This window comes from Oppia nitens, unplaced genomic scaffold (assembly GCF_028296485.1).
Source record: "Oppia nitens isolate AA-2021 unplaced genomic scaffold, nextdenovo-longstitch-racon4-pilon3 scaffold2_pilon_pilon_pilon, whole genome shotgun sequence".
Lineage (NCBI taxonomy): Eukaryota > Metazoa > Arthropoda > Arachnida > Sarcoptiformes > Oppiidae > Oppia > Oppia nitens.
In genome coordinates, this window is record NW_026533210.1 from 7,629,175 (window position 1) to 7,746,980 (window position 117,806).

Genomic DNA, 117,806 nt, shown 5'->3' on the forward strand with positions numbered 1-117,806 from the left:
AAAATTTTAAAGCATATTTTTTATGCTTGTTTTTGATGCTTTATTCAAATCTATACTCAAAAATTTTTACCTAAAATTTTTTTGACTGGCCGCCATTTTCTCTATGTTCCCGAAGAGATATCAAAATTTTAATGCTGATCCCTTATACCTTATTTTTGATGCTTAATCCAAATCTGAAGTCAAAATTTAAAAATTCAATAAAAAGCGGACGGACGGAAGGACGGAAGGACATATAGAATTCAGATACGTACTCCTTTCAGGAGTTCGTGAAAATTAATGTGTCGTTGAGCCTGTTTTAAATGCTAATTGACAAACAACAACAAAATATAAGACACATATAATTGTATTAGAGATTAAAGCAATTTATAAAAAAATTTTTTATTATATTAGAAAAAAATGTTTTGAACAAATGTGTGCCCATAAGCCAAAAACAAACTGTTTGGACGATTTTTTTTAAAACAAAAATGTTGCTAATAATAGAGCATAACTTTTAACGAGATATTTAGCAAAACACATGTAGTTTTTTGTTGTGGTGTTAAACTGCCCACCATTTGGACCTAATAGTAGTGATTATTGTTGTCTCTCTTTCTCTCTCTTAACCACAAACAAGACACACATAACAACATAACACTAAATACTTATAACATGTTTAGCCACACAAAAAATGTCTGGTTTTTTGCACATATTTTTCTGGTACTGAAAATAACTAACTGAAGTTGTGAAGTAATTTTCAATACAAATAATAACTATAATAATAATAATAATAATAATCAATTGTTAAGAGAGAGAGAGAGAGAGAGAGAGAGAGAGAGAGAGAGAGAGAGAGAGAGAGAGAGAGAGAGGAGAAAAAGAGATAACACCTAACTTTTAGGTATGACTTTTAGCACTATTAACTAAAAGGACTGTCTGTGTTAAACACATTAAATACTAACACCTGTCAGTAGTGACGACCAGTCAATGAGCGATAAATGTTTTTAGCATTTTTTTTGGTTTTCAAAAGTGCCAAATATTTTTATATATGAATTGTGTTTTTTAGGCAAATGTGGATTAAGTTTTCAAAAAAAGTTATGTTTGACTTTTCAAACAAAAATGCTATTTTAAGGGCGAAACTTGATATTAGACTATAATTCTTAACACTATTGCATTTTTGACTCTAAGAGAGAAAGAAAGAGAGAGAGAGAGAGAGAGAGAGAGAGAGAGAGAGAGAGAGAGAGAGAGAGAGAGAGTATGTAAAGATGGACACACCTATACTTTTAGGTATTTCTTTGTATAAATATATGTTCAAAAGTTTTTTTAAAATGTTTCATCGATTGTTTAGATTTTGTTTTATTTAATTTATATTTACACACTTTTATATATACAGTATTTGCATTTCCTTTTATGTTGAAAAAATATCAAATATTGTTGTTGTAAATAATTAAATCAAGTTTTTGCATAAATTAAATGTTCAAATTTTATTTTATTAGCAAAATAATATATAAATGTTTTTAGATTATCATCTAAATAACTGTGTGTATTTAAAAATTATATAATTAATTTTATTTTTTAAAAGTTACATAAATGTAAACTTTATTTTTTTTTTGAAAAAAATTAATTTAAAATTATATATCTTATAAATTAAACTTTTGCTTTACATTAATTTTTTTTGTTACAAATATATAAATGTAAATAACAACAACAAAAATAAATGCAAAGAAAACTAATTTTCAAACATTTTTAAAAAGCAAATCAATTGGTATTTTTAATCATTAGTTTATGATATACTCAATCATCTTTCCTGAAGTCAATAATTCAATGTCAATAACATTAAATTATATTTAATTTTTTTCACTGTCTGTATGTTATAAACAATATTTTTTGAGGTCTGAATTTATAGATTAGATGCGGAAAAATATTTTTACCAAAAAAATAAAAGTTATTTGAAATTTCAAAAAACAGTCACTCATTTTTTTAACAGACATCGCTGTGAATAATAATAATACTAATAATATTATTATAAATAAACGATTGATTTTAGGGTTTTACTATCAGTTCATATGTTTTGGTCTAAAACATCTGGGATTTTGCTTATTGTTGTTTAATTCAATTTCTAGTTATATATATATTATTTGTTAATAATTTCTTTTTTAATATATATATATAGTATTTTTTTAATTTTATTTATTTATTTATTACTGTATTTAAAATAACTTTAATGTAAATAAATATAAATAAAACAAGCAAAAATAAACACAACTTTTAAACATCTAATTGAATATTATTTTTTATTTATTATAAACAAAACAAAACAAATAGATTATATTTGTAAATACTTTTTAAAACTTCCGGTCAAAATTTTAAAATATTATAATCAAATATTTTTTTTGACAATTTGCTGCCAAAATGAAATAAAATGCTTGTTTTGTTTGTGTTAACCAAATATACAGTATATATGTGATTATAATTGAAACTTAGCATAAGTGGTAACACACAGTTAACCATAAGTTTAGTCATCATTGAGAGATGATAGCAGCGGATGGCATACAAATGGTTATCAATTTAAAGCATCGTTTATATTATAAAATATAATGTGTTGTTATATCATATTATTATTATTAGACTACAGTTTATTTAGCAAATGCATTGATAGTCTTTACGGAGAATTTCCCCTTACAATAGACTTTTGAGTTTTTGTTAGCATTGGATCTATTAAAGTGAAAAATGCTTTTATGAATATAAATAACACCAAAAATTTATCGTAAATTTGCCGCAAATCATAGCACTGTTTTAGTTAAAGAGAGAGAGAGAAAGAAAAAACAGATGTATAGTACGGTATATGCAAGGCTTGAAAGATTGGTTATAATATAGTATATTGTTATGCATTTTATATATTTATATTTAAAAATCTCCACAAAAATCATAACAATATTTATTATATATATTCAATTTTTACAAAACAAACATTTATTACTTTACCACTCAAACTGTTTTGCACAATACTACACATTTTAGTATTCAGTATAAAATTATTTTTATTTTATTTTATTTTCTGAATAATAATGATTTGCATCTTTTCAACATTTATACTGTATATAAGTATTTAATATATTATTTATTTATTTTTATGCTTCAATACAATTCATATAAATCAAAGAGCGAATAGAAGAGACAATGATTTAATTTTATTTATTATTATTAGTAAAATCAATAGTTTTATGCTAAAAATATTTCTAAAACTAAACAAAAACATTATAATATTAAATTTTATTAAAAAATTTTCCTATACTATATATGTATATCATGTTTATTGATAGTGAGTATTGAAACTAAAATTATCTCTACCGGTAATATTATAAAAAATATCTTTTAAAAATAAATCCAGAATCTGATTATATCTCCGATTCAATGGCATAACAAAAGAGTTTCTGTTGTTTGTTATTTATTTTTATTTGACAGCACTTGTAGTTTTTTTGGGATTAATTCAATAGTCTCATAAAAATACGGTATAATACAAAACTAGCAAATAAGACAGCAATCATACTTTTATTTACTATACTATTATTATATATTAAATTATTGATTATATATTGTTTTTTTCATATATGATTATATTATAATGAAATAAATATTCTATATTAAAGAATATGAATTATTTTATTAATATTTTTTATATACTATGCAATAAATATTATATTAGTTATGCATGTATTTATGTTTTTATTATAATATTTTATTTTAATCTAGTTTAATATATACATTAATTATAATATTTATTTTTTGATAGTAGTAAACCAAATTGATAAGAAAAAATCTACTTTATTTTGTTTATATTTATAAATAATCAATAGTTTATTTAAATATAAGATTTAATTGTATAAGCAACTCTCAATTTATAATATATTTATTTTTGAAAAAATATCACTAAATTTTTTAAATGCCATTCAATATTAATATAAATACTATATATTATACAACACTTGCAAAAAAAAAATTATTACTAAAATATGGTATCAATCAAACATTTTTTGTTTTAGTTTTTATTATACTCTTTTTAAAGCATAAATACTCAGTTTATCAAAGTTTTTGTGTGTATTTTAAAGATTTTGCTGATTTGAACATAAATTTTGCATTTTGTCTAATGTTTCTGAAAACTAATGCCTTTATATATACATTATTTACATTTAGTTAACTTCTGTTAACAAAAAAATTATTGAGTCGTTTGCTATGTTTTTGTTAGTTAATCACAAAACTTAAAATGTGTTTATAAAATAGTCTTCAAAAGAAATAATGATTTGTTGATACATTTACTTCATTTAAATGGTTTGTCAATTATATATTTGTAAAAATAAGATAAATATTACTAATTGACAATATCTGGTAGTTTAAAATAGTTTAAGGGCTAAACGTGTTTATACTGTATATATATATTTTTAAAATAAACAGATAGCAAATCATTAAGAGGGCTATCATTAACAACAAATGTTTTTTGTTTTGTTTGTTAAACTGTTTCACTGATGATCTATGTTTTTAGTGGTAATATCGCAGAAAAAAATAATTTTATTTTTTTAAAACTGCTATTTGTTGGCAACCCTTTTGGTAGATATATACAAACTTTTTCTCATAATTAATCTTTCATTATGTTTGTTATTTTATTGACTATAAACACACAAACATATGAAAAATATCAAACAAAATAAGTTTTTTGTTAATTTTGTTGTTGTTGTTGAACATGACTTCAAATAAAACATTAATTTATCCGAAAAAAAGTAATAAAAATAATTTTTAAAACAAAACAGAAGTACTTTTAGGATAATTAAAACTCTACTATAATTTTTGTTGCAATTAATAAATATTAAAAGTCATTAATTTATTGTTTTAATACCAGTAAAATAATGTAATATATATTTATAAATTACAAAAAAATTACTGTACATTCAGTGTTCATTTAAATAATTACCGCAACACATATAGATATATTATATAAACATAGTTAACTAAAAAACCAAATATCAATTTATCAAATTTTTATATTAATATATATTTATGATTAAGTCGTATAATATATAAAAATTTAATAATAAAAAATGAAATAAATAGCACCAATAAAACTAATTTAACCAATTAATCTAAAAGCCTTTTATAATTAGATACATAAATATATTAAGTAACGGAATAATTTTATTTTAGTATTTAGTATAATTAATTAAAATAAAATTTAAATATTTGTTATACAATTTTTTTGTGTGCAAAAGTTTACCATATGTTTTGACGATTAAAAACAAGAGACTGGTTAAGAGGATATCATATAATTTTTGAAAACATTTATTATTAGTTAAATATCAATAGTATATTCAATAATACTAATAATAATTGGTCACAAAGTTTAGCCAAAGTTAAACTATTTGGTTATCTTTTATTTCATATGTCTCTCATTAATGCATACTTTCACTGACGACTCGGTGACGACGGCAGCCGTCACTAATAAACAACTATATAAATGCAAACCAACACTAATACTAATGGATGGGTCGGTCACTACCATTGATATGCATCGAGACATAACTGTTTGGTAGTACACATAAAAACTAATTGATATGTTAGGGTCTGAAACATAGATTTTTGAAAAAAGACATCACCAATTAGGTTAGGGTTTGGGTTGTAAGTAATATAATGTATACATAACAAAATAAACACATATGTATTGTCCATCCATATAAATGTATATATATATGGCTATTGTGTCAGTACTGGTCATTGTGTTTTTTTTGTCATAACAATATAAGGGGTCACCAAAACACTGGTCGGTTAGTATACCAATGTGTGTGTTTGTGTGTGTGTCCTATTTTATGTGTCAACATACATACAGTATATTATAATATTGTAAATATAATATAAAGTTTTTAATAATAATATTTTTGCAGCTGTTTTGTACCCGTAGTCTCCAATTGACAAGTCATTAATGATAACAATCATTTCAATTGTGTTTATAGTATTTTTTGTTAAGAAAATTATTCACACGCTTTTCATTGTAGTTATATATTGTAATATTTATAACAATTATATTTAATTAAATAACAGAAAATTAAAATAAATAAACTTTTTTTTTAAAAATTAAAATGATGCGACAATTTATAATAATTTGTTAGAATATACAGCTAATACACAAATATTATTAACTTGTTTTAAATAAGTTATTTAATAGTCATTTATATCAATAAATCTTTTATACTAATATAATAAATTTTGTACAATATCTTTGTTTAGTATAACTATAATTTTCAACTATTTATATCTATTTAAGTTTATTTAATAAATATGCCTATTGTGTTATATTATTATTATTATTATTATTATTATCATCATTAGTTAGCAAAAGGAAATTAACTTTATTTTCACAAATCCTTAAATATGAAAAACTACATAATATTAAATTATAATAAACAGTATATACAGTTATATAGTTTATAAAAAATTATGTTTAAAAAACGTGTTGTAACTTAAACAATATAATAAAGTTATGAATAGTTTAATTTAATTTTGTTAGTCATATTATTATTATTATTATTAAATACCTTAATATTGAAACTGTATACATTTATTATTATTACTGTATTTATACAAAACGTAACGTGTAATATAAATTTATATCTTTAAAATAACAATATTATTATTAACAAAAATTGACATTTATATCTATTTATATGTCATAATTTATATAATAAAAATGACACACAAAATAAAAAGTCACAATCAATTTGAATAGATCTTACGTTTGGGCTTTACATTCAATTGAAGGCTATTTAATGGGATCAGTGATGAAGATATTTATCTGAAAGAAAGACATTAAGCCATAGATTAGATCACAAAAGTAAAAGATTTGTCACAAGTATTACATCACAAGTAAAGCCACTCTTGAATTGTCAGAACATTAGTTGCAAAAAGATTTTTATTGTGACCAATATTTTCACTAAATATTTTTTTGTGTCTTAAATAATAATAATATTGTTAGATATTTATTAAATTATCAAAAATAATAAATATTAACAGTAAGGATCAACATATTGTATGACATACAGTATATTATATAATATAATTTATATTATTATTTGTGATATACTGTACTCACTTTTTTTAAATGTTTGAATAAATGTTTACAACAATTCATTAGTTTTACTTTAACGAGTAGTAGTGATCGGGAACTATAGCCCAAAAAAGGGTTGTCACTTATTTGCTTATAATGACCACTAATTTGTAAACCATGTATGTCTGACATTATGGTTGTGTTTCCATTAATCAATGAATGGGCTGTTAATTCACAAAAATGTTAAAATTAAAGGCATTTTTTCGTTTGTTTGGAAAATTCAATATACAGTACGTCTGCAATACAGCTGTCATAATGGGTGTCAAATGAATAATAGATTTTCAGTACATTTGAAAAACAAAATGCAAATTATTCTCAAAATAGTTCACATTTTACATATGCAATGCTCTAACCAATTGTATTTAATATTTAAGTTAATTATAGTTATTTAATATTAGAATTATTCAAAAATGAAAATCCATTTGTTTTAATTTAAATACAGTAATAAATAAGTTAATTGTAATAAAATTATATATATATATATATATTTTGTATATTTCGAAAAAATCAATTTTTATTTAAATATTAATAAATAAATATATGTTTTAAAATTTTTTAGATAAGAGTTTTCTAATACTTTTTATTCCCAGAAAAGAGTTTTAAAATAAATAAAAGATAAGTATTTTAAAAATAAATGAGAGAGAAAATGGATAAAATTTGTTTAGATATTTGCATTTATTTGAGATAACATTTTATTTTATTTTATTTTATAACATTTGGAGCCAACAAACAGTTACTATCTTTTTTTATTTTGTGGATAAATTATACACTAAAATGTTATTTGTATTTTTTCAATTGCAATAAATGTTTATAGTTTACTATATATATTATGAAGCACTCAGAAAGAGAAAGAGAGAGAGAGAGAGAGAGAGAGAGAGAGAAAAAAAAAGTCACTGAAAATCCAACTCATTTGAAATAAATTATTCATTGAAAGTATATAACAAACTGATTGCTGTCTTGCTTTTTATGGACACAATATAAAGTAAATTTGTATTAAATATTTAACTCATTGCTAATTATCAATGAAATACAGAAAGAGAGAGAGAGAGAGAGAGAGAGAGAGATTTTAAGCAGACATTGAAGTTTATGGCTATCAATATATGGACAAAAATAATAAATTTAATTTTCAAATAATAAAACTATTTATTCATCAAATTGTATCATCACATTAAACATTTATGATTTGAATGATATTTCACGGGAATTAAAAACATTTTTAGCATAACATAGTAAGTGATATACATATAAAATAATTTAATATTTTATATACAAATACTAATAGTATTTTATAGAAAAATAATTTACGTTAAGTACAGTATATAAAATTATATGTATTATGCATTAAGTTATTATATACGGTATGTGATATTGAAAGCATTATAATAATAATACTTTTAATGCAAAATACTTTTTATTTTTAAAAAAATTATTATATTATAAATGAAATAGTTTTATTCAAAAAATCTTATATATTTAGTTTTACTTAACAAAAAAAAATTCTGCATATATTATATTTTTTTACACAAATCAGCAACAAAATAATGTTTAACTATGATATGCAACACAGAGATTGAAATTTTTTTATTATTGAAAGCATTATTATTCAGGATTTGAATTATTATAAATTTTGTTGTTATATCTCTTATTATTATTTATTTTTAAAATTTATATTCATTTCATGAGTCTATGATTTTTTTGAGGTTTAAGTGTTGGATTGACTGAATCTCCTTACAAATCAAATGGGATATGGATTTCCTTTTTTTTTAATTATTTTAAAGTCCTATTATTATTGTCAGAATAGGAGAGAAACATTTTAATACACAATTATACAATTGTATGGGAAAATTGAATAATACAATAAATTTCCGCATTTTTTTCTACACATTTAGAAACCAAAGAGTTGGATAAAAAAATGAATATATAATAAATATTTGAAAATATTAATTATAAAAATATATATCATTACTAATGAATAATAAAGTAAACTATTGTTATATAATACAATAAATAGTAGTCATAAAATTTATTGTTAATAAATTATAGAAATTTATAGCAATTTAAAAGTTTGTAGTAAACATTTTAATTGTTATTATTATTATTTAAACTTTTAATTACAGTATTAGTTAACTTATACAATAATTAAACTAACAGTACCAATTAAAATTTATTTAATATAATTATAAATAAATTATTAACTCTCATAAATTACAATTTCTATGACTATTTAATAACTGGTTGCAACAAACAAACAAAAATCTATTATTTTTTACAAATACGAAAAACAATAACAAAAATCGCAAATAAAACAATGAGTTTTACTATGTATACAAAAAAAGTCAATAACAAACAAAATTATAGTTGTTTTTCTTCAAAAATATATGAAACTCTAGTTAATAACCAATTGGTTAGGAAAACATCAGTTCATTCATAGTTCGTTGACTTTTAGTACTTCTCAATCACAGTGTGTGTGTGTGTGTGTGTGTGTGAGAGAGAGAGAGAGAGAGAGAGAGAGACGACATACAAGTGCTGACAGACCTTTTCGGTCGAGAAAAACGTGTTTTTCTTAGCCGCAGATTTCAGAGCTCTCTCTCTCTCTCTCTCATGATATGTGATAAAAAATTTTGACACAAAAGCCATAACAGAAATATAAAAGTATTTCTCTGTTTTTCTTTTGAAAGACTGATCCCAGGGTTAGACAATCTCCGAGTTTATGTATAGACTTCAGATATATATATATATGACTAAATTGTTAGATAATTATATGTTTTCCAGTTTAATGTATTAGAAAATACTGTAGTATTTATAAAATAAATTTGAAAAAATTATTCAATGTCTCTCTCTCTCTCTCTCTCTCTCTCTCTCTCTCTCTCTCTCTCTCTCTCTCTTTCATTACTAGTCATCAATTGTATAGCCATTACTTGTAGTAGTAATTTGTAGAGAGTTTACACTTTAGGAAAATTTCTCGTTTGTTTGCTCTCTGAGAAACAGCTGAGAAATTAAGTGCAAAAATGCCATAAATTTGGTGGATATATATATATACCGGTATATATTGTACTGTCTCTCCCATAATAACAAACATATAATATATATATATATATATACTGTATATTCAGTGGGATTCCCTGTAAAAAAATCTAACTTAATATTTATAAGAGTTTTTTTTGTGGAAAAACTTCCGCAAAGTTGTTGTTGTTTTGCTTTTGTAGCAAAAATAAAAAGTTATGGCAAAAAACTGCACACAAAAAATCTTATTGAAACAAAATTTTTTTAGTTTTATTTTAACAAACATTTCTCATCTCTCAATTTCAATGTCTTCATATATATATATATACAGTATATGCTTAATATAAATATAACTTATTTAAAACATTATTTTTAAGTGTGATTTAATAAATTGTTGTAGTTTTTGTTGTTGTCAAACAGTCAATCATCACTTTTATGGATAAATTTATTTGTAATTTAGTCTTAATTATCATCCGTCTATATCATTAATTTTTTATTTGTTTCGTGAATACATTGTGTGTATATATATATATGTCATTGATATTATGATTAAGTGCTTTATCAGCTCATTTAGTTGTCGTCGTCTAAAAACTGTTTATTTTTGACAAACTATTATTGCCTTTTAATAATCAACATAAACGCAACTATATCTCTATGTATATGTATAATAATAATAATAATAATATGTGTATCTTATCGTTGCCATCGATGGTTCAGAAAAGCTGTGTATATATATAGTTGACCCGTCATTTCCATGAGGCATATGATTGGCTTTTTTTCCTACTCCGACACAATGCCAAACAATTTGTGCGATCATTAGCTGTTGTGTCCATTTGTCAAACAAAACAGTTTAGTTATAGATATTGATAACCGTTTTTTTTCTTGTGTTTCATGCATGCATTGGATCAATGATTTTTGTTTTCAGCCGTATTTGTTGACATTTCAAACAATATCATTATCATTGTAGTGTTATCTAATTGTTTTTAGATCCCATTGTGATAATAACTGTTTATAAAGTACTAGTATATATATATAATGGCATTCAGAGGCCAAATAATTTGATAATAATGTGACCCCGTTTTTTGTTTGGTAGATTGGATATCAATTTGTGATCAATTTGTTTGCAAAACTTCTTTTATATTTCAAAAAAATAAATATATATTTCATTTTAAACTTGATAAAAAAAATTTGATTAAATTGCAATTTTATCGCCAAATATATTTATCGAAAAATTTCACACATATATAAACTATGTCTATTCTATATATTCATGTTTATTAAATTAATTAATTAATTATTATTTTTAATTTATTTATAATTATTTATTTATTAATTTGTTATTTATTGTATTGTTTTTTTAATGTTTAAAAAATGTCATTAATTAGCCAGCAATTTATTAAATGCTTAAACATAGCATTTTGTTGTACAATATTTTTGCCAATTTTATTAACAACAGCAAAACAAATTGATTTTAATAACAATAATAATAATGTATTAAACATCGACAATGGCATCAAAAATTCAAACATCAATACCAATACAATCGGCGGTACAGTTGTTGCCGCTGACGACACCAATAATCACGGCTTTTTGATGGACTTACTATCAAATGCTTTTCGTTTACTTAATTTACGTAAAGTTGTCAAAGAGTTACACTCTGGCAAACCGTCTACCGGTACCAGTGCTTGTATGTCATGCAAGTTTGGCTTTGCTATGGCCCAACATCTGATCCAGTTTGGCAAAGATAAAGAAGAACTTGGATCCATTGCCAACTATTTATGTACTACACTGGATCTGGCATCTGGAAGGGTATGCGATGGGATGGTCGACCAGTTGAAGGTATATATATATATATACAGTATATATATTTGACTAACAATTTATTATGTTGCTCATGATATAGCATATTATTTAGACAGCAAAAAACTTGACACATTATAAGTGTCATAAATTTGCATATTAAGCAAACATTGTTATCAAAAAGCACTTAATAATACTCTCTTAAATGTTTGCCAAACAAAATTGAATTATTATTAAGTTTGTTTTTTTCTGTTATATTATTAATATATATACTTGAAATTTATTTATATAGTATAGTATATGTTAGTATCTAATTGAAACATGAATTATACAGTAATCTTACAGTAATATATGAAACAAATATGAAAACATACACATAATATACAACAACAACAAATAGTTTTAATTAATTAAACTGATTGATTGATTAATTTTTTTTTATTTGTAGAGATAATGATATAAACAACAACATACAAAAAGAGATAAGGGTTTCCAATTACAACCCAATAAATTACTGATTAAATCTTTTAGATCACATATATATAGTAAACTTTAAGCCAAAAAATAATAGTATAGTAAAACATATCGTAAGCAAAATAGCTATATATTAATGTTCAATTTCACGGCCATTGATTTCAAACGGAAACCCGACATTTCAAACAACAAATGTATTGTTTAAGAAAATTATATATATATCTAAAGTAAATACATATAAACATATCATCTCTTAAATGACTTAAATGTTTTTTGAAACCTATCGGAGCGGAAACACAAGAGTCTTATATACAGTATATTGTTTTTAAAAGAAACAATTTATTGCAATTGCATTGTTTGACTTGAAATTATTATTATTATTATTACAAGTTTTATAGCTATCGATAATTTATAGTTTATGTAGTAGTAGTAGTAGTAGTAGTAGTAGTAGTAGTAGTAGTAGTAGTAGTAGTAGTAGTAGTAGTAATAGTAGTAGTAGTAGTAGTAGTAGTAGTAGTAGTAGTAGTAGTAGTAGTAGTAGTAATAATAATAGTAGTAGTACTGTACTAATAAATACTAAAATTTTGTCAATAATATCAATGGTGTATTTATTTTTAAGGATGAATTGGTTCAAATCATCTCTCGGATCAATTTCAGTCCCAACGAAATCTGTGGCTCACTATTAGGCGAGTCGTGCGCTAAAGTCTATAATCCTTTGTATAACTGGACGCTGCCATTAACACCAATAGCCAAACCAGTCCTTAAATCATCAGCACAGAGATCTCAGCCCAAAGTAAATACAAACAGCGATTATTATCCTATTTTGTGTTTGATTGCTATCAATCGACAAAATACTTAATACATTATATGATAACTAATTTTTGTGTCCAAAACGAAATCTAATCGCTTCCGCTGTTGTTTTTGTTTCCCTTTTTTCTTCTCTATTTTTTTGTAAAAAAAGTCGAGTTCTCCTAAATTAAGAGTTCTTCACTTATCTGATACACACGTCGATCCCCTGTATGTGGAAGGAGGCGATGCTGTTTGTGGGGAACCGTTATGCTGTAGGAATGCCTCCTCCTCGTCGTCATCTGCAATAAATATGCAAAACAGAGCCGGTTTTTGGGGCGACTATCGAGACTGTGATATACCTTTAAGAACATTGGAACAGACCTTAAAGTTTATTGAGAGTACACATCAGGACATTGATTATATTATTTGGACGGGAGATATACCACCGCATGATGTCTGGAATCAATCACGTGATGGTCAGCTATCTATTATCAAATTGGTAGCCAAAACTGTGCACAAGTATTTGGGAAACATACCGATCTATCCGGCACTGGGCAACCATGAGTCGGCCCCTATTAATAGGTATTCAAATCAATATATCTCTTATTATATTTTCAATTTGGTTAAAGAATTGTAAGATTGTTACGAAAATCTTTTTATTTATTTATTTTTATGTATATATATTATATGATAAGCACAGAAAATAATTGAATTAAAAACAAAATTATTGATTAGATTTAACTGACATACCCTTCCCTTTTCCTTACAGTTTTCCCACACCTAATATACAAGGAGTGCATTCAATCTCATGGCTCTACAGTGCTCTTGAGGTTTGTTTTCTCTAATAATAATAATATTACTATTATTATATTATATTATTATTATAACATTTTGTTTGAATAAAACATTAATTTACAACAAAATCCTTAATGTATTTGAATTGCAGGACATTTGGTCGCAATGGTTGCCATCGCATACATTGCCACTAATCAAAAAGTATTGTATAATAAAACAATTATTAAATATTTAAATAATACAAAATTTATTTTTACATTTACTATTATTATTATTATTATTATTATACTGCATTGCTGTACACTATGCACAATACACTACACCCTACTTAACATTTATAAGGATAAAAACAACAAAAATATTTTTCATTAAGAGTCAGTCCTATTTGACAAATGGATTATAAATTTAATATTCATTAATATTTAATATAATAGCAAAACAAAAATTTTAATGCAACTGTTTTAATGTTTCATTACATCAATATAGCGGTGCCTACTATGCAGTGATGGTAAAGCCTGGTCTCAAACTAATCTCACTAAACATGAATTACTGCAATAACCAGAACTGGTGGCTACTGTTGAACGCCACGGATCCCGCGGGACAACTGCAATGGCTTATACGGGAACTGCAGGCCTCGGAGCTCATCGGAGAGAAAGTACATATATATCGACTTTGATTATTATTATTGCATATAAAATAATTTAATATTTGCAAACCTTTTTAAATATTCATCAAGTTTTTGAATCATCAAAACATTTTAGTTTAATTATTTAGTAAAATATAGCAAACATACTGCATATATATATATATATTTATATAAAATTTTCTAACAAATACTATAGTTATTTAATTGAATTAATATTTCTATCGAGAAATCTATTATCAAATGACTCATATAAATATTTTGCCTGTTTTTCGTCCAAACTTTTATCTAAAAATTTGATTTTTCACTATTTTAAAGGTTCATATCATTGGTCACATACCTCCCGGATCTGACGATTGTCTACAAATATGGAGCCGTAATATGAATCGTATAGTTAATCGATTTGAGGACACAATAACCGGTCAGTTCTACGGACACACCCATCAGGACGAAGTAGAGATCTTTTATGAAACGACAAGAGATGCCAAAAACAAAAACGGTGTTCACATCCGTCCAACAAATATGGCATATATCGGTCCCAGTGTTACCACTTTTGGTAATGTCAATCCTGGTTACAGGATATACACTATTGATGGCGATTACGATGAGTCTACTTATGAAGTACTCGACTATGAAACATATTATCTGAATCTAACCGAAGCCAACATCAACCGAGACTCGAAACCACTCGAGTATCGGCTATCATATACAGCTCAACAGGCACTGGGACTACAAGACTTGACACCTGATTCGTGGCATAAGTTGTTGTTGAAAATGAAAAACGATACCCAATTGTTCAATAAGTTTTATGAATATTTCTATAACAAAAGCGATAATATCGGTGATAATGTCTGCACCAGTAGACAGTGTCGTCGGGAAATACTATGTCGACTAATGAAAGCCATCGCTCACGACAACTATATTTGCAATAAATTCTTGTAATTTTTTGAATACAGTTATTAATATATTAATTATGTAATACATTGTTCTCAATTATAATTGTCAAAAATGTATTGATAATACATTTTACAGTAAATTATTTATCGAATTGATTTAATAAACCACTCATTTTAAACTTTATTTTTAAATATTTAGTTATTTTTTTCAATAAATAAACAATTTTTTATTTACAATTAAATGTTTAATTTTAATTATGTTGATAATTGGCTGAAATAAATAGTATTAATTAAATAATTACATTCATTTCTTGAAAAACCATTATTTTTTGTGTTTATTATTAAATATATATTGAAATAAATGACACAAAACTTGTAATAAATATCTCGAGAAATAATGTCCGAGACATCGATACTATTGTTGTGTTCGTATAAAAAGCAAAGTTTCCGTTGAATTGAAATCATTTATATTTAATCTTCCATTTCATTCACAAAATTCAAATCAATTGAAAATGAAAACCATTGCTATCGATGTCGAGTCTGAAGAGAAGAAGACACTTCCGTCTGGTGAAGAGCTGGGAACTAATGCCAATGAACACTATTGTTGTCGTACCTCAGGTCATACCATTGGAGGTAGAGGTAGTCGAGACCAGACGTCGCAGAAAGCATTCGGGAGGCGGAAGAAGTGGAAGACGAAGCCGTTTCCGATCCAGAAGAGGCCGATCGCGATCTGGTGACCGAAAGGGTGGTCAGAGTGGACCCAAAAAGTCTGAAGAAGAGACTGACGAAAGAGTCAAACGAGTCAAACTTGAGTCCAGAAGAGATTTCATACTGAATGAAATCAAGAATACCAGACATTCACAGCTTGATTTCGAAAGAAGGGCCAAAAAGATGGACAACAAAGTAGTGGATCTATACAGACAATACAGGGAAACTATGGATGAATTGGTGAACATTAGTCAGAAGAAAGATAATAAATGAGAGAGAAGACGAAGTGTGTCTCAGATTCAACAGAAGATTCAATGAAATAGATTTTTGTCAAAATTGTTATTTTTTCTATTATTTATATTTCAAATAAAATACTATAAAAATTCAATTCAATTTGCATTTAATTTCATTACCAAATGTTAAAACAAAATATTTTTTATTAAATTTTGTCTTAAATTATCATTGAAGTGATAACTCAAGAGGTTTTACCGTTAATTTCTTATGAAAAAGCCGTTAATTTTTTATTCAATTAAATCCGTTAAAAGTTTTTTAATTTAAATTTGAATTATTTGAAAATCTCGTGTAAATTATAATTAATTTAGTATTTATTGATATAATAAATTGATTAACACATTGAAGCCAGAAGTGGACGGCTTCTGGTTTCAAATGTCATCAAAGGTTAAGACAATAAAGGATTTGAAATCAGAAATCAGCGCTCATTTGGCTAAATATTATAGACTTGCTATCGATAGCAATCAATCGGATCTCTTCACAAATGGTGGTCAACTAAATGATTATTTATCGTCTGATATCTTCACAACTCATGAAGACATTGAAATCAGACGCAACCAAAGCGTCGGTTTAACAAAGACTGAAGAGATTGAAATAATACAATTGGACGACGAAGTGGACACTAATTCAAGTCATCAACTGATCGTTAAACAAGAAATATCTACTGAAGTGATTGTAAAAAATCCAATCAATTTAAGTCAGATATTTACCACAAGTAATGAAATGATTGAATCAGATGATGGCAATCATGTATTCGGAGTCAATCAACAAAATAAAGTTTTAGATGACAGCAAACCATTGATGACTAATAATTATATCGTCAGATCACAAGAATTGGTAAACAATTATTTGGATGACATATCAGATAATGAGTTAGAAATCAATAATTTGAATGACAATCGACTTGTAGTGGAAAATGTCGACAACTCTAAGGTCAGTGAAGACAATAACTCATTTTATCACAAGAATAATCAAATCATTCAATTGGATAACGAAATGGACACTAATGTCAGTCAAGAAGTGTTTACTAACGACAATACAATCACATCTAATAATAATAATAAGCATTTATTAACACAAATATTATTAAAGTGATGGAAATGGATATTAACCATAAATCTGAAGTTAACCAACAAAACAATAGTGAAGTTAATGTCAATAATTATAAATATAAACTATAAATATAATAATTAATTAAATAAGTATTTTATATAGAAATAGATGATTGTGTGGTTTGTTGTATTAAATCATAGTTTATGATAATTGTTTTATGTCTTACAGTTTTACAATCTTTGCAAACAATTAATTGAAAAATCAAAAAAAATATCAATAAAGTTATGAATAAAATTGTAGAGGAAAAAAATTATTAATCAAATAAAATAATTTTATATATATATATAAATTATATTAAATTACATTTTGTCTAATAATATAAAAGTATTGATCAGAAAATACATAAATGTTTGATATATTATTTGATATATGACTTTTCTGGTTCATTATCATTAGGATTATACTAAACAATCAATTTTTGTTTGAAAATAGTTGTAATTATAAGCATTAAAATTTTGTATTTATTTTTGTATAATAAGTTAGTTTAAATTATATAGTATACTACTGTTAATATTACCCAATAAAATATAAGAAAATCATCATTTTGTATATTATTATTATTATTATTATTAAAATATATTAATCTTTCGACTGAATTAATATGTGTAACATTTTCTGACAAAATATTACTAATAAGTTGTCTATTATTCAAATCAAATAAATTCATTGAATTTCTATTGAGAATCCAATAGTATGAACCACTTGTCATAAATATTGATCCATTTTTTAGTTTAGTTATTGAATCAATTTTGATGTCATTAATACATAAATTGTTTGTTTCATGAAATTCAATAGCATTTAAATTGATAATTTGTTTTAAATATTTTTATATTTTAATAATTTACATACATTGGAAAGTGACAGTATTTTTAATTCATTCTTTTAAATATTTTTATATTTTAATAATTTACATACATTGGAAAGTGACAGTATTTTTTAATTCATATGTAGAAATAATATCTTTAACATATTTTTATATTTTAATAATTTACATACATTGGAAAGTGACAGTATTTTTAATTCATTCTTTAAATATTTTTATATTTTAATAATTTACATACATTGGAAAAAGTGACAGTATTTTTAATTCATTCTTTAAATATTTTTATATTTTAATAATTTACATACATTGGAAAGTGACAGTATTTTTAATTCATTCTTTAAATATTTTTATTTTAATAATTCATTTCAGTATTTTTTATATTTTTATATTTTAATAATTTACATACATTGGAAAGTGACAGTATTTTTAATTCATTCTTTAAAAATTTTTATATTTTAATAATTTACATACATTGGAAAGTGACAGTATTTTTAATTTTTATATTTTAATAATTTACATACTGGAAAGTGACAGTATTTTTAATTCATTCTTTAAATATATTTTAATAATTTACATACATTGGAAAGTGACAGTATTTTTAATTCATTCTTTAAATATTTTTATATTTTAATAATTTACATACATTGGAAAGTGACAGTATTTTTAATTCATTCTTTAAATATTTTTATATTTTAATAATTTACATACATTGGAAAGTGACAGTATTTTTAATTCATTCTTTAAATATTTTTATATTTTAATAATTTACATACATTGGAAAGTGACAGTATTTTTAATTCATTCTTTAAATATTTTTATATTTTAATAATTTACATACATTGGAAAGTTTTAATTCAATTTTTGGTTTTTAATAATTTACATACATTGGAAAGTGACAGTATTTTTAATTCATTCTTTAAATATTTTTATATTTTAATAATTTACATACATTGGAAAGTGACAGTATTTTTAATTCATTCTTTAAATATTTTTATATTTTAATAATTTACATACATTGGAAAGTGACAGTATTTTTAATTCATTCTTTAAATATTTTTATATTTTAATAATTTACATACATTGGAAAGTGACAGTATTTTTAATTCATTCTTTAAATATTTTTATATTTTAATAATTTACATACATTGGAAAGTGACAGTATTTTTAATTCATTCTTTAWAAATTTTTTTWTTTTAATAATTTACATACATTGGAAAGTGACAGTATTTTTAATTCATTCTTTAAATATTTTTATATTTTAATAATTTACATACATTGGAAAGTGACAGTATTTTTAATTCATTCTTTAAATATTTTTATATTTTAATAATTTACATACATTGGAAAGTGACAGTATTTTTAATTCATTCTTTATAAATTTTTGGTTTTTAATAATTTACATACATTGGAAAGTGACAGTATTTTTAATTCATTCTTTATAAATTTTTGGTTTTTAATAATTTACATACATTGGAAAGTGACAGTATTTTTAATTCATTCTTTAAATATTTTTATTTTTAATTCATTCAGTATTTTTAATTCAATCTTTATAAATTTTTGGTTTTTAATAATTTACATACATTGGAAAGTGACAGTATTTTTAATTCATTCTTTAAATATTTTTATATTTTAATAATTTACATACATTGGAAAGTGACAGTATTTTTAATTCATTCTTTAAATATTTTTATATTTTAATAATTTACATACATTGGAAAGTGACAGTATTTTTAATTCATTCTTTAAATATTTTTATATTTTAATAATTTACATACATTGGAAAGTGACAGTATTTTTAATTCATTCTTTATAAATTTTTGGTTTTTAATAATTTACATACATTGGAAAGTGACAGTATTTTTAATTCATTCTTTAAATATTTTTATATTTTAATAATTTACATACATTGGAAAGTGACAGTATTTTTAATTCATTCTTTAAATATTTTTATATTTTAATAATTTACATACATTGGAAAGTGACAGTATTTTTATTTTTAATTCATTTACATACATTTGACAGTATTTTTAATTCATTTTTAAATATTTTTATATTTTAATAATTTACATACATTGGAAAGTGACAGTATTTTTAATTCATTCTTTAAATATTTTTATATTTTAATAATTTACATACATTGGAAAGTGACAGTATTTTTAATTCATTCTTTATAAATTTTTGGTTTTTAATAATTTACATACATTGGAAAGTGACAGTATTTTTAATTCATTCTTTAAATATTTTTATATTTTAATAATTTTTAAATATTTTTATATTTTAATAATTTACATACATTGGAAAGTGACAGTATTTTTAATTCATTCTTTAAATATTTTTATATTTTAATAATTTACATACATTGGAAAGTGACAGTATTTTTAATTCATTCTTTAAATATTTTTATATTTTAATAATTTACATACATTGGAAAGTGACAGTATTTTTAATTCATTCTTTAAATATTTTTATATTTTAATAATTTACATACATTGGAAAGTGACAGTATTTTTAATTCATTCTTTAAATATTTTTATATTTTAATAATTTACATACATTGGAAAGTGACAGTATTTTTAATTCATTCTTTAAATATTTTTATATTTTAATAATTTACATACATTGGAAAGTGACAGTATTTTTAATTCATTCTTTAAATATTTTTATATTTTAATAATTTACATACATTGGAAAGTGACAGTATTTTTAATTCATTCTTTAAATATTTTTATATTTTAATAATTTACATACATTGGAAAGTGACAGTATTTTTAATTCATTCTTTTAAATATTTTTATATTTTAATAATTTACATACATTGGAAAGTGACAGTATTTTTAATTCATTCTTTAAATATTTTTATATTTTAATAATTTACATACATTGGAAAGTGACAGTATTTTTAATTCATTCTTTAAATATTTTTATATTTTAATAATTTACATACATTGGAAAGTGACAGTATTTTTAATTCATTCTTTAAATATTTTTATATTTTAATAATTTACATACATTGGAAAGTGACAGTATTTTTAATTCAATCTTTATAAATTTTTGGTTTTTAATAATTTACATACATTGGAAAGGGACAGTATTTTTAATTCAATCTTTAAATATTTTTATATTTTAATAATTTACATACATTGGAAAGTGACAGTATTTTTAATTCATTCTTTATAAATTTTTGGTTTTTAATAATTTACATACATTGGAAAGTGACAGTATTTTTAATTCATTCTTTAAATATTTTTATATTTTAATAATTTACATACATTGGAAAGTGACAGTATTTTTAATTCATTCTTTAAATATTTTTATATTTTAATAATTTACATACATTGGAAAGTGACAGTATTTTTAATTCATTCTTTAAATATTTTTATATTTTAATAATTTACATACATTGGAAAGTGACAGTATTTTTAATTCATTCTTTAAATATTTTTATATTTTAATAATTTACATACATTGGAAAGTGACAGTATTTTTAATTCATTCTTTATAATATTTTAATTCATTCTTTAAATATTTTTATATTTTAATAATTTACATACATTGGAAAGTGACAGTATTTTTAATTCATTCTTTAAATATTTTTATATTTTAATAATTTACATACATTGGAAAGTGACAGTATTTTTAATTCATTCTTTAAATATTTTTATATTTTAATAATTTACATACATTGGAAAGTGACAGTATTTTTAATTCAGTATTTTTAATTCATTTTTAAATATTTTTATATTTTAATAATTTACATACATTGGAAAGTGACAGTATTTTTAATTCATTCTTTAAATATTTTTATATTTTAATAATTTACATACATTGGAAAGTGGAAATTGATTCTTTATATTTTTAATTATTTTAATAATTTACATACATTGGAAAGTGACAGTATTTTTAATTCATTCTTTAAATATTTTTATATTTTAATAATTACATTGGAAAGTGACAGTATTTTTAATTCATTCTTTACATTTTTATATTTTAATAATTTACATACATTGGAAAGTGACAGTATTTTTAATTCATTCTTTAAATATTTTTATATTTTAATAATTTACATACATTGGAAAGTGACAGTATTTTTAATTCATTCTTTAAATATTTTTATATTTTAATATTTTAATAATTTACATACATTGGAAAGTGACAGTAGTATTTTTAAATTCTTTAAATATTTTTATATTTTAAATATTTTTATATTTTAATAATTTACATACATTGGAAAGTGACAGTATTTTTAATTCATTCTTTAAATATTTTTATATTTTAATAATTTACATTTTTACATTGGAAAGTGACAGTATTTTTAATTTACATACATTGGAAAGTGACAGTATTTTTAATTCATTCTTTAAATATTTTTATATTTTAATAATTTACATACATTGGAAAGTGACAGTATTTTTAATTCATTCTTTAAATATTTTTATATTTTAATAATTTACATACATTGGAAAGTGACAGTATTTTTAATTCATTCTTTAAAATACATTTATTTTTAATTCATTCTTTAAATATTTTTATATTTTAATAAAATTGGAAAGTGACAGTATTTTTAATTCATTCTTTTAAATATTTTTATATTTTAATAATTTATTTTAATACATTGGAAAGTGACAGTATTTTTAATTCATTCTTTAAAATTTTTATATTTTAATAATTTACATACATTGGAAAGTGACAGTATTATTACAATAAATAAAAAGAATTATTTACTATTAAATGTTAATTTTAATTGTTTATAATATGCCAGAAATAATAGTTAACATGATAATTTATATCAGTATTACGTAAATATTATTAAATTTAATATATATATATACCGTATATAAATAATAATAATTTATCCATTAGTAGTGTTTGTTTTGTTGATACTATAGATTATAATGTAAGTATCGTTGAATAAGTTTTGTATAATATTAAAAATTATTAAATGAAAAAGTGTCTAGGACATCCGGTATTCTCTAAAATATATAATGGCTATTTATAATTAATTGCTAATTTTTATTGTTTTAAAACTATTAATAAAAGCATCTAGCTAATCTATTGCTAATGTCTAGGGCCATATCACGCTGAAAGCACCGGTTCTCGTTCGATCACCGAAGTTAAGCAGCGTTGAGACCGATTAGTACTTGGGAGGGACACCACCTGGGAATACCGGGTGTCCTAGACACTTTTTTATTTAATAATTTTATTTTTTAATAATTTTATTTTTAATAATTTTATTTTTAATAATTTTATTTTTAATAATTTTATTTTTAATAATTTTATTTTTAATAATTTTATTTTTAATAATTTTATTTTTAATAATTTTATTTTTAATAATTTTATTTTTAATAATTTTATTTTTAATAATTTTATTTTTAATAATTTTATTTCTAATAATTTTATGTTTAATAATTTTATTTTTAATAATTTTATTTTTAATAATTTTATTTTTAATAATTTTATTTTTAATAATTTTATTTTTAATAATTTTATTTTTAATAATTTTATTTTTAATAATTTTATTTTTAATAATTTTATTTTTAATAATTTTATTTTTAATAATTTTATTTTTAATAATTTTATTTTTAATAATTTTATTTTTAATAATTTTATTTTTAATAATTTTATTTTTAATAATTTTATTTTTAATAATTTTATTTTTAATAATTTTATTTTTAATAATTTTATTTTTAATAATTTTATTTTTTATTTTATTTTTAATAATTTTATTTTTAATAATTTTATTTTTAATAATTTTATTTTTAATAATTTTATTTTTAATAATTTTATTTTTAATAATTTTATTTTTAATAATTTTATTTTTAATAATTTTATTTTTAATAATTTTATTTTTAATAATTTTATTTTTAATAATTTTATTTCTAATAATTTTATGTTTAATAATTTTATTTTTAATAATTTTATTTTTAATAATTTTATTTTTAATAATTTTATTTTTAATAATTTTATTTTTAATAATTTTATTTTTAATAATTTTATTTTTAATAATTTTATTTTTAATAATTTTATTTTTAATAATTTTATTTTTAATAATTTTATTTTTAATAATTTTATTTTTAATAATTTTAAAGATTATTTTGAAGTATATTAACTTTTTAACCTATGGTTTTACCAAAACAAAATAAAAAACTTTTACCACAACTAATCGATACATTATTATATACATATATTTATTGATATTTCAAAATAATCGTTAATTTTATAAACAATTTATTTTGTTTATTATAAAAAATTGATTCAATTGAATAACTATTATCACACACACAGAGACCCTGATATATAGTTGTCGGCCTTCAATAGATATAACGGTCTTTATTTTAGTAGATTTTTTGATTTGAATTTGTTATTAGTTATAAAAATTTTATGTTTTTTTTTTATTATTATTAATTTGAAAAAACATTTTCATAGCCAAACATATTCATCCATCCATTCATTGATTTGATTATTGCAATGATTATTGTGAATAATGTGCGACAAAGTGTTGAAAATCGTTGGCGGGATTTGGTGGACAACGGCAAGAGATTTACCGGTATATCACCGAATGTCGACCCAAACACACCACCCGATTGGTTCAATGCAAACAAATTTCGTAAATCACAACAATTGGGACGAAAATATTACGGAAGGTTTGCTTATATCTTATAATTTTTTTTTCATAATATGACTATTATTTGAAAATAGTTTAGTAATACATTATTATGTTTCAAATATTTTTTTTTATTTAGTTTACATTTAAATTTTTAATTTTTAAATAATAAAATTTAATAAAATTTTAAAAGTATTCAATTTTATAATACTAATAATTTATATTCAATATTAATATTGCAAAATAAACTAATTAATAATTAGTAATTATTAATAATTAATAAATTATTAGAAAAATAGTCATTTTAAAAAAAAATTATGCTAAATTTATAATAAACTAAATTTAGTTTATTTAAAAAAATTATATTGATACTTAGATTTTTTAATAATTAGTATAATTATACTGTATTTTTATATAATGCTATATAAATTATTAATAATTTCTAGTAAAGTTGTTAAAACATGGATTTTAAATAATTATAAATTCATCACTTATATTAAGCAATTCAAAGTTTATTATATCATTGAAGGTTAATAAAAGTAATACAAACAAACAAAAGTAAAATTTTAAAAAATTGATAATATATAATATAATATAATATGATAAACAAATTATAGCAATTTTGCAAAATAATTATAAACATAATAATAAAATGATGTCAAGGGCTCTATGAATATGTAACTTACTATAAATATTCCAAACTATTATAGAAAACATATACAAAGTTATAAATAAATAACAACAAAATTAATATTTATTTTTTTAAAAACATCAATTATGCAGTTTAGGATTTGGTCAGTTTTTGGGTCTAATGGTAATGTTATATCACACGGAAGCGTACGCCACACTGACCTCTACGGGACAGTCATCTAATGTACAGAAATTGTTTCGCCGATATTTGTCGACATTAGTTCACGTAAAACATTGGTTTGATTTTGATCCGTTTGATGTCAACAGTCAAGCTTATCAATCGCTAAAATATGTAAGAGGTTTGCACCGACAAGTGGCCAGTATGTTGACCACTAAATGGGAACGGATGGAAGGCCGGGACGATTTACCCATTTCCCAGTACGGTATGACTCACGCACAGTTCGCTTTTACCGGTTTTGTGGCTCTTTATCCCAAACAATGCGGACTTCATGGACTATCCGACGATGATTTTGATTGTTTGCTATACTTTTGGCGAGTGATTGGCTACTGTTTGGGATGCGATGACCGGTTTAATCTGTGCAACGGAACTGCCGATGAAGTGGTCGGATTGTGTCAGTTGATGTTCACCAGGGAATGGTATCCGTTGATGAGCGCTGATCTACCCGTGTGTGAGGGCGGTGTAGAAATGGCTAAAGGCATATGTCTGGCAATGAACCAATTGGCGAGATTTATCAGTTATGATGTTATCATGAAATACTGGTATCCAATACTCAGTATTGACAACAAAACAGTTGAATTGCAGACATATTCAGAAATATTCTGGTATTATATAATCAAATATCAATTGAATTATTTCAACAAATTATCGATTTGTCAGTATATGATGTCGGCTACTGCGAGACTATCATTGAAAATAGCTGTTTGGTTGAAAAATTTTAAATACAATTTACTGGCGAAACAATATAAGGATAAACAATACGATTATAATCAAATTAATAATAATAAATGTCCACTTAATGTACACATCGATATTGAATATAAAAATGTTTTTGAAGCTATTAAAAAATAATAATAATATATATATATTTTTCAAAATTATTTAACTGTACATAATTTTTTTTATTTTATTATTATTTTACATAATTTAAAATTTATGATTTATTAATATTTTTTTAAACAAAAAAATAGACTTTTGTAAAATATAAAATATATATACATCAATAAAATTATAAAAAATAATAATTAATAATAATAATGTTATAAAAAAGTATGCGAATATCATTTAGATAATAATAATAATGTGCGACAAATGGGATCGATATTTATAAAAAAAATCAATAAATAAATTTAAAGAAATGGATTTAATAACACCTATATTAACAATCACAACAACAACAACAATAATGATGATAATAACAACAAGAAAAACAACATCAACAACAATATCAATGGTGTAGACATCAAAATAATTGGCGATTTTGAGATCTTTTAAGATCCTCTCTCTCTTTCTCTTAATTTTCTGCGACCAAAAAAACCTTTGGGTTTGTGTTTCAATGGATGCAAAACTGTTAAATCACTTAAAATAAATTTCTTGCACTTCTGGTCACAGTATTCCGTATTTTTGACGTCACTCTTACGGTAATATAATTTATAATAATTCTGGAAGAAGTTATCATTTGTTTCAAACTTGTGGACCAATTCGTGCCACGAATGGGGAGACATAGATGTCAAGTTAAACGTCTTCATAGCCTTATACTCGGACACCCATTTCGGGCCTTTCTTTCCCCGATTGGCATCCGTTAGATTAAAATAGTAGGTTTCGTGGTCCACGAGATAGGAATCGGAGTCCATATAATAGAGACGATAGGATGGATTGTTTTCGGTAAACGGTGTAATACTGGGTCCAATATATGCCAAATTGATTGGCATTTCCGGATAATACGGTGAATACAGTAGCCGGAACTCATCCCGATGTGTGTGACCATAATATTGGGCCAAAACAGTGTCCTGATATCTATCGATAATCCTGAGAAAATTGTAGAGCCAGGCCTGAGTACACTCCCGATTGTCTGGCGGTATGTGACCAATGATATGTACTTTGTCGCCGTCTGTTTCCGCTTTGAATAATTCAGAGCTAAGCCATTTGAGTTGATTGGCCGGATCTACCGGATTAAACAGACTCCATGGGTTAAGTCGGGCACAATAGTTGGTATTAATGCAAACTATGCGAAACCCGGAGCGCGGCTTAACTGTATAATAGCCGCCACTTTGTATTGTATTTCATTTGATAAAAAATAAGAAACAAAAATGTTTAATTTAATTAATATTTATAAATTATTTTAACATATATACTGTATGTATGTATGTATGTATGTATGTCTCTAAAAAAATGCATACTATCTGAGCGTTTTGATGGCATCCTTTGGCAACCAATAATCCCATTCATCCGCCACTGCATTGTATAGCCATGAGATTGAATTATCTCCTTTGACTTCAGGCGGTGGGAAACTATATATACAGTATATATAATAATAATATTTTTAGATATAATTTTCAATGTGAATGACATATTTGAAAGACAATAAAAGTACAGTAATACTGAATATAAACTTTATGAATAGATTTATTAAAATTTGTTTAATTTAATTTTGTAAAAATGATTTTATTCTAACAACTAATTAGCATTTGATAAATAATCCCATTTTTAGTCAAAAACAAGTAAATTGAAATGATAAGTGAGTTTATACTGTATATGTAAATAATATATACAAATATAAATTATTAAATTTAAAATTTTATGATAAATTATTAATTTATGTCAACAACAAAAAAATTTTAAACTTAATAAATATAATTTAATCATTGACACTTATTTTCTACAAATTTTTATTTTTCAATGTTTAATTAGATTATTATCAATTATTATTATTATTATAAAAGTTTATGAGATAATGAGATCATTGGAGGACAAGAGGAAGTGTCATAATTAATTCATTGTCGACACATATAATGTATATATAAACTATAGAAAAAAGCTAATTAATTATAACACATAAACATATATTTTAATGATATATATGTTTTTATATATTGTATTTATACTTTAATATTTTGTATTACCGGTAATTATTTTGTCATAACATTTACAGTATAAAAGTTATTATACTATAAATTATTTTACTCATAAAATTTTACAATTGTTTTAACTATAAAATATGATACAAAAAAATCATGAATTTGCTAACACATAATACATATAATAAAAGTGTGAATAATCTATAAATACTATTTATGGCTATAAATATAACTATTGTTAATTTTGTCTAACTTTTTTGGCATTTAAATAAAAATTACTAACAAAACGTTTGTATTTTTTATTTTTAAAAGTTATACAAATATATACTGTATATAATTTGTTAGAAATTTATATATAAGATTATATATATTGTATACTAATTGTTAGGCAAAATATAGTGACAATTGATACGATGATAATACCTGTTGACTGGGACCCCCTCATGGTTGCCGATTACCGGATATACGGGCACTCGTATGTATTGTTTCATAAGATTTGTGACTAATTTGATTTGTGACAACACCTCATGTCGAGTCACGTTCCAGATATCGTGGGGCGCTATATCTCCCGTCCACATCCAGTACAGGGCCTACAAACACAATGGCATACATATATATATATCGATTAGTTGACATCATATTATTATTATATAAAACATTGCCATACATTTGAATGAACTTCTGATATGTGTTTCAATGCGTGTCTTAATGTCGATATAGGTAAGTCACAGTTACGGTAATCACCCCAAACACCGGCCGCTTTGTCGGCATTGATGGCCACACCATTGGACGATCGGCAGCATAAGGGTTCGCCACAATCGGCATTACTTCCTGGTGTATAATACGGATCGATGTGAAGGTCGGTCACCTGAACTACTTTGGTGTGCGACTTGAGTTTGGCATTTTCGATGAACTCCTCGTCTCCGGAGCCGTCCTCACGACGTTCGGCCATATTTTGCCTGTCGGGCAAAGCGATAGTCCAATTGAGGTTTTTGGTTGTTTTACGGGCGCAGTCCATACCAAATATGACTCCACACATTTCACCCCTTTTCAGTGTCGTATGGGTTCTGATATAATCGAGATCGTCCTATATTTTTATTTATTTATTTTTTTGAAAGGATAGTTATTTAATCATAAAATCACTTTTTTTGTATATACTATATATAATGTTAATTATATTTTTACACACAAACACTTTCACCGCTAGTTATCTTTTAAAATGATTTAAATATTTTTTATAATTATAAATTTATACATTTTTTCTTTATATCTATATAAAAAAAATAGTTTAACAGTTTAGTTAAATTTATGTAATAAAAGTTTATCATTTTCATTAATAAAGTAAATTTATAACATTTAGTGTGCTCTACTAAACTAACGATCTGTTTTTATTAAAAAGTTTATAATTTTTTTATTTAATTAATTAATAAATCTATTAAAACATTTAAGAGATGACTGTTTTGTTTATAAATTATTTTTTTATAAAAAAAAGATTCCTTAAATCCGGAAATATTTTAAGTAATATATTAGCAAAATATTTGGAAAAATATCTTTTAATTTTTATTGCTATATCTATTGATTTTTTTTATGTAATGTGATTTTCTAATGAGATATCAATTAGATTATTAACATAAAAAAATAATATGACATACAGTGTCGCACCGCAAATGTCGACACCAGAAATATATGTCATTAAAAAACATTTAAAAAATTTTGTATTATTTAAATAATATTTTATATTATTATTCACGCAATGAAATGTTTCCTCGTTTACTATATTTATATAATATATATTTTTTAATAACATAAATTTAAAAGTCATAAATTAAAGTAAACAAAATTATATATAAATTTTAAACGTTAAATAAAAACAAATATATACTGTATTATTATTATATTAATATTTACAAATTAATTATGGAAATTATCCGTCAAATTTTTAAAATTGCTATTTAATGTCACTTAAATTAGTTATTTAAATAATTTGTTAAAAGTTTCAATTAAAAAATTAAGTTTATTTTTAAAAGATTAATTAATTTTAATAATAATAATAATAAATATTTATGTAATATTTTAAAAACTAAAATACATTTAAAGAAAGTGTATGAATGAGAGAGAAAGTCTTAAAATAATTTTCACTTCAATTTTTACACTGAAATATGTAAAAAAAACCAATAAATGTTTTGAAATTTTTTTTAACCCAAATTTAATACAAAATACCTAAATCTAAGTCATTGTTTAGCTTAAGGGTTCTTCAATAATAATATAATAATAATAACTAGTTTTATAACTGATATATTATATTCAAATTTTGTTGTTGTTGTTGTTTGATATAAATATAATTTACATACAATTTGATTAAAAAAAAATATTTTTTGAAATATTAAAAATATGAATCAAAACGTGTAATTAATAATAAATAAAATAAAATAAATAAATAATTCATACTTTAAATGATTCAACAATTCCGGAGCAAACTCTTGGCGATTGTAACCTAAATGAAGTGCAGACAGTATTAACCGCTACTGTCATCATCTCCTTTGAGTAGATTGAGCTCAATAGTAGACCGGCCACAGCATTACAGGCCAAACACGAGGCACGGGATGATATGCCGTCACGCATCTGAACGCTTAGCTATTTAAAAATACAAACATATAAACAAAATAAAACAAATTTTTAATAAAAACAAATACATTTTAATGGAAAATTTTTATGAATATATATTATATATATTTGTAAATTGATAACATTTGTACTAAATATATATTTTTTTCATTTCAATAAAATAACAATTTTTTAAATCAAAAAAATCTATTTTTGATTTTATGATTTCATAAGTTTTCTTTCCAAAAAAAGAAAGTTTTATTTGATTTATTTATTAAGTTATTTATTATTATTATTATCATTACTATCACCTGCATTACTAAAAAAATGCTTTCCTGATTTATATATTATTTATATAATTTCCTCAATTATCATTCAATTATATAAATCAATCAAAAAATGTTTTTTTTTATTTATTTGATTAATTCAAATGAATATTAATTATTAACTTCCGATTAAATAAAAACATGTGTGAACTTACAAATGTAAATGTATTAATAAATATTTTTTTCTAAGTACTTTATTACATTTTTTAGCATTTTAACGACAAATAATTGATCCCCAATATAAAACATATTTTTATTGTACTTGTAAACATGAATATATTTAAATAAATGCAATAAATTTATATTTTATTATTATTATTATAATTATATATTTTTATTTATTTATTTATATTAGTACTATTAAAATTAGTTTATCTCAAAAACAACAACAAAAATAAATCTTAAAAATATCTCAAACATATTAAGAATATTTTAAGAATTTTATTAGAAATTTATTGCATTTAAGTAATAAATAATATCATAACATATCATATATATAAACAAATAACACCCTGATCATTAATAGTTTACAAGTAATAAATATAAAATTTATTATTTAAAAAAATCAAAAAATGCTATATTTAAAATATAATAAACGTTTCTTTTTTTATAAAATTATAATTTTGGATAATATCTTACTTATGTCAATGACTTACTTCAGTAAAGTTGACTGACTTAAGCATTCGCGACAATATATTGATGAGAAAAAAGCCCCGGGTTTTGGTGGACAGGGAGGCGGCATTTTTAGTATTGATGTCATTCATAATGTTAACCATTGACTGTAGATTTTCATTGGTATTCCCTTTTGTTTCAGATCTAGATTTCAATGAATCACTTGTATGGATGTCACCACCATTTTTGGCACCACCACCGTTGGCATTACTGGTCACTACTACCGGTGCGGTTCTATCATTAATCATTTGTGTGAATAATGCCCGTAGAAATGGGAACCGTCGGGGACCGTCACCGGGACCTTTGCCCGAACTGTAGACAATACTGAACTGACAGTCGGATGATTTTATTAGATGTGATACACATATTATCAAACAGACAAATAAAAACTTTATGGATAAGTAATTATTATTAATAATATTATTATTAAATAATAACATTATTTTTTTATTAATTTTAGTTAAAGTTTTTCTTTAACGGTTCAATACTTTTGGCATTTGATTTTATTTTGTTGTTGTTGTTGTAAGTTATAATAATAATTATTATTATCACTAGTATTATTATTATTATTAGTATTATTAGTAATTTGTAAAACACTTTATTTTTAACACATTTCACATATCACTAATCACTTGCAATGATTAGATTTTGATTATTAATATCATTATTGTTTGTTATATTCACCAGTGAATAAAAAATTAACTCTCAATATAATATTTTACAACAACAACTAAAATTATTTTATCTATAGAAGTGGGGAAAGGGATATATAGAGAGAGAGAGAGAAAGAGAGGAGATATAGAGGAGAGAAACTGAAAAGTATTTTAAAAAATAATAAAATAAAAATATAGATTTATTTATATATGTATTTTGTTGAACGACACAATAGCATTGGTGGTGAAAAAATTTGGTAAAAACTGTTTGTTTGGTTTTGAGATAGAGATTTAATGAAAGAGAGAGGGAGAGGGAGAGAGAGAGAGAATCAACATAGACACACACATACACACACACACAGCACAGGTATGTAAACAGTGTTTCTGAAAAAACGATTATTAATTTATTTTCTTATTTAAACTAATTTTTAGTGAAGCGAATGACCCATTTTCTTGGGACCAAAACTTACAGAAGGTTTTGCCTGTTTTTTAACTCCCTGAGCGCTCACGTACTCTCTCTCTCTCTCTCTCTCTCTCCCTCTCTCTTTCTCTCTCTCTCTCTCTCTCTCTCTTTCTCTCTCTCCCTTTCCCTCACACATACGCACAAAATCATTAACTGACTAATCAATGCAATTTTGAAAGAGAGAGTGAGAAAGCAATAAGCGAGACAACAGTTAAAGTGATTTAAATTAAAAGGAAAAATAAAGTTATTTGGAAAGTGATTTGAAAAACACATATATCTTAATATTTATAGTGAAAAGATATATATATATATATATAGAAATAAACAGATACCGAAAAAAAAGTAGACTTTCCCGGGACTCACAGTTAATTAAAAGTGAAATTCAAAGTAAACATATGTTAGTTATTATATATGATCTCAATTATTAGCTAAAAGCCAAAAACAAAACAAAAATTACACATAAAATCATAGTATTATATAAATTTAAAGGTATAGTATAGTAGATTATGGGTTGGCATTTATTTTTGACGTATGCATTGCATAGACTAATGACAACCCATTGCTGTGATATTCAATAATAATATTTATACTAAATGTGTGTCCCTTTATCCTCAATTAAATCATCTCTATTATTGACTTTGTTAATAATACATGATTGTTGTTTTTTAAAACTATTGTATTTATAATAATAAAATACTATAAGTATAATAATAATAATAATAATAATACAAATAAGTTGGTCAACATTTAGTCACAAAAAAATCAGACTAAATATTTTTGAGAAATCTATAATTATATAAAAATAAATCTAATTTATCATTATTTTTTCTTTTCATAATTTTTTATATTATATATTTAATATATTTACAATTTATTTATATTGATAAACAATAATTTCTATAAATAAGTAAATAGGAGAGCGATATATAGCTTCCTAAAACGGAAACCTGAATTATATTCTTAACGTTTATATTATTATTATTATTATTACTACTATTATATATCATTTATTATAAATTATAATATTGTAGTTTTAGTTTTGAGCATAAATTATTAGCTTTTGATTAGTCTCTCTCTCTCTCTCTCTCTCTCTCTCTCTCTCTCTCTCTCTCTCTCTCTCTTTCTTTCTCTTTTTTTTTCTCTCTCTCTCTTTCTTTCTCTCTCTTTTTCTTTCTTTCTTTCTATCGATGCCTTAAAATTATTTGTATAAAACTTTTTAAATGTATATATTTAAAACTTATTTAACGTTAAATCAACAAATATTTATAGATATTATATAGTATTTATATAAATTATTAAAGTAAAGTATATGTGACATTTTTTTTGCTTAATATTAATATTAAAATTTTTATTTAATATACTTTAATATACAGTAACTGTAAGAAATAAAATAAAAAGTTTAGATATAAAATATTATTTACACAAAACGAGCTTTTAGTTTAAGATTGTTGCTCTATATTTAACTTTAATATAACACTAATAACACTACAAATATAATATAAATACAATATATATCTAAAAGTATTAATAGTTATGTAAATTTTCTGCCAAAAAAAAGGTAAAGATTTAGTGGCTTTATATAATTGTACAGAAATTGTTAACAAATTAAACGAAAGAAAACAAAATGTTTTTACTGAATGCATTATTTTGTTATAAACTACAAACAAAAATTGTTTGTATCCCCAAAAATATTATCGTATAAAACTTTTTACCAAAAAAAAATTAAATTAAATATTTTACTTTTAATAAACTAACAACTAATAAATAAAATGCTATTTAATTCAAATTTAATTTAATCTGCAAAAAAGTTATCCAAAAAAAATTAATAACATATTTAATAATGATATAAAGATAATAATAATAATAAAATGTTTTTTAATTATATAATCTTGATTTCTATATATTCAAAGTATAATTTAATGCATGCTTAAAATAAACTAAATTGTGTCATAAATATTTTCATCGCACAAAAAATAAAACATATTTAACTTGAATTACAACTCAAATTAATTAAATGATTGCTTAGTAACAGAATTTTTTTAGAAAATAAAAATTAAAAATTCTTTTGAAAAAAACATTAGTTTTTTTGTGTTGAAAATAACAAATTAATTTTTAAAATTAAAATATAAATATCGGCAGATATTTTTAGCACATTAACAAATCATATTTATTTATTTTTAAAAATATTACAATTTGTAATTTTAAGTTTTCACAGAAAAGTTGTTTGAATTTATTGACTTTGAACGTGAAAAAGCTATATTTGTTTTATAGAGAAATAGTAGATTAAATTATGTTATTTATATTTTTTTATTAAGTGAGAAATATTTTTAGGACTAAATTATTTTGAAATATATAAAAACTTATTATTCTATCATTAAATAAATAATATAAAATAGTGATTGACTATTAAAGCTAAAATGTTTGTAACAGTTATTTTAATTTGTTTTTAATAATAGAATAATTAGTTTTTCAAAAAAAAATCTTATTTTAAGAAAAATATATCAATCTTTTTGAGAATTTATAAATAGTAATAAAAACCATATATTTATATATATATATATATATAAATATATATGAAAATGATTTAAAAATGTATGGTTAGTTAGTGTGTATTTTAATAGCCAAACTGGTATTACTCGCTATAATATTGACTACCTGTCCCCTCCAAATGGCTTATTTTTTGAGAAGCAACAAACAAACAACAATTTTTATTTTTAATCCCATTTTAATATAAGGTTTATATTTGTTATTATTATTATTTATAGCAATTAATGAAAAAAAGTTTTTTTTATAAGAGAGAGGGAGAGAGAGAGAGAGAGAGAGAGAGAATTTATGTAATAATAAATTCATTATTTGCTTGAATCACAATCCACACAAAAATTGAATGCTTTTTTGTATGTTAAACACACTTCAATTATTTATAGCACAATGAACTTTAAAAATAAGCAATTTATCGCATATTTAAATATCAATTATTTTTCAAAGAAATTATATATATATATATTTATAAATTACAATAATTATAAAATATTTCCTAACAATACTTAAAAAATTAAAGTTATTGGATAATTATTTCTTATAATCAAATTTAATGTTACTTTTAAAAATAGTTATTCAAAATAATCTACTCAAAAAATTTGACAAATTATTATTATTATTGTTATATTGAATTTATTTATTTTTATATTTTAAATATTACTAAATTAATAATAATAAAAAAATTTATTTTATTTCACTGAAAAAAGGCAAATGACTGATAAGAAGATCCAACAAAAACAAACTGATATTATTATATAAAGTTATATTTAATATCTTTCCTAATACTTATACTAATAATAATAATACTGTAATAATAATAATAATCACCAAAAAACGCATTACAATTATAAAGCAATGAAAATATCGATATTCTGGTGACTCTTCCGGTAATTTTGCTTTCATCTGTAATTTTTTATTATACTAATAAAAACTATTTTTTTATATTTAATTTATAATCTCATTTTTTATAAAATAAATATTTGGGTCATTTTTAGGTTTATAAGTGTGTATATATATATTGATGTTTTTAAATTATAATTTTTTACAGTAAATTTATATATAATTATTATTGTATTGTATATTAAATGTATTAAATGCACACAATTTTTTTTAATTTATCGTTTTATAGCTCAATAAAAATGATTTTAAACAAAATATAATTGAGGTTTACATCGAAGGTGAAGGTGATTATGAATCATAACATTTAATTATTAAATATATTTATATATCTATACATTTACAACATATTTCCTGAAATCATTAAAACACAAAAACCTACCAAAAAATACTTGTAAATCAAGTAATTTACATCTCATGTGATAACAAAACATTTAATTAATATAATAATAATAATAATAATACTATAGTTGATATTTGATATATTTTTGTAGGTTTTTTTGTGGCAAATACTGTAATTATTTATTTGATATATATTTTTTTGCTACAACAGCAACAAAAATTTAAGCACATAAAGTATTTTTGTTTTAAATGTCAGTAAAAAACTAGAATATTAGTACAATAATACAAATTGTAAATTTATAATAATATATTATATGAAACATATAATATTGTATCTTAATGTTAGTGTGTTATTTATAGTTTAAGGAAAAAATGATAATAAAGTTTATACATATATATATATATATATATATATATATATATATATATATATATATATATATATATATATGAGATAACAACAGTACTACTAATGATTTGTCATATTTGGGAAGTGATTGATAAAATTGTAATAAAACTATCATTATTAGTGTTATTATAATTATTATTATTTGGTTTGTAAGCCGATAACAATAACACAATAAGTTTATGTGAATAACGCGAATCTTGATAATTTGAAAATTATTTTATTAAAATATAGTTTGAGAATACAAATCTAATGTATATTTTTTATAATACATTAAATTATATACACTTTATACATATACAATATATATATACTCTAAAATATAGAGTCTATACATTGTATAGTATACATATAATATTTTATATTGTTATATACTGTATATATATATATATATTTCCTTATAATGACTTTATTTCGTGTAAAACTAGAAATTACCGGAAATATGTTTTCAATTTAAGCACAATTTTTAATTTATATTAAAGTTATTATTTCATAAATATCATTCTCCATCTCATTGATATTTTATAATTAAAAATTTTATTAATAGAAATAAATAAAGATTTTATGTTATAATACAATATTACATATAAATATTTATATTTAGATTAAAAATTAAAGTTAATTATTAATAATAAAACACTACAATAATAATAATATAAAGTAATGCTAATATCATAATTTATAATAATGTATAAAATTTTTATTTATGTATAATATATATGAAATACTATGTAATATATTAACTATATATGTCAAAACATAAATAAATTTGTAAATCATTTAATCAATCAATCAATCAATGTTATTGTTAATTAGATAATTAGTAAATTAAATTAGTATTTTTTATATGGTTTAACTAAATTATTTTGTCTCAAACTTTCAAATATAGCGCTATTTTATTAGTGAAAAAAACACATTCAGTAATACTGTATTAATTTAATACAAACACATGTGATATTACATTACAGTATTGAAAATTAAATAATACTTTGAGAAACATATTATCAACGCTTTGAACACAACAAACATAAAACACTGAAATACATAACAATATCTTTAAATTATATAATAAAATCGATAAATACTACAAATAATTATATTTATTGTCATTGACTTAACTCTCATTTATTATTGATTTCAATTGAAATTTTTGTTATATTTTTATTTGATTTTAAATAATCCAAACATCACTTGAGTTTGCAATCATTTCGTTTGATTTAATCGATTGATTATTGAATTGAATCCAATCGTTGAAATCAGTCGCCAACCAACTTACCGATTACCCGAATAGCATAAACAATGGCCACATTCACGCAAATGAGAGACGAACTCAAGACATGTCCGTACAATCCGCTACACAGAGTGGCCGCTCGTCGGCTACAACAGCATATTGTCAAGTGTTCAAAGGTTTGACCACTTATTTGATACTCTTAAGAGAGAGAGAGAGAGAGAGAGAGAGAGAGAGAGAGAGAGAGAGAGAGAGAGATATATTAGGTATTGACTAATAACTCACTATTTTATTTTCTGTCCGCTACTGTCCCACACACCAGAACCCGGCGAACCCACAACTGGTCGACTGTCCGTTCAATGCTTTACACAAAATACCACCGAAAGAGATACAACAGCATATGCTTCAGTGCAAAGATAGTCGACAAGTGCTCCGAGAGTTTGGTAATAATACTAATAATACCATTTGATGTGATAATACAGTATAACCATTGATTTTGACATTTGGTTGTTATTGTTTTTTTCAGAGGAGACCCGCACTTATCGTCAATCAGCAGCTAATCGGCCAATAGTTAACAGAACTGAAGTGTTTAATTCTGAAGACAATTGGGAACACGACTCCGATAGTCGTCCAAAAGCCTATGTAATTCCCGGTCTGATGACCGACGAAGAGAAGAAAAAAGACGGCAATTTTGATGTCAATGACAAAAGTGATGACAAGAAAGGAGAAGACAAGAAGCCGTATGCCATGAAAAGCAATATTGAGATCCAAAGCATGAAACCCGCCGAACGCAGGAAGTACTACAAAGAGATGTGCGAAATGACTAAATTGAATCAAATGGCAGATAAAACTGAGCAGACTTTTAGCGACAGGTTTTATATATATTTAATATAATTTGATATATTTTTAATCAATAGTACCGGTAATTGTCTAATATTTGTTATTTATTATTGCAGTAAATCATATGTCACTTCTTCATTGGCATCGGCATCAAGTGTGCAAAGTGTGGCCAACACTGAAGTCAAGGTCGAAGATGATGATGACGACGACGACACCACAATTGTCCGAAAGCCAAATGTCAATCCATTTCAACCAAGAGTTCGTGGAATTGGTCGCGGAGTGCATCCCGTTCTCAACAAAAACATCGCATCAGTTGGCATGTCCTCAGCAGACTCTAACAAACGCAGTCACGGCTATGAAGATAGACCACAATCAAGCAAACGTATGTCACCGGATATCCCCTTTTAAGGATCAGTTGGATCACTGATACGTTTACGCAAATAATCATTTTGATTTTTATTTACTCTTTTTTTAAATTATACATCAAATATACATTGATTTTTAATTTACTTTTTTATTTTTTAAATATCATTATGAAATTATTATCCATATTTGAGTAAATTTACATGAATTGTTTATTTTTAATATACACATTGCGATACTTTTAGAAACTCCTTATTAATTTTAATTGATCCGATTTATTGCATTAAAATTAATTACATAATAGATTCATTAAATAGTTTTATGTACCGGTATTAAAATAAAATTATTGATCTTTTAATTACCGGTAATGTTTTTTTGTTGAATAAAATATATTAAATTGCCGTAAATGAACTATAAATGTGTTACAATTATTACTATTAGAAATTACAATACCCCTACCGGTAATTTTTTAATTACCGCTACTTTTATGCTGTAATGGCTCATATTTTACCTTATTTTTAATTTGGTAATATTGCGGTACTATTTACGTTTGTTAGGCAATTAGCGTATTTCAAATTAATTGACAAATTTGATGGTTTCATTTTGTAAATAACATTTTTTTTATTTTCTCTTTTTTAAATAACATTATCGCTTTTTAAAATGTATATATCATATAATAAATAGAAATAAACTTCTTTTAGTTTCAAGAGTACGGCTAAGATTTTAACTGATAATTGAGTTTTTAGACTTCAGATGAATAATGAAATAACAAATAATAAGTTCTTTTTTTATTTATATAAAATGGTTGTTAATTGTTGCGGTTTTAGGCATCCAAGTCGTTGACAAAAAGCATCTCTCGGTTGCCGAGACCACACTCGACAAGTGTCTGCCACTCATCGTTAGTGTCTTCGACAACACCGCCACTGATGCTGTTGTCATCATTGAAGATAAAATCTTTGAGTTGTGGTGAATGGCCGGGTAGGTCACGGGTGGGAAAGTTGGTTCGCATCTTAAAGTTCAGAGGAGAGTCCTTATTGCAGAACACAAAATAATATAAATATTTAATGGATTCACTCTTTGAGAATCGTCTCTCGAGACGAGTGCCGTTCGGAAGTTTTATCACTAGTTGTGTTGCATTATTATCATTGGCTTCTGGTTCTGGAGGTATCTCTTGGACTAAATAATTTTTCAGTTGAAGAAGTCGTTCTTTTTGTTGATGTTTTTCCAATTCTATTTCTCGTTTGGCCTTATCTTCGGCCTCTTTTCGGTTCTTCTCTTCTAATTTTTTGCGATCCTTTTCCTGATCAGCTCTGAGCGAGTCTTCATAGGCTTCGTCCTGTTCTTGTCGTAGTAATTGATTCATAATTCTTTCTTCGCGTTCTAGTCTGGCGGCAATCAAATTGGTTTCGTTGTCTTCAATGGTTGACTTAAGTTGTGCTAATAGTGTGTCCAAATGAATGCGTCCCTCAAACTTGCGGACAACAACCATTCGGTTCTGTTTAAGACAAATCAATGCCAAGAATGGATACGTACTCTCGCGGAGCTGTTGGGACACTGAGAAGCCGTCGTTATAGGCAACAGACGAACACCAGAACAATAGGCTCTGTTCACTGACAAAGTCGACAAAACGATCGCTTATTAGAACCGATCGACAAAATTCTTGGGTATCTTCGTGTACATCACTGTGCAAATAGACTACCAAAAACTTGAACTCCCGTTTGGCCACTTCGAGGGCCTGGTTATAGGTGCCAACAAAAAACTCTGGATGTCTGCTCCCGTATAGTTGTTCAAAGTCTGCCCGAAATTTATCGTTATCGCCGGCTATCCTTTGGATACCTGATATGGACATCAAATATTCAATAAACATATCGGCATCTATTGATTCATTGATATCATCTATACTATGATTATTATTATTAACACAGTTATCATTAATAGGAAGTATCACTGGATTTGCTGACTCATTGCTAACAGTGCTGCCATTAATACTACTACTAGTGGTCACAATATTACACACCAATTCAGGTGATGACAACTCATCGGAGATATCTATATCACTAATGTCTGAGTCATTCATATCTTTTTTTAATCACAAATTAATAAGTTTTTAATCAACAAAAAAAATTCCCTTAAAATATAAATTTCATTCACCTATTCATCTATAAAGACAATGACTGGCAATGAGTGCACATAATTATTGACTAATCATTTAGTTTTTTTTATATATTTATTTTAGTTATAAATATGACATCAAAATTAAATGCACTTAACTTGAAATATGTTTACATAAATAAAGTCAATTATAAAAAAAACCAAACTTTAATAATAACTAATTAATTAATAAATTAATTTTTTAGAGAAAAAATAATGACTAAAATTTTTCACTAACAAAAATTTTCATTCAATGCTTTGAATTAATAATTTCAATGACTTAACACTAAAAAAACTATTCACTAAAAAAATCCCCAAAAAACAAATTGCATTCAATAACAAAAATTTTAAAATAATGTAATCAACTTTTATTGCATGATATCATAGGAAAATTTTTTAGTGTCGTTATATAACAATCAATTGGCAAACCTATGAAAAAAGTGCTAAATAATACACACTATTGGGCCCTCAATCGGTAGGGGGGTCTCGGGTGGACAGACAACTCGGTAGACACCAAAAAAATGCTCGCACTGTTAGCAACAACAATAACAACAACGGATTGGGACAAACACTATAATTATAAGTAAAATAAATGAGTGGTGTGTTTGCACAACAAACACAATACCCCACCAGAAAAAAACATATAATTTTTTTTTTAAATTATTATTTTATGTCAACTCATAGCACACACAACACAACACATACATAGAGTGAGTCAGTAGTCAATAGGTTATGCCATTTGACTCTCAATACTAATAATACAAATATATATATATATGTTATGTAAATGACTTACGTCTTTGTGGATGTACTCCCAGTAGTGATAGTGTGAATCTAAACAATGATATAACCGTATCGTATAATATGCTAAATGGATATGAGATGATTGACCAGACAGTCATCCGGATCTCAGCCATTTTGATAACACATTGACAAACAAACAAATAGTGATTCAGTCAGTCATTACTACATCAACGACAACAACAATAATATAATAATAACCACAACAACAACAACACTGCAAAACATATACTAAAAAAGGCACACAAATAACGGTTTTTTTAATTTGAGTTATAAAACAAAATAAAATTCAATCTTTTATTATTGTTTGACTCACCCGACAGTCTAGAGACTGACCATATTGTTGGCCACAATCTATTATTTACTTAACAAATCAACTAAAGTGATGATCAATGTTGTCTTTGGACAGATAATTACTGTCGATGTTTGGATACATGTGTTGTTGTGTCCATTGACTCAAACAATCAATAACACAGTATTGATGACTACTGTATAATAGTATGTAATTAATGTTTAGACACGTTATGATGCAATCGATTGATTGTATTTTCTATTAAGGGCTTAACCATTATATATGATGTCTAGTGCTTATAGTATATGAATTGCAATCAATAGTTAAGCCCTTTATTTATGATTTTTGAATAACTGATAATTTATGTTGAATTTGAATGAATGGATAAATAAAATCCAAACACAAAACAAAAGCAATGTTAACATCAAAGACACGACCAGTGCTTACAAAAAGACATATACAGCTAATCCATACAAATGGTAGTCACAGATGTTTGACGGCTTCGGGTAATGATATTAAAGCAAACAAATTGAAGAGTCGACTGGACAGTGGTCCTCAATTGGCCGACTTTATCAGCGGACGGGTTGACGACACTAATGATGATAACAACAAATGGGATGACTATTCAGGAAAACTCAAGAGAGATAAAGGAGATAATGAACGGTATGTTCACAACAAAAATAATTATTGATTTATAGATAGGCTATTATTAACTACTTGTTTGTCACACAAAATAAGACTTCGTTTGCCTCCGTGGCTCAAGAAGGAGATACCTATTGGTCATAATTATCATCGATTAAAACGGTCGTTACGATCGTTGGGTTTGAATACGGTTTGTTTGTTCGTATGATTTGTCCGTTAGATTTGAGTTGATTGACAATTATTTTACAATCAATGTGTGGACAGGTATGCGAAGAGGCCAAGTGTCCAAATATTGGCGAGTGTTGGGGCGGTGGTGAGCATAGGACAGCTACGGCTACCATCATGTTGTTGGGCGATACCTGTACTCGTGGCTGTCGGTTCTGTTCGGTAAAGACAGCGAAAAGTCCGCCGCCGCCCGACACTAACGAACCGTACAATACTGCCAAAGCTATTGCCGATTGGGGTTTAGATTATGTTGTCCTGACATCAGTTGATAGAGACGACATGACTGATGGCGGTTCCAATCATTTTGCTGAGACTGTCAAACAATTAAAACAACTGAATGCCACTATTTGTGTGGAGTGTCTGACACCTGATTTCAGAGGCGATACCGAAGCTATAAAAACAGTGGCCACGTCTGGACTCGATGTTTACGCACATAATATTGAGGCCGTCGAAGATTATCAACGATTTGTTCGCGATCCAAGAGCTAACTATAAACAATCGATGGATGTCTTAAAATATGCTAAATATATTACTAAACAACTAAATGGCGAATCAATTATTACAAAAACATCGATTATGTTGGGCTTCGGTGAAACCGATGATCAGGTTATGCGAACAATGAATGATTTGAGAACAGCTGATGTCGATTGTGTAACATTAGGACAATACATGCAACCGACTAAACGGCATATCAAAGTTGTCGAGTATGTGACACCCGAAAAGTTCAAACAATGGGAAGAATACGGCCAGAAATTGGGATTCATGTATACGGCCAGCGCTCCACTCGTTCGGTCGTCATATAAGGCCGGAGAGTATTTTATTAAGAATATATTAGACAAACGAAAACAATTGGTAAAAGATAGTCAAACCAATCACCAGTTATAACCAGATTATAAAGGATTGTTAGGTTTGTTATAATTTTTATATGAAATATTTTACGTTTATGTGTAACAAACCGATAGCTATAGTTCCTCACTACTCGATAAGTACACCGAGTTTTTAGTGATTTTCCTCTATCGGAGAGTAATATATATATATATATATATATGAATTTTATTCACTTTGAATAAATCATTTAAACAATTTATTGTTTAAATTTTTAATTTATTCAAATTTTGCGGATTCATACATATGTTTTGATGCATTTCTCTAATATTTTTTTAAAGTATTGAATTATTTTAATTAACAACATTTAATTTTTTATTTTGTTTTAGTTTCGATTACGGCAATGGTTTCTCAAATACATATAAAACAAATACTCTTAATATGCAATATACAGCTAAACTTGAATTATTTAGATTTTTATTTAATATAAAATAAACTATTAAAATTGTTTCAATGTATTTTTTGTTAAGATTTTTTTTAAAATTTTATGTAGTAAATAAAAATATTTATAAAAGAGATAAAAACTATATTTTTGTTTTATTATATCGAGTTCATTAATGTCAGCATTATATTTACTAAAAAATAAAATAAAATATTAGATATATTTTGTTTATTAAAATTTTATTTCAATGACGATTAAGAGTTAACAAATTGTAGAGTTATGCAAAACAATGTTACTTAAAAATAAAATAATAGATAATTGTCGTACAAAAATCAATATAATGTTTACAACTATTTTTAACATATATTTTTTATTTGTTTTAAAACAGTAGTACCGGTAATTTCTGGTAATATAAAATCTATAGGATTTTAATAATAGTATTCATAATAGCATATGTTGTTAATAAATATTATCAACAATAATAATACAGTAATAATTTAATTACTACTAAACCTGTAAAACATGTACTAAACAAAACAACTCAAAACATTTACAATATACAGTATTTTAAACTAATTAACTAAATGTTAATACGTTTTATCATTTATAGTAATTAAATGAAAATTACTATTTATACATGTATTTTAAATTACTAATTATTGTTTATGATTTTTAAAGCTAAAAAAATTTAATTACAAATTTTTATAATTTGTTTATGGTTTGTATATCTGATGTTACTATAGTTTATTAATAAAAATTATAATTGAATACAATTTATAATATACAATATGTAATTGAATAAATTTGCTAATAACTGATAGGTACAGTGCATAGGTATTACAATAGGCAAACTTATTTGTTTGCTAATATTAAACAATTTTTTTGTTTTAATTGAGATAATAGCAAAACCAATATAAAGTTATGATTAATTTTATTCTGCTATACTATGCAATAATTGACGATAACTTTTTTTAGTTTTATTTTATAAATAGTTGTTTTAAGACAAACTTTATCATTGTTTACCACATATAAACTATTGAAGTTATAAGAGCCGACTGACTATCTTTTCATATATACATCCCTTTCCTTGCCTTTACAATAATTATTAGTTATATATTATATTTATTTCAAACAGACATCTAGTCGTGTGGTTCTCATATTTCCAACACAAAAATTAGTCTTTCTTTTTCTCTAATCATTAAATGATATTAAAAGTTATTTTAAACCTAATAGCCAATGATTTTGTTGAAAATCATTGAATACACGACCCGTTAGCAACAAAAACAATAAATTGAGTTAATATTAGATTTTATTCAAAAACTAATGTTTTTCCTGTCTTACGATTTATCAGTGTTAACCCAATTATAACCCCACAATAATTTTTATATACACACACGTTCTCCTCAAATAAATACAAATAGTTTTATTATATTAAATATTGGTTTCACTTTTATTTTACAAAAAAAGTTGACTAAAACTTTTGCATAGTTTTGTTGATTTATTTTTTATGGCCATTATTTCCGGAAAGTTATATATGTTATTATTTTTAAATATAAATAATAATTTACATAATATAATGTATATCATAATTACGGGTACATATTATAATTTTATTATTATTTAAAATTAATATTAAATTGTAACTTATAGAATAAGAATATTTTTTTAAAGAAATTATCAATTATGTCAAAAATACAGTACCTATACATTCATTAAAAATTGACAAAAATTGTTAAATAAATTGATAACTTGTTTGTTATTTTCTGGAAACTTTGTGTTTTACAGTATTTTTTTGTCAAATGTAAAACAACTGATTATTGAATAGGTGTAGAAATATCTATAGATTAATGAGTGAATTTAAGTTTTAATATATCATGAAATAAAACATTTAAATTTTAAATGTTTACCAATAGTTGTTTATAATTAAAATTATACATAATATGCACTTTAAACGGAATAATAACAATAATAAACATAAATATAATTACTGTACATTGATTATAAAATTAAATTTTAAAACATAATTGTTTGCATGGACATTTTTAATTCAACCATATAAATAAATAATTTTAACATGCTCAGTTTAATTATTAAACTTAAAATTAAATCGATAGATAAATTTTAATTTATTTGCGATTAACTTTTATGTATGTTTTAAGTTATAGTATATACGGTACGATACCTTTACATTTTCATGATATATCTATTTAATAGAAACATCGAATAATAAAAAAAATTATTTAATCATGTTTTCAATTTTTAAATTCATTTTTTTAAATAAATTATACATAAGTAGCTAAATTTTATTTTTAATTGATAGCATTAATTGTAAGACTATACAATTGATGTATAATAAATACATTAGTATTTACTATAAAAAATAAAACTATTAATAGTATTTTTTGATATGAAACTTTTTAAACTTCAATCATCAAAAAAATTGTTTATTAAATTTGGATAACAAATATTTTTATTTTTAAATTAAATTAAATTTTCTCTCGGGCTATAAATTTCGGAATTTTTTATTTATAAATATATTGATTGCGTTTTATAACTGTTTTAAACAATTTACAACTAAATTAATGCAAATTTCTTTGTAAATTTAATAATTTCAATAAAAAATTAATTAATTAGTTTTTTTAATTGTTATTATATTGTTTATTAGATTTTGTTACATCAATAAAATTCATATGTGAAACATGTGATAGCAATCTGATAGCTAATATTAATAATATTTGTAAATATGTTTAAAAAAATTATTTTCAGTCTATGCAATCGTAGTTAAAAAGTTATGGGTCCAAGTTATAACTAAATTTATCGATTATAACGTTAAAAATGTTTATCAATAAAATTTTTTTGAAGGTTTTTTAAAAATAATAATCATAATAATAGCTAATAGATTTTTTACGTCAAAATTTTAAACTCCATTTATTTTTAATCAAATTATATATATATAAAGTATATCTGATATTTTAATTGATCTGAAGGTGACTAATACTTATAATAAAATACGATATGTTTTATTAAACTTTAATCTACTCTTTCAAAGTATCATTTTATTTATTTAGATATACTTTTTATATGTAGTTTGAGATCCACGAGTCAAACAATCAGCAGATTTTTTTGAGATTATAAAAAATAAAACATCTATTAAATTGAGTTTTATCTGGAGTTAACAACAACAACACAATATATATATATATAAAACTAATATTTAAATAATAACAGTTTATTTTATAATACACACATCATCTATTATAATAATAATAATAATGTTTGCGAGAATTTAATAAATATTTATATTGTAAATAACATATACAATATTTATAATTAAATAATCAGCAACAAAAAATAAAATAAAAGTTATACGCATATTGGTAATAATAATAATAATACTAATACTAATAAAAACAATTAGCAATTATTATCTAAACAAATACTAATAATACAAAAAAAATGATATAAAACATACAATTGACTGACAAAATAATTGGAAAACGACCAAAATATTGTGAAAAAATAAATAAATATTTTAAACATGTCTTAAATGATTTTTTCATAGATATGACTAAATAGATATGTCATGTAATGATAGTTCAATCAAACAAACAAAAAGAGATTAGGATTTTGTTTTTGACTGATTTTTTTGACAAATTCTCTGCGAAATCTCATTATTATTAAAAAAAAATCTTAATATTATTAAAGAGTTTTATTAGTATTTTTTAAATAATATTTATTGTACAGAAAAACTGTTTGTTTTTTTGTTGCCATTAAAATGTTTTCACAGTATATGTGCGCAACGATAACATAATACTTTTAATTTGTAATAATTATTACATCTATACGCATATATTATGCTATAATATATATACAGTACTATGAAAACCATTTTTTTAATGATAAAAATTGATGATTTTTTAGAGACATATCTTAAGGAAAATATGAATTTTAGGCCAACTCTTGTAAAACGTATTAATATTTTAGATGAAAACCGACCACAAAAAAACTTTGACATAATTATTATCAAATATTTCAGAAATATTTTATACATTTTTAAAAATTAATACATTATAGGCTACCTATAGGTTAGTCTAGACATTAGTTTTTCTAATAATTTATGATATATTAGACAAATCTTAAAATTAAAAAATAACACTATATATATATATATATATATATATAACTTATAACTATCTCAAACTATAATTACTTAACTAAATTTATAACTAAATTATGCTTTTGACGTCAATCAATGTACTTCAGTGCTAAAAAACTATTTTAAAAACACCTCTTTTTGGGGATTTTTCATAGTATTTGACCACAAATTTGATGGCAAAATGTTTTATAAATATAATATATATATATATATATATATATATATGCGATAAAAACAGTGCCCATAAAAAATGAAGTCTCATATTTTTTGGTGACATTAACTGTCAAACCGATAAAAACCTATATAACTTTATAAAAAAAAAATTTTAAAAATTTTTGTTGTTTCTATGGGCTAATAATATACAGTAAAATGTCTGATAAAAAACAAGAGTCCTATAAATAATTGCGAAACTTTTTTTGCTGCAAATCAAGTATTTCGTAAAAATAAAATAAATAATTAGATTTAATTGTGTTGTCAATAGAGCCAACACACATATTAATAGAAATTTTAATATTTATTAAATATATATATATTTGTTACAAAATATATTATAAAACAACATTTGTATCATAAGTTTGTTTTAATATTAACTGAAACATTATTATTTAGTAATTATACTTTTATTAATTGACACATTATATATCATTTTACTACACGTGATTGTAAAATGTATTTTAACCTCAAATACTGCGAAAAGATTTTTTTTTATTTTTGTATAACAGATTAATTTACAATTAAAAATCTAAAACTAATGATATATTGAATTGATATTGAAATTTGAATTTTATAGTTTGAAATCGGAGTCAAATTTCAATATCGGTTTATTTTATTATTTTTATTATTATTGTAACTTATTATAGAATATTCTATATTTATATAATATGACTAATTTGTAAATAAATATTTAAATTTGTATCTATTATACATCTAAAATTTTAAGGTAATTTTATTGCCTAATATTTCAATATATATACATATTTTTAATACAGTATTTAGATATTAAATAAGATACTAAACAACTTGTAACACACAGTGTGTTAGTGCTAAATAAATAATGAGCTAAATATCGGATTGCAGTGCAGTTTCCAGAGGTACGACCAGCTGAGGCCAGTTTGGTGTAATTGATATCACTATAGGACTACTGTATAAAATGCAAGCAAAACCACATATACTAAACATATAATCATCAGCTGTTGAGCGCACAGACACTCAGAGAGAGAGAGAGAGAGAGAGACTCTGAGAGTAATACGAGAGACCCCTTAAAAGCTAATACTTTAATAATAATAATACTGTAATAATATAATACTTTTATTAAAAAGTGTTAAACGATTTTTTTGTGAACATTAGATTTAAATTGCAATAATTTTTGTTGTTGTTTGTAATCGATATATATTTGCATTAATTTTCTATTTAAAAAAACTAAATAAATAAAATTATAACTTAGTTTCAATATATTTTGTTCAATTACTTTAAATTAAAAAAATAAAATAAAATAAATAACTTTCAACACCGGACTCTGAAAGTTTCAGATTCAAGGCATAAAACTTAACTTAAGGTAAGTTTCAAATCAATAATATTTTTGTCTCAAAAAAAAATATCTCCCGATCCTCACTAATCACCTTAAAAAACTCACTATTTTTTTTTAAAAATTTCTAAAAATATAAACTTATATAAACTTTAGAAATATAAGAATCTATTTAATATATTTAATTGTAAAATAAATATTTATCAAAATTTGATTTTTCATACATAATACAACTAACTGTTACACATTATAAACATAACAACTTATAAGAATCAGTAATTTTTAATTTCAATTAAAGTTTATTTTACTGTCAATCACTCAGAAAATATCACAAAAAATAATTTTTTCAATACTAAAAGTGTGAGAGACTTATACAGTCGTCCCTTAGTTTAGTGTTTATAAAATCAAGAGATATATCAAAATAATATTAATATTGAAAATCTTATTTAAATAACAAATCTACAAATCATTTAGTTTATATATTTCTCTATTAAAATTATACAGAAATTTGATGATTAATATTATTAATGTTCACCAAAACAATTGACTAATTGGTTGACAACAAGTTATATATATATTATTTTTGATCAGCAAATTTCTAATCATTGTAAACAATTTTTTTCTCAATACTAATAATAAATTAATTAATTAATAATGTTATCTAATAATTTAGAATAATTTGTAATATTTTCAGTCATCAAAATTTTTTTTGGTAGTGTTTTTGGTGTGTTTGACATATAAACAATTGATTAAAACGAAATGGAAAGTGTGGTTATTCGTGTACAGGTTTGTATCACTAATTATTATAATAAATATATTTATTTATTTATAAATTTATATACATTAATATATATCAATTAAACTATCATAGTTTTTTTTTATGTATTTAACGAGTTTTTTTTGCTAATTTTTTTTGTTTAACAAAAATATCTAATTTTGAGATCTCTAATTCATGGCTATATAAAATATAGTATATATCATGTATCATATTATATTATTCATATTAGCAGCACTGGGTCTCTCAATGAATGGGAGACATAAAATAAAAATCAATTAATTATAATTGAATGCTAATTAAGTGTATATACATATACAATATATATATGATAATAATATATATATTTTCTTTAAAAAAAATTCACTTATATATTATTGACGTGTTGTTGTTATATGAAGTGTGTGTCGTTTATATGTATTGGTAGTTACACTTATATAGCCCGTACGTGTCGACCAAATAGGCAGACCGTGTGTCTAATTAAAAATGATATATAATTTCTGATATCAATTAAATATAATATTAATAAAGTTGTTATCAATTGAGAAAAATTGTGATATCATTTTTATATATATGCACTGCTGCTTATCATTTCTCTCATACAGTATATAAATACTGTATATATTTCTAGTCTATATAAGTATACTGTGAATATTGTATATATAAAACGCTTTTGTATTGACATTGCATTTACTGTACAAATGCATTGAGATTTTTATCTGACAGTTTCTCCACATATAATTCGCTTTCAATCGTTAGTTAAGTTTTATTTACAAAAAAGTTGTCTCTCAAACAATATTGTGTTTTAGTCCACATTAGGAAACAACAAGAAAAAGAAAACATTATTATTAACGAAAAATATGTCTAACAATAAACCAATGAACGTATTTCGGGCCAAAGCTAAACACTGGAATCTGGCCGTCGATAGTGCAGAGTTTGCCATGAGATTGGATCAGGAGGACCCGTTTGGCACATATAGACACCAATTTATATTTCCTAAAAAATCAGACCTGCCCTATGGTAAGTCATACCTTTAAATAATTTTAATCTATGACAACAATTTTAATGCTAGGTTTTTCCATATCATATATTTATTTATTTAATTAATTTTATGTGTATATATATATATTTGTGACCGTAAATTAACAAATTTTGTTTTTTTTGGAAAATATTTGCTACATTTCTAGTAGTAAATTATTAAATGCATATAACAGTATTTAAAAAATTTGTTTATATAATTTGTTTTTATTATTTAAAATAATTTAAATGCAATAATTTCAATTTTGAAGTTAATTTATTTTATATTACTTAAAATGATAATGCATAATAAATGTTTAATTTTATTAAACATTGTATCAATTATGAATAGATTAGAGAAAACTTAATGATAAATTAAATTATTGAATTTTGCATATTTGCCTTGGATAAAAATCTATATAATCTATGAATATTTTGTTTTTAATTATGTTAAATAATTTATGAACTATACTGATAAAAATGTTTAAATAGCAATAAAATTTAATTATTTTAATCAAGATTAGTAGACTAATAAATCGAGTTAATATCTTAATGTAAATTATGATTTTAAATAATTATTTTTATTTTGAAATATTGCGAAACTTTGCGAATATTACATAAATATTGTTTAGTAAAATAACAAGTATTTAATTATACCACATAATTTTGTAATTGATAATTTGTATTTAATTAATATTATTTATAAGTCATATGTTTGAATTAATAATCAATTTTTATTGCCATTACTTGTAATTTTACAATATTAATAATTTCAGCGATAAATTAACTTTAATATAAATATTGTATTTTACTTTATTATTGAAAAGCCATATATTTAAGGATTATTATACAATTATATCAATTTTATAGTAGATAATAATTACTAGGCATTGCTATTAATATATACAAGTGTTTTTATAATCACTATTAAAACTTACATTATCTTTAATATTTGAAACATTGTTTCAAAAAGAGTGCCAAATTTTTTTTAATGATATTTATTGAGGGTTTCAGTGATAATTAAATTATATTAATATATATATAACATATATTACATAACAATTGCAACTTTAAAAAGTTTATTTTATAGATAATTAGTAATAAATATATTAGTGATAATAACTAAATTTGTTTCTTTAAAATCTCAAAAAACTAGTCGACAAAAAGCGTCTGTTTGACGATAACGAAGAGGCACTGTATTTGTGCGGTCAGTCACTCGGTTTGGAGCCGAAGACATGCAAGAAAAATGTTAAGGAAGTGTTGAAAAATTGGGGCGAAAAAGGAGTGCACAGTCACTTCCATGGCTATATGCCGGCCGCACTGTCCGATTTGGTACCCAAAACATTGATGGCCCGTATCGTTGGCGCCAAACCCAATGAGGTAGCGCTGATGAATGCGCTCACAGTTAACCTACACTTACTCTTATCCACTTTCTATCGGCCTTCACAACGAAGACATAAGATTATCATTGAAGAGCACGCATTCAGTAGTGATATGGTATGACTTAATCTTAATATATATAATCTTATTATATTAATATATTAATCTTAATGTATATATATATATATATTAATATATAATTAAAGAGATACATCACAGACACACACACTCACATACATAACCCTTTCCCACACGTATGACATACTCGCTATCATATTATTCATAATATAGTTAGTTAATTACTAATCAATATTATTATCTAATATGTTATTAATTATATATACATATATCGTATATACCGATTATTGCACAAATTTTTTCCACACTTTAGTAGAGTGTATAAGTGTTTTGTTATTATTATTTTGTTTTTAATTTTATTATTAAAAATATTTTTATTATTATTATTTTTAAACAATCAAATTTAATTAACTCAAGTACAATATTTAAAAAAAATTATATTATATGTTTATTATGCAAAATGCACTTATGTTGCATTTAATGCAAAAAATAAGGAAAACAACATGACATTTCTACTAATGTAATGTATTGTCTTATATATATTATATTAATTACCAATATTTATACAGAAAATCTAATTTACTAATCTTTAAGTATCACATTTTTCATGTGACAAATTACAAATACACTTACAATTGAAACGCATTGAAACAAAAATAATATAAACATTAATTACATAATTAATTATATTTTTAATATTAATTTTAAGTATACAATTTTTTATTACAGTTTGTGGTTAAGTCACAAATTAGATTTCATGGCTTATCGCCCGACAACAGCCTGATTATGCTTAAGACACGTCCGGTAAGACAACAATCACTTTATTTTTGATAAGACAAACAACAAATTAAATACAATTTATTTTAAATTACAAAATTTTGTACAAATAACAAACAATTAAATTATAGTATTTTTTGTGCAAATATTATAATAAAGGGTTTAATCAACTCTAATCTATTTGTAATACATATACGGTATTTCAACTTATTTATATCTACAGTATATGTATTTAATTGCATATTTTTTTGAAAATACAATAGATTTATATTAATTATTTAAGTACAAACTAACCCGGAGTTAATATATTGTTATATTCCTTTAATAACATGACTGGTGCTAATCACTAATCTAATCACTAATGTCTTACTATATTATGTTATATTACTACTAAACTAAAATTAATATTTCAAAAAATGCTAAATTATATATTATTACATATTATAAATTATATATTCAGTATATATTTATTTTTGCAACATTGCAAATGAAAAATATTTGTAACAAAATGTTTAATAATGATAACTATAAAAATATTTTATAAAAAATTTAGTCCCATTTTTGGGTAATAAAAGAATATAATTGAGATATAAATAGTATCCAAACTAAAGTCAGGCGTCTCTTCTAACAAATTCTTTACATTTTTAGTTAAAAACTAATGTTTTTATTTTGAAAAAAACTTTTTCCCAAATAAAAATTTACTGTTACTATGGGTATAACCTGTTTGTTTCGTATATTAGAGATACTGTATGTATATATAAATTATTATATATTAATATTATATGTTATGATAGATGATAATTCTTGTATGAAATTTATGTCATTTCTAAAATCATTTTTTTTGTTATTCAAAAACCCTTTTGTAACCAAGTTTTTATAATAATTATTATTATTATTAGTTTTGTAAACATCATATGCAATATATTCTGGAAAATACTACAGTAATACAGTATATAACTAACCAAAACATTTGATAGATATCTTATCAAAACCTATTATTTTGACCTAAAAATTGAATGGAAATATTATTTTTCTAGTTTGATGTTTCCGATTCAAAAAATCACTTCTCAATAAAATAATAAATATTTAGTAATAATAACAATAAAATAGAGTAAACAATAAATAGTTTTGAATTAATTATTTACTAGTATTTTACGGTATTTATTAATACAGGAACATATTTATTAAATAAACAAATTGTATTACTATTATTATCACTAATAATTAACTTTATGGTTAATTCTCTGAAAAACAATTACAGTATTTTTATTATTTATTTATTTATTAATCAATAATTATTATTCAAATCAAACAAAAAGGGCGAACATTTGTTACGCGAAGAGGATATACTTGAAGTGATTGAGAAAGAGGGCGATAATGTAATGGTGGCAATGCTTCCGGCCGTCCAATACTATACGGGACAGTTGCTTAACGTACAGAGGCTGACAAAAGCGGCACAAAATAAGGGAATAGTAGTCGGTGTAGACCTGGCCCACGCTGTCGGTAATGTTCCCATCTATTTGGACAAATGGAATGTCGACTTTGCAGCCTGGTGCACCTATAAAGTTAGCATGGACATTTTTTATTGTTTAATTTATTAATTAATTAATTGCTAGTTGTGCTAAATATTTTTGTTGGTTATATAATAAACACATTAGTAATATATTTATAAAATTTTTTAGTATTTATGTTCGGGTGCCGGCGGTATTGGTGGCATTTATGTTAATGAACAATATACTGAAAATGGAGGTTCGGCTACCTTTCCTATGCTACAGGGCTGGTGGGGGAACAGCATTAAGACAAAGTTTCTGATGAAGGACGGTATGAATATATATTTTATATAATACTGTTTAATATGAAATATAAAAATTTGACTTTCATTTGTCACTTGGATTAGTTTCAAATAATTTTTTTGCAAAGATTTACTGAATATTTTTATATATAATTTTTGTTTTACTTAAAAGATTTAGATCTAGAATTTTATATCACGTCTTAACTAATTAGAGAAATAAAAAAAATTATAGATTTATACAGTTGTGTGTATAAAACATTAGCTTAGGTCTAATCTGATTGGCATAAAACACGCATAAAATATTATTAATACACATAATTAATATACAAAATTATTGCCAAATATTACATTTTGAAAGTAGGCTTTTGAAACAATTTGATTTATATCTAATTTATCATATATTACAGATTAAAATTTGTTAGAAATAATACCACATTATATCATAGATTAATATATATTTTTTTTAATTATAAAATCTAATTATACAATTGATCTCTCAATAGATTTTGACCCAAGTATTGGTGCCGATATGTTTAAGTTGAGTAATCCGTCCCCTGTCCTCAACGCTATGCTTATGGCCAGTCTTGATGTATGTCATTATCATATATATAATTATAAATAAAATCAATAATATATATAAACTAAACTAATTTGCAATTAATTTTTTTTTTTGTATACAACAAACCCAATAGATATATAACCAGACATCCGTTGAAGAGCTTAAAGAAAAACAATTTCTTTTGACCGGTTATTTAGAGTATATGATTAAATCATACTTTCCACGAAAGAGGACATCCAAGACTAGACACCCATCCAATGATAACAATAATCTCAGCGGCGGTATGCCATCAGTGGAGATCATTACGCCAGCAGATCCCGATCAAAGAGGTGCTCAATTGTCGTTAATATTTTCCGTACCGCTAACTCCTGTCCAGGAAGAGCTACAAAAGCGAGGAGTTGTCGTAAGATTATTATTATTAATTTTTTTCAATACCAGAAACTAAAATAATAATTATAATAATAATATAAATTTTATAATTTAGTGCGATATCCGTATGCCGAGTGTGATGAGAGTGGCTCCCGTTCCCATCTATAACTCCTTTACTGACGTCCATAAATTTGTTTCAATACTTTACGAAATATTTGAGGGTTTCGACATCGAAAAGAGATTGTATGACAATTGTGGTGAAGAAGATCTGTTTACTGAATGGCACGGCGATGATAATCTATCGATGAGCTCATCCAACTCGAGTGCCTGTCCATCGCCGACCACTGTTTCAGATTCCGATTGCGACTCATTTAACGGATCACTTAATGTATTGTAAATGAATAATATCTGGTTATCTCTCATATCACACACACACCGATGATGTCCTCTTAAATGAAGCAAACAATCAAAAACAAATGTCTTTAGATATATATATATATATAGATATAAATAATTTTTATTTAAGTGATTTGTCAGCTGATAATAACCGATAGTTACTTCAGTATTATAATTGTCTTAATAATTACCGGTAATTGTATTTAAAGACATTTGATTTTTAAAAATTTAGACCTCATTTTAGTTTTAGAAATCAGTTTATTAGCAAATTTTAGTTTAAAACTTATGATAATTTAGTAAAATAAATATTAATTTAGTAATAATATCAATTAGCAAATTTATAATGGCCAATTTTTTCTAAATATTTATTTTAAATTTTAGTTTTAATATTATATCTTTTAATAATAGTAGCCTTAATATCTTTTTATTAACTAAACTTTAATTAGATATTTTAGATATAACTTTTTATTGTCTGATTAAAAAACTTTTAATACACTCATATTGTAATAAATGTTTCATTTTGTTTTTTAAATATATTATTATTATTAACAATTAATTACATTATATACCAAAAGTTACAATGTTTTCTATTATTATTATTAATTAATATTATTTTTGTTGTTATTTTATTGTGATTTAAAATATTGTAAATGTATTTTTAATTTCTTTAAATCAAAATAAAATCATATTTATATAATCTTTGAAACTATAAATTTATATAATAATATGAATATTATTATAATAATACGGTATACTTTTACAGTTTGGTTAAAGTTTAAAATTTTTTGTTTTAATTAAATTATAAATAAGTAAATTTTTATTACTAATTGAAGCTTAAGTGAAAAAACTAATATATTTTTATTGACTATAATTTGAAAAGTATATATAAAGTTTAAATTTATATTTTGAATTATTTCACTTAAAATAAGTAATAATTTAATTATCAAATAGATTTAAATTTAATATTTTTGTCATTTATAGAATATATTCTCTTTCTATATGTTTATTACTTTTCAAATAACTGCCGAATATTTTATGTGTTAATCTATTGTCTTAAATCCCTATATAAGTGATAGCACTGACCATACATTTTATGATTAGATATTACAGTGCTTCACAACTCTCATAGAAATTAAAATTGTAATACAAATTCATATTAAAATAAAATGATTAAATAATAAATTTTTTAAATGTATTATTGCGCCTAATAAACAATTGCCTTATAACTCAACTTATGTTTTACAAATTAAATAAAAATATATAATTAATTTACTAAATAGTTTTGTATATTAAATATAATCAGTAAGATAATAACATTTTAACTAAATTTTATAATTAAAAAAAACTACAGATTTAATTTATATACTAACAAATAACAAAATAATTAGATAGTAGTTGTATTTAAATTTAAAATACTGATACCTTATTACTTATTACTAGTGTCTTGATTTTCAACTAAAAAAATTATTTTGTCGGTTCAACGCTTATAACTGGGACTTAGTATGTCCACCGAACTTGACCAGTGGACACTATTTCCGAAATTTTATTATAACTATAAATAACTATTTGTTGGGTTAGCAACTATAAAAACTTATAAATAACTATTTCATTGATTTTGAAAAATATAAGCATTAAATTGTAAAATTAAGTACAAATATATGTAAAAACAAAAAGTAATAATTATATAAATTATATAAAATGTGTAAACTGTTATCAACTCATATTACTTTTTTAACAATAGAAATAATTAGTTTATTTATATAAATCATTTTTGTAAATATGCTGCAAACAAATGAATATATATCAGTTGAAATATTTATAAAAAAATAAATAACTATTTCAATAACTATTTGGCTTTTTTAGCAACTATATACAACTATTTAATACAGTTTAAATAACTATTTTAAAAACTATTTGACTTTTTTAAGCAACTATTATAACAACTATTTAATAGAGTATAAAAAATTATTAATCAATACACTACTTATTACTAATAAGTTATTAGTATTAGTATTAGTTTTTAATAGTATAGTTTAAATTTCTTAATGATTTTAATGTATTTTTAGAACATATTTTGATTTCCTACATAAATCATAAGTTTTTTACTATATTTTTTAAACAAAAATATAAATAAATTTACAACTAATGTATTATACTGTATATTTACAGTATATTATATTAACTATTTTAAGTATTATAATAAGTTTTTAGCATTAGTTTTTAAAATATTTCTTAAAAAGTGTACATTACTTCAGTGCCTTATATTAATAATTTAAAATATAATTAAAATATAAATTATTTAAATATAATGTAAACTTTTATTATATTAATTAAATTAAATAAGTAAAATATTTTATTTTTTATAAATTTTATATGAATAATATTGATAATGATGTAACTTATAGTAGTTATCTATTTATTCAATTAATTATTTATTTAAAATATAATAGTTTATAATAACATGAAAAATATTCAATAAATAATAATTATTAATCTTAAAAAATTAACTATTTTATTAATTAATAATTTCAATTAATTTAATTTATACTGTATATTTTAATAATTATCTTATATTAAAAATATTAATAATTTATTAATGTAATTATATAATAAATTTTATGAATTACTAACGATTATCTTTAATATATACAATATAAATTGAGTACAATTATATTAATGTTAATTTGATTACAGTTTAAATTGATATTTAAAAAAAACTATCGCAAAACATGTGTCAATAAATTTACATTAAAATGTATGACAACATATTTTTTTTAAACGGAATTATATTATAATCAATGTTTTTAATGAAAAATATTTTAAATGAAATTTGATTTTTATGGAAAATTTAGATTTTTTTCTCAATGAAAATATTTGTTTAAATTAACTGCTAATCTCTCAATTAAATTATGATTAAAAATACTTCACTCAATGCTTACTCTATATACTAAAATGTTATTTTTATAAATAATAATAATAACTACTATTTATTTTAAATATAATTTATTATTATTATTGAATGAATGAATATTTTCCAAATTATCAAATGGTTTTGTCCATAAACAGTATCCCTCGTGAGGGGAGAAGGGGGTCATAACGTGTACTTCAATGGAGAGGGAGGAAGGGCTCAAAGTTCATGGACTTCCTATTAAATGGTATTATATTTAATAAATCATAGTGTTGTTACCAATGTTAACATTTGTCACACAAAGTTTATGTTATAATATAATACAGTAATAATAATTATTAATTAATAAATTTCCATTAAAAAACACTAATAATAATAATAATTATGATTCAATTTATGATATAATAAATAAATTTCACTTTTGATTACAACAGCAACAAATTGATGTCAATGTTGTTTTTCAAATACTAAAAATAAAATTAAAAAATATTTTAGAAAACAACAAATAAATGTATTGTATATAAAAAATTGTTGTTATAATTGTAAATAAATTATAAATATATATTTGTTTGATGTAATTTAATTACTTAATTTATTAGTCAAAACTTAATAACCAATGATATATATATTGGACATATGTTTTACCGAAAAGAGACAATACTTTACTTCATCAGCATTGGTGGTCAACTGAGATATAATATGTAAATATCTCAGAGCTATATGTTTACCATTAGTGAGGTTTTTGGGTGCGAGGGTTAAGGAGTAATGTATGCAATTGATTAAACACACAATTTCATCAAATATTTCTGAATATATGAAAAAGTTATCAAAATATATCAAATTAAAATCAAATAATTTGATTACAATATAGAGTTGCAATCGCACCCAAACATATCATATCTAATGGTAAACCCCTCTGACATCTCTCAATTGACAGCCCATTGCTGATGAAAAAAGTAGTATCTCTTTCATAAATATGTGTCTATAATATATTGCTAGTTATCCAACAATTAAGTAATTAAATTAGCATAAATTGAGTTTAACTAAGTTTAAGTTACTTGAGTTATTTCAATCAAATAACTAAATTGATTTAAAAATTAAATTTTTATATATGATATATATAAGTGTTTGTGTTTTGAAACTTAATTTATAATTAATGATATAACTATATTTTAACATTACTTATAAATATAAGATACTGATTGTGATGTCAACTTTTTGTTGATGTATTAATAATTAAACTTTAAGTTCAATATATTTTATTTGTGTTTGATTATCAATTGATTTTATTATGGGGTTTGTGATCTGAATTTTACACAAATTTTTGGCAAATGAGAAAAAATTTGTTGATTAATAAAACAAAACATCAAATTATTTATTTACAACAAACAAATCAATATACAAACAGATACCAGTGCCTCAAACTTCAATATAAATTTATAAATATTATATGCAATTAATTTTTAATATATATGGTCTGAATTAAGTTTAGTCATAAAGAGAGAGAGAGAGAGAGAGAGAGAAATGAAAAAAGATGTTCATATAATCACTAAGTTTATGATTAAAAAATTTGTTTTCAAACACAAATCAATATTTGTTTTATGATAAAATTTAGTTTATAATATTAGTAGTATCAATAGTATCTGAATAAATGAGACTATTATTGCTGATTCATTTAGTTTTTTTAAATGTCTTTTTCATCAAAAAATAATAATATATTACATTTACAGTGAAATTAAGTAATTGATTGTGTATTCAGTTTTATTATACAGTATTTGATATAAATATATAATACATACAATAATATATACTAGGATTAAGATAACAAACAAAAAGAGATTAATTTTTGTTGATATCATTTACAATATGCATTGACACAATTATTAACATACGAAATTATTAAGTTTTATAATTAATTTAATGTAATAATATTTATTTATTTTTTAGCAAATTAATAAATAAAATAAAAAACATTGTAATAGCAAACAAAAAATTATTATATTAACAAAAACATATCATATGATTATCATGTAAGTGATATTAATTGTATGATTAAATTTATTGTCTTATATCGTATACTAATTAAGTATTTAAAACTAACTAAAAGAAAACACTTAAAGCAAATGTCAGATCATATAATAAACACTTGATTTTTTAAGACATGCCGTCAGACATAGCCATCGATGGCTAATAAACAACAACTTCAGTGTTCCCTTCGTTACCAAACAATCGATTTGTTTACTATAAAAATTAAACAAATATTTATTTGTCTTCTCTTTCATTAAATAAGAAAAAAAATGAAGCAAACATTTCGTAAACAATTTATCAGTTAATGTTAACACTAACTAAAATATTTAAACTAAAAAAACTAAATATTATCTCATGTTATGTTCAGAAAAACCACAAAAAAATCTTACACTAAAATCTGGTATCCGGTCATAAACACAAACATTTATCATCAATCAATGCATGGCATTCCTCAGCTATCAATGATCCTATCATTATAAGGGGTAAAAAGCAGTTTAAACTGATTTTCTGGGCTTTCACTTACTATATTATGATTTGGCAATAGTTTGTATATTTTTAGTTTATGTAAAATTAAATAATCCATGAAATAATTTATAAAAAAAATAATGTCAAAAGCTAGGTCAAAACCATAAGTGCTTTTTTCGATGGGGGAAAATTTGAAATTTTCTGGGAAGTTTAAACATTTAAAATAGCATAACCTATGGTATAATAGAAATTATTAATCTCTATGTGATTGTCTCAATATTGTTTTATTTTTTTGTATAATAAGCAAAATGTTTATCAAATTTAGTTTTTATTAATACCTTTGTAAATGTACATAAAAATTATATACATTTATGGGATTAGCAATATTGATATAATTTGTGAATTTCTACTATATTTTTACGACTTTGTCCTATAAAAAACATAATGGCAATATTTATAGTTAAGTTATTAAGCGATTAAAATTGTGGGAAAAAAGTCTATAAACGAAAAGTAGGAAACGATTCGCATTTTAAAAAATAAATAAATAAAATAAAACACAATATTATCAAAAAATTTATGGAAATTAATTACCAACAAAGTTATATTTTTATTAAAAGTTAACACTAGATATGTATACACAAAACTAAACTATTAATAAATAATACTTAAATACGATTAGTTGTTTTAGCTGTTGTTGTAAACACATATCAATAATACCACATAAGAGCTAATATTAAAATTATGGTATGATATTATGTAATAAATTGTAATAGACTGGTGCCAATGATATAATCGGGGTCTAAAGTTTGGTAACGTGTGTTCAACAAAAATTTATTTTATCCAAACGTGTCCTCACAAACAACAATACCATGTGTTGTCTCTCCTAAAGACAAGAATTCAGAGATTTTTTGGCGACTATTCCATGCAATTAAAAATTTGTGTCGATTTCTCAGTTGAAATACTAAACAAAAATTGTTTTATTAACAAATATTTTTTTCATTTAGGCGTCTAATAAATACCCATTAATAGACTTAAATAAATTGTTGATAACAGAGTATATTCAGTATTATATACACAGTAAGTGTATATATATATATATATTCACTACTACTTATTGCTTATTGATACTGACAGTCAGTTTCAGAGGGGTATAAAAGTCGAGCACTTGGAGAGCAATGATTTCAGTTAATAGTGTGAATTCCCAAACCTATTATATATAAGTTGTGAAACTTGTTGTATACCACAAAAAAGTTTTGTCAAACAATTTTTAATGTTTTTTTGGATTCATATTTAAACACTGATCCCAAAAAAAGTCGACATTCATTCAAGTGTTAAATAACTTTTTATAATAACAAACAAACAAAAAATGAATGCTTTAATTGCTTCAGTATTTTTCATCACATTTTTCACAACCGATTGTAAGCTCATTATAATATAATAAAAACTTTTTTTTTGTCAATTGTCTAAAATGTTTTGTTTGTTTTTTTTAAATAAAAAATTAGGTTTCGGTTATGTGTTGAGGAGGTCGGGTGATAATAATCACGATAACCATCAACTGATTGATCTAAAAGAGATGAATACAAAACTACACGAAACACAAGTTATGCTTTTGATGAAACGATTGCGACCAAAACGGGATGCAATGGATAACCTGATCTATGAAGTGATGGCCGATACAGAAAAAGATGAATTGGAAACCGATTACGATAAGTCCAATGATAAGGCAGAGTCGGTTAGACATAGACTCAATGAGCGCATTGAACACGTGGATCTTGTACTGACACATCTCAAAGATATTAAGAAACACTTCGACAGTGTCCACAAAATGACCAAAACGCTGGTCGAAAGCGACGCTACGGCAGACTTTGTCAAGAAGTTTGCCATCGATCAGCTCAACGATTCCGTTAATAATGTCGAAAAATGTCAACAATGCTGGACATAGACCCCGGGACGACCATACCTACCACTGTCACATAGAAACACATAATATCATTATAATTATTGTCATCCATCCTATCGTTAAACATATACAGACATCTAAACCATGCATTCATTTAATGTTTTATTGTAAATACTCATTAATATTGTTTTAAAATTCATCAATAATTTATGTAAATGTTTTATATATATATAAATAATATATATATTTAAAGTTCAAATAATTTGTATCATAAACACCCCCCCTATGCTCTCCAACTCTGTATTTCTTGTTCATAAATTTTATAAAATAGTTTTATTTAATTTTATATGTAAATGATTTTTTTAGTTATAAATTAATTTAATTCATAGTGCAATAATAAATTTTAAAAAATAATTATAAACGTATTTTTATTATCAATTTATTACACAAAAAACTAATTAATTTCAATGCTTAAATTAAAATATTTAGTATTAATAAAAGTATTTGTATTGTTATTATGCAAGTTTATGTACAATTTATTTTTATTTATTCAAATATAATTTAAGGAATATTCTAGTTTATTAAAAGCAAATTTATTTTTTTTTCTAATGAATAAAAACTTTTGTGATAGTTTTCCTTATAATATTTATCATAATATTTACAAAAATCATAAATTACTGTATGATGTAAATTTACAGTAAGTTTCCTATAATTTTTAAAAAAAAGTAGAACAACATATAAATTGATAAATTTATCGCTTAATTTTATTATTCCGTTATATTATAAGTATAAAACAGTAGCTACTTATGTAGGATTACAACAATTGATATCAATTGTGATATTGTATTATTATTATTATTATTATATATTTTATCAAATGCACAATAAATATAAATTGCAATTACTTAAGATAAAATTAATAAATTAATAATGTATATGTATAATACATATGTATGTGTAACTATACTAGTAATTTTCTGGGATATACTGTATTTTTACAGTTAAAAATTATTTTTAAAAATAAACTATTCAATTTTTTGTATTTTAGTTATTTAAGTATTGCTTGCTATAATTTTTATTCAGTATAGTAATTAATAGGAAATAATATACATTTGCATTTTGAAATATACCTAAACTAAATAAATATTTCACAAAACAAATAATTTTAATAAATAAATATTTAATTTTTAAGTACATCTGTTTATTTAATTGTATAAATATTTTTAACTATCATATATCTAAAAAATTTGAGTTGATCATGTTTTTTTTAAATATATATATTTTTAATTATTAACAAATTTTGTAATAATAAAGTCATATCGTTGTTTTATAATATCGATGGTACAAAAAATATATTAAAATATTATTTCCTAAATTATTGTGTACTTTAGAATTCAAACAAATATTATTTATTATAATTATTTGTTTTATATATAATTTTTATAAAATTATATAAATTCTATATTTAAACTGATTTTTTCTACAATTATTATTATTTGAATTTATAAAGTGCTTTACAGTAAATCAGATAATTTCAAGCTTACATTCAAATGACATGTTTTTACAACCATTTGCTGTAATCTAATAATAAGTTTTTGTTAAACATAAATATTAGTACTAAATATAACACTATCGATAAAAAATAGTCTTTTGAAATACCATTTAAAGATTAGCTCATATGATGTATACGACAATCAAATTAATTAATAAAAAAAACTTTTTTATTTGATATTTTAATTAATAAAAAATTATTTAATTAACAGATATAAAAAAGGATACATTTTTTGGTAATTATTACAATTATAAAACTTTTGATTAATAAATGTAAATAAATAATAATATTATTTTATGTATTCAATAACTATTGCTCTGTTATTTATTACAAATAAAATAGAATTTTTAGGATATAAGTTAAAAGTATAAATAAATAACAATACTTTAAATGTATTAATTAAGTTTATATTGAATTTAAATATATTTATATTAAATGTAGTCTAATTTTGAGATATACTATTACTAGTAATAAATGGTAATAAATTAAATATTATATAAATAATTAGTCTACTAATATATGCATAGACAGCAATATCAGTGTACTATATATCATAATTTTATTAATACAGTTATGGCTCTATATGTGTTATCGGGTTATTTTTAAGTGGAAAAATTTTGAATCAATGACCAATATATCATATCAACCTATTATATCAAACACGATGTTGAATGTGTTATAATTTTTCCAAATAGGAAACAAATTATAATAATGCTTAAAACATTTTACTATATATTTGTTAAAAATATTAAAAATAAGATTTAAAAATATTATATATATAAATAAATATATACTGTATATACAAGTATATTATATCATTTGCAAGTTTGCAACTATAATTAGAATTAATATTTAAGAATAATTTCATAATAAACTTGTTTTTTTCTCAATAAATATCGCAGTAATTATTTATGTTTAATATCAAAAACAATTATATAAATATTATGAATAAATTTATATATGCTAAACAAATATAGACACTAAATATTATAAATTAAATTAAATAAAAAAATATTGTTGTATCATTGAAAAACTAAATAATTATCACTTAAAATAAATTTGTTAAATAAATGTTTTGAGAAAATTCAATCTCTTTTGAAATAAAATGATAGATTCATTCACACTGTCAGAGATAAGACAAGAAAAATATAATATAACCTATGATTTTGTGAATATATGTTATTTTGAACAAAATTTTTACTATTAGAGTACATCCACCAAAACTGTGGGATAATTATTATTAGACCTTGATCATTGAGTGATTGTGTCAATAGACCTAAATATTATTTTAAAATAGCATTTTTTGTTGTTGTTGTCCACCCATAAGGTTCATCATATGTAGAGACAATGTTTCCTATTGTGGATCCATATTATTAAAACTTCATTCAGATTAAGTTACTTTTCTATTATTATTATTATTACAAAATTAATTAGGTTTAAACAGGTAATTGAAAAATACAACTATTAATTGTTTTTTTTGTTTCTTCTAGCAAAAATATATATATTTTTAATTTTAATAATTATTTATATGACTATCAATCATATTCATAATTATTTAATTATGACAAAATTTCAAACTTAATAAGTGTTTATGAAACAGATAGATAGATATATAGATAGGAAATAGACCAACATTTCACTCATTGGTTTTTTGATTGGCGCCGTACTTATCAATTGCTAGCAAAAGATTGTCATAAAAATAAGTCATATAATATTATTATCAAAAATAAATTTCATAATTGATACACAACTTTAGTTAATAACATATCTCTCTCTCTCTCTCTCTCTCTCTCTCTCTCTCTCTCTCTCTCTCTCTCTCTCTCTCTCTCTCTCTCTCTCGGAGATCACAACATAATCACTATATTTGTCAGTGATATTCAATATTTTTTGAAAAATCTATTCAATAATATTAAATATTTGAATAAATTTTATGTCTTTAACGCACTCTAAAGATATCGTGTATTAGTTTCTAATGATATTTGATGTCTATATTTAAACAAACATTTTTTATGACTCAGTAATTAGTAGTTAAATGACAATTTAGTTGACAATTATTGTAATATTATAGTAAATTATATAAATACAATAAATAACTTAGTAATGGTAATTTATTAAAAATTGTATGAAAAATATGTTTTAACACATGATATAAATTTAAATTATATATAGTATTATTAAAATTGATCGATAAATTTAATCAAATTTATCCTATTTTAAAAATTTACGGTAACTTATGTAGTATATAGTCTGCCACTTGCTATCTCAATTGGCATCGCTTTTATATATTTTTACAGTAAATATATTTCATCTTTTTCAACTTAGTTGTATATATATACAGTATATATTTAACCAAATTATGAATATGTTTAATTAATTTTTGAATAATAAAATTATTGTTTTTCAAAAGTTATTCACAATAATAATAAATTAAATTAAATTATACTATTATTACTTTGTATTAGTTTGTATATAAGGTATGATTAGTACAATTTTGATTCATGAATTTTATTAAATAATAAAAAACAACACAAAATTATTAAATATTACCAGTAATTGAAAATATTATTTCATAAATAAATGAAATACTTTGGGAAAAACTTAAAATGTAATTAATTTCTAGTTTTTTAGTGCCAACAAAACTAATGTAAAAAATATTCATCAGTCTAGCAAATAGTTAGAAAAATAGTATATTTTAAAAATTTTGACTCAATCTCCCTGATCACTGGTCATTGACATTTATGACCCCTTGAGGTCAACTTTAGACAAAATTATAATTTATATCTCAGTATAGCAAAACTGACCCATAGTCCTAATCTACTGTAATCTTTAACTGAATAACAACTATAATAAATTATTGATAACTACTGTAGGGTATAATAGTAAATAAAAATAATAAAACTTCAAAATAGTAACTCATTAGTAATAATTTTGATATATTAAATTAGTATTACTGTACTAATATACCGGTAAAATTAAAAAAATAAGATTTTACAAATGACAATATAATATATACAGAAAAGTAATGGAAACTATTATAATATATATATAAATTATTTGTATGTATATTGTATATAATTTATTAACATTATTGATTAGAATTAATTAAAAAAATTAAATTTTTAATACCAAAATTAAATTACAATTTCTAAATAAATTTATACAGATTATTAATTTTTATCAAATAAACATTTTGGTATTCATTTTAACAACGATTTTGGTCAGCATAAACAGCTAAATAATATATATATAATAATATATTATAATAATTGACACAAATTTTCAATCAACTAATGATCATTATTTTTTTCAATTAAACAGTTTTTTTGATTGTAAATCAAAAGATTCAATGCTAATCTAGCGGTTGAAATTGTCGCCCAAAAAAAACAAAATTGCCATCAATTCAATCGATCAATGAATTTGATCGCTAATATAGCCATTACTTTGTGTCGAATCGATTGAATCGTTGATAATTTGTTGTGATTTGTTGTGTTTATTAAACTTAATCTCAAACACTTCTTGTATTGCCTGTCGAAAACACTGGAAGTTATAGTCAATGAGTCCCTGTTTGTCGAAATTGTCTTCGCGAAGAATACAGACAAGAGCTAAGAATTTGTTAACTTCTCGCAGATAGAGAACTGTTCCCGAATTCAGTTTGATTGTCGACGAAGAACTGCTGTCAAATGTACTGTTCTCGCCATCACTTTCTTTAAGACTATTATTTGAATCACTGGATGGAAACAAATATGATGGGATCAGTCAAAATTATATGACATTTATAATTAATATTATAGTAATACTAACCCATATATACAGGAAATATCTATAACAACGTCGATCATATCGCAACATAATTCATATGATTGCATGTCTACCGGGGAATAATCGGTGGCAATATATATCTTCGAGACGACATCAAAGAGAAATGCCTTTTCGATACCAGAATTCTATAATAAATTTACAAAAAAATACATATATATAGACATAATGTAACGGTAAATAAATAGCTATAAAAATGCATTTACTGTTATAAATATATTTAATAGATTCTCAAGAGTGGGCAGCTGTGGGATCAATTTCTGGACCACTTTAGAAAAGGCTTCAAATATTGAATGATCGTATATTGAAGTTAAATAAAAGCTAAGAAGAATACTCTCGTCGCCGCTGTCCATAAGATCTTCATTAGCTCTCTGATGGATATCTCTTTGGGTCTCGATTTTATGATCATCGGATAGTCCATCAACTTTGTGAATAAACACTTCAAATTTTATATCAGGATTCACTTGATGTGCCTTTTTGACCGTATGATGTAATTTGGACAACGCTTCCATATAGTCGTCCTTTAAGAAACAATAAATATTTTAGTATTAACCATAAAATCGTATCAAAAAAAAACCTAAACCCTAAGCTATTGTAAGCCTACCTGTGCATCGATGACAAAGACGAGTGCACCGCAGCCGCCAAATATGTTTTCCGAGTCAAATGTCGAGTCAAAGAAGTCGATCTGACCGGGAAAGTCCCAAATTGTAAACGACACGAATGAACTGTTGCTGATATCTGTGACATATTTCAGTTAATAATAATAATACAATTGATTAACTATTTTTTCAATATATATTTATGTCTTTTTTTAATTTAAGATAATTATCGGCTATATTAACATAATTTAGGAAATACTACTAATAATACATTGCTATTAAATTTAAAATCCTTAATTTCCTAATAAAGAAGTGTTTTATTATTTTTTTTGTGTTTTAAATTTGTTTAATCATAAAATGTTTTTTGTTGTATATATTATTTATACAGTATTATCAACTGATTTCTGTACTAAATGTTAATTACCGGTAATTTAATGGTAATAAATAATTCATTATATCATATCAATCATTCATTCATTACCATCTTTGACAATCTTATTGGTGCTCTCGAGAAACAGTGTCTCGTTTGGTGACATCTTATGGAAAACCACTTTCTGTATGGACGACTTGCCACTCCTTTTTTAGTGACCAATTACATAGCGGAAAGAGAGAGAGAGAGAGAGAGAGAACAAGTAGTTGATTAGACCATCAATTATCACTATTAATCAGTTGGTCACAGGTATGTCCGTTTTTTTCTACATACCTACGCAAACCCATGATTAGTATGCGTGGTTTGACTTCACCCGTAAGGGCCGACCTATCGTTGACATCATTGGATTGCATGTCATTGTCGTCGTCCGGATATCCGAAGCCCTTAGGGAACGACCCAATCATAAACCTATCGTCCTCTTCATACCCGTCCTATCAAACAATACATCAAAAAACATTAATTACTATATTATTATTAAATCCCAATAAAATATTTTAGTGATTATCTCTTTTTGATAATCTCTTTGAAAATATAATCTCAAAATTAATCAGTTTTTAGACACAACAACAATAACAACAAAATAAATGCCTTTAAATAAACTATATTATCATAATTACCATTATTTTTGATGAAAATATTAATTTTAAAAAATTAAAAATTGAATAATTAAAATATCATTTGTGCAAAAAAACTATTATAAAAAACTAATTGTTTTAAATTAATTGAATTAATGGGCGATTTTGACGACAATTTTTTTTGTGGTTTCAATCAAAATAAACAAATTATTATTTTTGAAGCAAAAATCATGTGATAAATAATAAGATATTATTATACAGTATTATAGCACACAATAAGCCATTATATTATATACTGTTACATATTTTGCTACTCAATTGTGTCCCCCATTTGCCCCTAAAAATATTGTTATTATAAATATTATCATATTATTAAATATAATTTTTTACCAATAATTTTTATGAATAAAATAAAATTATTAAGCTAATATTTTATATACTTTATTTTTAAAAATTTATTAATTTTATTTGTGTAATAAATTTTTAGATATCCTTATATATTCATTTTCATTTATAATATACCGGTATATAAATAGTAGTGATATATATGTATAGTTTAATCATTAGAGAAATTCAATACCTTATGTGTGTATTATTGAGTTAAAGCATTATAAGCAGTGTTGGCAGAGATAAAGTGCATGTATAATACAAAGCGTATTATACAGTATAATACAATGTAAATTACATGACAATTTTGGCTTACAAAATTTATTTAGCGCCACCTAGTAACAAAAATACTAAAATTCACAAATAAACACATGTTTTGTAATAATAATTATTTTTCTATTTTAAAAAAATTTGAAATTAGCTATTCAATTTAATTCTAGTATTGAAATATATTAATAAAAATAATTACTATTTATTTTTAATAGTTTTAGAAAACAACGATTCTAATAAACGATATTAAAATTATGTAATAATAATAATTTTAATAAAAAAATGAATATTTTATCATAGTTAATGTAATTTTTTTATAATTGTAAAATACATCCAGTACATTGTATTTTACAGTATTTTACAAAGCCAAAATTAAAAACCTTGTATTTTTCCAACCCTGCTTATAAGTTAGTCTGTCAATGATATTATAATAAATTTAAAATATAGTAAAATATAATACTTTTATATTGTTTGCTAATATGTTTAATCAATATTAATGAGGAAAAAAACTTTAAGCTTTTAAGCTAACATACAATTAAAATGACAAAATATATGGATATAAAGTGTATAACTTCTAATATAAGTTTAGATTATTATAAATTTTTAATTTTATAAAACTAAATATTAGAGGATTAGTAGGTATATGATGTTATAGTCTATAACTTATAGATATTTAATTAATAATAATAATAATAAGTATAGTTCATTGCACTTATTATGATGAGAAAAGGGGTCATTTAACTGTCCACCAAAGTGTCCACTAATTTGTAGAGCACTTCCCATACATTATTTTTTTCACAATACAAATCATATAAAAGGCAAAACTTTAAGCAACTTTACAATCATTTTTATTATTTATTAGTTATTAATTTGATTTATTGATAAAAATTTTCAAAAAGTTTGAAAAAAACATGAATACAGAGTTAGTTTTAATCAACTTTTTGGTTGTCTTATCAGTGGTTTGCGGTCAAGAAGTTGCCGCTCCCGAGACACCAATGGCCAGTATGGCTGTCAATGTTGAGTCCAAATCAACCAATGATGAGAAAGTTGCCGTCGAAGATGTCCGAAGCAATAACAACAATAATCCGCAGAGAATAAGTATATGTAAAAAAAATGTTAAATTCAGTCAATTGTTTCTAACAATTGTTAATTTTGTTGGATCTAAAAAACAAAATAGCATCGCCGGTCATCATCGTAGAGGCACCTAATTTGAATACACCAGTTGTTATCGTTGAGGAAACTGCTGGAGCAGTGTTGGCCAACAATACAAGACCATTGCCCGACGGTGTCAAACGGTGTCACACATTTCGGGAACGATTTACTGGTCATTGTGTATCGTTTCCCAGATTTTTCCGATGTCTTCGTGATGGAGGAGTCGTATTCCCAGACTTTTCAGGCAATTGTCGTCTCGAAACAGTTGCCGGTTGTTGTGTCTTCAACTTCTTTACTCAGTTGACTTCATAAGACATAAAAGTTTAGGTTTAAGATTAGTTTTTCAATCAATATTTAATTATTATATTATTTAAAAAATTAAATATAGTTTTATTATTTATATTTTTTTTATATTAATTAAGTGACAAAAATCTTATTATTGTGAATATATTTACCGATTTATTTTGATTTATATTTAAAATTATTTATTTAAGATTTATTATTTAATAAAAATATCATTTTTATCAATTAAACAAAAATTTAAGATTCAATTATCATTAAAAATGAAATTACAAGAAATTATTGAATAATTTTGATAGCATTTCAATAAATAATAATTAATATTACAATTAATGTTACGATCAAACAGTTATCCAAACTTTAATCATAATTAACACATAATTACGCAATCATTTGATTAAATTGTAAAACGCATTAATTAATTGTCTAATCAATTGTGAAATACTTTTGTATTGAATTTCTTTGTGAAACCAATACTTAAAATAAATAATTATTTTGTAAAAGATTTTGTTTGTTGTCTTAAAGACCGGACTTTAAATGTTAAGAACGGACGACGAGTTTGAGCCCGACTACGAGCCCGACATCGATGGCTCACTACAGGACACCGCGAGTCAACAACTGAAGAAGATCCCGTCCAACAGTCAATTGAGTTATTTAAGTCAATTGAGTGAGTGGTCAGACAATGAACCACAGATACCACTGGCTATTGAAGGATTGAATGATCAACCAATTAATAATAATCAGTTGATTGTTGGAAATGACGCCATAGATGAGCTACAAGACGACGACGACATTTGTATAATCGAAGAGCACTGTTCGGGTGGAGGTGTTTGCGGAACTGGTGGTATAAACTTGGTGTCCATGGATCAGGTCATCAGATTAAGGGAAAGTCAAGACAGACAGCCGGTATTTCCAACGACTATTGGAAACTCAAAACGCAAACAAACTGTTCCCAAGAAAATACCGGTCATTCATTTGATTAAACAAAAATAATTGATAATAACTAACAGGTAATCACTATTTTAATGTATATATAGAAAGAAAAATCAAAGAATAGCTCAAAGAATAGCAAAAAGCGTCAATTGGCCAAAAAGTCGACAACTCAGAGACAGTTGGCCCGTAAAAGTAAACCACAGTTGCAATTGGCGGCTAAGTCTACGATCAAATCAATTTATTTGCCTCCGGTTAAGCGTCGATTACGTCCCGGACAGAAAGCGCTTCGGGATATCAGAAAATATCAACAAACAACTAATCTAATGATGAGAAAACTCCCGTTTCAACGATTGGTCAGAGAAATTATGACCCAATTTATTGACAATCTTCGCATACAGAGCTCAGCACTGATGGCCCTCCAGGAGGCGTCCGAAGCCTATCTCATCAATTTGTTTGAAGACTCAAACTTGTGTGCCATTCACGCCAAAAGAGTAACTATTATGCCGAAAGACATGCAATTGGCCCGACGTTTGCGCGGAGATCGATATGATTACGTTAGTCGTGAATCTTAATATAATTTGTTAATTAATTAATCGTTAATTCAAATCAAAACAATAATAATTTCTCTCATTTGTTAATTTCTTTAAAAATCATATTTTAATTAATAATAAAATAATGGCATAAATAAATGGTTAAAATATGCTTTTAAATAATAAAAATTAAGAAATGCTTATTATTTCAATTTTTGTTGTATGTATTAATTGTTTCTGTATTTCATATCATTTGTTTGTTTGTATGACATTTATATTGTTGTTGTTTTTTGTTGTTTACTTTTTAAAAATTATTTTATAAAATAAATTATTAAATTAATTAAATTAAACTAAAATTTATAAGTTTCTTTAAATTTTAAAAATCTAAACATATATTTAAATTAAAAAATTTAAATGATTATATTTAATTAAAATAAAAAAATCAATGACCAAAATTGAGATATTAGGATGTTTTTAAATAAACCGCATCGATTGGGTATATCAACTATACTAACCGTCGATGACTGACAAAAAAAATTTGGTTCAATTTAAATCAATATAACTAAAACAAATATAATAATAATATAACTTTGTATAACATATATAACATTTGCAGTGAACATATTGGGGCGCGAGTGATAGGTTTCGTTTTAAAAAATATAAAAATCATAAATATATTTCAATAATAATAATTTAAAAGTGAACAGTTGTTTGTCTGTCTATTTTTTTTCAACATATATGATACCTGTGTGTGTTTGACGAAATCAGTTGGCTAAGAGGACACGGCTAATACATATATTACCATAATTTTTAAAATATATAAACAAACAATAGAGGGGTCACATCAAGTCATCTCTCTCTTATCCGATATATATATAATAATAATAATAGTATAGATTTGATATATCTTACTTTTTCTTATATAAATATAACTTATATATATATGTATAACATATACTACTTATTATATATAAATATATATGTTAAGGGGATGACAGTAATTGTGTAAATTAGTGGTTTAACTTAATAATAATATTACATATTAAAAATAAATAAATCTATTTATATATATATACTATTATCTATATATATACATATACAGTATATATATAAGAAGAGATGATCGAAATGTTAAATATATATAAACTTATATTTTAGTTGACCCGAAATATATATATACTATTCGCACAAACAATACATGACTCTTAGCCAATGATATCGATTTTCAAAAAAATTCATATTGTTTTAAAATAATTGATTTAAATAATCCATTAATTGGCATAATTTAAGAGCCGGTAATTAAAAAAATGTTAACTTAATAAAAAAAACGATAAATTTTATGCAAATTTTCACACCACTCATGATAGCGAAAAGTCATCGTCAAACAAATCGGCGATACCTTCGCTCTCTTCGAGTGTAAAATTATAATCCTCTTCAGAGAGAGGCGGCTCTAAGTGCAAGAATGGCAAGTTTGAGGTCGGGTCAGATGAGGTCAATGCGGTTTCATTGGCATATTTAAGTTGATCCTCAGTTTGCATCAGATAACTTTTGCTTCCCATGGGTCCCATATCATCGTCTTCGGATATGAATGCAAACTTGAGGGCAGTTTCGGTATCAGCTAATTAAGACAATTAAAATTAAATTACCGGTAATTAACTTTTTTAATTAAAAAATAATTTTCTCTATAATAATCAATCAAAACCTTTTGATCCATCGTTTGTATTTTCATTGGTGTGCATTACATCCGAATGTATTGATTCTCCCTTTCCATCATCAGAATTAAGTGCAGTTCCGTCATCTTCGGGACACAAATACACTTCAATCTCTCCTCTTTCACTTTTAAGCCATATTTGAAGACTCTAAATAATGTCAAAACAGACAACATATTTATAAATATAATTGACAACTATTGCAAAATCAAAGTCATGATGACATACCTCTCTAGGATCAGGTACTTCCAGTTTTGTCTCTGAGGGTGCTTTAATAGCTATCACAGTCTGGTCTGAAAATTCTTTGATACCCCTAATATCTCGATATGTAACAAAGGCTAGCCTCTTGTTTTCGATATTTTCGTGAGCGGACCGCAAGTCATTGTTGGCCATTTCGATCATAGCGTTGAGCTCTCGTTCTTTGGCATCGAGTCTTGCGTTTTCCATTTCCATCTGAATTTTCTTAGCGATTACTGTTTCAGATTGGAAGGCATTCGACGAACAAGCCTGCGGTCCGCCTTCCATGGAACCACCCTTCCATTGGATATTATTCTTCGATGTCTTGTGCAATAAACCGACGCCTTCTAAGACATTAGTTATGTCATAGATTCGGCGCTTCTGCACTTGTAGTACAGTTGAGGCCTCATTTAGATTTAAAATCTATAGAATAATAAAAAAAATGCAAACAATTATTAAATTACTAATAATATAACAATGGTTTATATTAGTTGTATTGATCTGATAAAAACATACGCCATCGGATGCATTTTGAAGTAAACTAATGAATTTGCGAGTCAACTGTCCCAATGAAGTCTCGTATCGATGTTTTCCTTTAGAAGGAGTGTTGCTGTCTTCGGAAACGGGTGTTTGAGGACTACTTGTTGTTATTTTATATTTAGTGACAGTAATTGGTTTTGGCGGTGGTGTCGTCGCCATATTATTGGTGGCATTATTATTATTGGGCACCACATAACTGGCCACAACGGGCCTGACATTATTTGGTAGTGAGGGAGCTTTGAATATGACTTTTGAAGCAAACTTTATTGTGCTCACAGTTGGCTGGGTTTGAGGTGTTTCGGCACTTTCGGCACCGGAATCCCAGTTGAGCTTACGTTTTACCTATCAATACAAAAGCAATTAATTTTCATTTACAGTACAATTTCATTAAGGAAATCAATTATTACTATTACTATACAAGAAAAAGGGAAAATACCTAAACATTAACGATAGAGTCATTAAGGATTAGACCTAAAAATTGCTTAAAATAGTCATTTAAAACGATAAAAAAAAGTTGCCTAAACTATGATTGTCATTGTTTATAGCAATAAGATAACAACTACTGTACAATAATTATATACATTGTATTAATGTGTATTAATGTCATTCAATGGACATTTAAGAAAATAAGGAAAATTGTTTGTCTTCTAAAAAACACATTAGATATACACAGTATATATATATAATTAATTTAATATAATGAACGTATTGTGCGGTTATTTAAATTAATGTCATATCAAAAACAATTGTTTCAATTGTTTTTTAAATGTCTCTGTAATGTCTATGTTGTTTTGGAGTCGAGACAGTGGAGTCTATGTGTGTGTAATATTAAATGATAGAGAAAACACTGTTAACAATAAATTCAATTATTATAAGCTATAATAGGTTGACTTGAAATCGATATCAGACTATTACTATTAAGTTATTATTATTAAAGTTTTATATCACATGTACAGTAGTATAACATTTTGGATTATATGCCAAATACTGTGTGTAATACAATTAACAGCGTCTATATAATATTGTTATTAGACATGAAAATATACAATTGATTACAAAAATATTTTTGTGATAATTTATATAAATGTATTGAATTTCCAATTAAAGGGCAATGATTTCTCAAATTGTTTGCCAACTTTTTTTTTATTGTTATTATTGCTATTAAAATACTATATATACAAACATATCAATATTATTAATACTGCTAAAGGAATAGTTGAGAAATATAGTTAAATATCTCTATTAAAAAATGTTTATTACATTTCATATGCTCTAAAAAAGTTTCAAATTATTTAAAAAACCTATAATCATATCATATATGTTTGTGTGTGCACTGGAAAAAACATACACAACTTTAATAACTATACAGACTTCAGACTAATAGACATTTTCAACTCATATTTGGCTACAAAAATAAGGTTAAGTGAAGAGATTTTTTAAATAAAGAGAGGATAAGGAAGTGTTTGGGTAAGGCTTTTGCAAATATATATATATATAAAACAGTGATAGCTATCAGTCTGGTAGTAAAAATTGTTAATTTTATAAAATATAATAATATTATGTTGACATCACATAATAATATTACAGCAAATTAACAAACAAACAAAAAGCACTACAACTCTATAATAGTGTAATTTAGAAAAAAATAAGTGATTAGATATTAGGCACACAAACAAAAATACAATATCACACACACACACATAGATATTAAATATACATTTCATAATATATTAAATGTTATACTGTATATAAATTATATATATATATATATATATATATATATATATATACCGTATATATAGACTTTAAACTTGATAATCAATAATAAAAATTTTATATATTCAACTTCTGTACATTCAATTAATCATTTATACACTTATTAATACTGTATATATTTTGTTGGATGCATGTTTGGTTAGTTGCCTGTTAAATATGTATTAACTTTATTTTTTATTATTTTTGTTTTACATATTAATACTAATAATAATAGCTAACTTATGATAGACCAACTAACAAATGGTTAACAAATGTGTGGCGAGAGATAAAAAAAAGGGTTCACAAAATAATAATAATAAAAAAGCGTAAAATATAATGAGTTTTTTGTTAATATAAATAAAAACACATTGGAAGTGAAAAATATATTTCAAGCAACAAAAATAGTCATTTGAATAATCATTATTACATCGATATTATAGACTTTTAGAGGCAATAAAGAGTTGCAAACATTTTGGATATATATAGACAAAAACAAAGACATTTAGTTGTATTTTATTGTAATGATATGGCATTTATTATATACAGTATATACTGTGTATAAATCTCAATACAGCACTGTTATCTCAATGACTTCTCATACCAATAGTGCAAAAGGCTTGTTGTGTTTGTTATTATATGGCAAACATTTTCAGAATCGTTATCTTATCACTAAAGTTTTTTAAGTTAATTGAGAGAAAGTGTAATCAAATATTAATCAAAACACCGTTAGTATCGGCTTATTATGTATTGAACAAAAAAAAGAAAAGAGTCATCACTTAGGAAATGGTGGCTAAGGTTATATGGATGGGGAAAAGTTAGGGGCTTTTAAAAAGTGAGGCATATGTGTGTTGAGGGCATGGGTTGGAGCACTGGTTAGGGCAATGTGGTTGGCATACAATACACACATACCTGTCTAACATTGTCCTGTTGTTTCTGTGTGTGATTTGTGGCCAAATAGATGTGGTCTCGGGTCTGACCGAACCGATCGATGAACGTATCGCGTGATAAGCCATTTGTTATGTATTGCTTGGCGTCGAGTTTGGACATTGAAGACAATCACCGATCGTTTAACCACTTATGACTCGATTGTTTGATTCAATTGTTTCTTCTTCTTCTTATATTATATACAATTTTATATATCATATATATATTTATAGATATTTTGCCGTATGTTTAATATATATGATTTTATATACAGATTATATATATGTAAACTTTTTTTTAAAAATAAATAAATAAATGTATGATTTGTTTGTTGTGACAGATAGTGAGGCACCGATACGTTTTAGTGGTGGTGTGGAGGAGGGAATGGGTTTGACACACGACAGACTCTTGAGGACACAACAGACGGTAGTCTATATTAAACGGTGGCAACCAATGGTGATCTTCAACCAAACAAAAAATAGTCAAAACATCTATTAAATTATTTAAAAAAAAACAAAGATATTTTTATATCATATTATTGCTGTTATTATTAATAAACTAAACATTTATTATTTATTAATATTATTTAACATTTTTTTTAATAATAATATTTTCATTAAACAAATATTTTTGCGTCAAAAAAATAATATGTATATCACTCTCAATACGGTATGTGTGAAACATACATATCAGATATATTCATAATATAATATATATATAAATATACAACAAAAAAAACAACAACAAAAAAGTTGAGTTAAATTTTTTAATTGAAAAACATTTGCGATATTTGGCAAAACATATCCCAAACATATAAAAAACTATATTATTATTAAAAATATATAATTAAAAAAAATAACAACAAAACAAATTGATTATAAAAAATATTAATAATTATATTATTTTATTTTTGTTGTTTAAAAAAAGTCGCAATCGTTTAGTAGTTAATTGCATAAGTCTTTTAATTGAAAACATAGACAAAATGTTTGGCATTTTTTTATTAATAAAAATTATTATTATTATTATTATATCTTTTATCAATTGATCTCTACTTTAACACATATAATAGTCGCCGCATTGCATACACACTACTGTCCACTACTACTACTACTAGTGTTTTTAATACACACATACACAGCACTGACAGATATTTTATTGCTATAACAAACTACAGTATTATATTGAGTATTGAAGTTGTAATGCAATGCCAAACACATAACAACAGAGCAGACCATTGAAACTCCCTGTGCTCTCCACACAACTTCTCTCTCTCTCACACTTATCCCTCAATCATAACAATAGGTTTTTGTAGTGAAAACTTCTTAAAATTATTAACCATAGGCTATATAAGCCAATATGGTATCACACATAACGTGCCACATGTATGGGTCCCCCAATAGTATAACAGTACACGTGTGAAGCCAATGGTATACAATAGCCTACAGTGGATATTATGGCACGTAATTCATGTGCATTGGGTATGTAATGGACAGACAGGCAATCAATGGATTCGCGCCTCAGTTTGCAAATTGACTTTCAATTTAAATGCTGGCGCTTTAACTACCAGTGCTGTGATAGGTTGGGTTGTGGGTGCTGTAGGCGGTTACCCAATGCTAACTACTACTACTATACTGTATTGTAGTTTAATATATAAATGCATATTAAGGCACTTACTATCAAATTGATTACTAATTAATTGATTGTGTAATCAATTTATTGATCACACCATACGATCGCCGGGATATGTATCTACAGAATCGTGTCGTCCGATCGCAAATCGGTAACCATTTAGTGGCCACAATCGGGTCGCGTATTGTGGCAAACAAAGGGCACTTCCTTTTTAAATGTCTCGCATATAATAGCATACAATACTATGGCATAGCTTAACACAAATAGTCATTTTTGATGACACTTTTACAGCAATTACCTGACTGTCCATTTCGGTTCCGGTCAATGTATTCAAGGGCTAGTGCTTCGGTGTGTCCTCACTGGTCATTGACGATAAAATCGGTCGATTAGTTTGTGATTTAAATGTCTTTAAATGGTAAACAACAGACAACACACAAAGCAAACACACAGTCAGTCAGTCCGACACATACACAGCACAGGCAGTACAGCAGCACTACTACTATTGGGTTGCATTGACTCCGATGTATAGCAGAGTTGTATGTATGGGTTGGTCCTTAAAACCGGAGCTCACAATACAAGCGAAAAATATGTGCTCTTAAACAGTGTCTCACTTACTCTCCCTCTCCCCGGCACTGGCAGAGGACCACATTTGGGGTCGTGTAGTCTATCAGTATATATACACACATTTATATATATATATATATATATAGATGTATGTATAGACTATGTATATATAGTGATGCATACCATTTATACACACGTTTTTCATATATCTATGTCTATTTCACATATAATCAAAATACCTTTATATATATATTATTAAGTAGGCCTCTCATTGGGCTAACCCATGACCCCCTTGTCGACCCCCATAAACTTAAATGAATAGCTCTTTAACAATCACTACCAAAAAACCTATGGAAACCCAGTCCTCAAGACTATCGATATATAAATGAATTGCATTTTAAGTCAATTTATTTAATGGAAAGTCATCGGAAAATAATATTATTTTTTTTTAAATGTTAATTAATGAATATAACGGATGTGCTCATCATTAAACACAATAACATACCTGTGCCCATATATACATACATATATACACATAGACATACATAGTTAACATGATCAACATAACACCAATGGCATCTCTCTCTCTCTCTCTCTCTCTCTATGTATGAATGATTCAATACAATGAATACAATCAGTATTTTATTGTTTCAAATTCATGCCTAAAATCGTATGGTATTTTTCTCTCAATATTTTTTAATGATCTCTCTCTCTCTCGTAAAGCCGACACAAATACTACTACTATTAAAAAAGACACTCATTTTCATTGAACGCCTCACTAAACACTTTCGTTGAAATAATTATATTTTTATTTATAATATATTTTTCATAATTTTGATTATACATCCCGTATAGGCATCATCATAACAAACCAACATCCCATATGCATACAGTATAACCATCACCAGTGATGGCACACACATTGACACCACTTATTGTCTCTTTTTTTAAATACAATTGTAATCATGCGTTACAAACAAATTGTATATAACTTTTAAAACAGTTGTTATGCAACACAATTACATCATTATTGATTGATTGTGTCGATGATTGCCATCAAATGTATAATTGATAACTGATTAGATTATACTAATCGACAAATTTATAGATAATAATTTAAAATATATGGGAAAACCAATGCTATTAAACTTTTTTTTTATATAATTAAAGATAAAATTATTGGTTTTATAATAATAATAATATATAATCTGATATAATTAAGAGACACATTGCCGCCACATAGCTTGCGGGCCAATTGATCGACAAAATATTATTATTAACACATTAACTACTAAATTGACTAAAAACTATTAGAAACAACAAAATTGCTTTAAATTTCTAAAAATATATTTATATTATTTGAATGAAACGACAAATGATTTGCAGAGAAAAAATTCACTCCGAGTTATGTCCGGCCAAGAACTTGGACATGAAATCCTTGGGCTTAGGATTGTGGGTATCCTTGAAATATGCCATAACATGAGTGTGTTGTTTGAATCGATTGATTGTCTCATTCAACTCCATCTGACCTTTGATTACCAACATATCGATGACACGAATATCAGTAACGTCTTTGTTATTGATAAACATTTCCCGAACTTTGTCCCGAAGTTGTCTTTCAGTGACCGGTAGCTCTAAATCCAGTTTAATATACGGCACCTGTCTATACCATGCCTTATACAGGTTTAGTACACGTTGTCGGGCGTCATCCTTATCCAGACTGAGTATTGGCTTCACTTGTTTGCCAACTTGTGATATCACTCTCTTGGATGCCATCACTGGAAGCGATGAACAATCAATTAATCGATACAAATTCAAGAAAATCATTAAAAACATCAATTATGACTCAATTTATAAAAATTTTTGGACAAACCATACACTAATTGGTTGATAAACGGATCAATTTGGTGATACTTGACTTTAATTTAGTAAATTGTGGCCAAAAACGGGAATATAATACAAATGTTTTTCAATTGTCCTCAAAATATCTAAATGTAAACCATATTTGTTGTCAATAACTATGTATTATGAGTCACGTGTCATACGTTTGTTTACATCAATGAATGTGTTTCTCAAATAGTGTTTAAAGAGCGCTAAAAATACAAACCAAATGTCAAATTTGGATTAAACATCAATTACGTCTCAACTATATTGTGACCCCTATTATATAAGTCAATTAATAAAAATGTTAATATCATCACTCCCTTAGTTAACGTTATTCATGATCAATGACTTTAAAGTTTTGGCGCAAAATATGTGACACCAGTAGAGTACAGTCTCACTGTAGACACTGTTCATACACTGGCCATTGGTTTGTATTGACTTATGAATGAAATGTTCAACAAATTAACTGAATTTATATGTTTTCCCTCCAAAACTATACATTTCTATCATTCAATACAACAAATGCATTGCTTTTTGTTGTGTTTAAAGACTTTTAATAAAAGCATTCAATCATTCATTTAAATCGATAGACATTTAAATCACTTTAAAAATCATTTTTTGGTCACTTTTACCCGATTTTATAGTTTACCGAACACTAAGAGATGGCCGACATTGAGTTGGATCAGCGTTTGCGGCAAATTCAGAGCCAATATCTGGACTTCTTGGACGATGATGTGAGTGTTTTTTATAGATACCATTGATTGCTATTATCGTTAACTTAATTAATTGTTGACCACTTTTTTGTGTCCAATCAATCCATAGTCAGATCAGGGCGTCTACTCGGATGCGGTCAAAGCTATGATCAAAGCCAATGAGTATCGTATTGTCGTTGATATCAATGATTTGCGTCGAAAACTACCCGAACGTGTGGAACAATTGTTGAACAATTCGGTCGAAGATATTATTGCCATTCAGAGGGCACTCAAAGAGTTTGTCACTAATACTAATCCCGAATACTCTAAACAATATTCGGATTTTTTCGTTGGATTTGAAGGCAGTTTTGGTTCAAAACACGTAACTCCCAGAACACTATCATCTCGTCATTTGGCGGCTGTAGTTGCCGTCGAAGGTATTGTCACCCGATGTTCGCTGGTTCGGCCAAAAGTAGTTAAATCCGTTCACTATTGTCCGCAAACAAAGAAAACAGTTGAACGCAAATACACTGATTTAACATCATTTGAAGCGTTTCCTAGTTCTTCAGCCTATCCGACCAAAGATGAAGATGGAAACCTATTGGAAACTGAATTTGGTTTATCAGTATATAAAGATCATCAAACATTTACCATACAAGAGATGCCCGAAAAGGCACCGGCCGGTCAATTGCCCCGATCTATTGACATCATTGCCGATAATGATTTAGTAGATAAATGCAAACCTGGCGATCGAGTCCAAGTGGTGGGCAGTTATCGATGTCTTCCAGCAAAACAAGGCTATTATACAAACGGAACTTTTAGGACAGTTATGTTGTCAACAAATGTTAATCTATTGTCAAAAGAGGTTTCAACCGAAATAACAGCTGAAGATTTTGAGAAATGTAAGAGATTTAGTCGTCAGAAAAAGGGTGATGTCTTTGAAATCTTGTCCCGTTCGTTGGCGCCGTCCATCTATGGACACGACTATATCAAGAAGGCATTGCTTTGTATGCTTTTGGGTGGACTCGAAAAAGTTTTACCCAATGGTACCAGACTTAGAGGGTATTTAAAAAAAATTTAATAAAAATCATATATTGAATTATTTCTAATATCTTTATAAATTTATTTAGTGATATCAATATATTATTAATTGGTGACCCATCGGTCTCCAAATCTCAACTATTGCGATATGTATTGAACTGTGCGCCCAGAGCTGTGGCCACTACTGGTCGAGGTTCATCGGGTGTCGGTTTGACCGCTGCCGTTACAACTGATCCCGAAACACGCGATCGTCGTCTAGAAGCCGGTGCTATGGTTTTAGCTGATCGCGGAGTTGTCTGTATTGATGAATTCGATAAGATGTCGGACATCGATAGGACAGCCATTCACGAAGTTATGGAACAGGGAAGGGTTACCATTACTAAAGCTGGTATTCATGCAAAACTTAATGCCAGGTGCTCTGTATTAGCTGCAGCTAATCCTGTTTATGGTCGAGTATGTTATTAATATAGAATTTTTATGCATTTTATAATTACCGGTAATTTATTTTGTTTGTTAATGATTAGTACGATCAATACAAGACTCCGATGGAAAACATTGGTCTTCAGGACTCATTGTTGTCTCGATTTGATTTACTATTTATTATGTTAGACAAGAATGATTTCGATACCGATACGGCTATTGCCGATCATGTAGTTAATATACATCGATATCGGGCACCGACAGAGGCCGATGGAGAGCGTATGTTACCCATTGATTATTATTCAAATAATTTGATGATTTCAATGATTTTAATTAATTATGTTTTGTTTTTTGGTTACTTTTTGAATAGCTCTTCCAATTATGAGTAATGCAGAATTTTTGTCAACAAAAGACTCGGAAAAGTTAGATAAAGAGGACACAGAAACTCCTATTTATGAGAGACACGACGCTCTACTACATGGCAATCGTCCCAAATCGTAATTTCATTCATAATTTTTTTAATCAATTTATTGATTTAATTATTAATTAATTAATTTTTTTTCTTGTAGTGAAAAGATTGTTAGCATACAATTCATGAAGAAATACATTCATATTGCGAAAGCCATTAAACCGAAACTATCGAAAGAGGCGTGTGATCTGATTGCTGAAGAGTATACAAAATTGAGATCACATGAGACGGACACATCAGAAATGGCTAGAGTATGACTTAACAATTAGATATGATTCATAAAATTTATTATATAATTTTGCTAATGTTTTTTGCTTACCTTATATGTATAGACCCAACCAGTAACTGCCCGTACTCTTGAAACAATGATCCGATTGGCGACAGCTCACGCCAGAGCACGGCTATCCAATAATATTGAGATGCGCGACGCGACCATTGCTGTCGAATTGGTTCAGTTTGCTATATTTAAAGAGGTATTAAGTCGTCCGAAGAAAAGAAAGAGAGAAGACGATGAGGCAATGGCTGACGAGGAAGAAAGCGATGAAGAAGATATGGATGTCGATACAGAGCCCAGATCTCAACCGAAACGTCGCATGAAAAAAGAGCGAACAACTGATGATCCGTATGAGTTTGATGAAGAAGAAGTAGACGACGATGAAGCAGAAGAAACTAAATTGCAGTCAAAGATTAAGAAATCACAAACAATAACAACGGTGTCCACTGAAGATCTTCCCAAACTTAGTGATCAAAGGCTCAAACAGTTTCGATCGTTTTTGTCGAAAGAATTTCGCAAAGTTAATGCTCAGTCGTTACCACTTCAACAGATCTATGACTCGGCACTGAATGAAAAGGAACTTAATTTTACTAAATTGGAAGTCCAGTCGGCGCTCAATTCAATGCAAGAAGATTTCAATCAAATCTTCATATCCAATGATATCGTTATTTTGGTCTAATTTTTAGTACATATTTTTAAAATTAATTTTTTGCAAAACTGATTATCATTTTAACCATTTTAAGCATTTTGTTATTACGGCAATTAACTTATACCTCTATATATATTGAATTAAACTTCAATTTAAGTGTTATATCGTGTTTTATAAATATTTTATATTCACTACGGATTTGATTCAATTTTTATTATGTATTATCATTTATAAAAACTTATTAAAAATTTAATTGTCTATTATTGTACTCTTTAATATATGATATATTGTTTGCACCAAAGAAATAAAGATAAATAAACTTCTGTATATTTAATCGATTTGTTTAAATAAATAGTTTTACTTTTCAAGTCATTCAAATGATTTTATTCTATATATATTCAAACTTTTTGAATATAAATATTATTTTCAATGGAATTTCTGACTAATATTTACTAAACAAATATCATCACAAAAAAACATTAAAACAAATTGTTTGAATCATAATGTGTGACGAGTAGTAATAAAAATTTTAAAAATTATGATTACAGTACAATATACTAATTTACAGTATATAATATACTGTATAAATATTACTTATATATAAATATTATAAAACATAATCTCATAATGAGAGTCTCATTAGAAAAGTCATAGAAACTATTTTAAACATTATTTTAATATATTTAATATTCAATTTTTGTGAAACATACTGTTACACTACAATACAGTACAATACAAATATTGTTATAATAACTTATACTTATAATTATACTGTAATTTATTTAGTTTAAGTAGTAATCAGTAGTTTTTATTTATTTTTTATCATTATATTCATAATATAGTACAATAATTATTGTATATAAGTGTTATCATATACCGGTCTATGTTATGGTTGGATAGTTGGCATAGATAATACTTACCTGTAATTGAATATAACAATAGTTATCAACAACAAAAAATAATAATAATCGCTAAATATAAATTGATATCATAAACTTAAATATAATACATGTATATAGAGTTAGTGCAATTGAATAGCAATAAAATTCAATAATAATTCAATAATAATTCTATTAAAACAATATTCAAAATATTTAATTGAATTTAATTATAAAATAGCGTGTTTTTTAAATAAACATATTATTTAGTATTTTGAAAATATAATTCAAATATAATTTATTCAATACATACATAAATTTATATTCCATCGAAAAAAAACTGATAGTTTCAATATCAATATCAAACCATAAATTCTCTTAAATTATTATTTACTGCAATTAAAACTAAATTAACGGTAAATTACAGATAACCCCCATTCCTATTACCGTAAGCCAATTAAAATATAAATGAATCTATAAATAATTAAAATTAGTAAAATCATAATTTATTCATCACAAATGTTTTTGTTAAAATTGTTACAAATAATAAGCTTTAAAATAATTAATAAATTAAATAATTTAAATATTTTATAAGTTAAAATAAAAGTAACTTTTACTCATAATTAAAATAATTCAAATAAATAAAATTTAGATTTTTGAGCATTTAAATATAAATTTATATATATTCTGTAGTATTATCGTAATTTTTTGTTATAGAAAATAAAATTATTTCATTAATCAATTAGCAATTAATTTGCTCATTAATTAAAAAATATTATATAAAAGCGATTATTATTATTATCAATGCATATAAGAAACACACAAATTTGTGTTTTTTAAAAATGTTTTTGTTTTAGTTAAGCACTCTCTACGGCATCAGTCTTGAAGCCCTTTCCCGTCCAAACAGTTTTCAATTGCTCGGGAATTGGATGTTCAACCTTTACATAAGATTAAATAAGACCAGATAATAATAATTGATGTTTTTTAAAAAAAAACAAATAATAATAATACTTACATAATCTCCAGAACTGTTAGGAACCGATATGTTAATACCGGAGCTCTTTGAGCTAATAATCTCACACTTAAGTGAATCTTTGCCCAAATAAAGCTCAAAGTTGTCCACCTTATCAACAGTTACTGTAGGCACTACTCCCATAGCCTATTGTTATTATTATCAATGGATAAAAATTCAATTAATACGGGTAATAAAAATAGCATATTTAGCAAAAAAAAAAACTACCTGTGCCTGAATCTTTTGACTGTTTATGAATTCAACAACAGATACAATATTATCGAAGACGATGGAAAACTTCTTGGAGAGATCCACAGTAATTGAGTTGACTTTGCCTTTGACTTGGAGGACACAGTCTTCACATTTGTAGACATTAATCGATTGATTCATTTCTGCGTTTTCGATAATTAAGTTTTTCTGACCGATTTGATTCTCAATCATCCATTTTTTGCCCTCCAGTTCAAACTTGGGTGGCATTCTTGCCTGCTGTCTCTGTGCCCCCAAATTGGCCGGTTTAGCGGCTATTGTTGGCTTATCGGGAACAACACTTGTTGTCCGAAGTGTTGGATTTTTGTGCGTTTGCTGTTCGGCCGAAACTTTACGCAAACCTCTGGTTACATCGGTTCCCACATTCAACTGAGCAAATAATGCACTCCTATCGTCATCTTTGGAGGACTCATCGAAAAAGCCGGCGGGCGGTGGAGGCGGTGGTGGTAGTAGTGGACCGCCAGCCGAACTACCGTTAGACTGAACTGCTGTAGCTTTGACTCCTCTGGGATTCCAAGTTAGACCTGTTGTATGATATTGTTTAATGTATGCCTGAAGTCCAGTCAAGAATGATAGCCAAGCTTTAGCCCATTCGGTGTGTGTTTTATCCTTTTCCTTATAACTGACCAAAACTTTGTTCGTATAGAACTGGGAGGCGTCGACCATCTCTTTGACGTACGGACCGGGAGTCGGCGATACTGTGACCCAACCCAATGCCGGAATCGACTCCGAAATGGCCGACAAATGAACAAAATGCTCGTTAGTTCTGTTCTTTTCGCGGAAGTCTTGGATTTGCGATATTTGTACGGATGTCGGCTTCAATAGGTTTATAAGTGTCGAGTCGTCCGGTTTGATAGACTTTGAGGCCGTCACTAGAAAGTCGCGCTGATATCTGACCGCTACCGACACCATATCCGAGTGCGTCTTCACATGACCACCGATTTTGGCCGACAGCGACAAATAGTTGTTCAATGTATTGGCCAATAGGTCATCAAATGCCAAAACTGATTGACTTAAATCTTGGGTAACAATCAATAAAATAAAACATTAATTATAATATCAAATATATCATAAATAAACACAAATTGGTCATCAATTTTGAGGCCAACAATCAAAATGATTATCCAAATTACACGTGTCGTCGACCACTCCCTCATTAATAACAATAATAATTATAACTTTTTTTGTCAACAATTTAATTGTCAAACAAATTGTTAACAAAAAAACAACATTTAAATGAAAAAAAATCAATTGATTTACTATAGTATAAAACCATATGTTATTAAACAACAAAAAGTTTTATAATTAATTATATAATTAAAAAATAAATAAAATTATTTGTGGCAACAAAAAAAAGTTATGTATAAAAACACTGTTTGTTTTTTTGACATTTGATTATTGGATTCAAATTTAAATGACAAATAAATTTGTTTTTTGAAACAAAACAAAAAAAATTTTGATACAAACCGGACATTGTTTTTCAAAATAATAGTCAAAATCAATAGACAAATAATTGAATGGCAATTATGAGAGACACTAATTGTATGATAAAAATAATAATACTATTGTTAAAGTGTGTGTATGTGTTGTGTAATAATAATTTAATAGTCAATCAATAGGTGTGTTACTTATATAATAATAATATTTTCAATACAATTATAGTGCAAATTAGTGTTGTATTGAATGTCTTTGAAAAACAACAATTTTGACGTCAAATATGGCGTTCAACTACTCCTATAATATGATCTCATCGATTGCATCACAGATTCACAACACTATTATATTCTATGGATTAGTAAATAACGTGTTGTTATTAATAATAATATTTATGAAAAAAACAGTTATGTATTGACAGCAAAAATCAATGTACAGTAGAAAAAACCGCACGTTTTTCAGCTATTTTTAAGTTTTAATTTATATTATTATTTTTGTTTTTCGTTTTATAATTAGATTTATATTTATTGAAAACTAAAATTAAGAAAAGTTTATTTTGAAAAAAAGTATTACAAATATAAATACAAAAATACTGTTTTTTAAAAGTACATTAACCATTCAGATATAGATTAGATATAAAGACTAAAATAATTATTGTTTTATTAAATAATTTTTATATTTATTACCATAAAAGGCTATTATATAGTGGATAGAGATAGACAATGAGTGAGTGATTGAGAGAGAGAGAGAGAGAGAGAGAGAGAAAGAGAGAGAGAGAGAAAGAAATAACAGGTAATAAATTATTACTAATAATGCAAAGAGAAAGATAAAATATGAAATAATTTACTAAATATAATATTTTATATAAAAATACAATTTAAAAAGATAAGTAAATAAGAAAATATTGAATAAATATAGAAAAATAGGAGGCAATCAAAAATTAGAATAATTTATACCCCAAGACAACTAAAATAGAAAACAATTATTAAAAAAAACTGAAACCTAATTATAAAGATAAAACCGAAATTATTATACATTATTTTGAAATTAAATTTTTCTCGAATAATATTAGGTTTAGATTTGTTTTGTTTTTTTTCTTTGATTAACGGATTCGACTTTGTATTGTATATTAGTATCTTATTAACAATTAATTTAATATAAAATTTATATATTTTTTCAAAGATAATTTATTAAACAAAATTATGTTTGTTTAGAATACTAGAAAACTTTAGATATACTGTGTGTATGTTTTTTTTTTTTGAATAAATAAACTCTAACAACAAAAAATATCTCAGGTTTTATATTATTGAATACTTATTAATAGATTGCACTATAGTGTCAACGTTGGTGTTTAAGATAACTCGTTGAGGAAGAGAGAGAGAGTATCCAAAAATAAATACTGTTTGAGGTTTTTTATATTTTGTTAGCAAAACTTAACATTTTTAAAGTTCAAAACTAATTTTAAACAATTTTTTTCTCTCTTCGCTCTCATGTATATTATTCTGTAAATATTGACGAAAATGTTTGCATCGATTCGCGCAAAAAGCTATAAATCTTAACACATATTGTTTGCAAAAATCTTTTTAAACAATTTGTTTATCAATGAGTGAAAAATAGCTATTAAATCAACTTATTATATAATATATATACAGTAAATACTGTACTTTATTGCTGGTAGGCGTGAATTAGGCGTTAATTAATTGGTAAATAATTTATTTAAATAATATATTAAAATACAGTATATATTCAATATTAAAAATGTCTAAATATTCAGATGATTATTTTATAAAAATGTTACTTATATTAACTAATTGATATTTAGTAATTTATTACCAACTGCTTAACTAATAACTATCAAGTAATTTATAATTGTCACTTATAAATTAAACAAATTAAATTATTAAGCTATTAAATTATCTAGTATAATTATCTAACTATAAGACTCTATGTTTAGCATACATACAGATATATACTGTACATACACGAGATAAACATGTTATTTAATTAATTTAAAAATATAAAAAAAAATTTTTGTACAGAATTTTATCAATATTATCATTAAAACAACTTATATAAACTACAAGTTATAATTTTTATTTATTATTATTATAATATATAGAGTAAATATACAGTCATTTTATTATATATAATTCTCATGTGAATTTAAATACTAAATTGTGTCATATAAAGTCATTGACAGAAGGGTGGTAACTGGTTTTTGGATACTATCTCTATAACCAATTGAGCTAGAACAATATAAATTTTTTAGGAAACATGGAATCATGGAACGGATAGCATAATATAGTTATATTATTTCTCATTGCGCTTATGTAGCTTAGCACCGGTATGTGCATTATCTCAAAAACTACAAGAGATAGCACAATAAAACCAAAAGTATAATATACTAGGTAAAATTTCATTAGACACGTGTTTCAGGATTTTTCTAAAAATTATATCGTTTTTTAACAAAAAATTAAAAAATGGGAAAATTATAAAACTTTGATATGGAATATTAAAAAAGTGTCAAGGTATTTTGTAAAATTTTTAATAAAATTAAATTTTATTTTTAATGCAGAATAATTCGTATATTAAGTGTTTTTAATTAATTTAATTAAATAATAGTTTATTTAATATATTATGTATTTAATGTATTAATATAGTAAATTATGTAATTAAAATATAAAACATGTTATATAATAGAAAAATAATGATTATTAAATAAACTATTATTTATTGAAATTAATTAAAAATACTTAATATACGAATTGTTCTGCATTAAAAATAAAATTTAATTTTATTAAAAATTTTACAAAATACCTTGACACTTTTTTAATATTCCATATCAAAGTTTTATAATTTTCCCATTTTTTAATTTTTTGTTAAAAAACGATATAATTTTTAGAAAAATCCTGAAACACGTGTCTAATGAAATTTTACCTAGTATATTATACTTTTGGTTTTATTGTGCTATCTCTTGTAGTTTTTGAGACAATGCACATACCGGTGCTAAGCTACATAAGCGCAATGAGAAATAATATAACTATATTATGCTATCCGTTCCATGATTCCATGTTTCCTAAAAAATTTATATTGTTCTAGCTCAATTGGTTATAGAGATAGTATCCAAAAACCAGTTACCACCCTTCTGTCAATGACTTTATATATATATATATATACTATATTATATACTGTATTATATAAATTATATAAAAAGATATAGTAAAATACAGCAATATATTTATATTGTACAGTATAATAGTGATGCAAATTGTGATTTTATATATTTATTGATACATTGGAGATGACAACTCTCAGCGGAATAGTTATCAAATAATATATGTTTATATATTTATATTTATATATACTGTATATACTGTATATACTGGTATATACAGTATATATGAAAAAGTGGACAATTCATCATAAAATATTATATTACTATATTATGTTAATTTTATTATTTGATTTCCTTATATATATACTGTATATACAAAAAACAAATAGACATTTATTGTCAAACAATTTAGATAAAAATTATGTACAATATTATTGTTTGAAATAATGTTATATTTATTATCAATTATTTATTTTTAAAATTAAATACAGTACTTTGTATTTTATCTATATATAATTTATTTTATTTATTACAATTATTTTTTTAATTTGAATAGAAATTAATGTCGAAATTTTCTGTTCTCTTATTAAATACTATATATTAAACATCAAATTGAAAAAAGTAATTATCCGAAACACAGTTGGATTGTGGGCTAAATTAAAACATATTTATATAAATAGTTTCATTGATTGTCATTTGTGTTTATGATTTATGAGTGCAAATTATTACTGACTTTTATTTTTGGCTTTTTTTATATTAAAACCTTTTTGACTCAAATAAAATGGCAAAAAAAACTTGAAGAAAGAGTGAGAAAGAGTGGGAGAAAAATTGTAAACCATTTTTTTGTTACTTTTTTCAAACAATTAGCGCAAAAATATATGGGTTTAATGAATACGACAGTGGCTTTTGAAATAAAAAGAGAAAAAATAAAAAAAGATTTCCTAAAAGTTTTTTGTTATAATTGTAAGAATTGCCAAAAAATTATAACATTTGTTATATTATTTTCAAGATAGATATGCCACACAAATGTCTTAAAACACACACACACTATGTATTGTAGACGACATTTAAAAATTATCTCAAAAAAATGTAAAGCCTTTTAGGCCATTAGTTTAATTTTTCTGATTTGAGTTCAAAAATTCAAAGACTCATTTAGAGAGAGAGAGAGAGAGAGAGAGAGAGAGAGAGAGAGAGGACGGGGATATGGGATGTCTGTCTGTATTCACTTGAGAAGCCCATTAAGAATTGCCAGTAATTAATGCATTATCACATTCCGGTGCCGTTTGGGTCGTGAATGGCACTCATTTTAGTTTCTCTTACTCTCTCTCTCTCTCTCTCTTTCTCTCTCTCTCTCTCTCTCTCTCTCTCTGCCGGTGCACTACTTTATGAATTATAAGTCTATATCATCACTACTAAGGACACTGTGTTTTAATTTCTAAATAATGCGATTAAAATATTTTTGGTGATAAAAAATTGCTTCAAATTTATGTGACACAAAAAAAATATTTATATATAAATAGGAAACAAACAAAATTTAAATTCAAATAATAGCACAAAAGTGAAAACTATAATCAATTAACATTTTTATTTTGTAAGCTAAAAAAACTAAATTTACAAAAATATATTATACATCAAAATATATTATAACTTTACGTAAAAAACTATACGTAATTTATAAAGATATAATTAAATATATGTTTAATGTTGTAATATATATTAAAATAAACATTGGCTTAAAATAAGTTTTTTTAGAGTAAATTTTAATTATTTTTAGTCATTTAATTCATTTATCGATTTTTGAAACTAATATATTTTGATGAAAAATGAATGAACCGAAAAAAATGAGTAAAAGCCGAATAATCATTGACTTGATTTGAGTATTTGCTATCAATTAAGTGTAAAATTTATTACTTGAGTACATATCGCCAAAATATTTTCACTTAACTTAAAAAAGTAAGGATAAGAAAAATATGAATCGAAAGCGAAAAATATACCGAAAAAAGTAACTAAAACTAAAACCCTTTATCTATGCATTTGGTTACCATTTAATGGTTATGTGATTTAGACGTTAAATCTAATGATTTTTATCTTTTTGATGACATTAATGGCACAAAACTTTATATGTCTTGCATTACTCCAAATGAATTTAAATTTTGTCGTTTTTTTGTTTGTTAGTTAAAAAAGTCGAGAAATACAGAGCAAAAAATCCAGAAATTAATATCGTTTTTTTCAAGTCAAGAGTAAAGATTAGTCGAGATTTTAGTTTAGTTTTTTTCAAATGGCTTATAACATAGCAATTGAATGCCACTAATAATACTGTGTTATGTTGTAATATGTAATGCATTTTGATCACTGATTTTGATTTACTCCGGCATTTAAATTATAATTTGTTTGTTTCAACCGTACATTCCTTTAAAATATATTTGAGAGATAAGGCTTTTCACTTTCCAAAATAACAACTCTTTTTTTGCTAAATATTACATAAGTAGTAAACTTATACAACACTTATATATATATATACATATAGTGTATATATATATATTTGAAGTAACGTATAGTATAATAGTAAAAACACAGTAATTATAAATTTTTAAACATTATTTTTGCTGAGTATAAACATTTTTGTTGGTTAAACTAGCAAAATAGCATTTACTTTAAGGCATTACTTTTTTTCTAGCCATATCTCTCTAGTGTATGTGTTTTCGATAAAATTTTATTTTAATGTCATTTCAAACACAAATATCAGCAAAAAAAGTCAAACCCATTGCTAAAACACTCGGCAATAATTGTTATATTAGTTGGTTTATACTTTAAGAGCTTGACATTCACATCCCGGAGTATATAGTATAGAAAAGTCATATATAATATGATAAGTGTTAGATCATCACTAAATTTTTAGCTTAATTTCACACTAATTATATACTTATACATCTCTCTCTCTCTCTCTCTCTCTCTCTCTCTCTCTCTCTCTCTCTCTCTCTCTCTCAGTGCGTTGTATTGTATGATATAGAAGATATGAAAGAATATTTTTTTCCTACAATTTTCTTTAATAAACATAAATTTTTGAGCGATTTTTGTTGTGCCAGTGATTTAAAACCAATTAGACTTAAGAATTTACAACAAATTAAAAATAAAACATATATACTGTATAGATAGATAATATACTGTACTATATATACTGTATATTATAAAGCAAAATTGTTTTAAAAAACTTATTTGTATGTATTTGTAAGTTTTGTAAATCCGAAAAATTGTTTTAAAAATAAATAGTAAAAAACACAAAAAATATTATCACTGATTTTCAGTTATAATAGTATTAAATATATATTCACTCTAAAATGTCTGCATTATACATATACAGTATATATATATATATATACACAAAAAACTTTTATTTTATTATATATCTATTTAGTTTATATTTAATGCCACACTTCTAGTACTAAAAAAGTTTTAAATTTCAAAAGAATGTGATTTTTTCGTAAAAAATAGAGAGAGAGAGAGAGAGAGAGAGAGAGAGAGAGAGAGAGAGAGAGAGAGAGAGAGAGAGAGAAGAAACACAAAAAAATAAAGTAAAATACAAAAATAAAATAAAAATAAATTATAGAAAGGATTACAAAATGGTTTTATCTCTTAATAGTAAAGAATTAATTTTTATCACAACAGGAGAGACAATGAAAGTGATTAATGAAATGTTAACTCCATTTGCTCTTTGATTGCATCGCTTTGTATGGCATTGTATGGCTGTATGTGTGTTGTGTTGTGTTTGCCTTCAATGTCTGCGAACATTAGTCTAACGATTAATTGTTGAAATATCGTTGTTGTGTTTGTAACACAAAAATAACCGGAAAATAAATCTTTATTAATATATCAAATAATTTCATTGTAAAGGAATGTATTTAAAAAAAATAAATAAATAATAATAAAATATAAAACTTCGAGACTTGAATTTTTAAAAATAAATTAATTTTAATAGTTTAAAAGTTTTTTTAAAACACTGATTACTTTTGTCATTTAGAAATGAAATTAGTATTTTTTCCAACAAATCTAAAAAACAACAAAAATTTAATATATATATATATATATATATTTCAAATAAGAGTTTTCAAAATATTATTATTATTATTACTCTCAATCTCCAACTTATCTCTAGTTTATTATTATTATTATTTATTTATTAACTGTTGAAATAAATTTTTAAAAATAAAATAAATTGTTATCATGTATTATTACGGTATTATTATTATTTAAAATTAAAAATATACATATAAATTATAAGTAATTATGGGTAATTATTTTTTTGAAAGACAAAATATTTGCTGATATGTGAGGAATTTTTAACAGAGAAACAACTATTTTTCAATACATGCGTTAATTTTGTTTTTTGTTTTATCTTTTTTTGGGAGAAATATTTATACAAAATAAGAGTTTTATTTTAAAATGTATAGTTTGAGAGTTCAATACTTCATTAAACACAATGTCTATTACAATATAATTGGTATTATATATAATACTGTATATTAACATAGTTTGTACTTAAATATTATCAAATAAACAAAATTAAACAATAAATTATCATATGTTATATCATAAGTGAGATGCATCTCATTTTGGCCAAAAGGCAAATAACTATAATTTTTAACAATAAATTTATAGATATTAAAAGTTTCTAAAAATTTATTGTCAATTAAGAGTAAAATATATGAGTTATAATAATTAAATTAATAGCAATAGAGAGAAACCATGAATATTAGGCGCTCATCCGTTTTGCTATATTTATAATATAGTAGTTATTGAAGTCATAATAATCATAATTACAGAGAAATGCTATTAAAAAACGTATCCAAGAAGTCTGAGCCAAAAACTTATATAATATGAGACAACCATTATATAAGTGTGAGATTATGAGTGATTTGCTGAAAACTTTTCGCAAAATATTAATTATTACTTGTATTAATGTTTTTTTGTTGTTTATTTGAAAAAAGTATATTATATACTATACTGTACACTACATGTATATAAATAATTAAAGTTGTGTTTAAATAAAAATAAAATAATTTTATTTGATATGCGCCCACCAGAGACTAATTAATTTAATTGAAAAAGATATCTTTTTGATATTTAATAACTCAGATATAACTTATAAGATTTTATGTACATATCATTAAGATCTTATGAATGTATATATATATATATATATATATATATTATGTGTGTATGTACTGTATGTACAGTATGTGTGTGTGTGTGTGTGTGTTATGTATGTATAGTATAATATGTACATTTAGTATAATACATTGTTTTCTTTAAGTGCTATATTGTCATTCATTATAAAAAGCGATATTTTTAGATTAAAATTTATGGTTAGCTAACTCTCTCTCTCTCTCTCTCTCTCTCTCTCTCTCTCTCTCTCTCTCTCTCTCTCTCTCTCTCTCTCTCTCTCTCTCTCTCTCTCTCTCTCTTTCTCTCTCTGTTGTTTTTTATATTTAATTAGAGATAAATTTGTGTCATTTTGTTAATTATGAGATTCATATCATTTTCCTTATAGTATCACAGTATTGTCTCTCATTAGTTTTATTATATATAATAGACATTATTATTATTATAAAATAAATATTGTCAACCATTATTATTTTTTTTTTTAAATCTGCTCTTTATAGTCATCACAAAAAAGTTAATATTTATAAATTGTTGAAAATTTGTAAAAAATTTACATAATTTAAATGGAATAAAACGGTATATAAATGAAAAATTGTGTGTATTTTTATTTTATTATTTTTTTAAAATATAAACAAAAATAATGGTATTGTTGTACAGTATATTTACATTTGGTTTTGTATTTTAGCTGTCATTTGTTTAGTATGGGTTTCAAAATGCATTAAAGCAATAAAGGAAATCAATTCAATGGAGAGAACCTACAAAAAATCAATACATAGTTTAAAATATATACAGAAAAGTGAATAAAAAAATCTTTGTCCACAAAAAATAGTAGTGATGTTTGGCCACAACTTCATTGTAAATCAATCACATTATCATAAATCCTATTTTACCATATATTATATATGGTATAGATATATAGATATTTGTTGTATTTTTATTCAATATGATATATTATACCGCGATTTAATAAAAATAAATTTCATATATTGATGGACACAATACTTATGTTTAGCTTTACTTAAATTCAGTTCATAAATACAATTCAACTTTTATGACAATATTTTTGTTATTTATTACATATAGTATTATTAAATTCTGGCTATTTTTGAAATACAGTATATATACTCTTAATTATACTGAAATTGTTTCTAAAGTTGACTTCAATTTGTTTTCAAAAACTTCAAACTTTCTAAATTTCTAAAAAAATTATTTAAAATGTAATTAAAAAGTCATTTATAATAATTTATCATTAATTAAATCAAATGTAACGTTTAATTAGATATATAATTCAAATATTATAAATATAATTCTTTTATTTTACGTTAAGCAATAAAATTGATGAGAATTTTTTTTTTTGAACAAACATTTTCATATAGAAAAAACATATATAATACACAACAAAATATATATATATATATATTCCGATTTAGTTTTTCTTATTTGTGGTTATAATTAGATTATTAGCTCAATGAGAGAGAGAGAGAGAGAGAGAGAGAGAGAGAGAGAGAAAGAAAGAGAGAGATTGAAAGCCAATTGTACTACAATTACCAATAATTTTGGACTTATTGTAAATCACAAGCAGATCGTAGAAGTATAAAAAATGAGTACAGATTTGTGACAAAATTTATTTAATCATTTGGTGGCCTAAACTCACCCAACAAAATGGTTTCATCACTACTACTACTACTACTACTACTACTACTACTACTACTACTACTACTACTACTACTACTACTACTACTACTACTACTACTACTACTACTACTACTACTACTACTACTACTACTACTACTACTACTACTACTAACACTACTTACATAGTTATATATAGAGAGGAGAGGAACATGTCGTGGCCTAACATTTATCTCCAAATAAATAGTCACCAAATGATCAAACTTTAGACTTCTAACTCATGTAATCTTCAATTTATTTAATTGATGGTCTAAACAGTTAGTCAAGAGATGCGATCCAATGATTGCTGGCCTATGGGTTGCCCTACAAAATACATGTACTGTACAATACTAATGATAACTATGGATACCATAGGAAGGCATCTCTCAAGACAAGAGAGCACTGAGAGGAAGAACAGGAAAAACGATGCAAACAATGAAAATGATGTGCTTTTGTGCTATTATTCTGAGAGAGAGAGAGAGAGAGAGAGAGAGAGAGAGAGAGAGAGAGAGAGAGAGAGAGAGAGAGAGAGAGAGAGAGAGAGAGATTAGACAATGGATGACATGAAAAGACTTTTAACACACAACCAAAAAGCAAATAACAACGCATTACAGTTTACAATATATATTATATATAAATATATTGTATATGTTGTGAAACAAAATAAGTTTTTCAGTGCTTCTTCATATTACCGATTGAAACCCCAAAAAACAGTTAACTGTTAAAAACCAGAGAAAAACTCCCCCCAAAAAAACGGTCTAATGTTTAGTGATTTAAAAAATTAAATATTTAAAGTTAACTTTTAAAAAATTACTTCTATTTTATTTTAACAATAAATTAATAATGTATTGTAATAAAAAATAGTGTTTAAATAGCTTCTAAAACATTGGTTTGGTTTTTATTTAGTTTTAATTTTTAAGTTCAGAATCTTGTAATTTTTGGTTTGTATTATACAATATATTCATAGTAATTGTTTCAAAAGTATTATATTTAATATATGCCATCCCATTATAATTACCACTTTTCCTCTTTTTAAATGTTAAATGCATGCCATTCTATCAGTCAAACAACAATTAAAACTATTGTAAACATACTGATCCTGTTTCTGTCACAGATTCCCATCACTTCCCGTAAATGTCATCTAAATAGTGATCCCAAGTGTTTAAACAAATAATTAATATAACATTGAAATTAACTATAAAAAATTAATACTATAATAAAATTAAACTACATTTAAGATATAAACAAATAATAATATTAATAATTTAATACTAAAAAACGGGACGGGAAGGAATGGGATTTAAAAAAATCTTTATGTTTTAGTCCATTACTATTAGTTCTAAACATAGCTTATGGCGATTGAGAAAAGTGAGAGATCTATCCCTATCCCATCTTATCTCTCTCTCTCTCTCTCTCTCTCTTTCTGTGTGTGTGTGTTTGAAATGCATTGTATTACCAGTGCATACCATTCAATCAAAATACATGACATGACATAACACACCGGCTTTTATTACTTTTGAATCACTTTTTTCTACTGAAACGAGAGAATAGAAATTCTGTATATTATGTCTACAATATAGTACTTAACTGAAGAGCTGACACCAAATAAATACCAAACAATTTATTTATAGCCCAAACAAAAATAGGATTTTAATGAGATCTATAAACATATTATAATAATAATAATAAAAAGTTTCAAATATACAGTAATAACATTATTATGATAATACTCTCTACACACACAAAAAAATATGCCTACTATTATAAAAAATTTATTATAATAATCATTATTTTAATTTAATAGTTTTTCTGTCTTATCTCTCTCTCTCTCTCTCTCTCTCTCTCTCTCTCTCTCTCACTCTCACTCACTCACTCACTCACTCACTCACTCACTCACTCACTCACTACAGTACTTGTTTTTATTAAAAAATAAAATACAATCTTATATTTATTTTTTTGTTATTGAATTTAAGCAGAATATTTTAGTGTTAAATATTTTAATGCTTAAAAAACTAATCAAATAAAATCCTAGAAAATTATATTACCATATAAAAGAAATATTTAGAGAGAGAGAGAGAGAGAGAGAGAGAGAGACCACACAAATGATTGGTGAAAGAACTTTAAATATTTATGACAACAAATTATTATTATTATTATTATTATTATTATTATTATTATTATTATTATTATTTATATTATATTATGATTGTGATTATAAAAGTTGTAATAATCGGCTAATGTTTTCATCTCTCTATTTCTCTTTTAGTGATAATTGATTGACAACAGATGTGGTGCTTCTTTGATGTCCTTATCTATGACTATGAGAAGTACATACCATTACTTCTTAATAATTATTTTTTTTGGTTGAAAATTTGCATTCATTTGTTAAAATACTTTATTATTTCGGGAGAGAAAGAGAGAGAGAGAGACTATTGTTTCAGCACTTATGATAGGCCTTACAATACAAACATTAATTATGTACTTAACAGACATTGAGAGAGAGAGAGAGAGAGAGAGAGAGAGAGAGAGAGAGAGAGAGAACCGACTAACTTAACTAACTGTGCAAATATGTTGTGTTCAATGAAAAGTATTTTTTCATTTAACTTTACCATAAAATATGAATCATTTTTTTCAAAAAATAAAATAATAAATAGCTAATATATTATTCATTTATGAAATATCTATGTTTTTTTTTGAAAGAAAGTTTAAACATTATAAGCAAAATAACTTGAGGTTTGCCTCGCAATTATTTAAACGGATATATATATATATCATATATATTTATTTACAGTGTATATATATATATGATATTTATATTTATTTTTATGATATATATACTCTTTATATTCTGTGTTATATATTAGACTTTGAGAGTGTACTGTTAAAAAACTTGCACACAATTTATTGCTACCGTATTTATGGGTCTAATCTTTTTTAAAAAAATCAAAGCCATAGACTTTGTGTGTGTATATGAATATACTGGTGGTGTCTATAAATGTCTTTTAACACCGATTTTTGACATAAGGCTTACTTAGGGATTACATTTTCAGTACTTTGTTTTCATATAAATATTTTTATTTTGACGTCTCGTTCATAATAATCATAATAATAATATTACTAATACTACACTAATAATAATAATAATCGATGACAATAAACACATTTGTTTTGTCATATTATAAGTGGTTAAACAATTTTTTTTAAATGTCAACTAACCATAAATATATCAATAGAAATAATGGGTTGTGTTTTTTTTGAAACATTTATAATTTATCGGCATCGAAAATTTAATTATTAGAAAATAAAATAAAAATCAACTATTTTAATAATCAACTATTTAAAAATCAATTGAAATTATTATTATTATTATTTGGCATTCAACTATAATTGTTAGTATTAGACAAATATCACATACACACAACTTTCAAGCATACATATTATATATATATATAGTATATATTATATACATTCAATCTATAAATCACAGTTTATATTCAAAAAAATATATATATAAAAAACTAAACTCACATATTATCTCATGTCTCATAAAATGTTATCACTAGATATATAATTGGCTTTAATGTCATATTTCACAAACTATATATAATAATAATAATAATACTGTAATTTATAATAGAGATGCCAATAGTTTGCAATATACTGTAGAAAATTTCCTCAGAGTTGCCAATAATGTTAAAATATAAATCTTATATATACACACATAATATAACTTTAGTATATCTATTGTGCTAAAGTGTATATACTGTATATCCAGTGAATGACTACTACTACTACTACGTTATTGTTATAATCATTAACTATATATTTCTTTATCCAACCTAAGAGACTAATTTTCTTAGCAGTCATCTCTATATAACAGTATTATGTTATTTTCATATATTGTAATATACAGTACACACACACATACACATACACATACACACAATAAAAAAATCAATGGTGTCAACGAGCGATATGTTATAAAAATGTCAAATAAATTTCACTGAATGTATTGAATAATTTTTGTCATTTCAGGGATTATATCCAATTTATATATCTCAAAAAAATGTGCGATAATATATCAATCAAATAACACAATAATAATATCTCTATTTATATAAAATATTGATTTTCTCGAGAAAAAGTACTTTGATTTTGTGGAATATATCTGTATTATACTGTAAGTGAATCTCTCTCTCTCTCTCTCTCTCTCTCTCTCTCTCTCTCTCTCTCTCTATCTATCTATCTATCTATCTATCTATCTATCTATCTATCTATCTATCTATCTATCTCTATATTTGTGTGATATTTTGAGAGAGAAAAAGAGAGAGAGAGAGAGAGAGATTTTACGCTCAAAACAACAGTTTTAATCTAATGGAGTGTAAATCCAGATTATATGGGGCTTGTATTCAACATAAAGTCATTCACTATCTATTATTATTGTTGTATGAAATGATACAATTTTGTTATAAATGTTTTACAACAACAAAACAATAAGAGAGAGAAAAAAAGTACAGAAGCATTGGTGTATATCCTTTAATATGCTGTTTGTTGTTTAAAGCTCTCTGAGAGAAACATTACTATTAAATAAAATATTTTTTGGAAAATTAAGAAAAAAAAGAAAAAAGTATATAAATGATAACATTTTCTCAGTCAAACCATATTATATCCAAATATGTGGTACGATTTGCACCGACATTACTAATATAAACAGAGTGTGAGTGAGACACACGACTATTTCGTTAGAAAAAAAATAAAATAAAAGGTTAACTTTAGTAGAATTTGGGCTTAAAATTTAAATTATAGCCCATCAGTAATAGAGAGAGAAAGAAAGAGAGAGAGAGAGAGAGAGAGAGAGAGAGAGAAAGAGCCGGGATAGGGATAAGCAATAATGAGAAGGATATGGGATTCACTTTTTATGACTTTTTTTAAACAATTTTCTTGTTTCTAAAAACAAGTCTAAGCTTTATAATAAATAAGCAAACATTGAACTATAATAGCATTGAATTATAGTTATTGTCACAAATTTACTCAAACATTTAGCTTTAATTATATTTGTGTTATTTTAAAACATATCTATGTGTTTATAAACAGATTATTAATTACTTAATTGACACATAGGATAACATATTTATAACTTTAAATAAGAAAACATTATTTTTTCAATATATTATTTTAGAGTGTCATAAATTTTGATAAAAATTAATTTTGTTTAAAGTTTTAATCTAAGTTTAAGACATAATTTATTATTATATAAAGTGAAATCAAGTTTGCTATCAACACAGTTATTGTATTAAACATTTAAAAAATCATTGTTAGACAACAATTTGTTCAAATAAGAGGATCAATGTTTTATATTAATAGTTATATATATATATATATATATATATATATATATATTTATGGGGTATATCCCGACCAAAAACATTAGCCGATAAAAATAATTTTTGTCGATTTAGACAATTGTAGTTTGAATGCAAATCTAAATTAAACAAAACAACACAAACAACAAAAAATAACTAAACGAAATCTCTAAAGTGAATCGACAAAGATTTTGACACAAGTATTGAATGAAAAGCCAAGAATTTTGAGATATGATTTCGTATATAAGTCTATCAATAAATCAAATGATATTTAAATGCCTCATAAGTGTTACGGTATATCCAGGGGAGTGTAAGCTCACGAATAGAGAGAGAGAGAGAGAGAGAGAGAGAGAGAGAGAGAGAGAGAGAGAGAGAGAGAGAAAGAGAGAGACATGGGTTTGGGATTTATATAAAAGAAAGAGAAATAAGTAAAACACAAAATGAAAAGAGATTTTTTGGAGACAAAGAAAAAATGTGATTCAATAGCGACTGTTATGTGAGGTTTGCATTCAATGACAGATCTGTTGTATGGCAGCTGTGCTCACACACACACACACACACACACACAGTATAGCATACATACAGTTAGTCCGTTGCCATTACAATACTACCCATACTTTTTAATGTAGTGAACATCCAGTGCTTTCTACTAAAAGAATCGCATCTCAAGAAAGAGATGGAGAATCAAAACTCGAAAAACTCCAAACATATCACTTCCTCTTAGAGTACAAAAAACCATAGGAATTGTGCCAAAAAAATGACGACAAATAAATACAAGAATTTTAAGTTAAATAAAAGACTTTAGACTTTTGTATGTGATATGAGACGAAGATTTTTCTTTGTTTTATTTTTATTAATTGTTTTTTTTATAAAATTAAATCATAATATTATATCGTTATATTAAAGCGTTTATATGTAACCGATTTACTGTACATAACAAAAAATATATATAACTAAAGTTAGTAAAATATTAAATGATTTTATTTTTATTTATTTTTTTGAAAATTTCAATTCTCTATTCCTATCTTAGCTGACATTCAAATATATTATATAACTTATATGAAACCATTGACTGTATGTATGTTTGTGTGTGTGTGTGTGTGTGTGTTAGTATTTGTATAACATTTTATGGCTTATATATATATGAGATCTATTTGATTCATATAATACAATATAAAATGATTGTATAGTTGAGTGAGAAATTGTAAGAAAATGTTTGGGTAGTAATGATTATTACGGCAAAAGACATATAAAAGATTAACCGGAAGAGTGAGCGCACTGTTAGTCAATCTCTCGCACAGTAAGAAAATGTAGTCAACATATGAACCGTTCAAATGACTCTATAAAATGACAGTTATTTTTCTCATTTCACTTATAGTTATAACTCTTTTCTCTCTCTAAGTTGCAATCAAAACGAAAAACTTTATTACGATTATTGTCGCCGATTAATGTCATAAATAGTTTGATTGTATTGTTAAGAGTTAAATACATTGCATTACAACAGAGAGAGAGAAGAGAGAGAGAGAGAGAGAGAGAGAGAGTCAATGAGACAAAGGGTATGTTATATAAGTAAGACATAAGAAGTTCCTTATGGGTGATCATTATATATACAGTATATGACACACCAAATGAAAAAATAATTTACTACAAAAGCATTTTATACTAAATTTTGTTATCATTTTTATACAAAAAATAAAATTTTTATTATTTACAATAATAATAACAACAACAGTAAAAGAAAGTCTGAAAAATGATAATATATTTATATATTATTATATGTATATATATAATGCATTTTTGAATCTAAAATTTTTATACATAAAAATAAATAAAATGATTTCTTTCTAAAAAAAACCAATTTCTTGTTGTGTTGTATGTGATCATTGTATGAAACATTACATTGAATTTGTTTATATGAATACATATAAAAATAATAGGAAAATGTCACACAAAATGCCCATACATTTGCTTTGAAAAAAGTGTGTCTAAAAAATAGTATTATATCACTAAATGATAGTAAATGTTTTTCTAGTTTTTTTTAAAAAAAAGAGTAAAAGTAAAAGAAATAATAGAGTGAAAAGTGAAGAGAGAGAGAGAGAGAGAGAGAGAGAGAGCTTAAGCTTATATTTGATTCAATGATCGTTTCAAGCATTGATTAAAAAAAGCGGTCGATTTTTTTGTAAAGTATATATTTGTTATGAATGACGAGTCAAATAGTAGTAGTGAAACGATATTTTGATTTTATACTGAAAACCAGTTTATCACATCATTTCTAAATCATTGAGTCAATGGTTTTTTGAATCATAGGCACTAGTAATCTATGGCATCGTTTTTTTATGGCAATGACTGTCAAATGTTGTCATTCGAAGAGAGAGAGAGAGAGAGAGAGAGAGAGAGAGAGAGAGACCTTAAGTACATAAAGCCCGGACTAATACAATATGGTACTAATGTTAAAAATATCATATAAAACACATATAACTGTATTACAACTACTACTATAATAATGTGCTGATATGGGTTCATCTTTAAACTTTAAATCTCTTGTAAAAGTATATATAAATAGGATGTGAAACTAAATGTTCACTTTAGGAGAATCAGGAGTAGAGTAGTCGGATATGACTGTATATACTATATACCAGTGCCAATGTATGACTGTATGTATGTATGTATGTATGTATGTATGTATGTATGTATGTATGTATGTATGTATGTATGTATGTATGTATGTATGTATGTATGTATGTATGTATGTATGTATGTATGTATGTATGTATGTATGTATGTATGTATGTATGTATGTATGTATGTATGTATGTATGTATGTATGTATGTATGTATGTATGTATGTATGTATGTATGTATGTATGTATGTATGTATGTATGTATGTATGTATGTATGTATGTATGTATGTATGTATGTATGTATGTATGTATGTATGTATGTATGTATGTATGTATGTATGTATGTATGTATGTATGTATGTATGTATGTATGTATGTATGTATGTATGTATGTATGTATGTATGTATGTATGTATGTATGTATGTATGTATGTATGTATGTATGTATGTATGTATGTATGTATGTATGTATGTATGTATGTATGTATGTATGTATGTATGTATGTATGTATGTATGTATGTATGTATGTATGTATGTATGTATGTATGTATGTATGTATGTATGTATGTATGTATGTATGTATGTATGTATGTATGTATGTATGTATGTATGTATGTATGTATGTATGTATGTATGTATGTATGTATGTATGTATGTATGTATGTATTTATGTATGTATGTATGTATGTATGTATGTATGTGTGTGTGTGTGTGTGTGTGTGTGTGTGTGTGTGTGTTGTGAGTGTGTGTGTGTGTGTGAGTGTGTGTGTGTGTGTTTGTGAGTGTGTGTGTGTGTGTGTGTGTGTGTGAGTGTGTGTGTGTGTGTGCGGCTATAACTGTAAAAAAGATGTGAATTAATATTCCATACATTTTGGTTTAGTGTTCACATCATGTCATTCATTCACACACACCAACACTCACTTGCGTTTGGCACCAGATATTAGACAACTGGTTGAGGGAACAGTTGAGTACAGAACAGGTGCGGCCAATATATATATAGCGAGAGGTGGCGACCGACCGATTCACTCGACTTATGGCTAATTTGAAAGATTGTTCCAAAAATATATATATCATATATATATATCTGACTTATATTTATATCATTAAAACAAAATATTTTAGTTTATTGACAATCTTTTTTGCGGGTTTTATGCTCTCATTTGCTTAAACGCCATCGAGTTTTCAAATGACAGTTATCAGAGAGAGAGAGAGAGAGAGAGAGAGAGAGAGAGAGAGAGAGAGAGAGAGAGAGAGAGAGAGAGAGATATGCAAATCACAAACTATCATAAGATATAAGAAACAAATATACATATAAAATAAAGAAAATAAAATGTTGGCATTTAATGACAGGCAAAACAATTTTTTTTATATATATACAGTAAATTAGAGTACGGAATCCAATGCGGTTTGGTTTTTTTGATTGCACAGTAGATTCCGGTTTGGTTTCTCAAAAATGATGTTTTATAATTCTATTAAAATTAACGGTTCTGTTTAACATTTAAAATACAGTTTTAGTCTCTGTGTTTGTGTGTGTGTGTGTAGTGTTTTAAATCGGTTAGGTTTATGGTATAACTATTAAATTCTTGTTTTTAATATAAAATGTTAAATATATTTTCATTTAAATATAAATTACTGTATAATAAGATTTACAATTAAAATCAACTCCTCTTTTCTTTTATTATTTTGTCAACTGATATACTGTATATATATATGATATATAAACTGTATATTATATGATACATAATGTCATGAATACAATGTAAAGTTTATTCATTTAGTGATGAATTAATATTTAAATTGTGACAATAGAGTGAATAATAATAAAAATTTTGGTTTTCAACTATTTAATTTTATTAGTAATGAACAAAATTACAGGAAAATCGTGATATTTATAAATTACAATAATTATTAGTTATATTATAAATATGTAAAATTAAAAAATGATAATAAAGAATCTAATTAATAAATTTTTATTTAATTTATAATAATAATAATAATATAATTCTCTCAGAAATAATCAAATAAATAATAAATAAATAACGATAATTAAATTACAGAATTAAAAAAAAATATTGGGTAACTCTAATGACAATTAATATAAAGCATGAAAAGGCAAACAAAAAAAGCAAATAAAGTCAATGTATAGACTTAATTATATACAATATATGGTTGACTTATATAAATGTCATTAATAGGCAAAAATTATAATATAAATGCTTTTATGTCAACAATGTATAATATATACAGTATATTAACATTGATTTACATATATTTAATTAAAGTATATATATTTTTAAATTAATTAATGAATGATTTGTGTTTTGTTAATGAAATGTTTTTCTTAAAATAAGGTTTTAATGAATTTTAATTTTATTATTATAATAATAATACCGTATTATTATTAATTTGAATAAAAGTTTTTGTTATCATTTTTATATTGAAATCACTTTAAATGTCAAATAATAGCATTACTACTAAATCAAATAAATGTATACTATAGTTAGTGATACAGTATATAATAATTATATTATGTCAAATTAAACAATTTAATTATCATAATATCAACAGAATAAACGACAGCTCTAATAGTAGTAATGATAATATTATATATAAAAATATATACATTTTGTCATTCATAATAGTAATGTTAGTCTTTTTTTAAGTAGTATAAAAATACAGTACAATAAATTAAAAACAAAGATTGTTATAAATATCTTTATACCGTATAATATATTACTTATAAATTATATATAACACAGTATTTATAAATTAATATTTTGTATGATATATATACTGTATATTATAAGTTATATAAGCCGTATGTAAATAATTGGTGTGACTAACGAAGTGCCACTTTTTTCCTCCGATTATTGACTTTAGTGTTGTGTTAGCCGTAGAGAACTAGTCATTCATTTTTGGTTTTGGTTTAAGGTTTTAGTATATACTGTAATGTAGTGTTTGAATGAATGAATTCTCAATGAATTAGTGCTCAGAATTATAAATAGTTTGCAAAAATATTTACAAATCATTTGTAAATATGAGTTGTTGTAGTTTTTCGGATCCAAAATTGTCTCTCAATTTTTATGATTTACGGCTCTTATTAGTTTTCAGTATATATTCAATGGAAAAATGCAATCAATAAATATATATTTTTTTCTTCTTTTTTTAAATTAATAATATTCTTAAGGAAATTATTTTTCCGCTTATTGTCAGCTAAGAAAAAGTCTATTTTTTGTCCCTATTTTTCATAAATACGGTTTGTTTTTATATTGTTAGTCAAAATAAACAACAAATTAAATTGAAAATCAATTATATATATCGTATATATTTATATTTATACATAGTATTTATACTAATGAAATGAAAACATAACATTTATAACTGTTATTTGTTTTACAGGAAATTTTTTATGTTTATTGTATATTTAAAATAAAAATAATTTATAATATAAAATAAAGAAAGCCATACTTCATGTCATATATTTTATTTTATGGGAATTTTATCAACATTTATAATGTAATGAGTGCTAAACTACTATCGAAAGTGCCAATAATTTTTTATGTCTTCAATATACAATATATACACTATTATACAGTATATTATATAAAATATTGTATATATTATACTGTATAATATAAACAGAGATACAATATTTTATTTGTATAAATTAGGTTCACAATTAAGCATTCATGCATACAATTATTCAAAAAGTAATATTTTTATTTAATAATAATAATTTTTTATACTTTTTTTGTGTACAAAAAACTTGTTAGTATTGCACCAAAAAAATTCTATAAGAAATGGAAAACTGAAAGTTTCTATAAATTGTTTTCAGATAAGTTTGCTTTAAAGCTAATGTTTGTCTTTTAGTGACAAATAAGTGTATATATATATATAATATTATGTTACTATAATATAATTGTATATTCAATAATTTTATATATTGTAAATATAACACACTTACTTTTTTTGATCATTTAATCAATATTTTTTTATGAAAAAAATTATATCAATTTGATTTACTTTTATTTAGTTTACTAAATTTCAAAAAATAGTTTTACTTTTAAGTAGTAGTAGTAGTATGACATCAATTATCACTAGTCAGTAACCCCTGAGAGTAGTCGAGAGTTGAATGAATGTTTGGGCGATTTAAACGATAAGCCATTTTTGCCGATAAGCATAACTTTCAAGAAACTAACTTTCAGTCATACCGTCACTAACTCTATAGTATATTACTATCGTTATTGCAAAACGATCTAACATTAGGATTGACTTTCGCTTTTTGTAAAATACCCAATAATAGCTGTTTGTACAGGAAATCTCAATCATTGTGGGTATCATTTTCTTATTGACTAATAATAACCCCCCTATGAAAAAACAATTGAAATAATTATTTTTTAATATTACATAACAACAGTTTAATGGTTTAATACACTCGTAAACTTTGTTTTTTAAAAAATAAAGCAAAAAACAATGTCTAAAATAATTGTTTTTAAATAATATCTATCATATACTGTATATACTGTATATATATACAAATAAACACACATTTCGCAAATCATATTTATCATAAAAATATTTTGAAGTCATATTTATATATAAAAAATTGGTTTTATTTATAATTATGTAACAAAAGTGTCGCAATAGTAAGCTATTTAAAGTAATAGTGTTTCATCTTTTAAAATGCTAGTTTAAATACAATTTATCATGGTTATTTTACACAGTAAATGATAGCTATCTATATATGAATACTGTAATATTAAATAAGTAAAGTCAGTCTAATTTCAAACTATTTCTAAATGGTCTTCTTATATATAGTAATATAAAATTTATATAACATATATCAACAAAAAAAGTAAATGAAAATTATATCAAAATAAAAATATGTTAGCTTTTGGATTATAAACTAAATGGCAGAATATATATATATTATCAATGATTTCTTTTCAGATGGCATTCAATGATAAGAATAAAATTACTGTAATTTTGTCGAAAAAAAATGTTTTTTTTAAACTTTATTTTCAAAATTTTTTATTTTATTTATTTTAATACATTAAATAACTGAAACACACACACACACACACACACACACACACACACACACACACACACACACACACACATATATATATATATATATATATATATATATATATATTTGATAGTATATATATTATTTGCCTAGCTTATTAAATAACTGCTAGCCTTTTTTGAGTACATATTTGACATTTTAAAAATTATCTACAAAAATATAATGTTGTTAAATAAGATGAAAATAAATCTCTACTAAAATATTTTTGTTTGGAGTCAAACTTCTGCCATTAAATTGTTTGAAAACAAGTTTTTTAAAATTTTATATTTTGTTAGATTAAAAATAAATGTTTTTATATAAATTGCAATTTTAATTAAAAAAAATAATAAAAATAAAAGTCAATTTTAATATTAAATTTTGAGTTTAGCTAACCTCAAAAAAATAATATCTTATTATGCCTATATATACATGCATTATTATTTAATAATGTAAATTATGTTTAATTTTATTATTATTATATATAAAAACTAATAAAAATGTAAATAAAATTTTTATTTATAAATTTTAAAATTTATTTTTATATACTTAAAATTATTATAGTATAATATTTACTAATATTTAAAAATATCTTATTGATTAAATAAATAATAATATAGTTCTGTAATACAGTAGTATAAGTATATTAATTCATATTTATTATTTTATATAAATTGATTGATTTACTTAAATAATATTGAAACATAATAATTGATAAATATTCAAATTATTTATAAATATGACACTTTATTTTGATAGCATTAAAAAAATATTGAAAATTTTGTTTAATTTTTTTATTTTATTTATTAAATGATTGATTATTTGAAATTGATATAGAAATATATTAAGTTAGTCAATTAAGTTAGCTTATACAATAAATGTTTGTAAATAAACATACTATATTATTATAGTTATTATTATTATTTTTTTTATTATACAGTAAATCAAATTAGTCTATCAAATATAAGTTTTCAATAGATTTGCTTATATATTAATAATATATTTTTTGAAGTTTTAAAAAATTATGAATATCTATAGCAAAAAAAAATATATTTAAAATATGTCGGGTGTCATAATATATAGTATACTATGATTAACAAACTGATATGTTTACAGAAAATAAACACTTTATATATATTTTTTTGTTGGTTAAAAATCAGGCGTAAACTGAACTTATTTTTTTATCTTATATTTTTTATCAGTTTGTATCGATATTTAATATAATTGACATTTATTGGCTAATGATTGTAACAGTAAAATAAATAAAAATAAAATCCTATTGAAAAACATATAACTGGGGGTTTTGCTAAAGAAAATCATATGAAATGTTGTTAAGTTTTTTTGTTGTTGTTGTAAAAAAAGGGAAAGATTATATACAAAACAGTTGCCACTCATTTTTTTGGCAAATCAACCGATACTCCTATACTATTGGATGTAACTGACAATTGTTCCCAAAAAAATATATAAAATAAAATAAAACGTTTAGTTGTTTGACTTGTAATGAATATTCAGTTAAGTTTTATTTTCAAAAACACATTTTATTGATACTATGCTGTTTACAACTTTTTAAAAATTTATATATATATAGAATATATATAGAATATATACAGAATATATACAGAATATATACAGAATATATACAGAATATATACAGTATATATTTTATTTAATAATATTAGTCAACATTTTGAACTTTTATTAAGAGAAAGAAAGAAAGAAAAAGAGAGTTAGAGTTAGAAAAAAATCCTATTTTTGTGGCCAAAAGCACTTTCACTTTGCGATGACATATCCATACTTTTGTCTAATAAAATCAATGTGTAATATAAATCAAGTGTCAAATGAATATTCATTTAAATATAACTTATTATATCCTCTGCGCTGAAAGCAATGTCAAACACATCGGAAATTAAAACTAATAAATCTCTCTAAAAAATTTAAGAATAAAGAAAATAAAAAAAAAGAAAAGTGGAAAACATTTTTATTGTATTTCATTCATTCATTCATTTATATCATCATTTTTATAGCAAAAACACTATATTTTTGTGTGAAAATATCCCTTTATTTTGTTTATAACTTTAGAATATACAGTAAATATATATAAAAAATATTATTACAGCTAAATGTTCATAGAATTCAATCATCAAATGATTTTTGAAAAGATATTTCTCGATTAGTCGTTAGTTCACAATATTTGACTCCAAAATAATGTTTTGTTGTTTTAGTGGCAATTCATAAATCTTTTTTCTTTCAAAAAAGTTACTTATTTT

At 24.4% G+C, this 117,806-nt stretch overlaps 14 protein-coding genes and 1 non-coding gene across 18 annotated transcripts; 9 read left to right on the forward strand and 6 right to left on the reverse strand.

The window, feature by feature from the left end:
- Nucleotides 1-11,635: 11,635 nt before the first annotated feature.
- LOC128955989 (sphingomyelin phosphodiesterase-like) lies at nt 11,636-15,566 on the forward strand. The gene is made up of 7 exons (XM_054301670.1): nt 11,636-11,962; nt 13,017-13,190; nt 13,359-13,768; nt 13,956-14,016; nt 14,133-14,182; nt 14,468-14,636; nt 14,943-15,566. Exons 1-7 carry the CDS (start codon nt 11,717-11,719, stop codon nt 15,564-15,566), a joined length of 1,734 nt encoding a protein of 577 aa, XP_054157645.1. The 5' UTR covers nt 11,636-11,716.
- A 7,949-nt stretch (nt 15,567-23,515) lies between these two features.
- LOC128956450 (5S ribosomal RNA) lies at nt 23,516-23,634 on the forward strand. Its single transcript, XR_008484515.1, has one exon. It is a non-coding gene; the product is annotated as a 5S ribosomal RNA (ribosomal RNA).
- Nucleotides 23,635-24,814: 1,180 nt separating this feature from the next.
- Nucleotides 24,815-26,598, forward strand: LOC128956423 (uncharacterized). Its single transcript, XM_054302162.1, has 3 exons — nt 24,815-25,096; nt 25,840-26,529; nt 26,585-26,598. Exons 1-3 carry the CDS (start codon nt 24,921-24,923, stop codon nt 26,589-26,591), a joined length of 873 nt encoding a protein of 290 aa, XP_054158137.1. The 5' UTR covers nt 24,815-24,920; the 3' UTR covers nt 26,592-26,598.
- Nucleotides 26,599-26,982: 384 nt separating this feature from the next.
- Nucleotides 26,983-32,729, reverse strand: LOC128956414 (sphingomyelin phosphodiesterase-like). Its single transcript, XM_054302152.1, has 6 exons — nt 32,369-32,729; nt 31,231-31,416; nt 29,450-29,869; nt 29,206-29,372; nt 28,105-28,215; nt 26,983-27,973 (listed from the first exon to the last, which is right to left on the reverse strand). Exons 1-6 carry the CDS (start codon nt 32,630-32,632, stop codon nt 27,196-27,198), a joined length of 1,926 nt encoding a protein of 641 aa, XP_054158127.1. The 5' UTR covers nt 32,633-32,729; the 3' UTR covers nt 26,983-27,195.
- Nucleotides 32,730-38,648: 5,919 nt separating this feature from the next.
- On the forward strand, nt 38,649-40,656 carry LOC128956424 (uncharacterized). Its single transcript, XM_054302163.1, has 4 exons — nt 38,649-39,090; nt 39,234-39,354; nt 39,438-39,783; nt 39,868-40,656. Exons 1-4 carry the CDS (start codon nt 38,983-38,985, stop codon nt 40,157-40,159), a joined length of 867 nt encoding a protein of 288 aa, XP_054158138.1. The 5' UTR covers nt 38,649-38,982; the 3' UTR covers nt 40,160-40,656.
- A 116-nt stretch (nt 40,657-40,772) lies between these two features.
- Nucleotides 40,773-43,343, reverse strand: LOC128956420 (FAS-associated factor 2-like). Its single transcript, XM_054302158.1, has 2 exons — nt 43,062-43,343; nt 40,773-41,950 (listed from the first exon to the last, which is right to left on the reverse strand). Exons 1-2 carry the CDS (start codon nt 43,180-43,182, stop codon nt 40,938-40,940), a joined length of 1,134 nt encoding a protein of 377 aa, XP_054158133.1. The 5' UTR covers nt 43,183-43,343; the 3' UTR covers nt 40,773-40,937.
- Nucleotides 43,344-43,668: 325 nt separating this feature from the next.
- Nucleotides 43,669-45,501, forward strand: LOC128956421 (lipoyl synthase, mitochondrial-like). The gene is made up of 4 exons (XM_054302160.1): nt 43,669-44,021; nt 44,097-44,190; nt 44,265-45,132; nt 45,440-45,501. Exons 1-3 carry the CDS (start codon nt 43,774-43,776, stop codon nt 45,108-45,110), a joined length of 1,188 nt encoding a protein of 395 aa, XP_054158135.1. The 5' UTR covers nt 43,669-43,773; the 3' UTR covers nt 45,111-45,132; nt 45,440-45,501.
- Nucleotides 45,502-51,874: 6,373 nt separating this feature from the next.
- Nucleotides 51,875-58,677, forward strand: LOC128956415 (kynureninase-like). Of its 2 annotated transcripts, none has more exons than XM_054302153.1 (9): nt 51,875-51,959; nt 52,758-52,968; nt 54,122-54,462; nt 55,153-55,227; nt 56,520-56,765; nt 56,883-57,021; nt 57,496-57,581; nt 57,685-57,954; nt 58,036-58,677. In XM_054302153.1, the coding sequence occupies exons 1-9, from the start codon at nt 51,933-51,935 to the stop codon at nt 58,315-58,317; spliced, it is 1,677 nt and encodes a 558-aa protein (XP_054158128.1). In that variant the 5' UTR covers nt 51,875-51,932; the 3' UTR covers nt 58,318-58,677. The 2 variants fall into 2 exon arrangements, with proteins under 2 accessions (XP_054158128.1, XP_054158129.1); XM_054302154.1 differs by lacking the exon at nt 51,875-51,959 and adding an exon at nt 52,589-52,702.
- Nucleotides 58,678-64,855: 6,178 nt separating this feature from the next.
- LOC128956425 (uncharacterized) lies at nt 64,856-65,856 on the forward strand. Its single transcript, XM_054302164.1, has 2 exons — nt 64,856-65,135; nt 65,220-65,856. The coding sequence occupies exons 1-2, from the start codon at nt 65,084-65,086 to the stop codon at nt 65,657-65,659; spliced, it is 492 nt and encodes a 163-aa protein (XP_054158139.1). The 5' UTR covers nt 64,856-65,083; the 3' UTR covers nt 65,660-65,856.
- Nucleotides 65,857-70,495: 4,639 nt separating this feature from the next.
- LOC128956422 (ras-related GTP-binding protein C-like) lies at nt 70,496-72,794 on the reverse strand. Its single transcript, XM_054302161.1, has 7 exons — nt 72,632-72,794; nt 72,288-72,445; nt 72,066-72,160; nt 71,590-71,723; nt 71,192-71,506; nt 70,971-71,113; nt 70,496-70,896 (listed from the first exon to the last, which is right to left on the reverse strand). Exons 1-7 carry the CDS (start codon nt 72,632-72,634, stop codon nt 70,578-70,580), a joined length of 1,167 nt encoding a protein of 388 aa, XP_054158136.1. The 5' UTR covers nt 72,635-72,794; the 3' UTR covers nt 70,496-70,577.
- Nucleotides 72,795-74,090: 1,296 nt separating this feature from the next.
- Nucleotides 74,091-74,714, forward strand: LOC128956426 (uncharacterized). Of its 2 annotated transcripts, none has more exons than XM_054302165.1 (2): nt 74,091-74,350; nt 74,424-74,714. In XM_054302165.1, the coding sequence occupies exons 1-2, from the start codon at nt 74,158-74,160 to the stop codon at nt 74,708-74,710; spliced, it is 480 nt and encodes a 159-aa protein (XP_054158140.1). In that variant the 5' UTR covers nt 74,091-74,157; the 3' UTR covers nt 74,711-74,714. The 2 variants fall into 2 exon arrangements, with proteins under 2 accessions (XP_054158140.1, XP_054158141.1); XM_054302166.1 differs by having other exon boundaries at nt 74,091-74,344.
- Nucleotides 74,715-77,145: 2,431 nt separating this feature from the next.
- Nucleotides 77,146-83,554, reverse strand: LOC128956418 (transcription factor E2F3-like). The gene is made up of 6 exons (XM_054302156.1): nt 83,254-83,554; nt 81,312-81,817; nt 78,624-78,989; nt 78,099-78,530; nt 77,864-78,020; nt 77,146-77,779 (listed from the first exon to the last, which is right to left on the reverse strand). Exons 2-6 carry the CDS (start codon nt 81,447-81,449, stop codon nt 77,520-77,522), a joined length of 1,353 nt encoding a protein of 450 aa, XP_054158131.1. The 5' UTR covers nt 81,450-81,817; nt 83,254-83,554; the 3' UTR covers nt 77,146-77,519.
- Nucleotides 83,555-84,770: 1,216 nt separating this feature from the next.
- On the reverse strand, nt 84,771-85,554 carry LOC128956428 (NADH dehydrogenase [ubiquinone] 1 alpha subcomplex subunit 6-like). 2 transcript variants are annotated; one of them, XM_054302167.1, is made up of 2 exons: nt 85,398-85,554; nt 84,771-85,297 (listed from the first exon to the last, which is right to left on the reverse strand). In XM_054302167.1, the coding sequence occupies exon 2, from the start codon at nt 85,293-85,295 to the stop codon at nt 84,915-84,917; it is 381 nt and encodes a 126-aa protein (XP_054158142.1). In that variant the 5' UTR covers nt 85,296-85,297; nt 85,398-85,554; the 3' UTR covers nt 84,771-84,914. The 2 variants fall into 2 exon arrangements, with proteins under 2 accessions (XP_054158142.1, XP_054158143.1); XM_054302168.1 differs by having other exon boundaries at nt 85,393-85,554.
- A 337-nt stretch (nt 85,555-85,891) lies between these two features.
- LOC128956413 (zygotic DNA replication licensing factor mcm3-like) lies at nt 85,892-89,070 on the forward strand. The gene is made up of 7 exons (XM_054302151.1): nt 85,892-86,137; nt 86,226-87,157; nt 87,226-87,589; nt 87,661-87,835; nt 87,927-88,053; nt 88,126-88,276; nt 88,358-89,070. Exons 1-7 carry the CDS (start codon nt 86,066-86,068, stop codon nt 88,976-88,978), a joined length of 2,442 nt encoding a protein of 813 aa, XP_054158126.1. The 5' UTR covers nt 85,892-86,065; the 3' UTR covers nt 88,979-89,070.
- A 1,424-nt stretch (nt 89,071-90,494) lies between these two features.
- Nucleotides 90,495-92,848, reverse strand: LOC128956419 (adenylyl cyclase-associated protein 1-like). Its single transcript, XM_054302157.1, has 4 exons — nt 92,573-92,848; nt 91,067-92,124; nt 90,842-90,985; nt 90,495-90,764 (listed from the first exon to the last, which is right to left on the reverse strand). The coding sequence occupies exons 1-4, from the start codon at nt 92,577-92,579 to the stop codon at nt 90,684-90,686; spliced, it is 1,290 nt and encodes a 429-aa protein (XP_054158132.1). The 5' UTR covers nt 92,580-92,848; the 3' UTR covers nt 90,495-90,683.
- Between the last annotated feature and the right edge of the window lie 24,958 nt (nt 92,849-117,806).

Bases quoted from the DNA above. Each gene is read 5' to 3' on its own strand.
- LOC128956420 (XM_054302158.1), bottom strand. From the start codon at position 43,182: ATGGCTGAGATCCGGATGACTGTCTGGTCAATCATCTCATATCCATTT. The intron at 41,951-43,061 runs GTAAGTCATTTA...TGTCCATATCAG, and splicing joins GGGAGTACATCCACAAAGAC to GTATCCAAAGGATAGCCGGC.
- LOC128956428 (XM_054302167.1), bottom strand. From the start codon at position 85,295: ATGGCATCCAAGAGAGTGATATCACAAGTTGGCAAACAAGTGAAGCCA.
- LOC128956426 (XM_054302165.1), top strand. From the start codon at position 74,158: ATGAATACAGAGTTAGTTTTAATCAACTTTTTGGTTGTCTTATCAGTG. The intron at 74,351-74,423 runs GTAAAAAAAATG...AAAACAAAATAG, and splicing joins TCCGCAGAGAATAAGTATAT to CATCGCCGGTCATCATCGTA.
- LOC128956421 (XM_054302160.1), top strand. From the start codon at position 43,774: ATGTTAACATCAAAGACACGACCAGTGCTTACAAAAAGACATATACAG. The intron at 44,022-44,096 runs GTATGTTCACAA...ACACAAAATAAG, and splicing joins GATAAAGGAGATAATGAACG to ACTTCGTTTGCCTCCGTGGC. The intron at 44,191-44,264 runs GTTTGTTTGTTC...ATGTGTGGACAG, and splicing joins GATCGTTGGGTTTGAATACG to GTATGCGAAGAGGCCAAGTG.
- LOC128956415 (XM_054302153.1), top strand. From the start codon at position 51,933: ATGGAAAGTGTGGTTATTCGTGTACAG. The intron at 56,766-56,882 runs GTTAGCATGGAC...AAAATTTTTTAG, and splicing joins CAGCCTGGTGCACCTATAAA to TATTTATGTTCGGGTGCCGG. The intron at 57,022-57,495 runs GTATGAATATAT...ATCTCTCAATAG, and splicing joins AAAGTTTCTGATGAAGGACG to ATTTTGACCCAAGTATTGGT.
- LOC128956414 (XM_054302152.1), bottom strand. From the start codon at position 32,632: ATGATTAATGATAGAACCGCACCGGTAGTAGTGACCAGTAATGCCAAC. The intron at 29,373-29,449 runs GTATGGCAATGT...TTGTGTTTGTAG, and splicing joins TATCAGAAGTTCATTCAAAT to GCCCTGTACTGGATGTGGAC. The intron at 27,974-28,104 runs GTATGCATTTTT...TACAATACAAAG, and splicing joins GCCATCAAAACGCTCAGATA to TGGCGGCTATTATACAGTTA.
- LOC128956413 (XM_054302151.1), top strand. From the start codon at position 86,066: ATGGCCGACATTGAGTTGGATCAGCGTTTGCGGCAAATTCAGAGCCAA. The intron at 86,138-86,225 runs GTGAGTGTTTTT...ATCAATCCATAG, and splicing joins TGGACTTCTTGGACGATGAT to TCAGATCAGGGCGTCTACTC. The intron at 88,277-88,357 runs GTATGACTTAAC...TTATATGTATAG, and splicing joins ACACATCAGAAATGGCTAGA to ACCCAACCAGTAACTGCCCG.
- LOC128956422 (XM_054302161.1), bottom strand. The intron at 72,161-72,287 runs GTATGTAGAAAA...TCACTAAAAAAG, and splicing joins CTAATCATGGGTTTGCGTAG to GAGTGGCAAGTCGTCCATAC. The intron at 71,507-71,589 runs GTAGGCTTACAA...TGTTTCTTAAAG, and splicing joins TCTTTGTCATCGATGCACAG to GACGACTATATGGAAGCGTT.
- LOC128956423 (XM_054302162.1), top strand. From the start codon at position 24,921: ATGATTATTGTGAATAATGTGCGACAAAGTGTTGAAAATCGTTGGCGG. The intron at 25,097-25,839 runs GTTTGCTTATAT...TCAATTATGCAG, and splicing joins GGACGAAAATATTACGGAAG to TTTAGGATTTGGTCAGTTTT.
- LOC128956424 (XM_054302163.1), top strand. From the start codon at position 38,983: ATGGCCACATTCACGCAAATGAGAGACGAACTCAAGACATGTCCGTAC. The intron at 39,091-39,233 runs GTTTGACCACTT...CCCACACACCAG, and splicing joins ATATTGTCAAGTGTTCAAAG to AACCCGGCGAACCCACAACT. The intron at 39,355-39,437 runs GTAATAATACTA...TGTTTTTTTCAG, and splicing joins ACAAGTGCTCCGAGAGTTTG to AGGAGACCCGCACTTATCGT.
- LOC128956425 (XM_054302164.1), top strand. From the start codon at position 65,084: ATGAATGCTTTAATTGCTTCAGTATTTTTCATCACATTTTTCACAACC. The intron at 65,136-65,219 runs GTAAGCTCATTA...ATAAAAAATTAG, and splicing joins CACATTTTTCACAACCGATT to GTTTCGGTTATGTGTTGAGG.
- LOC128956419 (XM_054302157.1), bottom strand. The intron at 90,986-91,066 runs GTAGTTTTTTTT...TAATAACAATAG, and splicing joins GTCAAAAGATTCAGGCACAG to GCTATGGGAGTAGTGCCTAC. The intron at 90,765-90,841 runs GTAAGTATTATT...TCTTATGTAAAG, and splicing joins CTAACAGTTCTGGAGATTAT to GTTGAACATCCAATTCCCGA.
- LOC128955989 (XM_054301670.1), top strand. From the start codon at position 11,717: ATGGACTTACTATCAAATGCTTTTCGTTTACTTAATTTACGTAAAGTT. The intron at 13,191-13,358 runs GTAAATACAAAC...TTGTAAAAAAAG, and splicing joins CACAGAGATCTCAGCCCAAA to TCGAGTTCTCCTAAATTAAG. The intron at 13,769-13,955 runs GTATTCAAATCA...TTTTCCTTACAG, and splicing joins GAGTCGGCCCCTATTAATAG to TTTTCCCACACCTAATATAC.
- LOC128956418 (XM_054302156.1), bottom strand. From the start codon at position 81,449: ATGTCCAAACTCGACGCCAAGCAATACATAACAAATGGCTTATCACGC. The intron at 78,990-81,311 runs GTATGTGTGTAT...TTGTATTGATAG, and splicing joins AACAGGACAATGTTAGACAG to GTAAAACGTAAGCTCAACTG. The intron at 78,021-78,098 runs GTATGTCATCAT...GACATTATTTAG, and splicing joins AAGTACCTGATCCTAGAGAG to AGTCTTCAAATATGGCTTAA.